The 143,656-nt window shown below is 40.6% G+C and overlaps 2 protein-coding genes across 3 annotated transcripts; one reads left to right on the forward strand and one right to left on the reverse strand.

Annotated features, from left to right (window-relative positions):
- Positions 1-17,421: 17,421 nt before the first annotated feature.
- On the reverse strand, positions 17,422-28,294 carry TMEM130 (transmembrane protein 130). 2 transcript variants are annotated; one of them, XM_058816229.1, is made up of 8 exons: positions 28,226-28,294; positions 24,960-25,250; positions 22,987-23,155; positions 22,404-22,573; positions 21,669-21,753; positions 19,829-20,031; positions 18,750-18,862; positions 17,422-18,001 (listed from the first exon to the last, which is right to left on the reverse strand). In XM_058816229.1, exons 1-8 carry the CDS (start codon positions 28,251-28,253, stop codon positions 17,825-17,827), a joined length of 1,236 nt encoding a protein of 411 aa, XP_058672212.1. In that variant the 5' UTR covers positions 28,254-28,294; the 3' UTR covers positions 17,422-17,824. The 2 variants fall into 2 exon arrangements, with proteins under 2 accessions (XP_058672212.1, XP_058672211.1); XM_058816228.1 differs by lacking the exon at positions 28,226-28,294 and adding an exon at positions 27,664-27,825.
- Positions 28,295-28,644: 350 nt separating this feature from the next.
- On the forward strand, positions 28,645-104,049 carry TRRAP (transformation/transcription domain associated protein). The gene is made up of 72 exons (XM_058816359.1): positions 28,645-28,764; positions 28,955-29,029; positions 29,554-29,704; positions 30,076-30,125; positions 31,058-31,168; positions 31,708-31,812; positions 32,337-32,420; positions 33,162-33,218; positions 33,817-33,942; positions 34,267-34,344; positions 34,574-34,662; positions 35,460-35,556; positions 35,910-36,048; positions 36,545-36,623; positions 37,552-37,786; positions 38,542-38,869; positions 38,982-39,079; positions 39,745-39,939; positions 40,463-40,654; positions 42,062-42,227; positions 43,476-43,732; positions 44,377-44,577; positions 46,398-46,549; positions 47,574-47,773; positions 49,094-49,311; positions 49,432-49,629; positions 50,056-50,316; positions 51,274-51,435; positions 51,746-51,842; positions 52,292-52,413; positions 53,809-53,979; positions 54,678-54,746; positions 58,482-58,601; positions 58,920-59,039; positions 59,383-59,547; positions 59,955-60,136; positions 60,406-60,604; positions 61,019-61,147; positions 61,757-62,023; positions 62,546-62,752; positions 63,638-63,796; positions 63,885-64,019; positions 64,194-64,304; positions 65,144-65,290; positions 65,601-65,814; positions 66,512-66,637; positions 68,259-68,405; positions 69,561-69,763; positions 70,440-70,561; positions 71,385-71,598; positions 72,360-72,539; positions 72,860-73,006; positions 73,624-73,743; positions 74,039-74,326; positions 74,883-75,020; positions 75,402-75,514; positions 76,024-76,159; positions 78,504-78,695; positions 80,580-80,775; positions 81,397-81,662; positions 82,346-82,446; positions 84,592-84,793; positions 85,896-86,060; positions 88,007-88,097; positions 89,432-89,631; positions 90,389-90,650; positions 97,151-97,376; positions 97,774-97,991; positions 98,751-98,935; positions 100,619-100,822; positions 101,760-101,954; positions 102,793-104,049. The coding sequence occupies exons 3-72, from the start codon at positions 29,605-29,607 to the stop codon at positions 103,075-103,077; spliced, it is 11,514 nt and encodes a 3,837-aa protein (XP_058672342.1). The 5' UTR covers positions 28,645-28,764; positions 28,955-29,029; positions 29,554-29,604; the 3' UTR covers positions 103,078-104,049.
- Positions 104,050-143,656: the final 39,607 nt, after the last annotated feature.

Genomic DNA, 143,656 nt, shown 5'->3' on the forward strand with positions numbered 1-143,656 from the left:
AGTTCATTCATCCTGAGCCCCCAGATGGGAGAGGGATGACGTGAGGGGAACTGCCCTTGTGGTTAAGGAACTGGGTGGAACTCCTGGGATTTTGGCTCTAGCCTCTGCTCTGCTCTAGGTGGTGCTGGCCAGACTCAAAGCACTCCTGTGCTGAGATTTCCAGGCTGCTTCCAAACAAGCTGGGAAGCAGAATGGCTGCATTGATATGCTGTGCTCTGGAGAGATACCTGCTGCCCATTAGGGCTTGGCTAACACAACGGGTGTGTCTTGTTTTCCCAAATGACCTTGCAAAATTGCTAAATTTCCACTTTTCAGAGGGAGGGTATACTGGGCAAATTGTGGAGTTGGGAGGTGTTTTTCCAGGAGTCTTTTATGACCTTGGGCAAAGCACTTTAGGCAGAAATGTAGTGAAGTATTAAAGCATTTCAGTCCTATTGAGGACTTATCTCTGGTTCATTTCGGTGGGATTTGGGGTTCCTCTTTCTACTTAAGTACCTAAATCTTTTTGTGATCCATAAAAATCTTAAAGTTTCTCTGTGGGAAAAAAGGGAATAATAAAATATCTTGTCTCATAGGGGTGTTTTGAGAAGAAATTAAAGATTGTGAAAAATCAAAAAAAAAAATGAGGCTGTGTAGATGTGATAGAGAGTATGATCATGTACTCCCTAAAACAAATCCTGGAATGCATGCTTGGCATGAGTGTTGTTCAAGTGTTTCCATGCTGCCAAGAGCACCCAGCCCACAGTGCACAAAGTTAATTCTGTAATTTACAGCAAACCTCTGGAAAAAACATTTCTTTCACTTAAAAAACCCAAAAAAACTCTGCCTGTGGCGTGGCATCTGGAACATGCTTAGCAAGCAGCAGGAGCTCTTTATAATTCATCAAAAAGGCCACACAGATAATGAGACGAAGTTCCTCACTGTAGCTAAATATTTCTTCCCAATGCTGCTTGAAAACAGAAAGTACCAGGGTGGTGGGTGTGGGGGAAGCCTCACTCCAGCCCCAGGGTCTGGTGTGTCCCAGGCAGGAGCAGTGCCCACAGCTGGGCTCTGTCTGGGGGCACCATTTGTCCCCCCCACTCCAGGGATGCTCCAGCAAAAAGCACCAAGCCATAAACCTCTCCTGCCCAGCTCTGGCACAGAATTTGGGCTGAAGTGCCCAAGCTGAGGCCAAATGAGCTTCAGAAAGCTGCCGGAGCTGTCTTGGGAGCTCTGCTGCTGCCCTCTGCCACCACCATGCTTTCAGCTGGGCTGGGGTGGGAGAGTTGTCTGCCTCCAGACAGACCCAGAAAATTATGTTGGGAGAGAGGGCAAACTGGGATTGGGCTTGTTTTGTTTCTAGGTGACACTGTGGACGGGGCTGAGCTGAGCCTGCCTGTGGCCCTGGGGAAAGAAAACATCTGTGGGAAATGATGCTTTCACTTGGCACCGTTTCCAGTGGGAATCAGTTAGGATTTCAAAGATGTTCCCCCTGATGTGCTAAAGCTGAGCTTAGAAAAACAGAGAGATGAAAGGGCAGCCTCCTCTGGCGTGCACTGAGATGTGGCAGGGAGAGTGGCTGCTGCTGTAATGAGCTCCTGGAAGGGGAGGCACACACAAGCACTAAAAAGTCAAATGAGCAGGAATGGCTGTGTGCAGGGTGATTCCAGCCCTGCCAGGGCTGCCTGGGCACATGGTGCCTTCAGTCCCTGCTCCTCTGTATGGCTCTGGAATTCCATGGGGTTGGGGGTGTCTGAGGTGTCTGGGGAGAGAGAGAGGGAGAATTGCTGTACCCCAGAGGCTTGCACTGCATTTTGGCCACCTTCTCTCACTGCGTTTGTTCTGTTTTTTCTTTGTCTGTAAATGTAAACTGCAGAGACTTTGATACTGTAGCAGAAGAGGAAAGTGAGGCTCCTGGACTCCACTGAAAAGCTGTTAGGTTATTTCTACTCTTACAGCTGTCTTTTCCAGTCTGCTGTAGCTGTGGCTGAAGCTGTAATGCAGAGATAGGGAATTTTCCATCATGTTGTGTGAATCTGAGAGAGTTGTGAGGCTCTGTAATCCTGCAAGCTTTTAGAAGCACAATCTCTTTGTGGGGCTCTGTCTCTGTTCTTCCACCTGTATTGTGGCAAACTTGCAGGTGTAGTGTGTGTTTGTATCAATGAATCCATGTGTTCCTTTTTCCTTTTCTCCTGTTTAGTTTTGTGAATCTGTTAGAAATTAGTAAGAAAGACAAGGAAATTGCCCCATCCTTCTGTCTATGGGGTACAATGTCAAATGGAAGAAGGCACCAAAGGAGGAAACAGAACAGTGCAGAGTATGAGGGGATGGAATGTTTCCACCTGCTTTGCCCTCCCTGTGTAAGCTCTGCATCTAGTTGTAAACTAAGAATGGGAGAAGCAACATGACAGAGATGTGTATGAATGATTTGTTTATAGTTGAAAGCAGAGGTTTCCCTCTCTCCTCTGTCAGTTTGGAGCATGCCTTGTGACTTTAATAGCACTGACTGAGAGATGTGCACTCCTGCCTTGGGGATGATAAATGGCTCTCAGTGGTTAGGAATGGGACTACCTTTATCTCTGGGGTAGGCAACCAAGCTAACTCTGCACACAGTGGGGATGCAGGAGTTATTGTGGCAATAACCTGTTGAGTCACCACTTTTTATTGTACAATTATTTGTGTTCAGGTCTGACGCCTAAATAATGTGCAATGCTGAAACCTTGCAAAAGAAAGCAATGAATGCAGAGAGCATTGCTCCACATGGCAGAGTGCCCCTGATGAATAAAATCTATAGCTCTTTCTCTTAAGCTCTAGTTACTAAGGTTCAAAAAATGATGGCTGGACTCCTCAGGGGCTGACATCTGAGTGCAGTTCAGAGGAGTAGCCTGAAGTTCAGACACTTCTCTGAAGCCTCTCATCCATTTGAATGTTGTAGGGTCTTCAAACCTGGGCTGAAAACCCTGTGAGGACACTTCTCAGGAACCCCCTGGAGCACAGAAGTGCAAAGGCATGCAGAACTGATGCCATTTCAAGCCTGAGCACAGAAGTTTGTGGTGTATTAGTAAGAGGCAGAGATTAGGGTGGAGGAGCATCTTAATGACTGGTTTCAAACAATGGGAAACCTCACCTTTGTATAAAGTATGGAGTGTGCAAGGCTTCTTAGAATAGGGATGACTTTGCAGCCTGTCCCTGTTTATTCAATGTTCATCTGCCTTATTGCCTATCCTGTCTAGTGTAAGGGTTGGTTATCATAACCCAGCCCAGTGTCAGCACCCTAACACAAAGAGAAAACACACTCCCATGTTTGAACTGCTGGGGTTTCTCTGGGAGCTCAAATAGCACAGGCACATCCTCCGGCACACAGAGCCCCAGGGCCCAGTGCTTTTACACGGACTGAGAAACAGGCAGGGCCCTCCTCCAGGGCAGCAGCATCCACACCCCTTGGATGTGGTGCTCACATGCCTGCGGGACATGACCTGGTCACACACAGATCTAGGCTGTGGCTTTCCACAAGGCAGCACCCGTAGGAAGCACGGCAGGTTTCCATAACAGTTCCATTTTCAGTAGGAACCTTCTATTCTGAAGAGAATTCTATTACTTTTTTGTGTGAGAGTGAGTGAGCAAGCAAGCCACACAGAGCCTAGCAGCTCTGGATTTCTGGATTGCATTCCTCAGCACAAAAGCTGGCAGGCTGTCAAGGATAGGCTTTAAGTATGCACATATATTTTTGCAAATTGGACACTAAATGTCTTAGCAGAACCTGGTACAAATGGGAGATGTTTCCAATCAAAAGTCACCACGCTGCTGATCCAGCTCATTGCTGTATCTTGCCCTTGGTGAGTAAACACATTGAAGTACCTGGCTTACATGAGAGGACAGATAAAGGAATTGAGTGGTTGGGACCATTACTTGTTGACTCACGTGCCTCTCAAGCTGCCACGCTTCCTGCACCAGCCCTGTACACTGCTCAAAATTCCAGCTTTATCCCCTTTCCCATCTCTGGTTTACCTCCAGTTTCCTGTCCTTGGAGTCCTTTGACATCAGTGTGAGCTCTGAAAAATCTTTGTCTGAAACATTATTTAGACTATTTAGCAATTGTGTGACTACAATTGTGTGATTATGTGTCAGATCTGTGAATGTTGTCTGGGGCTTTGAAATAAAATACACATGAAGGAGTGAGGAGGAAGTGTATGAAAATCCTTGACTTGGGTTTAAACAATGATGACTAAGGATTGTCTATGCAGAAGTTTCCTGTGCAGGGAGGTAGGTTTAGAAGTGAAATGCTTTACTTAGCTGCCACTTCCATCTGCAGTGTCTGGATCTATTCCTCCTACAGGTTTCTGAGGTAGGAGCATAGCTGAGTTTTCCAGGGTCAGGAGAGTGGCACCTGAGGTGCTGTTAATGGAGACCTTTCACAGAGTGCACACAAAACTGGAAATTCATATTCCTGGGTATTGCTGAAAATTTTGTGCTCTTTAGAATATTGGAACAGAGACTGGGACAGTTCATCTGCAGTGCTTATGGGGCAGTCAGAGACAGGTGGAACATATTCCTTTATCATAGGATGCACATATATGTTTACTGTATGTCTTTAGAGCTTTGTGTTCTAAGAGCATCTTTGCTGCTTGCTGTGAGTTACTGGCAGATCTGCAGTGCTTCCAAATATCTGAGATTGTACAGCTAGCATGGTACTCTGACATTTTTAATAACTTGTTACAGAAGTCCAAAAAGGACAAAGAACTGCATTCAAAATAAGTGAAATTCTGCACTTCTGGGTTGTTTATTTCATAAAAGCCATCTTGATAAGCAGGAAAATAGAAGGACAACTTTCCAAAGCAGAGGTAGGGCTGTTTCTGGCAGGACCCCTCCTGCTTCATTGGCTTTCAGAACTGGCCATGGCCTTACCTGTTCTCTGGGCTTCTGAAAATGTCCATGCACTATTGACACCATTTTGTAATAAAAGATAAAAATGCTTTATTGTGTGCCCTTTCCTCTCAATCCACTAAAACAAAGCCCCTTTTTTGTTTTGTTTTCTTGTCAGATGGTCTATGTGACATTCATCTTCCAGGCTGTGACATTAAATGCTATATTCAGGTATTAGAGAGAGGAGGAGAATGTCAACAGCAGAATGGTTTGAGGGATCTCAGGTGAACTGAGCTCAAGGTGTTGGAATGTGAGGACTCCTGTTTTTCTCCCCCCCCTCATGGTGTCTGACTCTTGCAGAGCACCAGAGCTCATCCTCCTTGGATCCAGGGAGGGAAGGTGAGGAGTTGTTTCAGTGCACCTTCCTGGATCCTTGATGCACTCTTGAAGGCTCTTTGATTGCAGTGTTATTTCCTCTCAGAGCTGATGTGATTCTCTCTGCGCCACAATAAAACTTAACAATCTTTCTTCCCTTTCAAGAGAAAGGAAGCAATTTTAAAAAAATATATTGCCACATATATCCCCAGCTAAAAAATATATCACATTTAAACTGTTGTGGCTTTGGCTCTGCAGGCTTTCCCACATCTGAACAATGCAGTGTCATGCTCCAAACTTCATGACTTGTAAAATTCAGTGCTGGGTTGGTAACTTATATGTTGTATTTTTTGAGATGTTGCAGTGTTGTATATCATTGGAAAGAGAAAATACTTATTTGTCCTCTGATACTGAGCAGTGATTGGTAGCCATGTCATATCTGAATTACAAATATTTTAAATTGTGACACTCACCAGCAAATAAAAAATACATTAGATTATCTTAGAATGCTTTTATGGCTCCATGTGAGTAAGTTGACAGATGGTACAAAGGCACTTGGTTATAATGTTAAAGGAATGTAAAAAATTGTCTTGTTTAAAATAAGAAAGTAAATTCTCAGAAAATTCCACAACAGTTTCACAAGTGTGCTATGCGCTGCATAGATAAAGGAGTGAATGTGAATCCTTAATGCCATGCCTGCCTTAGAAACTCAAGTAAAATCTCATGAAAGTAGTAATGCTGTCCCACATGTACACTGAGAAAACATTTGCATTCCATGGCTCTGTATCTGTCTTGAAGATCAATGTGAATATGCAGGTACAGGCCGTGTTCAGAGAGTACATGAGTTAGGGAAACGTATCCAGCTGCTGTGAAATCAGGCAAAATTTGAAGCACAAATTAGGTGGAAATTTTCCAGATTTGTATTTAAAACCAGCATGCTCAAGAGCTTTGGAACTAAACAAGCCCCATCTGTTTTAAAAATTATACAGCACTATGAAACAGCCACAGTATACATCAAAATTTGGGTTGTTGTGTAAGAAACAGCAATTTCTAGGGTAGAAAGAAGTTTTCAAAAAAATTCTTTTGTATGTCTCTTGTAGAAGTAGTTGATTAAATGCACTCATTGCCTTAAACGGTACATAAGTTTTTCATGTTAATTGTGAACTATTTCCAAGTGTGACTCTCTGATGGAAGTGTTCCCTGACACCTTTTGGCTGAGCTGTGTTAGCTGGTAGGTGCTGCTCAGCTAGGAGAGGGCTCTCTGTGGCACCACCCAAGCCACAGAATGGGAATGGGAATTTCCAGTGGAATGTGTATTTCCCACTGTCTGTGCATCACATAACTGTGATTCCTGGGACACAAGGAGGAGAAGGAGGTCAGGAGCAGTCACCACAGATTGAGGAAGCAGGCTTGCCTGACCTGATTGCCTTCAGTGATGAACCAACAGCATTTGTGGGTGGGTGAGGAGCCTGCCTGTCATTTACCTTGACTTCAGCAAGGCTTTCATCAGTCTCCTAGACAGTCTGGGTATGTAGGACATTACATTCTGGATGGACAGAGAACTCAATCAGGTAACTTAGCTTGCTGACCCCAGGCACACCCATAGGCATACACCAAGTGTGGCACTCTGGTATCTGTCCTGGGGCCTGTCCTGTTTGTGACCTTTACCAGTGTCCTGGAGGAGGGGTTGGAGCATGCTTTTGTCAAGTTTTCAGGTGACACCAATTTCCAGGTGCTATCTGTCTGTAGCTTGAAGGCAGAGCAGCCATTCAGAGGGACCTTGATAGGCTGAAAGGCCAGCAGGAGCCACACGAAGTTCAATAAGGATCAATACAAACTCTTCATGTGGGAATAAAAAGCCCTGTAATGGTAAAGGCTCCAAAAGGCAGAGCCAAACTCTTCACTGAAATTGGTGGAAGGATCAGAGACAGCAGGCATAAACTGTACAAGAGAGATTCACACTGAGTACAAGGAAAACTGTTTTCCCAGGATGACGCTCAAGCAGCAGAGCAGGCTGCTAGCAGGGCTGTGAAGTTTCCATTCTTGGAAGCTTTCAGGACCTGACTGGACAAAGCCCTGAGCCACCTGCTCTGACCTCAGGCTGGCACTGCTTTGAGCAGCAGGTTGCACATGGAGATTTCCTGGGCTGCCCTCCAACCTGAATTACCCTCTGTGATCCTCTAAGAGCTGAACATTTGGGATTGAATATTTTTTAGGCTTTTTAGCTGATGTTAACCAGAACTGACCACGGGGGAGTCAGACCTTCATATATTATCCTGGGATTTGGTATTTCAAGTCTCCCAAAGAGTCTGGGACATAACAGGAGATGCAGTTCTGTAAAATGATGAACCTGCTGTACATTTATTGACTGAGTCTATCAGGCCTGCTCAGCTCTGTTTTCTTTCAAGTATCTCTGCTGGCTCAAACACTGGAATGTGTTGCTGTAATAAACAGGTGGCCACTCATCTGGGGTTTGCAGGGGGGCATCTATATGTTCATTTTATCCAGTAGACACTATTGCCTGAATTACTGATAGTAGATTTGCTGCTCTAGCAAGAGAGGGAAGAAAACAGCAAAGTTGACTCAAAACTCCTGTAAGCAATTAGTAGTGAGTAGAGCAGGGTGTGAGCTGAGAGCACACCAGCTAACGCCCTGAATTCCTCTGTGTGAAGCAGCTGACTTCAGAAGGTGCAGTGGGGCCCTGGGCAGATGGCCCTCTGCAGGTTCAGCTGAGCACTCAGAAGATGCTACAGATGCAGGTGTGTTCTCAGTGCTGCTGTGCCAGAGGCTGCTGCCCCTTCCTCTTTGCTGGCAGAAGGGTTTTGCCCGAGCAGGGACACCTTCGGCCAGGTAACATCAGCAGAGGTGGCACCAAGTGGCCGTGTGGTGGGTGTGAGCTGCTCCCAGGGGACTGCTGGTGCGACAGGGAATGTTCCTGTGGGCTGCTCAGGGTGGCAGAGCCAGGGCAGGGGCAGGTGCCAGCAGCACCTCACATGGAGGAGCATCTACCTGAAAAAGGAGAGGAGCAGATGAGCTGTGAGTTCACACCCCTCTCGCTGTGCATTGGCTTTGTCACTTCCAGAGGGTGATTAAATTGCTGTGTTACTGCCAGTGAGCAATGGCACCCACCCACATTTCCTGAAATGTTGTACACAGGCCTTGATTATCATTGTCTTCCTCATTGACTCTCAAGAGTATGAATGTTTTACAGAAGCACAGATGTTACCCAGAAAATTCCAAAGTTGTAGAATTGCCTCATACTTATAATGCTTTTAGCTTCACTTTGATATTTCCCTGAAGGATGCAATGCCTCCTTACATCTCTTTCTGGACAGAAAGTCCCTTTTTATTGTCCTTATACTGCAGCTCTTTGTTTCTTCTTTATCTTCTTTTTTTTTTTTTTTTAATTTAAAAGCTTGCTTTGGGAGTTGTTTCACCTTACATGACAGTCAGTCCCCAGGAATTATTTCACTTTTATGTAATGTGCTCTGTCTCTGTTCTGTTTGTGGTGCAGAATGCTGGTGTTAATAACAATATCATATAACATATATGTTAAGAACATGTATCCACTGCTTTCCTATTGCCCCTATGACCCTCCCCAAAGTCACTGGCAATTCATCATCTTGTAGTAACTCCTAATGAGCAGCATGCAAGGGATGAATTCCTGATGGTTTAGTGTGGCTGTTGAGTGTCCTCATTGTGCCTTCTGTCCTGAAATGTTCTGTACTCTAAGGACAGCTTCAGTTCACCTGTCACCCAACTGTGACCACCTCTCCATGGGCATGGCAAGTATTGAATAGGCTCCATTTGATCAAAAATAGGCTCTAAGAGTAGGATTTCTTGATGATTATTTGTGGCAGAAGTTTGCCTGTCCTGCAGTGACATGTGAGAACAGCTCCTTAAATCACAGCACTGTCAGCAACTGCAAACATCTGTGGATATGGGATCTGTAATCTCTCGGACCCCGACATTGCTGCTTAATCTCTTCTATTTGCAACTACACTTTTGTTTTTATTTTATTTTTTTTTTTATAGGAGTCACATAAAATCCACTGCAGGAAGAAATCACTGGACATTTCTCACTTGAATGGCAGTAGATACTGCAGGAATACATGTATATGCCTGGATATGTGTATCTATACACACATATATATGTGTAAATAAAACCACAGGGAGCTCTAATGCAAACATTACCTCATACTGTGAAGCTAAATGAAGGCAACAGATACAGAGGCATGGAGTACAGAGGCTCAAGGAGCTGTTGAGTTTTCAGGTGGTACAATAATGAAAAGTTGATGTGCCTTGTTGTCCTGGTGGTGACACCCATGAGAGCCCCACACCTGCCTCAAGGACAGCACACCCAGCGAGGTGCAATCCCTCCCTATTAAAGTGCTCATTGTTTTGGAACCAAGGACTTCCTTTACTGATCAAAGACCTGCCTCTGATTAATCAGTTTTGAAATGAATGAATTTCTAAGTTCTTATTTTTCCCTTTTCTTAGGGGAAATATTTCAAAAGCCTTTTGATCTTTGGTGATAGGCATTTAGTAAAAGACAGGTACGCTTTTACAAAAAGAACCTGAGAAGTCTTGTTGTAAAGGGTAACGTGTATCAGACAACATTGAGAACATGTTCAGCAGGTCTGTTGGCTTCAGCAGAGCCCTGCACACTCACAGAGTTGCTCTTATGCTCATTCTTTAACAGGATCAACGGTTTTAAAAGGTAAAATCAGGCTGCTGGTCTGTGGAAAAAAAGGGGCAATGTCTACTGCAAAGGTCAGAAAATATTAATGTGGCATCTAACACTAACAGAGTACAGGCAGCAAAAATCTCTACAAATAGGCATCCTGCTGGTAACCAATTGAAATGTAGGAGGTAGTTAATGTCTTTCAATTGTAAGTGTCATTTGATCCCCAGGGAGACATTTAATGGATGGTATTTTCCTACTGAGTCCTGTCTTTTCGTTCTGTACTTCATTAGTAATAGTTCAGGGTCTTCATGTTAATAAAAAATGTATGCACTGCTTACCTGCTTTTTCCCATTTCACACAGTGTATTAGGAAAATTGATGTTTTTCTTACAGAATTAAATAGAATACTTTACCTTTAATTATACGGTGTCTTCCTGTCTGCAAGCAGGTTTCCCCCTCTACTTATTAACAAGCCAAAGAGAAGGAAGGAACAGAACAGAAAAGATTACAGTACCTGAATAAAATAATGGTTATTTGCAAATCAGCTTGCTGTGAAAGTTTCCCCCCTCCCCATCCAAGCTGTGTGGTCTGGAGGGGTCCTGGGGATTGTTCAGAATGCAGGGCCTGTCTGGATTGGTCTGGATTGTTCAGAATGCAGGGCCTATCTGAGATATCTCTGGGAAATGGATGCCTCACTTCTGCTGTGGAGGTGGACCTGTGATATGAAACACTCATTTACCGAGTATGAATAATTTTATCTGTAAGTGGAATCTTGCAGTTGTTTGTCAGGGTAGAGCATTGATATCCTACTGCCATTAAAAGGGAAGAAAATCGCTCAACTCAAAATGACACAGGTAGAGCTGCCTGGAGTAATTTCAGATTCAGAAATTGAGCTGTTTCCCCTCCAAGTGTTTCCCTGCTGACTATACTGACCCATCTCCCTTCCCCAGGGTCAGGGGCTGGCATTCATGTTCTGATACCATCTTGGGTGACTGCTGTCACATTTTCACAATGTTTTAACTCAAATTTACTTTCTGGTAATCTTTATGAACTCCCCAATAACCAGATAATTTAGTAACAGAAATATGGTCTTTAATGGTCTGACTAAATACAAAAAAGCCAGTCTAACATGCAAATAGAGAGCCTCCCATGAGCTGTTCTGTGTTGATGGGGTTCAGTTCAGAAGTGCAGCTCAATCCACATTTGTGGCTGCAGTGTTCCTGCATGGGGCACTTGTCTAGGATGGCAGAGAACAGGCCATGCTGTCTGTCATAAACCATAAATTGTGACCCACAAGAATTCTCTGGATTCATTGCAAGTGAGTTCACTGAGGGTGAGAAAAACCTGATGGTGGCTAGAAAGTGCTTTTTTGCATTAGGCATGAGCTCTGCAGTGCAGGAGCTCCCTGCACATGTACAATGTGGTCCTGAGCAGTGGCTCTTGTGCTGCTCACCTTTCCATGGGGCACTTTCCACCACCACAGGGAGCTGCCCCTCCTGTGTTTGCACTGACACATGTGCTTGAGTGCTCTGCTGGAGCAGAATCAAGCGACCAGTTTCAATATTGACTTGTTTTTGTAAAGTTGAGCATGTTGTGTTTTGTTACATAGCTTGCGGTGGTGAGAGAAATCCATTAAACTTGAAGTTAATTAGTATGGGAAGACTGTAATTTATAGAGATTGCCTGAATGGAAGTAAGGGCATTGCTATTTAATTAGCAAGTGCATTTGGATTTTTAGATTATTTTTTCCTTTTTGATTTTATTCAAAATATTGTAAGTGCTTTCATATAATGAAAGAAGAATAGATTAAGGACAGGCGACTGAAAAGACATTAAAAACCTATGGCATAATATTAATTTCTTTTTGCTATTAAGTGCGTGCTTTTGATCAGATAAGAACTTTTATTGCTGTGGTCTATTCTCATTTTGTATCTTAATTATGCCTGAAAAGATTCCTTAAATGACAAAGTCCTAATTTATATTACCACAAAGGACCAATCTTACAGAATTATTAAACCAGAACGTGTCTGTTTGTTCCTCCTTCTGCTTCCCTGCTTCTGAGACCTTCCACTGAAGTCATGGGCACCTTCAGGTGATTTCCATAAATGTTACACTCCAGCTGTGTTTTATTCTGTGGGCTGCTTTCATGGTTTTCCTTAATTTAAGTCATTGTAGATTGAAACTCCACTAACATTACTACTTCTCCAAATGAAAAATGATGATACACAAGAGGAAATGGCCTCAAGTTGCACCAAAAAAAGGTTTTAATTAGATATTAGGAAAAATTTCTTCACCAAAAGGTTACCAAGCACTGACCAGGAAGGCAGTGGAGTCCCCATCCCTGGAGGGCTTTAAAGGATGTGTGGATGTGGCACCTGGGGATGTGCTTCATTGGCGCCCTTAGAGGTCCTGGGGGAACGGTTGGATTTGATAATCTTGTTTCCAACATCAGTGGTTCTAGAATTCACAGCTGCTCTCCTTCATGAGAGTGAAGCTGCTGCTGCTCACAGGATGGACCTCGTCCCTCAGTTCCTAACCATGCAGCGTGTCCCACTGAGGATGGTGGGATGGGGCACTCAAGTGCACTGAGCAAAGTAGAGAAAATTCTCTCTGAGAGGCACACAGATGGATGCTCCATCCATCCATCCATCCATCCATCCATCCATCCATCCATCCATCCATCCATCCATCCATCCATCCATCCATCCATCCATCCATCCATCCAGGGACACAAGCCTTGTGCAGGGACAGGACAGCATTTCGGCGCAGTGGTGACCCCAACCTTCGGGGCAGTGATGACCCCGAGTGTGGCCTCAGGGTTGCACGGGGCTCCACCGCACGGTCGCTGCTATTTTTCAGGTGGCTGCCCCTCCGCCCGTCCCGTCCCACCCCGTGTCATGTCCCGTCCCGTGTGTCGTGTCATGTCCCGTACACCGGGTCCCCTGTCCCGTCCCGTGTGGCGGCCACGGCGCTGAGGCGGCTGAGGGCGATTCCCGCGCGGCGGGCGCCCCCTGCCGACCGGCGCATGCGCCGCGGGGCCCGGCCTGGGCCCGGAGCCGCCCTCACTCCGCGTCCGCGGCAAAGCCCTGATCCCGCCGGGGAAATAAAATCTAACAGCGCTGTTTTAAACCCTCCGGGGAAGATAAACCCTCTGACACCTTTTAGTGCCAGCGAGGAAGGTGTTGCTTTGTTCTTGCTCAAGAGGGGTGTGTGTGTGTGGCCGACAAAATTTTCCGGCCCCCACGCACGATGATGATACAAAACTTCCTCACCTGTTTGTATATTTTTAGCAAACAAAGGGATTAATGTTCACTGATTCCAAATCACACAATTAGTTCTTTAATTAGCATTCTGCCCTCTCTTGGTTGTGGATTTCTCACTGATCCTGCTAATTAATATTTTTAGTTTTTTAGTATCTTTTTTCCTCCAGCAGGGATTTTCCTACACAAATATACTGAGTCTTTGTTATCTTCTTCTCTACCTTCTGGTTCTTGAAAACATCTTTGTAGTCCATAAATTCTTCACTTCTTGTATCCAATTTCAGCAATACATCCCTCTCTCCCAGGCCTTGCTCATTGAAGCATATCAAAGTTACCTTAGCAAAATTTTAAGTTTCTGTAATTTTCCCAAGCTGTATTCCCCCGATACCTGCTCATGCTAAATTTTGGCTAAAAGTGATTTAACGCATTGCTTATAGTTAATACACTGGTTATGATTAAAGAAAACAAATTAATTTAAAATAATTAAAGCCATTAATTAAAAATTAGAAAAGTTATATAGTTTCCAACAGAAGATCAAGGGTTTGGTAGATGGCTGTAATCTTTTTAATCTCGAATTTTATGCAGGTATTTGGAGCCGCCTGTGCTCGAGCAAGCTCCATATCTCTGCACGGCTCCCTTCTGCCTCCTGTGAGCAGTGATAATATCACTTCTCTGCCTCCTAAGACTGCTGTGAGTAAATGCTTTAGAAAATTATTTGGCTGGGCTGCTCTTTTCTCTAGTGCTCTAGTGTGGTTTGCTCCTGTAGCTGGAACACTTGTACAACTGCAGTATTTTACAAAACCCCAGACAGAGGCAGGGGATTCTGCAGCCCTCAGGTGAGACCCCACCTGCAGAGCTGCCCCCAGCACAGCACAGGAAGGACCTGGAGCTGTTGGATGAGTCCAGAGATCACCACGGTGATCAGAGGAATGGAGCAACCCTGCTGTGAGGGAAGGCTGAGAGAACTGGGATTGTTCAGCCCAGAAAAGGGAAGGCTTTGGGCTGACCTGATTCCCCTGCCTGAAGGGAGATGACAAGAAAGGTGGAGAGAGACTTTTTACAAGAACATGTAGTGACAGGACAAGGCAGAATGGCTTCAAACTGACAGAGAGGAGGTTTAATTTAGACACCACTGTTTACCGTGAGGGTGTTGAGGCCCTGACACAGACCCAGAGTTGTGGATGCCCCATCCCTGGAAATGCTCAAGGCCAGTTTGGATGGGACTTGTGGCAACCTGGTCTAGTGCAACCATGGCAGGGTGTGGAACAAAATGAACTTTAAGGTCCCTTCCAACCCAGGCCATTCTATGATTTCATGATTCCATGATCTGCTGTGACTGCTCTCTTTGTGCACACTGCTGTAGGAATTACACCTGATGGTGATGAGTATACCCAGCTCTGAAAGAAGTTTCTGAAACTTGTGCTCCCCACTTTTGTGGGTGCAATTTAAAAATCCACATTTGTAGTGCACGGTGTGCTGTCAAAGCTGAGATCTGCAGGATCTGAGCAATTTTGTGACAGCTGCAGGATGGCATTTCAGTTTCCATGGAAACTGGCACAAAAATCAAGGTGAAGTGTTGGCTGATTATCTAATAATAAAGCTGAACATTTAAATATGGAGTTCTTCACCTTCCTTTTGCTGAGTAAACTTCTGTTCCTACAGCACCCAGCAAATGCTACAGAGGCCTTGTGTCTTCAAATTGCGGTCTCAGCTTGGGCTGTGTAATCTCCTTTCCAGAGAGGAAAGACAAAATTCAGCCTTGACCCATTCAGCCACAGAGCCTTATGCTCTGCTTTTAAGATAAAAGCCTGATTTGTCCTCACAATTACTGCACAAACCAACACCATTGTTTATATGACAAATTACAGAGTAGCAGAAGTTCTTTTGCTTTGCTGTGTATTTTTCTACTGTGCATTTCTAGAACCTTTCTGTGCTCAAATGCATTTCCTTGTAAAAAGTTCTCATTGCATACATTTTTTATCTGCCCACACTCTTGCTTATCACCTGAATTTAATGGCTCTTTGGCTTTGCACTCACTGGACTCTTGTTTTGAGTCAGTGAGTTTGATCCTTGTGCTGAACATTCCTTTTTCAGGTCATTGATTTCTAAGGTTAACAAAATTAATCCTCCTTCTGATCCGTGCTACGTCCCACTAATCTCATTGCTATATCCTGAACTGCTCAATTACCTTTTGTCTTCAATTTCAGATGCATTTATCAAACCCACAGATTAGTCTTTTGTGCAGGAAGCGGTCTCATATTGGATTCAAGAACATATTTGTGTGAATATTTCTCATACTTATATTTCAATTTGCTAAGGCTGTTTAAATTTTCTTGGTTAATTTGCTTCTTGACATACCCTTTTAAGTGTACTTTCTCCACTGCTTATTTTTTGCCAGAGATGTCTTTCTTTCTAACCTCTATTCTTTTCTCCCCTTGAAGAAGTATCTTCCAGTATTTGATAGTGTTGACTTTCTACTTTGCAGCACTTTATCTTTTTACCCTCCTGAATAATTTGTTCATTTGCCATCCTTTCTTTACTCTAGGCAGAGAGTAAAAGCCAATGTTCTTCTGAAGGACATTTCCTCTGTTTTTCTCAATAGGAAATTGGGGGTTTTCTTAGGCCTGTCTTCTGTATCTCTAACTCCATGTCCCACTTTTTTGATGGAGGTTGATGCCTACTTTGCCAGGTTTGGCATGATCAGTGGTATCTTGGCTTGGACATATGGAGGAGAACACAAATGCAAAAACCCAAAAGAGCAAAGTCCATGGCCTAACTCCCCATGACACTCTTTGGATCACCTGGGTATTAATTCAAAAGGGGAGCAAGCATACTCCTTTCAAATGACCTGTTTCAAACCCAAAGGGTCGCAGTTTCATGTATCTATAACCGAGTCTGCTCTCACAGATATTGTCTTTGCTAGCAGTACAATATGGAGAAGAAAGGGCTTTTTACACCTCCATTAATGTGTCAATGGGTTGTCTTTGAGTGTGTTACAACAGCCAGGGCCACACAAATGTAATAAAAGAAGCCCAAACTAAATTCTGATTGCAGAAACCCCTGTGCAGTCTCAGGACTCTCACTCTGAGCTGCATTTTGCATATCAGAAATCTCTTCTTTCCACTGCCCAAGGACCATGCAGCCATTTACAAACTACACTGGCATCCCAGAACAAGTCAGTGCCTTTGGCAGTGGCTCACAGGGCTGGGATCTCAGCAATAAACAATTCACCTGAAGCTCTCAGGCACAGTAGCTTCTTTGCTAAAGAGAGGCACATTCTTAGCAGTAACTGAATATGGCTGAAGATAAGAGTTTGATACCAGAGCACTGAGAAAGAATACAAAGAACACCACTCTCAATCAAGCTTGCTTAGAAATACCATTTCTCAGGAAGAAAAGCTGAAAGAAGTTCTGCTTTGGAAGGGACCTTTGGACAAAAACTTGGGTTTCTAGGATTTATCTTACATGATCCTATTTTATTTTAAATGTATCAAGTTAATTAAGGGTCATGTCATTTCTTTCACAGAAGAACTGAAGCTCTGGGCTCCTCTGAGGAAGCATAGAAATTGAACATGTGAGATGACTACCCCAGAAACTTCATGGTAAATCCCCTCACATTCAGACAATTATCTTCTCATCATTTGAGATACTATGAAAAACCTTAAGCCCACAATACTCATATGCTTTAAAAAGAGGTGGTGAGGGTGTGTCACATTTAAAAAAAGAAATGGACACAAAGGCACTTCTGTTTAAAAGCTTCCAGGGTACTCTGAAATGTCAGTGGTAAAGCCTGGCTGAGCAGGAAGCTGATAGTAGATCATAGTCTGGAGCAGGCATGGAGTTTATACAGCCTTGAACATTCATTAAGAATTTCAATTAAATATGTTTTGCTCAACAGCTTTGAGCTACTTGTTGTTTTATTTTTTTTTGGAAGAGGACCTTTGATGGCTAATTAGGGAGCAATATGAGGTGTAAAAGAAGCATGAATAGCCTAAAAAAAAAATCAGCTACTTATACAGCTTAGAGTGGTATTCTATTTTAGAAAGTGGTGGACATGTGGAGGTTTATGCAGGACCAAAATACTGCTAGCAGGTGAGTATGCCACTAGCACTGCAGTCCGGCAGAAGCCCATTAGCTTAAAAAGGAGTCCTTTCAGACAGTAAAAAGGACAACATAATTAGGTAGTCTGGTTCATTGGAAACACCTCCTCTGTTTTCAACATGGACACATGAGTTCTTTGATAGAAGAAATACACATTCAACAGTATTTTGAGTGACTTCCATTTCCAGTAATGTTGTTGTACATAGGAAAGGAGGTTTGTTTGTCTTAGGCATTTCCTTCTTTGGAACAGAGAACAGAAGGAACAGAGAAATTACAAGAGGTAGTGAATTTAGCAAACCTGCACATAAAACAATCTTTCATAAGAATAAAATGCTGCATTTACAGCTGTAAATGTACACACCCGTATAAGTTAAAAATACAAAGCTACTTTTACTGTGTTTCTTGTTCTTTTTAAGTTCAGAAAATGAAGTACTCAAGTGCTGGACTTAAAGTGGTGAACCTCATTGCATTGACAAAACCAAACCATTCATGCAGCACCAGGCTTTTGGCTTAGCCTAAGTGAGAAAGTTAGACAGTTAGTGCAACCAAAGTGCAATTGTGTTCTTCACAGTGTGTACATTTTGACTGGCTTGTAAAGTGAATGTAGAAGTTCATGACTCTCCCAGGCAGCTTCTTTTGATGGTTGAAGAAAACATGATCTGCAACATACTGGGCCACATCCTGACTTGGAATTATTAGACCGGTGTTCATCAGCCAGTGGAGAGAAGTCAAAGTCAGCTACCTGGGAAAGGAAAATCAAAAAGATAACTTTTAGTTCAGTTCCCACTGGCTCAGGTCCAGGAAGAGCACATTGGGCTGCAAATGGCGCTTGGTCCTCAACCATTTTCACTCAGTCACTAACTTCAAATAGACTTCTGATTTATACCTGCTGTGCACATGGCTTATAGACAGTGTCTCTAGAGGTATATCATTTATATCGTGGCACAGTGTAAAGGGTGTTAGGTACTTCCAAAGTACCATGAAAGCTGCTTTTGATTTAAGAACTTATGCTTATTGCAAACACCTTTTGTAGCAAGTGAAAGTATATTAGAGATGGCAGGGAGCTGGGGAGATGAAGGCCACATACAAGGGGTAGGTAACAATTTAGGGCTGCTTAAGGTAACATACCCCTCCCTTTTTATTATCCTGTATCCTCTTGTACTGTCTGTTTGTTTTCTTTCATGTTACTATTCTGAGGCAGATCCTCTGGAATGGATACTTCAATGCAAGCATCTGCTTGGGAATATTAAAAAACTGCCCATTATTATTCTGGCAATTTAGAGTTGTCTGCACCAAGCCAGAAGCATGGCTGTTTCTTCATTTGCCTACACTGCTGGGATTTTTGTTTGTGGAACAGATCACAATTACCAGGGAAATTCTCCCTCCTGCTCTGTTTGTCTGGGGATTAAAGAACCTTTCATATCAGATACCTTTCATGGCTGAGAGCTGCCTAATTACTATCCCAGCTCAAAGTAAGAGTAACTGAATACCTCCACGAGATCTTTTTGTTGTTTGTGACTTCGAAAAGTTGTGTACAGCACCAGTACCAGCATCGCTGAAACCAGAGCAGTGCAGAGCAGGACAAAAAAAGCTGGGTGGATTCCTAGGAAAAAGCACAAGGACACATTTCTGGAGGGACACAATACCCCAGAAACTGGCAACGGTGAGAAGGAAACAATGAAGAAATTGTAGGAGTATTTTTAGAAAAAAGGAATGTGTGTAAGAAGGAATGAACTTTTCAGCCCTGATCACTTTAGATTTTTCTGAAATCTCAGGAGTGAGAGAGGAGTTTGTAAGGGTTTTTCCCTTTATGCCCTCTTTTGCACTTCTCCATCCAGTTTCATGTTAGCCCCTGACTCCCCAGGGTGTTTGTGGTACCCCAAGAGGATGGGAAGGACTCTCACCTCCACAGCAGCCAGGAGCTCCAGCACAGAGGATTCAGCCCTGCGTGCTCACCAGTGCCTTCTGCAGTGAGCTGCCCTGTCTGTACACAGCTGGCTCACAGAGACAGTGTGTGAGCACTCTGTCACAGCCTGGCTGTGCCCCATCCTCTTCACCTGGCCACCTATCCCCTCTCCCAGGTGGTTCAGGGACCCAGGAGGGGCATGTATGATCATGCATGGGGGAGCCAGCTGGGGTTACTGGCAGGAGGAACAGACTTGTAATGAGATGGAGGCCTAGAAAAATCTACCCTCAAAATTCCATAGCTAAACTAAGCAATAAGAATTGAGACTGTTTAATTAAGACAGCGTTACAGACACATTTTCCTAGTTATCCTCTCTAATTACAAAAGCTGGACTATTTAAACTGAAAAATATTTCATTTAAGTAATACAGCCTTCCCAGTGTACTTAGTAGCTTCAAGACTCTTGGGACTGAGAGTTCAGCAGAACACAAGAAGCTCGGAGCAATTACAGCAGGCACATTATAAATTCTCATTTCCCTTTCTTTTCCTCTCCTTTTAGGGATCTACACCACATTCCTGAAACCTCATCTGCAGGCTGGTTAATCCACGCTTGTCCCTAACCTGTTTGGGACTCTCCGTGCTGCTCAGACTCCCTGTCCCTCACCTGCTGGCTGCACTTTGATCCCGTGGTACGTCTGCAGCATTGTCACGCCGTTCTCCACCCTGACACTGAGGCAATACTGCCCCGCGTCCCTGAAAGTGTGGCTGAGGTTGTAGCAGGAGCCACTGATCTCCACCAGATGGCATTTGTCACCTTCAAGTGGAATGCACTCGGATTTTATAAGCCAGCATAATGCTAGTGGTGGGCTGAAACGACAAGAGCAAAAAGGCAAAATAAAGGTGAAAACTCTGCAAAAAATTTTAGCAAAGAGCTTGGTTAAAATAGCAGAATAATTTGGAAACTAATGAAGTTAATTTAAATACAGATAAAGAAATAATCAACTGCACTGTTTGGCTTATAGCATATGCCAAATGAAAAAGTTCTTTTGATGCTTCTATAAAGGCAGGTCTTTCAGCTGAATACCTGCAAGGGTCATCAGTAGGCCACTGTGTGTAGAAAACTCCATAGTCCTTCTTCAATAAAGATCAAAGGAATCTTTTTTCCTGCACTTCCAAGGGGAAGGTAGTTTTTTCTTTGTCCTTCTCACACAGAGATCACTGTCTGTACCACTGAAGCACACCCAAGACTGTTTTAATTAAAACACCCTGCACATGAAACTGGAAAGAAGATGAGCTCTGCACAAAGGACTAATAGCTGGAAAATGTAAGTAAATTTCAAGGATCACAGCATTCCCTTACAATAACAAAAGGGTTTTTATTTGCTCTCAAGCAATTTAGTGCACTTCATGGCTATGTAGCTTCTCACCACATCTAACTGAAGCCTTTTATTTACCTTTCCAGATCCCTGTTTCAACTGATTCTGCTTGAAGTCGCCTTATGCGCTATAGACTTTGGTTCTGACAACAGACAGAGATTTTCTTTACCCTATTTTTTTTACCCTTTACCCTAGTTTTTTGTTTCTTATCTCATTACAACATTCTTTGCTAAAAAAAGCATCAGGTTTGTGTGTTTAGCTAATTTTCTAGCTTTGTTTTTTATAACCCATCTCTTTGTCACTGCATCTCTATCTTAAACTCCTCTTGCATCAGCCCCAGTCCTGTGACTAGGAGGTCACCAAGTCTGCTCTTAGTGATCTCAGGTTTGTCTGTCACAGTTTTTGGCTGTTCACCTTTACTGGGATGCCATCTCTAGTTCCCATTCCCAACATGCCTTTCACTTTCTGATTGCAAACTGTGCTGCTTTGTCTGTTGGGATTGTGTGGTAAATGACTGTTGGGGTGCTGCTCCCTCCCAAACTCCAATGTGCTCTAATGCTGCAACTTGAGAGAGCTTGTGCTGGGATTGAGGTGCTCACAACCCTCCTATTTTATTATGATCCTTGCTGCATGGGGCTTCTATGTCTCATTCACCTTGTGGCAATCTGAACTTTGCCAGAATCACTCCCCAGGCCTATTAATCCCCTATGATACTCGAGATTTGTTGCTATGCAACAGGACTTGGAATATGTTTCAATTTAATAACAGGGAAATTGGTGAAGGAGAAAAGTTCAGAAACAAGTTTTCAGATGTATTTTCCCCCATTATTTCTCTGGCTACTTGCCTTTTAACATCCCCATTGCAAAGATTAACAAAAAGTAGTATTTGCTTTACATAGGAGGATTCCACTTTTCTGTAAAGATGCAGGGTCTTTCAGGCTTTTAGAGCTTGTGGCATTTCAAGTCAGGAAAATGCAATATTCAACAGTATTTTTGGGAAGAAGGAGGTGGTTTTTGTTTTGTTTTTTAATAATTGTTATGTGGGGTTCAACTCACTATTTTGAGGAAACACTGGGGAAAAACACTTAGAGACAATTTTAAGGAGGAAAGAAGTTGTGTTTGGTACTTACGTGCCATTGATATGAAGAGATAAATTCAAGTTTTCCATTACGTGCGTCTCTCTGGACCCCACTATGTCAATACTTTTAACAGCATCTGAGAAGAAATGGAAAGCCAAGGATGTCACAATCCACATGTAAATTTGAGTCTCACTGGTTTCCCACTGAGGGTTTATTTCCACAGACTTGCAGATTGGAGCTTCATCAGGCGCACAAATAATACTGTTTCTCTCACAGCCCTAAAGGAAACCTGCCGCTAGAGATGTTGTAAGTTTCCTGACTTTTTGCCTGATTCCTTTTTATATGTATAATCAACTTTATTAATTCTTTTCATTTTTAATTCTGTGTTTCTTTACTCCTGAGGCTGATCAAATCAATGAGACTTTCCTAATGCTTGATTTAACTGCTTTATTGTTTAGGGATAGCTGGTGTAAATTGAACAAAGAAATCCACCGTAAATTACCATAAATACCTTGTTGTTTGAATTGTATGTAAGACTTTTACAAAAGACAGTAAAATCAAAACTGATGATTTTATCTGTTTCCACCAAATTTTCTGCCCTAGAAGAGCAAGTAGTTAATTCTGCAGTGGAAACACTTCACCGAATGATGTTGACCAGTCCTTGCACGTGAAACAATGTTGAATTTGTGTTACCGTGCCAAAGCTAGATTGTATCTGTACATACTAGATTGTATCTGTATTACACAGCTTGTTCTGCATTGGAGATGCAGAATGTTTCATAATTACCCAAGAGCTCCAGAGCTGTGGTAAAATCCCCAGTTTTCTGCATCATTTCTCTCTCGTGAATGATGCTCCCAACCTGCTCCCATTCAGCCACGACCTTCAGGTGCACCGTACGGTTCCCCATGGAGGAGCAGTTGCAGTAGACAAAGGGTTCCTTGGTAATCTGGTAAACCCTGTGTGCAACAGGAATAGATTTAGAATCAAAATTGCCTTTTACCAAGTGCTTGAATATTTCTGGTTTAAACCTATTTTAAATATGTTTTCTTTACTGACAATGTTCTAGTGGCTGTGATTCTAATTCTACTTTATATCCATATAAACGAGGATTTATGTCTGTGATATTACCTATGGAACTACAATTAGTACAAGATTCAGAGGGAATCTCTGCATTTTTAATTAAAGAAACTAAAGATAATGCTAAAAGAATTAACAAAATTGAATAGGAATGGTCAGTAAATTATGAAAAAAACATTTATAGCAGGCGGACTGTTAGCTAAGTGATTTTATTGGGATTTTTCTCTAGATGAACATCTGAATCAGAGCCATTTTGAATACTCATTAAAGCAAACAAAGTAACGACACCTACCCATCTCCAAAATCCCAATTGTAGACAAATGATGCTGACTTGAAGTAATGACTTGGGTCATGAAGAGAGAAAGAAATCCGGGTCACTGTGTCCGTGGAGGAGCTAGAACCATGTGTGGTAACTCTGCTGTCCTCTATCTGGGCTATGGTGAGGTTCCCTGTGATAAATTCTGCAGAATAAAAAGGGGAAAGAAGAATGACAACATATGTGACAGAAGAATGACAGCATGTATGACAGCATATATGACAGAAGAATGACAGCATGCTTCCACAGCATGCTCTGTGTGTCAAAACATTCTTTCAGATGTACTGGGTAAGTCTTGCTGTGTCCCAGACCAAGTGGTTGAATGTATTTTATATCTATTACTCAGTGTTGTCATGCGTGTGAATGAGGCAGTGAAATGAAAATATTTATTGAGAGTTATACAATGGGTTATGATAAAACATCCAGTAGAACTAAGAGAAATAATCCTAGACTGATTGAGCTCAATATAAACTTTTACTATTTATTTTAAAAAACTGCTATTAATAGCAAGCATCTAGATTCAGAGTCAGGCCAGTACACGTACTCATCATGTCTGGGATGGTGGTGTTTGTTTGTTTTGTGGGGGTTTTAAATGTAGCTTCTTTTCCCCCTTAGTTTCAGCTATTTTTACAGAAATTAAGATTTGATTATTGTGAATAACAGATGTGCTGTATGTTGTGAATACAGGAAGGGGGCAATGTTTTTATCTATGAGAGGTTCTTTGTTGGACAACGACTGGTAAGGACTGATCTAAAAAAATCCTCTCTAACCTATGAAACAATGAGATATGATGAGACACCAGCTCATTATAAAATTAATGGGCTATTGATTGCCAGTAACAGACTCTTATCCTGTTAACAATTCATTAAATCTGCTTAACAGGCTTTTTGCAAATAATAATTGCAATTACTGTTGGAATGGGGCTGTCAATCCCTATCAGAGATTTGGTTAACCATAGCACACCAGTAGTTAATTTGTAAATAAGAAAGCATATTTATAGTTATAGTTATTTATAGCATATTATAGTTACTATAACTTTATAGTTATGAATATTCCCAAAAAACTGAAGTTGCACTTAGCAACATTTAGAAATGCAGCCATGATTTCAGATCCAATTTCAATACACTTGGACAGAGCTTTAAGTGGAAATGTAATGCTCTGCTGCGCTGATGGCCTGAGATTTGCTGTGTCATGCAACAGGGAAAAGCAGCAGGTTGGCACTGCTGATGGTCATCCTAACTTTAGGCGTAGAAATGCTGGAAGGCAGTAGAAGAAACATTGTTCTAGGAGTTTGGACATTCACTGAGCCATGCTGATGTGTGAACTGCAGCTGCTGAAGCGTCTGATTTCCAGTTCAGTTTCTCTAAGTGACAGAGGTAGGAAAACATGGGCAGCACCACACTTTCCTGTTGCTATAGGACACGAAAGAACACAAGCTCACACTGCTGTTCTCAAGGTGAAGAAAAAAAGAAGTTTATTTTCTAAGTCTAACATTTATAGTTTTCCAAGAGTGACAGTAGATTGGAGGGTGACAGTGCCACCTCTCCAATAGCACTAAACAGACTAACAGTCCATCAACTTTCTCTTCCTCCATAAAAAAATGCAAAACAATGAATTATTTACAAAAAGTGTGTGACAAAGTTCGCTACAAGAATGTCAACATCAGAAAGCTTAAAAAAATCTTAAAAAACCAGGGTGACACTTTCCTCCTGGGTGTAGAGAAACTAGAGCCTGGCTGTCATGGTACTGATTGCATCATACCCCCCAACCCACCTTCAGCCCAGGGCTGCAAATCAAATCTGTTGTCAGAAGCCATTTACACTGGCTTGCTCCCTGATGCTGCAAGGGCACATATCCTGAGCTCCTGGAGAGGAACAGGTTGTAAAGCCAAGGGCACATATCCTGAGCTCCTGGAGAGGAACAGGCTATAGAACCATTCACCCATTTACCTGTAATCTGGAGCACGGTGACGTTTCTTGCAATCGGCCGACACAACCAACAGTGTTTGTGAGTCACCCAGACAGACACAGGGAAAGTGCCAGGGAATTCACCAGTCACATTAATTATGGAATTAAACTGCTGCTCAGATTTCTCTATCAGAATCAGAGGAGCATAGACCCAGTTAAAGTGATACCAGTTTGATGTGACATTTTCGTTCTTCATTCTTAGCCTGGCCTGAACAGTAGCTTGAGCTCCCGTTGTGATGGGGCCATTGTTGGTTATTTCCAGGCTGTACAACTCTGTGGAAAGCAGAAGAAAATGGGTAAACCAAACCTTGTTGTATGGCATTTTAAATTTAATTAATTTATTTATACATTTGAACTAGTCAGCTCTAGTTAAATAACTCACAATGACACTTATCCCAGCAAAGAATTCACCACCATAATTTTTTACTGTTTAAATATATGGAACAGAAACTGTTGCATATGTATGTGAGTTCAAATAAATAGCAGTAAACAACATGTCAGACTGGGTTCTAGAAATGTTCATAGTAGAAAACAGCTTCAGTCTAGAACATCTAAAAGCTTTGATGAGGTTTTACACCCAGAGCTGGGTGCTATAGGTTCATTGTCACTAATGATCTAACATGATCACTGGACTTCCAGCTACTGGAAGAGGCTCAGCTCTAATCTCTGCCCTAAAGATGTAAATTTTCAAACTCAGGTGAGATTTCATTCACTAGATTCCTTTGCCAGCTCTGTTGAAAAGTTTATCTAACTTTCCTCATAAGTAAACAAAAAACTCAGTAAAAAGCATTTTCTGTGCTATAATCCACCTTAAATTTCCTTTTCCAGGGAAGGACCAGAAGTCCTAAGCCAAATAAAAGATGTACCATGCTGTAGTGGCAGATCAGTTGCTGTCCAGAGGGACCTGGACAAGCTGAAAAAGTGAGCCCATGGGAACCTCATGGGGCTGAACCAGGCTGAGTGCGAGGTGCTGCCTCTGGATTGGGGTAACCCCTGGTGTTCAGTACAGGCTGGGGGATGAAGGGATAGAGAAGGACTTGGGGGTACTGGTGGATGACTTGAGCCAACAATGTGCACCCAAGATATGAGGCTGCATAAAAAGCAGCCAACAGGTTGAGGGAGGTGATGTTTCACAATGAGGGTGGTGAAACACTGGCACGGGTTGCCCACTATAAACATTCAAGGTCAGATTGGACTGGGCTCTGAGCTACCTGATCTAGCTGAAGATGTCTGCTCATAGCAGGGGATTAAACTTGATGACCTTTAAAGGTCTCTTTCAACGCAAACCGTGCTATGATTCTATGAGACACCAAGGCATGAGAGGTGCAGGACCTGTGATAGTGAGCCAGCTCTGCTGCTCTGAATGACTCACCATTATCTTCTCTGCCATGTTTGCTCAAATTACTTACTTCAGATCTTGCAACTACTGCAATAGACAGCGTTGAGTTTTGTGGAAATAATACATTAGATTTTTTCCCCCAAAAATAGCAGCGCAGAAGCATTAAAGAAATGCGCATGTGTTAAACAACAAAATCAACCCCCAAGCCCCAAAACAAAAGGAAATGCAAAATAGCTGTGAATTGGGACAGAGCTGGGAGCAGGCTCTGGTTGCTTGCCTCCAACATGGAGCATGTTCCCTTCCCTTCCCTGTATCAGAGCTCTGCCTGGCTCTCTCTCATCAGCAGTGCTGGGCAGAGCAGCAGAGCTGGGGGCTCTAAGGCAGGTGCCTTTCCTTATCTCCTCTTTCAGCAGCCACCAGACTGCTACCATGACCTGAATCTCTGACCTGATCTCTTCTCACTCATCCATAGCCCCAACATGAGGGGAGCACTGGGGCTAGCTAACTCCTGTGCTGGCTTTTCTGCACCCATCAGCTTGGGATGAAATGAAAGAGATGGTATTTGTGCCCGCATTTTATTTTACAGATCACAGGTGCTGAACAATTCTGGAGGCAGAAGAACTGTGAGAAATGAACTGTAACACTACTGCCTGAGAAAGAACTCCACTGTTCCCATTTCACAGCACAAGAAATGGTACTGAGTTCAGTTTTCTGAGTCAAAAGAGAAATGCTTGTGATTTGGTGAAATCTGTGAGAGGGAGGTTTCATGTCTCTAGAAGATTCAGGCTATGTTCCACTTAGTTTCAGCAGAATTCAGGGAAAAAATAGCCTACTACCTCATGCTTATCTAGCACTTCTCCTTGGAGGTTATCTCGGTGCTTTACAAATCAGGGCCACATCAGCCCAACAGCTGCAGCAGCTGGAGGTTCAGCGGCTAACCCAAGGTCACCCAGGGAGTGACCGGCACAGCAAAACACTCCATGCAATCCAGGGATTTCTCCTGCAGAATGGAGCTCTGTGAGTGCCACAGCGAGGGACAGCAGCTGCCCAGGTGCCCTGTGACCTGCGGCGCGGGGTCAGCGGGGGAAGCAGAAGTGCTGCTTTTGGGTCAGAAGTGCAAAGCAGAACCCCAGCCTCCCGGGATGCCCCACCTCCACTGCAGGCACCAAGAATAAAGTCCGGGGTGGTGGAAGCGTGCCCAGAGCCGCTTCCATCCCTTGTCACATCCATCGGGCTCGGGCAGGGAATCACCCCCACCCGTGATGAGGTCTGAGCCCTCGCCCCAGCACCCCGCACCCCTCGCCCTCTCCGCGGCGGCGATGCCAGCGCAGACCGGCGCTCCCTTACCTGCGGCCGGGGAGCGGCTGTGGCCGAGCTGCAGCCGCAGCAGCAGCAGCAGCAGCGCGCAGAGCAGCCACCGCATGCTGGGGGCCGCGGGGACGGGACTGGGCCGGCTCGGGAAGCGGGAGCGGCTCTGGGCGCTGCGGCTCCGTGTCCGCGCCCCCGGTGCGCTCCCCCGCGGCAGCGCCCGGCCCGCCTCTCCCGGGGGCAGCTACCAAGGGATCGCAGCGCCGCCGGGATGCAGAGCCGCCGGCGGTTTAAACAAATAGTCAATAAAAACCACAAATGCCTCCCATCTGCCGGGAGAGTGGGGACATCGCCGAGCGTTCGGGAAGGGGTTTGTGCCGCGCTTTGGTTGCGGCAAGCACATATAAATGAAGTATTCCGGCGGTGGCGCGGGGATGGCTCTGCCGGGGGCGCTTCGGCTGCTGTTACCGGTCCCGCAGCGCTCCGAACGGCCTGTAACGGGTGCGCTGCTGGAGAGAAGCGACAGCAAAAGCGCCGGAATGTGGTTTTCCGGCGGTTTTTTTTGCGTTTTATTTTGTTTTTTTCCTGTTTTGTTTTGTACCTTTTGGTTTTAATTCGTTCACTTGCATGCTTTTTATTTTCTTAAACTCAACATTCGAAGCCCTTTCTCGCTCGGGGCCGCCGTTCTGTTTCTGCTGGCGGATCAGTTTCTCTGCGCGCTTCGCTTCCTGTGGTGCCGCGCTCCCCGGGGGCACCGGCGGGGCGGGGTGGGCCGTGCCCTGGCCGGAGGCACCGGCCGCGGCCGCCTCTGCCCCGGTACCCCCGGGCCCGCTGTTAGCGGCGGTCAGCGGAGCGCCGGGGCCGCGGGGACGGGCGGGGCTGGGCTCAGGCGCGGCCCCGGCAGCGCCCAGCCGGGGCGGGTCAAGGCGGGGCCGTGCGAGGCTCGCGGGGCCGGCCAAGGGAGCGGGCGGTGCCGCGCCCGCCTCCGCCCGGGGAGAGGCGCGGGAGGCGGCACCGGGAGGAGGCGGCCGGAACTGAGCTCGGGCGCTTCCGTCGCGCCCATGCGCTGCCGGCGGCCTCCGGGAGCAACAAAGGAAGGAGCCGGGGGGCCGCGGCAGGGCGGCCGCGGGGAGCCGCGGGGTGAGGAGCGGAGCGGCGCCGCCTCGGTGGGGCCCGGGCCTGGGCGCAGTGGAGCGGGGCGGGGGAGGCGGGAGCGGCGCGCTGCGGGCAGGAGGGGCCCCGCCGGAGGCCTGGGGCCGAGCGCGGTACCGGGAGGGCTGAGGGACGGGGGAGACGGTGCTGCGGCCGCTCACGGTGCCCGTGTTCGCAGGGCGGAGATGGGCTCGGCGTGACGGCGCCCTGGCAGCGGGGAGCGACCCGGGCGAGCAGCGCTGCGGCGGGGAAGGTGAGGGCGCGGGGTCCCGGGCTGGCTCGGCCGGGAGCAAAACTGACGGGGAACCCGCAGGGGAGGAGGGACATCGCCGGTGTCTGAAGCCAGATGTGATTTTAGGTTTCTTTAGGAGCGAGACTGGCAGCCTGTGGCGGCAGGACAGCTGCAGGCGCCCCTGGCAGCGAGTCCCGCAGGGTGTGTCCGAGGGGAGCTGCAGGTTTGGGGCAGAGGGCAGGTGGTGACAGGTGTGCGGTGTCAGGAGCATCCCTGAGCCTGGAGCCTGCTGCTGGGACAGGGAACCGCGCAGAACACGGGAATGGTGCTGTGAAGAGCTCAATAATCCCTTTTATCTATTAGTGCACTCCTGTCACAATGACTGCTCTGCATGCTTGGTGTTGTATTTGTAAGTTAAATGTTACAGTTGTTGTTTTTGGAAAAGGTGGTCCTCTTCAATATGTTAGAAGAATGGATGTAGGCAATGGGATAGCTGCTGCTTACAAGCCATGTAAACTAACAAATACTTCTATATTCTTTTGTAGGTGTGTTGATCTTGATTTTATGTACTGAAAGCTGATCTTTACTCCTCCAAGATGGCATTTGTTTCAGCACAAGGGCCTACGGTGGTGGACCAAACCACTTTGATGAAAAAATACCTTCAGTTTGTGGCTGCTCTTACAGATGTCAATACACGTAAGAGACTTTTTTTTTCCTTGTAAATTGCAGCTGTTCATTAGTTAGTTTCACAAGTGTTGCAGACTTGTTTGGACACTTGGTGAAAGAGACAGTGAAATCTGTCAAATTCACTTTGGAATTTGTTTGAGTTTTGATTTTTGAAGAGGCAAAATGATGAGAAACACTTACGTGAGCCAAAGTGAGTGAGGTGTGTGTGTGTGTGTGTGTGCATTTGTGTGGTGGTTGTTTGAGAGAACTGTGTGTATTATAATTGGGCAGTGATGGCAAAACTGATAAGATCTGATTGCTTCTTTGATCAATGAGTTTGTTGATTTCTTTCATGACCTAGTTTTACACTCACATTTTTCTGCTTGAATTTCCATTTGCAGCTGATGAAACCAAATTGAAAATGATGCAAGAAGTCAGTGAGAATTTTGAGGTAAATAAAAAGATAACCCCAAGCAACAAAACTCCCCTAACTTTCTGCAATGGCAGCCTTTCTTGTGCTTAATGTATATTAATTGGATTTCTGATGTAATGCAGTTAAAATATTAATAGTAGTATCCTGAGACTAATGATTTATATGGTTACAAGTCATTGATTCTAGGTTTGTATTTAGGAATTAACCAGATTGTTGAAGAATTACATTTAGACTTAGTGAGCTTTGATTGCTAAATCTTTATTCATTAAGCATTTAAATAAAAGTGAAGTAAGATATTTTTTTTCTTCTATTTTTGAGTGCTATGAAATGCCTGTATTTAAAGCTTTCTTTTATTTAGTTCAAATGAGTATTGTGCTCTTGTGAAACAGAGGCCCTTCTGATTCCTCTGAGTATTCCATGGTGTGGAAGTGAGAGAGGAGTTGTCAGATGCAGAATCTGACATCAGGAGTGGAGATGTCTCCAGTGACATCTTTTGCATGGTGATGGACCATCTTTTTAGATGAGCAGCAGAGAAAATGTGAAACACAAGTTAACCCAGCCTTGTGTTAGCAGAAATTTTACTTTAGTTCAATACTTAGTTGTTACGTGCCTGTTCTGAAGTTATAGCAAACTAAAATCATTCTTGTGGAGTTTTTTATCTGCTTAAGCTATTTCTGAAACAATTTATCTGACTAAAATAATAGTTTTGACTGCTTAGTCTGGTGATCTGTTAGAATCTAAAGACTTGGTTCTCTTTTCCCTTCAGTAGGGAAGGATTTGTATTTGTTTTGCTATTGTTCTCTTGCAACTCGCGTGGTTCTTCAGTGTCAGCAGATACTTAGTCACTGAATCTGTTCAAGTCTCACTGAAAATGTTTAATAGTGGCTTTGAATGTAACTGAATGTAATCTGTGTGATGTCTATAACTCCCCATTTTTTGTTCCTAATTAGAATGTGACATCATCCCCTCAATATTCTACATTCCTGGAACACATCATCCCTCGGTTTCTCACCTTTCTACAGGATGGGGAAGTTCAGTTTCTGCAGGAGAAGCCAGCACAGGTAAGCTGTGTGGAGCATTTGCTGCCTTTTTGCTGTCCTTGATTAACCTAATGAAATGATTTAAGACTTGCTAAAAATAGAGCTGTCATTTGGAGTGGAACTGAAAAAGTCCTGTTTCTAAATGAGTTACTTATAAACTTTGCTAATCTGGGCTGCTGTGGAAAAGTAGGTGCAACAGAATTAGCTTTCTTACTAAAATATTGCACATTGTTGCAAGTTACTGACTTTACTGAAGGTTAGGAATGAAAGGCAAAAGTTGAATCTTTGTCATTAAATTCTTAAAATTGCATTCCTTAAAAAAAGTCTGATTTTCCAAGTGTAAATTAGTTAAATTTGCTTCATTCACATAGGTGGGTAGTAGGAAGAGTGATGTCTTTGTTCAAGCCTATGTCTACATGAAATAAAATGGCTTTTTTTCTATTTCAACGTGCAGAATTATTAAGCTGAAAAAAATGCTGCAACTAATTGTTGGGTTTTGTGGGCTTTTCAAAAAGTTCTGTCATATCATTATTTTTCCTTTTTTTTTTCTTTTCCTACAGCAACTCCGGAAGCTTGTGCTTGAAATAATTCACAGAATACCAACAAATGAACATCTTCGTCTTCATACCAAAAATATCCTGTCTGTGATGTTCAGATTTCTGGAGGTACTTTTCTGAAATATTTTCCTCTGCTTTCTTCATCTCCAGAGTTTGCTGGGGTGGGATTTTCAATAGCTGTGCTGCAGGAATGGGAACACCTTCTATTTAAGCTTCACCCATGCCCTCTCTTACCACCTACAGGTTTTCTGCCTGTTCTCTTCTGCCCTTTAGAAACTTGGATTTTACAAATGCAGGGAGCTGTTCTTATGCTGGGTGGGATTTTCTGGCAGATAGCTGATTCTTGGGAGTTTGTGTTCTGTCTAGGAATTCACAGCACTCTCATGGGAGCAGACCTGATGGTACAGAGTGGTTGAAATGTCTGGGTTTTACTCCCCCAGGGGTAGATTTAATTTCAGCCAAACTCTGGGACTGCAGGGTATCCAAGGAAAGCTATCTTGCTCACACAAACCATATTAATGGGGCACTTCAGACTGTTGAGAAGAACATAATTTTACAGGGTTTTGAAGTACCCACTGAGTAGTTGGAGAATTCAGCAGTGAGCTCACGAAAAGGTTTTTTTTGTTTTCCAGACAGAGAATGAAGAAAATGTACTGATTTGCTTGAGAATAATTATTGAATTGCACAAACAGTTCCGACCAGCAATCACTCAAGAAGTAAGTCATAACTCTTGTTACATGGTATAAAACTTGCTGCCATGCTCTTCAGAATTGCTGTTTTGTTCACCTGGGTTGATTGGTTTGTTTTGCTGTTGTCCTTTTATGTTGTCTGACCTGTTGTGGTAACCATATGTTTAATTTTTTCCCCTTTTTTAACTCTTAAACTGATTTTTAAAAGAGGATTGCATAATGCTAGCACTTGGGGAAAAAACCAAACTGTTAAAGCTTAGCTGTACTTGGTTTAAATGTTTATGGACAATATGAGCAGTCTAAGGAATAAAATTCCCACACAAAGGAAGAGAATTGATGCCCTTTTAGTTTGTAAAGGAAAATCCTGAAAAAGGAATTTACTCTGGTTGACTTCCCCCTGCCTCCCCTCTTTTCTGTGACTCATCAAGGGGAATTTGGAAGTTTGCATTGTTATTCTCTTGCTTTTTGCCTTGATTTTCTCTTGGGAAGACTTATTTTTTTCATAGTAATTATACCTAACAATACTGTATTGGAACTATGTAAAGTTGATAGGTAGATCAGATTCTTTCCAAGTGAAATTTGAATTGATACTAACCAAGCAGAGGGAGGTAGGAGAACACTTTCAGATTTTTTTTCAGTTATCATGAAAAATGTGCTGTACTGAGTGGAGTTTTATACATTTGTACTGTTAATACAGAGATTCTAAAATTGTGGTTTTAAAATTAATTTAAAAAGTTTCTTTATGGTAACTGACTTCTTCCTTCCTAGATTCATCATTTTTTGGACTTTGTGAAACAGATTTACAAGGAACTTCCAAAAGTAGTGGTAAGCTTTTTATTTCTTAAATTGCCCTTGCTATAGTCAGAAAACAGTTTTTATTTCTTAATTTTATCTCTAGAAGATACTGACATAATTATTTTTCATGTAGTGATACAAAGCAAATATAGTGTTAGTGAATCCATTTATCAAAACTATGTCTAAAAATGGAGACATTTAGATTTTGCTTTGGAAAACCTTGTGTTTCTGGCTCACTGTTAGTGGTAGGAGAAGATGGAGTTGAGCTGGAGTTCTGCAGCAGGGTGAGGTTGGCTGCAGTGCTCTCCAGGTACCCAAATATGTCTATTTTTGAGGGAAGGGTGAGGTCATGAAGGGAGGCTCCAGTGCGATCCTCCCTCCCTGATACAGAGTAACTCTTGGGATGTTTTCCTTTAGCTCCACCTCGGCTGGGGGACGTTTTCTGCTCTGTCTGGAGGGGAGGTTGCAGGGTGTGCGTCTGGCCTGGGGAAGATGCTGCAGTGCAAACATCACTGCACAGGGGAGAAAACTGCTCCGGGGGAGAATTACTGGGGGAGTTCTGAGGAGATGGATGGCCTTTCCTCTGTCACTGGCATTGTGGTATTTTCCTTCTGCTCTTTGCTTGTAGAATCGGTACTTTGAGAACCCTCAGGTGATTCCAGAGAACACTGTTCCCACTCCTGAGATGGTTGGCATGATTACAACCATTGTGGTGAAGGTGAACCCAGAGCGAGAGGACAGTGAAACGAGGACAGTGAGTGTTCTGACTGCTCTTGGCTGGGGGACTCTGTAGCACAGACCACAGATCACAATGCCTGGCAAAAATAACAGACTTTATTTTGGCTTGTTTTTCTTATCAAAACTTTTCTATAGAAGCTGATTGAAGCTTTCCAGATATTTTCTATGTAGCTGTAATGACAGGATTTTTATTTAATGTAATAACCAATGCTTTGTGTTTGAAAAATGTTATTGTTAAATATAGTGCTACTAAAATGAGCAGTTTCTGTAAAAATGTGTTTTACATACTGTTTTGAATTAATAATTAGACTGTTTATAAAGCATGTATTCTTTCTTTCAGCATTCAATAATTCCCAGAGGATCTTTATCACTGAAGGTCTTGGCTGAGCTACCTATTATTGTTGTTCTCATGTATCAGGTTAGTACACTTCAGTATTTTGTATGTAAATACTTAATTACTGAACAGCTCATGAAACTTCTGTTGGCTATCATATTAGCAAAAATGAGTGTGATATACTTTTGAAATTAAAATATCATCTAAAAATAAAGCTGGTGAGATGTCTTAATTTTTTTTCTGATTAGCCCTCCAGTAATTTGCTGCAAGTGTGACTTGTGAATTTCTCTAATAATACTTTCTTTTTTTTAAGCTCTACAAACTGAACATTCATAATGTAGTAGCTGAATTTGTGCCCTTGATTATGAACACTATTATAATACAAGTTTCTGCTCAAGCAAGGTGAGCATTTAACAGTATTTTGATGATATTTGAGATAAACTATTTAAATCTATCATTCAATGCCTTTAATGCTTTGAATCTCAAAAGTAGCAATGATTATTTGACTAAAAATTACCAAGGTTCTGTAGGTGAAGTTATTGTCATTAAATCTCATTGGTGGAGTCCATAGTTGTGCAGTAGGTGCCAGTTTATTATTTGATAATGAGTTTTTTTAAAATAGAGTTTCTGATGAAAATCCGCATTGTCATAGACAGTGATGAAGACCCTGGGAGTGTGGATGCTTGTCATTGTTTATTCTTTTTCCATGCCATCAATGTTGGATCTGTGCTCTTCAAGGTGTAGCTTACATGAAACTTTGTGATGTGTCAGGGATAGGCACTGCTTCTCTGGCCTCAGAGAGGGATGCTTCTAAAGAGCAGCAAGGGGTTCTGGTCAGGGCAAGATCTCTGCCTTTCCCTGTCTGCCTGGATGACCTGGTTAAGTGGTTGGAGCTTGAGAGAGACAGACAAGTCTGTGGGAGGGAATATTGCCTGGAGAAAAATTGGCCCCAGGTAGGGGAGCTGAGCCAAATGTGTGCTGCTTTGTATTGGCTTGGCTTTCTGTAGGAAGGTGCTGCTGGGAATCTGAATGGCAGAGGGCTTGCTGAAAATGGGCTCTTCCAGAGAGATTGTATTCTTTTAAGAAGCAAGAACTTCATTACAAGATGATGTAATTTGAAACTTCACTGAATTTTCTGAGTGGAGGTACTGAAGAGGAGGAGCAAAATTGTAACCCCTGTTTGTTCCCTTTAATTTCAGACAGCATAAACTTTATAACAAGGAGTTGTATGCTGATTTCATTGCTGCTCAGATTAAAACATTGTCTTTCTTGGCTTACATTATCAGAATTTACCAGGTAGGATGAATTTTTAATACTTTGGTACTTATTGCATCAGGTTTCTAGTTGCTTTATGGCAGGCAAGTGACCTGCATGACTGCAGTGCATCAGGGATTGGAGATGGGAGCATTTGTGTAGAATATCTGGAGGTGGAGCTGCACTTGGTTATCCTTTCAAAAGTATTCTCATATGAATGCAAAGTTAAAATATGCCATCCCTCCTCCCTGGGCATTTATGGAATTTAGTTTTAGGATTAGATTTTGCAAGAGAAACTAGTGAATTTTAATGGAGTGCCATTTTGCAAATGTAACACCAACCTTAAGAATAGAATGTTGTAGCAGTTGTACTCACGTTACTCTTTTTTATTGCAGGAATTAGTGGCTAAATATTCTCAGCAAATGGTAAAAGGAATGTTGCAGCTGCTCTCCAATTGTCCAGCTGAAACAGCACACCTCAGGAAGGAGCTCCTGATTGCTGCTAAGCACATCCTGACAACGGACCTGAGGAGCCGTATGTAGCACTCTTTATAAGTGTACCTGTAAACTGGAAAGATTTCTGCTATTTCTGTCAATTTTAGAGGCAGATTACTTATTTATATTGGACTATCACAAGATACCAGGCCAAATGGAATTGTTGTGTGCAGGGTTGCCCAATTTGTCATTTCCAGTAACTCATTAGTTATATACAGAAAGTTTTTTAAAGTTGTAAGTAACCCGAGCACTTTTTTCTCTTTGCAAATATAATTGGCTTTGACTGGGTACTGCAGTGTTACTCAAGGGGCAGGTGTCAGTGGAGTAGACAGTCACAAGAGATGGTTTGAAAACTTCCTTGTAAATGCTACTGCCTTTTAGAAGCTTCAGGAATTAATTTGTGGATAAAATCACTTTCTAACTTCAGGTTTAAATACTAAAGTTAAGTGGTCTAATGCTTAACTATATTATTTTGATTATTTCCTTTGCCAGTTGTTGTGTATGGCTTTTTCATTTTTCTGTTTTCTAAATTCTAGAGTTTATTCCATGCATGGACAAGCTGTTTGATGAATCTATACTGATTGGCTCTGGATACACTGCCCGGGAGACACTGAGGTATGAGAAAGTTCAGAGTAATGATCTGAGTGCCTGCCAGGGCTGCTTGAAAATCATTAATATTTACAGCAGCTTCTGTATAGGGTCCTAAATCTTTGCTTCAAATAACTAATTTTACTAGATTGTTTTATTGGCAGAGCTTCTGCTGCTGTAATGGTGGCTTTTGTTTAACACTGATGGCACGGCATAGTAATGTGAGTGTAGGACAAAATAAGAAAAATGGGTGAATGAAGATGATTTCAGTTTTTTGAATTGTGGAGGACAACAAAAACAGGGGAACCAACTCAGTATCTGCCCAATATTTCATGAAACACCATAAGTCTTATATCTAGTGTAAAATCTGAATGAGATTTAAACTGTTTTGTCAATGAATGCTTTAAAACTAACTTCTTTGCAATTGAAAAAATAAATGGAGAGAATACCATTCTGTGTCTTCAACAGTCTAAATTTTAGGTGAGCTTGCTGACCAAATCAGTATCTGAACTAGGAGAATGATTTCTTTCTGTGTAGTTATCAAATGTACCTTACTGTCACCATGTATTAGATTTAGAAGTATTTTCTCTGCTAGAATAATTTATGATTAATTATGAAACAGATTACCAGCACTGCTCAAGATGTGGCTAACATGCATGTTAACTGCATGTAGATGAAAATATGTAGTAGAATGTTCTGCGGTGAAAGAAGAAAGATCAGAGAGGCAATACCAGAGTTGTGGGATAGATTGATGCATCATGGGTTAAATTGCACAGCTTAAAATTTCCTCCTGTAACCAAAAAGGCCTTGTGAGCTCTGGGTTTGCATATGGAAATAGAAAACTTACATTGAGAAATTTGAAAGTACCTCCAGGCAGTAATTATTTGTTTAGTCAAATTGATACCATTTTTAGTTGTGCTTAGTGTGTTTTCCTCATTCCTTGTTTTGGCTGTAGACCCCTTGCATACAGCACCCTGGCAGACCTGGTCCATCACGTCCGGCAGCATTTGCCTCTCAATGACCTCTCCCTGGCTGTCCAGCTGTTTGCCAAGAACATTGATGATGAATCCTTGCCAAGCAGTATCCAGACCATGTCTTGCAAGCTCCTGCTAAATTTGGTAGACTGTATCCGGTCTAAAAGTGAACAGGAAAATGGAAATGGTAGAGACATCCTTATGAGAATGCTGGAGGTATTGATCTGTTTAAAGCATTTGATAATTGCTTGGATATCCTGTTTTGTAGTATGTTGTCAATCACATTTTACTTTCTCCTTTCTTCAGAAATGAGGATATGTAGGAACAGCCTGTGTACTGTATTTCACTTCAATTCTTCAGAGAAGGGCTCTTTAAAATGCTCTGCAGCTGGGATAATATCTCAAGTGTAGTGGAGATGCTTTGTCAACTCAGCTTCATTCAGTGGCTAGTTTCAAAGCAGGAAATTGAATGCCTGTTTCGAGTAGCCTGTTTTTTTAAAAAATAAATTTTTTCTAAATTTTAGTTATAATGTCTTATAATGGGTAGGAGTATGCTAGAATTGTATTTTTTAATGCCTTCTGGTTATGGGTGTGCTTTTTGGTGTGGTTTGTTTTTTAAAGCCCTGAAAGAGGATATTCACACAGGTCCATGGCATGGCACAATACAATCTGTACAGTTATGAAGACCTAATGATCCTTTTTAAGGGTCTTCATATGGAGTTTTTTTTTGTATTTTTGAAAATCAAGGATGCACTAATTGTTCTAAGAGGGCAAACTAGTTTATTGATACATTTAAAAACATTTGCTGTCATTTGAATGACTTCAAAAATACCTGAAAGTTTTATTGATCTCAGTATGCTGATTTGAAATACTAGTGCTCTTAATTTGAGATGATTTTTGAAGAAATAACTTATTTCTTTTTCTTTCCTCCCCCTCCCTGCTGTTTGATCTGCCTCTCCTCCTTTGCCTTAGGTGTTTGTTCTGAAGTTCCACACCATAGCCCGCTACCAGCTCTCTGTCATTTTTAAGAAGTGCAAGCCCCAGTCCGAGCTCGGGGCGGCTGAAGCCGCCTTACCTGGAGTGCCCACAGCAGCAAATGCAGCTCCTGTTCCTGTCCCATCTCCTGCCCCAGCCACTCCTGTGGCCCCTGCACCTGTACCTGTGTTTGAAAAACAAGGGGAGAAAGAAAAAGAAGACAAGCAGACATTTCAGGTCACGGATTGCCGGAGCTTGGTGAAAACTTTGGTCTGTGGGGTCAAGACGATCACGTGGGGCATCACCTCGTGCAAAGCTCCTGGTGGTAAAACTGCATATTTAATTGCATTTATCTTTCATAATTCTGCAGAAAAAAGCCTCTCTAGAATGAAAGCAAATAGTATTTTTAATGCTGAACTATCTTATTCTTCTTTCAGAAGCACAATTCATTCCTAATAAACAGTTGCAACCTAAGGAGACTCAAATCTATATAAAACTGGTAAAATATGCAATGCAAGCGTTGGATATTTATCAGGTATGTAACCTGCCCACATAGCACTTCTATTTGTACAGTTATTGTATGTTAGATCTTTTAATAAGGATTTATTTGTCAGCTAAAACACAGATTATACACATAGTATATTTTCACTAAGTCTTTAATTGGGACCACAACTGTTGAGAAATGCTCAATATGAAGAATTAATTTCAAAAGTGAATTTCAACGTACTTACTATTTGCAAGCTACAGATTATTTTCTCAACAGCCATTTTTGTCTGTTCATGCAGGCAGGTCAGACTGGAAATAATAGTCTTTCATGTAGTGAATTAACTCTTTCTTTGAAAGAGCTAGTTTAGCTAAAAGTTGAAACATTCACATGTCTGTGTTTGTCTTCTGTAGTTACACAAAATTCTAATGAAATGTAAATGTGTTTGACTGGGTATTAAGTAATTTACAAATATATTGATTTCTCCTACTGTTGCCTTTCTCTATTTCTAAGTTCCTAGTTTTAAAATCTGTTCTGAAAACACTCAGTTTTAGGATTTTTGTCATGGTTGGCTCTTGTACCCAATTTTTACTTGTGTGGGGCTTGCATGTAAAACCCATAAAATCTCAGTTACTTTCAAAAGCTATTTTAAGAATGATGGAGAATAAGCCACTCAAATTCTGTAAGCAGTGTATGTTTTTTCTCAATTGCTGTAGGTGCAAATAGCAGGAAATGGACAGACATATGTTCGAGTAGCAAACTGTCAGACAGTCAGGATGAAAGAGGAAAAGGAAGTTCTGGAGCATTTTGCTGGTGTGTTCACCATGATGAACCCTTTAACTTTTAAAGAAATCTTTCAAACTACTGTTCCTTACATGGTGGAGAGGATCTCTAAAAACTATGCTCTTCAGGTATGTTGGTGTTTAGTTTTTGAATTGATAATGGACAGTGTGTAGGAAAGGGCTTATGCCTTGAGGTACATATGACTGATGTAGAATTAAAAATAGTAATTTTGACCTTAGCACATGAGATTTAAAGCAGTCTATATAAAGAATAGTCTATGAAAATAATTTAAAAATGGATTTTCAAAAACCTTTACCTAAGTGATTCAATACAAATACAAACACATTCAGTTTAGAAGATATGAATGGACTTCATTTTTGGAAAGTACTGAACTTTGTGGACTTGTTTTGTTCAGCTTGTTGTGCTAATGTTCTGCTGTTTTACAGAATGCAAATCCTATAACATCCATTTAAAATTCAACCTGAAACAGCATACATTGTTGTTTTCCACTGAGAACAAACAGAATCACTTGGGTATCAGTGGAGATGGGGAAGGAAATTTATTTTAAGGTTTTTTTTAATGGATATTGCATTTATCCTTTTGTTCTTTTTATTACAACAGTAATAAGTTCTTTGTGGTTTCCTTTTATAGATAGTTGCCAATTCTTTCTTGGCAAACCCTACTACCTCTGCTCTCTTTGCAACCATTTTGGTGGAGTATCTTCTGGATCGTCTGCCAGAAATGGGCTCTAATGTGGAACTCTCCAATCTGTATCTCAAGCTGTTCAAGTTAGTCTTTGGCTCAGTTTCACTATTTGCAGCTGAAAATGAACAAATGCTGAAGGTAAAGGTCATTTGTTTTAAAAATAAGTCTGCTTTAAAAACAGCACTCTTTAAGAGTTTTGCACAGTAACATTTGGGAGTCATGTAATGTTTGATGCACTATTTGTGACACATCTCCATTTTTTTTACAAATTCCAAGTACATTATCTTGTTTATATGAGACGGTTTCTGTGAATATTTTCTTCATATTTGAAACTACGGAATGATGTACTAATTCTGAGTATAAATGGCTGATACATGACTGTGGTCTGTGATTGCCATAAGCCCATGTAACTTCATGGTCAGGACATGCATAAATTCTTGGATATTTTCTCCCTTTGTTTCTGTATTTACTTAAGAATTTTGCTTGGATTGAAATCAGTATTTTGTGTGTTGGTGAATCTTGTTCACTCATGTCATATTCAGTGACATATACCTCTTGAGTTAGATTTTTCTATGCTCTTGAGAAGCCTGGGCTTGAGGAATGCTATTCTTTCTACTGACAACATAATATGTATTCCAAGAATATATTTATGTTGATGAGATCATCTCATTATTCAGTGAATTTAGAAATGCTGAGCTTGTAGCAAGAGTGTACTTCCCTCATAAAAGCAGCAGCTGCATGTATCTAGAAAAGACATTAAGAATTTAATGGAACACTGATTGTTCTCTCATACTTTCTTTGTTTTTTTTCCTTGTACTTTGTACCAAACAAAATTTCTGATACAGGTAACTGTAGAAAAGAGTGGGGATTACCAATTTCCCAGAATCTTTGAAAACTAACAGTAATATAAAGCAATATTCATATAATCTTGCTTTAAATCATGCAATTTGTCATCACAATCAAGGTCATTTGGATTTTATAAGATGTGATGAATTTTAAAGAGTGTAATTTACTACCTTCACAGTTTCATGCTTCTGTTACTTTTTTTTGTTTCTGTAGGATGATTGGTAGGGGCCTTGGGCAGACAATTTAATTGAATGATGAAGACTGTTTGCAGCATTTGCATAGCAATGTAGAAAGCTTTTTAGATGTTAATAATATCCAGACACGTTGCTGTTTGTCTCTAGTCCATGAGATTACTGGTATTCATCAACTATTTTTAATAAATCTTGTAAGGTGTTCATATCCTCTGCTCTAGAAAGGCCACCAGTTCCATAGCCTCTTTTACTTGAGAGAGTTTGCTTTCAAAATTAAATTTCAGCATTAACAACTAATGGTGAAATTAGATCAGGGGCAAATTAATATTGTTGAGTGTCCTCTCTTCTCATTCTGACACCTCTCATTTCTGCTCCCCATTCCCAGGTACTTGAGAGGAAATATTTTCTTGTTGTGTCAGATTTGCAGAATCTCATGCTAAACTCTTGTACAGTCTGATGATGACAAAATTGGTACTTTATTAATCTTCAAGCTTTATTTTCTTTATAGCCACATTTGCACAAGATTGTGAACAGCTCTATGGAACTTGCACAGACTGCCAAAGAGCCCTATAACTATTTCCTGCTGCTCAGAGCACTGTTCAGATCTATTGGAGGAGGCAGTCATGATCTGTTATACCAAGAATTCTTGCCGCTGTTACCAAACTTACTGCAAGGTAGAACAACACCTTCTTTCCCTGCCCCAGCTTCTGATTTTTTATGTGAATAGTAGTAATAAAGTTATGCTATGTAGTTGAAAACCCCTCAAAACTAAAGCCCTACCCCTGACAAGTAGCTTCTGATTTTGAGTTTAGTGATTGATTTAAATACCTTGAATGTGCTTATTTTCATTTACTATCAGCTGCTTCAGGCTCCATAGTTTTGGCTGCTTCACAATTTATGCTGCTTGTTTTTCTTCCTTTAATTGTGGGGCTGTTGGGGTTTTCTTGTTTGTTTCTTTTACTTGTTTGGGTTTTTTTTCAATGGGTAACTTTGTTGGCATAAAACATCCTGGGGATGAGTGAGTAGGTGAAGCAATGCTGCCAGGCCACCGCTGGTTTTGTGGGGAGAACATGGCAGTGAAGCTCTGGCTGTTCTGCAGTTGAGGGCATGTGTGTGCACCTGCAAGGGCATGATAGAAATTCAAGATAGTGAATTCAAATAGAAATTCAAGTAGTGCCAGACTGCAAAAAGAAATGGAAATAACAATCAGTTTGATTAATTGAGCATTTTTGCTTGCAAGAACTGTGTTCCAGAAATACTGAGGGTCAGCAAGAAAATGTGGAGAGCTACTTAAACCTAAGGACATGTGAATCAGAGTTGTTGCAGGACTGTAGACTGGTTCAGATCTGCAGCTTTAGGGATAGTTTTTTATGTAGTTAGCAAATATATATGTTATCAATAAATCATTATGTAAAACTCATGCCAGTAGATTTATGGAATATGTGAAATCTTTATGGAGAGAAAAATCACTTGGGGAGTATGCTTAGTCTGTATGGAGCAATTAATGCACTTGAACTCACTGAATGTTTCTTTTCAGGATTTGAAATATTTTTTTTTAAAAGTTCTGTGTGGGTTTATTTTTTATTGTTACAAGGCTGAGGTTTGAGTCAAATTATCTTTTTTCCTTTTCTATCTGCTGTATTCAAATGCTGCCTTGTTGAGTCTAGTATTAAACTATAAAATATGCATAGATGCTTTTTCTTCTATATGTGTGTACATAAAAAAGCATTCACTGCTTGACATCCTTAGATGTAAGTTAGAATAATGAATGGTATTAATATTTTGTAAATTCATTATTTACAAAGCTGTAAGCTCAACAGTGTCTAAAAACATCACATTCTCCTGAATTGAGGAAATAGCAATTTTAAACAGCAAACTGTGGACTTTTTCCTCTGAGTGTATAACTTATCCATAACTTTCAGGACTCAATATGTTGCAAAGTGGCCTTCACAAGCAGCACATGAAAGACTTGTTTGTGGAGCTGTGCCTCACTGTGCCCGTCCGTCTGAGCTCGCTGCTGCCCTATCTGCCGATGCTCATGGACCCCTTGGTGTCAGCCCTCAATGGATCCCAGACCCTGGTCAGCCAGGGCCTAAGAACTCTGGAATTGTGTGTGGATAACTTGCAGCCGGACTTTCTGTATGACCACATTCAGCCAGTTCGAGCTGAGCTCATGCAGGTAAATGTGTTGTTTCCTGTTAGACCACAAGAGGTCACTGATCTGCTGAATACCATCAGAAATTTGTGTGGAGCTTTGGTTACAAAAACTTGAAAAATCTGCCTTGAATCCTGTACCAGTCTGATGTGAGTGTAGAAGGATACTTGGTGTTGTGCTGTTAAGCTGAAAACTATGAAAATTTAGAAGGGAATGAATTGTTGCTCCTTTATACTTTGTTAAATGATTACACTTCTTTTCCTTCTATATTTCAGAACTATTTCAAAACTCTGAGCTTAACTCAGTTTAGCCTTAATTGGCCTGCTTTTTTAATTACCAAAGTTGTTTAATATTCATCATAAACACGAAACCACAGTCCAAGACAGTAAAAATTTTGTAGTTGATGACTGTAGTCTAATCTAAAACTGCATTTAGGACAACCTTGTTACAAAGCACTTGGGCTGTTGTGAACTTAGACTGCTGATATTCAACCTTGATAAGAGACTTATGCAGGGTCAGTTTCCCAAATACAAGAATAAAGTGTTTTCCTTGACCTTTTTTTTTAAGTTACAACATGAAAAATGTTGGAGTAAGATTTTTTTTTTTAACATGACAACTTGAACAATGTTGAAGTAAACGTGGCCTACCCATGTACCTTAAACCCCCAGGCTCTGTGGAGAACCCTGCGCAATCCTGCTGACAGCATCTCCCACGTGGCTTATCGTGTGCTTGGGAAATTTGGTGGAAGTAACAGGAAGATGTTGAAGGAATCACAGAAACTACAATATGTGGTCACAGAAATCCAAGGACCCAGTATTACAATTGAATTTTCAGACTGTAAAGCATCCATTCAGCTCCCAATGGAAAAGGTAAGGGCTTAAGTTACTTTCAGTGCTGAGAAACTGCCTTTAAAAATATCTGTCTGGAAGTTCTTTCTTGATTTCTTCTATAAACTGTGTAAGATTTCACCCCCAAAATAACAGATATAGGCATGCTGTACTGCTCTTACAAAGTGATTGCAGTATGGGCTAAACTGGCCCAAATAAATGTTTTCACAGAATGGGTAAGGTTGGAACTTCTGGTATATTGCTTAGGTTAGGAGCAGGAGTCTTATCCAAAAGTCCCTATTTTCTTTTTGAAATGTATCAAAAATTTACTGTAGAAATTCTTCAGTGGTGATTATTCTCGTGACTCCAGAGATTTGGTTTTGTTTGCTGTCTCTAGAAGCACTTTGTACTGTACTGGCTTTCATCTGGCAGTCACAGTGTATCACAAGTGCTTAGTTCTCACTAATTACAGTGATCTAATATTTGAGAGTGAAGCTGGATTCTGAGATAATTTGGTCTGTAGAGTTTTAATACTTACCTTTCAGTTAGACTTTCATAAGTAGATACCATCTGAATGTAGTAAGCAATTTTCTTCACAGGCAGCTGGCTCTCTGGCTCCATCCAGCCAACAGGCTTAAAAATAGCTTGGAAAAGTGATTCTTAAAATGCAGATTACTGATTTCTCCACTGTACTGAAGCCGATGAATTGACTACATATAAATACTGTAGTTGCTGACATTCACCTGTCCTGCCAGGTTTAATTCAAACTTAATTTTCCAAAAGATTTGAGCATCTAACGTTGATATGGAGCAATCTGCAGCTGCTCAGTGTTGACCAAGAAAGTGTTATCTGCTGAAGACTTTGTATCTATGAAAAGGAAATGTCAAAGTACAAAGAAAAAAAAAGGTGGAATAAATTGAAAACAAGAAATCATTGTTTTCTTTTAGTGCCCTGGTAGACTTTTGTGGTCTGTCCAGAACTTATTTTTCTTTTCATTGAGATGCTGTGATAAAAACTTGGGATGATAAGTTAAGTAAGTGGAAATACCAAGGAAGGAAAATGCCCACTTTGTAGCAGGGGCTTTTTCTGCATAAACTTATTAAGCATGGATGGTTAGATTTAACTTGCAGTTGATAATTTCTTTTTTCATGCACTCCAGAACAATTTTTACAATTTTTGCATTTTTTTTTTTACTTAATGCCCATCACATTTATCGTCCTGTCTTTTGTGGGAAAAGGATAGAAATTAGGCAGTTGTGCTTTTATGTATTATCTCCATATACATAAGCACAAAATAAAAATTTCTCAAAGAGATGTACTCCCCTTTTTTAATCATCTTCATGTCTTAAAAGATTGATTTGAATTATTCTCAAATGTATTAAATCTTGCAAAGGAAGAGTACTATTTCCATTAAATAAGTGGTGTTCAGAAGTTGCTTACAGGGACGTTTCATCATGCATGGAAAGGTACCATTTATGTATGGGTATAAATGCATTGTATACATACAGTATAAAGGGATTTGACACAGCAATTATTGCTGAAGGGAAGACAAGGAAAATTTCTTTTTGGGAAAGGGGAGGGACACAGTGAAGGTTTATTTCACTCATAGCTTGAAATGCTTTCTGACCATGGAGGTAAATGTGTCTGCCATGAAACTTAGCAAGTACAAAAGCTCAGAAAAGACCATGGTGTTTTCAAGCCATGCTCTCAGACCCTCTCCGCATTTCCTAACTCGGGCACACCAGTCTGTGCCTACTTTGAAAGCTACTTTTAATATATATTAATGATTCCATTCCCTTGATTAATGACCTTATGGTGAAAGCCAAGAGTAAGGAGTGTGTGGGTTCTGTTGTTCTGTTGCAGGCCATTGAGACAGCCCTGGACTGTCTGAAGAGCGCCAACACGGAGCCCTATTACCGCAGGCAGGCCTGGGAGGTCATCAAGTGCTTCCTGGTGGCCATGATGAGCCTTGATGATAACAAACATGCATTGTACCAGCTCCTTGCACACCCCAAGTATGACAATTCTTTAAAAGTAAATGTGTATGTAAGATTTATGGTGTCTTTGGAGCAATCTAGTTTAGAGACAGTGATTAGTCTATGCTATTCATGGGGTTTTTGGCTGCTGGTGAAAAAGAGTTTTGTTAGCATGTTTTTTAATGCCAGTGACATGTTAATGTTTCATAGCTTAATTTTCTTCCCCTAATTACAATCCTTTGTATAATCTATTACATATGATCAATGTGATTAATTTTAGTTTCATTTATTTAAATAAATGGAATATTCTGGTGCTTAATTGTATTTTAGAGATTAATTTAGATTGTGACATTTTGTATGTACATCTAGGCTTTTACTAAAGTGAAAGACAAAATTCAGCTTCATTTAGTGACTAAGCTATGGCATAGTCACACACAGCCTCTGTTTATCTTGGTGTGGGAGCCTTTTATTAGAGCTTTTCTTACATATTTTGCAGTTTTAGTCATTGATATTTCACGAGTGTATTGCTTTTAGACAACTTTAACATCTTTGCCCAAGAAGTGTGGGCTGACTTTGACTCTTGCAATGTAGTAACTGTAGCTAAAGAGCATAGTAGCTTTCACAGTTTGGGCTTGTTAGACTTGACATAAATATAGCTTTGCAATGAATAAGTTTTGTTGGGCAGTGATTTGATAAAAAATGTTTCAATCATTCAAGATTAAAATCAAATGTCATTTTAAAAAAGGGAAAAATGTCAAAATATTGAAAATGACATTCTGTAATTGAGTTGCAGTGTGATGCCTGTATACCTATTATTGTATATACGTGGCTTCTTCTGAATCACTGGCTTTAAATGTTCCTGATGAAATTGAGCTATCCATCATGCTGGAGACCAGTGGCTGACAAAATTAATTCGCGCTGAGCGGACTGGTCTAACTCTATCAAAATGAGGGGAAAACAGGAGTTGGAGAAAGAGTTGGATATGGAGAGCAAACTTTGAATGAACTTTGAGCTGGGGGGTGCTGTAGTTCAGGGTTCTGTTGAACGCAACCTTGTGCTCCAGCTTCACAGAGAAGTCCATCCCCAGCGTGATCATCTCGCACCGCTACAAGGCCCAGGACACGCCGGCGCGCAAGACCTTCGAGCAGGCCCTGACCGGGGCCTTCATGTCGGCCGTCATCAAGGACCTGCGGCCCAGCGCCCTGCCCTTCGTGGCCAGCCTCATCCGCCACTACACCATGGTGGCCGTGGCTCAGCAGTGCGGTGAGTGAGGGACACAGCTCTGGGGGTCCAGGGGAGCACAGCTCAGTGCTGTTACACACAGTGCAGTGAGTGAGGGACACAGCTCTGGGAGTCCAGGGGAGCTGGGCACAGCTCGGTGCTTGTACACACAGTGTGGTGAGTGAGGGGACACAGCTCTGGGAGTCCAGGGGAGCACAGCTCAGTGCTGTTACACACAGTGCAGTGAGTGAGGGGGACACAGCTCTGGGAGTCCAGGGGAGCACAGCTCAGTGCTGTTACACACAGTGCAGTGAGTGAGGGACACAGCTCTGGGAGTCCAGGGGAGCACAGCTCAGTGCTTGTACACACACTGCAGTGAGTAAGGGGACACAGCTCTGGGAGTCCAGGGGAGCTGGGCACAGCTCAGTGCTGTTACACACAGTGTGGTGAGTGAGGGGGACACAGCTCTGGGAGTCCAGGGGAGCTGGGCACAGCTCAGTGCTTGTACACACAGTGTGGTGAGTGAGGGGACACAGCACAGCTCGCTGCTTTTACTCACAGTGCAGTGAATGAGGGGACACAGCTCTGGGTGTCCTGGAGAGCACAGCTCCGTGCTTGAACGCACAGTGCAGTGAGTGAGGGGACACGGCTCTGGGAGTCCAGGGGAGCTGGGCACAGCTGAGTGCTTTTACATACTAAAATCACAATATTGCACTTGCTTCTGGGTAACTACACTGGAATTTTATTTTAATTCTTTGGAGCAGTGGGAATTATTAAACAAATTTTAGAAAGCAATCAGTCACCTAATAATTCTCTGTAAATGCTACAGCAATGAAATAACTGCAGCATGGAACACCTTATACAGTTCCAGAGCATTTGTGTAACTTAATACTCACAGTACTATTTGCAGATGGTCTTTAATTAGGTTGTTTCCAGTTGTGGTTTTGAAGGACCTTTAGGGGAACTAAGTAAATGTTGGAGCATTGCAGTGTCTTATATCCAAGAAGAAAACTTTTTGTTTGGGCTGTATGACAAGTAATTTGCTAAAAAGCATATTATGACCACATCACTCTTCATTATCACATTAATGTAACTGGGATTTTTATGGCTCCTCAGTTTTAATTAATCTTCTTGCAGTGCACAGTCTAGTGCATAGAAGAAGATATTCAAGTAGATGTAATCTTTTTTTCTTCTAGGAGTGATGGATGCCTTACAATCCATTTATATGCAAATAGGCACAGGGTTTACTGGTTTTGCCATCAGCTAGTCCGAGGAGTAGTAAAATCTAATTAAAAGACTATTCATATTGAAATATCCATTGTTTTATTTCCCCTCCCCCCCATTCCCTGTTACAAATTCCAGGTCCTTTCTTGCTGCAGTGCTATCAGGTTGGGAGCCAGCCTAGCACAGCCATGTTTCACAGTGAAGAAAATGGGTCCAAAGGCATGGATCCCTTGGTGCTTATTGATGCCATAGCCATCTGCATGGCATATGAGGAAAAGGAGCTCTGCAAGATAGGAGAGGTGGCCCTAGCAGTGATATTTGATGTTGCAAGCATCATCTTGGGTTCAAAGGAAAGGGTAAGATTTTTTAAAGTGTATTGAAATGATTGAGTTTCAGCCAATGCCATTTTGCTTCTAAAATTTTGGAGGCTATCAGTAAGCTGAGGAAAGGAAACTGATCAATTTCTTTGTTTCCAGGCTTGTCAGCTTCCCTTGTTTTCATACATTGTGGAACGTTTATGTGCTTGCTGCTATGAACAAGCTTGGTATGCTAAACTAGGAGGTGTTGTGTCCATTAAATTTCTTATGGAACGGCTGCCACTGATCTGGGTCCTCCAGAACCAGCAGACTTTCCTGAAGGCACTTCTCTTTGTTATGATGGACCTAACTGGAGAGGTATGTCATGAATGAATTTCATCAAATAGTGTGGGGAAAATTTCTGGCCTTAAATTCACACAGGTTGAACTCTTAGTAATCCTGATTTTGCTGAATTGCAGAATGCATTTTACCTGCAAGAGTTAGGGAATTCTAGTTATTTTAACTCAAACCAAGATCTGAAGTTAGGAATGAGGTCAGATTTTTCCACATAACTTTGCTGAAGTTTTTGAGCTTACACTTGCTGCTTTCAGAGTAGAAATGTACAGGCCACATGTAGATCACAAAAGAACACAGATTCACTGTCACTTATCAGAGAATCACTAAGCTTAGTTGGAAATCAAAATCACAGGATTCATCAAAATCAAATTCTAAGTTGATGAGTAATGCGTAGATTTGTGATCTTTGGTCTGTACTTAGCTGATAAAATTATCTCTGATGCCTCAGGTTTCCAATGGAGCAGTTGCTATGGCAAAGACCACATTAGAACAGCTCTTGATTAGATGTGCAACTCCTTTAAAAGATGAAGAAAAAACAGAAGAAATCCTTGCAGCACAGGAAAAGTCTTTCCATCATGTCACACATGACCTTGTTCGAGAAGTGACCTCTCCAAACTCCACTGTGAGAAAACAAGCCATGCATTCCCTGCAGGTGCTTGCACAGGTCACTGGCAAAAGTGTCACAGTCATCATGGAGCCACATAAAGAGGTAAGCAGAAATATTCACTGAACTGGAGCTTAAAGTTGTTTTCCAGTTTGGATTTGCAGAAATGTTTTCTTGGTATGTTTTTGCACGCTAATGAATTAAGTTCATAGTGCTTTGATGGCATATGTTTGTCATTTGCTAACTTTTGTTGTTCAAACATACACAATGGCTAAAGCACTACAGAGATTCATACAGGCTCTGCCTGACTCTTAGCCTGTATTTCTACTGTCTTCAGGTTGATTTACTTCCTTAAATTATGGTCTGCTCATCCTGCCACCAATCAGACATAGGCTAGGCCATATAGGCACTACATTTTGACAGTTTTATTCTCTAAATATGTGGCATTATTGATATGCCTTTCCTTATCCAGAAAGAGACTATAAACTTCAAAGCTGGTTGAAATAACTTCTGGCTGGATACTCCTTAAAAGTGATATTGTTTGGTCTTTTGGAAGATAATTGAATGCACGTAAGTCTTAAGGGCCATGACAACATTCCAGATTATGCTGAGAAATTCCCTAATTGGTATCTTACTTTGCTAAAGCTGTTTAATGAGGAAAGTGGAAAGTTGATGGAATGGAAAGAAGTTACACAAACTTTTTTGGTCTTCTGATGCTTTAGGAGCTTAAAATATTCTTGTTTCTTGACTGTTTGAAATGCTTCACTCTATGAATTTCTTTGTTGTTCATGATGTTGTGTGAAGTTATTAAATATCACAGATCTGTTCACAGAGAATATGTATTAATTATAGCTGCTGCACTGATTTGTGAACTGACTGTGAATCAAAGTAATTCAGAGAATTACTTTTCCTCTTGCTTAATTTCTTTTCAAGACACATCTGGAGCCACAATAGAAAATGGATAGAAACCTAGAGCCATGACTAATGGTGTCTTCTCAGTGGCTGGGTCTGTGGGCTGATTTCAATAGCTGCTAATTCAGTAATCTAAATTCCATCATGTAGGTACTCCAGGACATGGTTCCCCCTAAAAAGCATTTGCTGCGGCACCAACCTGCAAATGCCCAGATTGGCCTGATGGAGGGAAATACATTTTGCACAACCCTGCAGCCCAGATTGTTTACAATGGATCTGAATGTTGTGGAACACAAGGTTTTCTACACAGAGGTACTTTGTTTTTATGTTCTCATCTTTGAATGTAGATGCTTCTGTATGATGACATGAGTACTTTCATTGTTAAAAATACATATTTTTCTTTGTGCATTTTAAACTTTGACTGAAACGCAAGAATTTCCCTTTTGAAACATCAAGTGAAGTGTGCTTTGCCTGCAGCAGTCAATGCAGAAGATCCTCTGGTTTTGAGTTAAGACAAAAACAAATTGCTGTGGATGAAAAGCTGGCTGTAAAGGTGGGGGTGAGATAGTGGTGTTTCAAATGTGAGTAGCAATATTAAAATGACTGTTTATTTTTTTCCTAGTTACTGAATTTGTGTGAGGCTGAAGATGCTGCCCTAATGAAACTACCTTGCTACAAAAGTCTTCCATCACTTGTACCTCTTCGAATTGCAGCCTTAAGTAAGTAAAACCTCCTAAACAAGGTTTGATGCAGTTCAGTGTCCTTGTGAGCAATGGGCAGTCTGCTTCCTGAGATCAGCAGAAAACCTCAGCACTGGAAGACTGATGACTGCTCTCCTGAGGTTACAGTTTAATGGAGAGAATAATGGGAAAGTATTGCTGCCTTCTTAATGACTAGAATTCAGTTTTCTGAAAGGAACCCAAAATATTTTAAGATTAATTATGTTATAAAGCATTAGGAAAACTATGGAATGTTAATAGAATTCTCTTTCTTTTACTGTTTTATGATGCCTGTTGATTTTGGCAATGCATACAGTACTTTAGCTGTCTGCAATGTGAGATGACATAAAAAGCAACTATAAGAGAAGCAGTGTAGAATTAGGGTTTATTTTCTCCTCTCCTTTGAAATTGAATTAACAAAGAGAACAAATTTACTTTGATATTTGCAGATGCTCTAGCTGCCTGCAATTACTTGCCTCAGTCAAGAGAGAAAATCATTGCTGCACTTTTCAAGGCACTGAATTCAACAAATAACGAGCTGCAGGAGGCAGGAGAAGCATGCATGAGAAAGGTGACTGTATTAAAACAACATTCCTTTTGAGGTCATTGTTCTCTCTGCTTTACTTCCTTGGTACAAGATTTCTTGGGAAAGTTCTCTACAGGAAATATTGCTCTTTTCAGTTTATGTTAGTGATGCTGATAAAAGTTCTTGTCAGATGTGTTTGTTTGGGATTTGGACTTTGTAATAAAGAATTATCCAGGTTGCAATTAAGAATTATAAGCTCTTGGATAAGGATCATGGTAAATCTTACAGTCTTTCTGTGCAGTCTTTCCCTCTTTCTGTTGGACAGGTCTTTGTAAATGAGTCTTCTAAATAGCTTCAGTCCTTTTCAGCTGTTTTGCAAATGTGCAGGCTTGGCTTTATTGTAAAATTTGTTTTGTCTGTGTTTCTAAAAGAAGTGGTGGAGATCCCATAGTTGGTTTTAGACAGCAGAGTTAGACCTGCATCACAGTGTGATGGTTACCTTAAGGAACAAGAGTCCTGGCTGTCCTGTTTGAGGTCAGAATTAGTGCCCTTGCCTGACCCTGCCCTGTCTGACCTGTGGATGCTACATTATCCTCTATAAAGGCTGGAAGAACGGGGACATGATTTGTTGTTCAATAGCTGTGCCTAATCCTGATTCAGTAAGATTTTAATTCCATTCTTTTAAATGAAAAGAAAAAAGCTAATGAAATTACTTAGAGCCTCTTTGTAATGCTGTGTAGATGGGCTGACATGGACTAGAGAATGCAACTGCAGTAATACTGGTGGTTTGCATTTGTTTGTGCCATTGACTGGCCAGAGGTTGTGTGACTTTTCATGTCACTGTGGTCATGAGAGGGAATGAACTTATCATTTATGGCTTGTTAACAGCACAGTTGGGTTGAGAGGTAAATAAGGGTTGTTCTGACCTATACATCAGATTTGTCTGATTGTTTTTCTCCTGGGATAAACTCATGCCCACAGGATATTTGGTTATGACAGGAAATATTCTCTCTGGCTGCTTGCAGCCAAGCTCTTTTGACCTTTTCTGTTGCTCAGGACGCATGCAGATTGTAATACAGAAATTTGCTCTACTGCCTTCAGCCAGATTCACAGGCAGTTCTTAATATAGTGGCTATGTAATTTGTTCATAGCTATGTATTTAATTTATAGCTGTAACAGTTTTTCAGTCTGTCTGTAATTAGAATCTCCTACTTGATTATTTTATGAAATGTCCTGCTGTGTGTCAGAAATACCTGAGTGCTTCCCAAATCCATCTTGTCACTGTGTCAATTTCCAGCAGTAGATGCTGCTTGAACTATTGTACTGAAGGAACAAAATAAAAGAAGAAAAATCCAGTCAGCTGAATCTATTTTAAGAAAAATGCTTGCACAAAAGTCATGTCCCTCTCCACCTGTATCTTAATTGTGCACTCTCCTGTAGTTCTTGGAAGGAGCTACCATAGAAGTTGATCAAATCCATACCCACATGAGGCCATTGCTGATGATGCTGGGGGACTATCGGAGTCTGACCCTCAACGTTGTGAACCGCCTGACCTCAGTCACCAGGCTTTTCCCAAACTCTTTCAATGATAAATTCTGTGATCAGATGATGGTAAGACCATCCAAGTTTTTATTTTAGCTCTTCCAGAATAAATTTTCTTCTAGCCACTATTCTTATTGGTGAAAAATCAAAGAAGTTCAGCAGTGGCTCAGTGTATGTTGGAAGTAAAAGATTTTTGTTTCACAATTAATAAAAAGCTCCAATTTCTTTAAATATTTTGAGTAAATTTCTAAAGGCTTCTAAACAACCAAGTTAAGAGATTTTATTTTTTAGTGAAGACATAACTAGTTTTGCTAAGGTTTGTTTGGACAAATTTATCTTTAAGCAAGGTGCTACTTGCACCTTTAACAATTTTACTTCTCAATGCACTTAATCTGTTTTGGTGCTTTCTTGATTTATAAAATTTTGGGAGGTATTGCTCTGTTTATTTGCAGTGTTCAAACTGAATATGTGAATTCTTTATCCCCTTTGCATGAATATTTAAATGCATACACATCAAGCAAGTCATCAGAGTGTAAGACTATCTGATTTTTTTATATATGTATGTACTTATAATCCCTGCTTTCTTGAATATGGAGAGGACTTCTAGCAACAGCAAACTTTTCAACTTGAGGGAATGAAAATAACTGATAATTCTTCCCTTTGTTTCCTTCAAAGAATTATTTCTGCCTCTATATTGTCTCTTGTAGCATATGCTACAATGGAACAGTCTAATTAGAAGAATAATGGTAATTATCCTTTCTTTGTAGCAACACCTGCGTAAATGGATGGAAGTTGTAGTTATTACACACAAAGGTGGACAACGGAGTGATGGCAATGTAAGTTAATGAATGCTTTTGTGTGAGAAGAAAAGAAATAAATAGTATTAATGTTTTGGAATTAAAGAACTCATTCAGTTGTAAATGCTGCCATAACTGATTACACACCGATGCTTTGTTACAAGCTAACAGACTTGTTGGATTAAATGTAGAATATTGAATATCTGTTAGAAGTCTCAGGAAGAGGAGCTTCTTATCTGCTGACAATGGTTACTTTAGAGACTGTTCTAGGTTAGTGTGGGAGCAGCTCAAGCATTTGTTTTTCTTTTCCCCCTCAGGATTTTCTGCTTAGAAATCTGTTCACTGGAATGGCTGATGAGCTCAGCAGCATAATCCCCCATTTTTCATTGATATGTTTGAAAATATATGTTCATAATATAGTCTTCTGAAAATTATACATAATGATAGCGTAATCCCAGTTAATTTAAAATTTAATTTACTTAAACCAAGTTCAATATTTACTAGCTGGGATCACATTAAAATCCCTCTCCCAGTGAAACTAATGGCCTCAGTGTAGAAGCATGGGAAGCTGATCACTTCCTTTATAAATGGAAAACTGTGCAGTGTAATGTCAATACTGTGTGCTTTTAGCAATACTGATGGGAATTCCTGCTTCAGTGCAGTTTCCTGTACATTACCAGAGGTCTCACAATTCTATTAATAATTTACTAAATGCTTTTATTAAGTGTTGAGATTTATGATTGCACCTAAGAAAAACTGGGGTGAATTCTATTAATGTCTTTGTTTCTCAAATTAGAATGAAATTACATTGGCTTTTTATTTCCCTCAAAACATGGAAATGGCTTAATGGCTTTTCATTTCTTTCCTGTCTTTGCAAAGAGAGCTTTTAATCTGAATTTGGTCATTGCTTTATATTAGACCTAGATGTTCTCTAATGAAGTAGAATAAGATTGGTTTCTTATGTTTTAACTAAAACATTGCATTCTTCAGTTAACTTCATTTTTTTCATGCCAGAGTAGTTCTAAGGCCTTCATATACTTTTGGGATTCCCTTTTCCTCAAATGTGATGATTACAGATATCTTGCAGATCTTTTTGCAGTGATAATCTTCTAAACCACAATGTGGCACCTCCAGAACAGTTTTTATTTTTCACTAAGTTATATTTAGTTGGGAATTCTCCTGATTTTAATGGTTTTTGTTGATGTTTTCTGTGTAATTATGTATTTAGATAGATAAGTTGAGTGGGGAGTGCACACCAGACACTTGAGAAAGAATCTGCTGTCACATCTTCAGGGACAAGAGAAGTCTGGAAACATTTCAAGTAGAATTGTGTCAATGCAAAGCTGATTGTATATTACTCTGCTTCCTAGTTGTTGCTCCAAAGTTTCCTTAAAAATAAAAACTCTAAGAAGCTGCAGGAGCACGCAGCTTGGGAGTAGCTGTGGCAGGCTGTGTTCATGTATCTACATTGTGCTGTTTGAAAACAGGGGTGGTAAAACCGGTGGTCAATTATTGCAGCTGCATTTCACTTCTCTCCTTTCTTCATGATCCTAGTGAGATTCCAGCATCTGAGACACTCATTAAAAACAGTGTTGGGGAGTAGGCTGCATCATTCAGACTTTGTGGTTGAGTAGAGGAGCTGCTGAATGCTCAGTGGAGAACAGAAGTGACCAGAAAAGCCTGATGTGCCCTCCCTGTGCTGGTGCTGTTCCAAGCATTCTATCCTTTTCCAGCTGCGTGGGATGAAGGTGCCCTTTGATGATGGTGTCAGGCACTTCTCCAGCATTGTGCAGATAAAGGCTGGTCAGAAAAGCCTCTTAAAAATAGTTAAAAGGTCTTGGAGTGAGTTTTAACATGAAAATGGTAACTACAGGCAAACTGAAAAATTAGTTAGAAATGCTGCCTAGTGATGACTGCTGTAAAGATCCACACTGATGCCAGAACAACTAACCCTTGTTCACCTAAATAATTTATGGCAGTCCTGCTGTGATCCTGAGCTGTGATCTGGCTGTTTAGAGAAATGAAAAAATTAAACTGTAATATATTAAGTAGTGATTAAAACCTAATTCATTGGTCCAGGGAATAAAATATTTGATTTAAATCTTGCTTCCTCTCTTCCCTGCCTCTCCATGGAAATGCATGGGATTTCAGGTCATGTCTGGTAATTGAAAGAATAAGTTTTGAATAGATGGTTGCCTCCAGCTGTGCCTCTTGTGAGAGGGTGGAAATTTCCATGGTGGAAATTCTGCATCACAGCCTAGGAGGAGTTTAGAAGACTTCATAGCTTGGTAGCTCAAGTACTGAAAATGGTTTTGTAATAGATGATGGCCAAATTTGTCTTCAAAGATGCTATAGTGTTGTTTCCTCTGACTTAATCATCTCTGTTATCTTTTTTATTCAGTTTAAATATTTGACAAGCTATATCTGATCAATGTAAAAGTAGAAAAAAGAATGAATTTCATCCTAGTTCTTTGGAGGGCAATTTGGAGCATGTGAGATGCTCATTGTCTCTGTTCCTTCTGTTTGAGATGAGGAAGTAACTGAGCTGAAGTTAGACTGCAGCCTGAAGAATGGCATGTGCTGATTTGTACATTTATTTGATATTTTTGTGGGCTTTTTCCTTTCATGCTGTGACTTCTGCTTTGGTTTAGCCTGCCACGGAAGGGGTAGAGGTGAGAACTCAGTGCAGGCACTAGGAAATTTTTTTGTTGTCATGGTTTCTTTTGTTGTTGTTTTGTTTGCTTTTATTTTTTCTTTTAACTTGTGGTTTGTTAGTTTTATCGTTGTGTTTTGGGCACAGTGCATTGTGCCTTTGAGTGCAGTGCTGTGAATTGTCTTCTGTTTATCTGTGCAGAGCTGTTTTGATCAGGTTGCAGTTAAGGATGTTGAACATGTTTGTACCAGGAAGAGCAGGATTTTTAGTTTCTGTGAAGGCATAAGTGGTTTCAAAAGGTTTTTATATATTCTCAGCCCTACACTTCAGTCCATGAGAGGGGTCCTGTGGGGTCTGTCTGGGCAGATTAGGTTAAAGGAGTGGAGCCTAATGCTTTGTGTTTAAATTCAGTTGAGAAAATGTAACACACTTGATAAAATCATCTTGAATACTGGAACTTGGTTTTTGAGAGATGGTGAGGGTGGTTTCGTTGTTTTGTTTTTTCCTTTCCCTCTTCTTCCTGAAGGAAATCTACACTCTAGCTAGCTGAAATACAGTCTCTATTTAAATCACACAATGAAAAAAATGTAAAATGATTTTGGACTTCTGAAGAATTTAATATCTAGTGAGAGAACAGAGCTGACTTTACAGTAACCAGCTTTTTGTGAGATACAGACAGCTGGTTACACAGATTACCCCATGTGTAATCTGGGGGTGTGGGGTGATTAGCAGAAGTGGTTTAGGAGGGAAGGCCTGGCTGTTTGATGCTTGACCCACTTGGTGTATAGCACTGAGCACTCTCTGCAGTTACTCTCTAGCAGACAGTAACTCCCCCATCGGCAGTATCAGTACAGTGTTTAGCTCTTACCTGTAAAACACCACTCTACTGGCAAGGAAAATAAAATTTAAACCATGATATTGCCAGAGAGAGTAGGGCAGACTTCCACAGGTGCAATTTTTTCATGCATTATGGTAAGTAGATGCTGTGTATATGCTAACCTTTTGCATTTGGCGGCTGGCTATGCTAATATAGAGGGAAAAAAAGCAGTAAGATGTGTGATACTGTTTTTATACATTATAGCCAGTAATATATATTTAAATGTCTTTCTTTTTACCTGTAGGAAATGAAGATTTGTTCAGCAATTATAAATTTATTCCATCTGATCCCAGCTGCCCCACAGACCCTGGTTAAACCTCTTCTGGAAGTTGTTATGAAAACAGAACGAGCAATGTTAATTGAGGTAAAAGTGGAAGTTAACACTGCTGAAATTTTTTGCTTTATAGTCTTAAACATTAGTCTATGATAATTATAATATTTTATATTGTGTGAGAACATTTGATGCTAAAATATGCTCTTCAAGCCTTTAGGAAGTATTAACATTTGCCTTACACCCTTAGAAGTGAAGTTTTGGAAGTATCAATAAATTCTCATCATGCAAGTTTTGAACATTTTGCATCTGTATAAATGCCAAGTCAAATGTATTTTTCTGAGTGGTAGTAAATTAGTGAGAAATACTCTATACTCTGCATTTTTAATTTAAGGTTTATAAATTTTTCAGGCTGGCAGTCCATTCAGGGAACCACTGATAAAGTTTTTGACACGTCATCCATCCCAGACTGTAGAGCTGTTCATGATGGAAGCCACTTTAAATGATCCACAGTGGAGCAGAATGTTTATGGTAAGCTGTGTGGGGAGAGGAGCTGCAAAAAACCCTCAACTTGACAAATCTGATGAACATCTTTTGCATATTTTTTGCTTGTATGACCTTGTAGTCCTTAATCATGGTCTCACTCTTGACTGCAAGGTTCCTATTTCTGGTTTTGTATTTGTTTGTCCTGAAGTGTTGATTTTATACCTTTCCAGATCATGTAAGGCTATTACTGAAGTGTAGATGTTATTTTTATATCCATGAAATACAACCTCTGCAACTTTAGTGTGGCATATAAAAACTACAGGATGATATAGTCGCCTGATATTTTGGCTTTTAAGGGTTATTAAAATTATTTCTTCCCCTTTTGCAGAGTTTCTTGAAACATAAAGATGCCAAACCTCTGCGGGATGTCCTGGCAGCTAATCCCAACCGATTTATCACCCTGCTGCTGCCTGTGGGTGCCCAGGCAGCCGTGAGACCTGGCTCCCCCAGCACCACCACCATGCGCCTCGACCTGCAGTTCCAGGCTATCAAGGTGCTCATTTGTCTTGTTTGTCTCTGCACTGGATAGCTGAAACCTCTTCAGCTACAAGGCTCTTACATCCAGGCTCTCAGAGAGAGTGTGTGTGTGTGTATTACAGCTCATATAAAAACACTTGTAAAAATGTGGAGTGTTTGTAGCCAGAGCTGCTTTGAGAAGGGAAAATAGACTCAAATTATCTCTGCTTTTTTTTTGTCAAGTAGGATACAAGAGGACAGCATGACAACAAAACATAAATTTATTTTTTAAAATCTAAACTGTGTTGTATTTCACTCTTTTGTTTTGCTGTTGAATATTTTAGCACCCTTAATTGACCTTAAGCAAGTGCTCATATATCATTGTTTCTCCTGACAGATCTCTTGTGTGTTGACTGTGCATTTGTCTTGTTTTGCTTTGGACAGATCATAAGTATTATTGTTAAGAATGATGAATGTTGGTTAGCAAATCAACACTCCTTGGTGAATCAGCTGAAACGTGTCTGGGTGAGTGAAGCTTTTCAGGAGAGACATAGGAAGGAGAATATGGCTGCAACAAACTGGAAGGAGCCCAAGCTGTTGGCCTATTGCTTATTGAATTACTGCAAGTACGTAAAATCTTTAGTTCCTAGACCCTGCATGGATTTTTTAAATTTTAATTTTGAAAATATTGTAAAGATATATAGGCCTACTAAAATTGGTTTGCAGTTGTTGAAGAGAAAGTGTAATATATCTCATAGTACTGCCATTAGCTTTAAAACCATGCCTGTGGTACTGGCTGCTCTTGCTTCTCTGCTCCTTTAAAAGATGAATTTCATCAGCATAGTAGTTTGTGTATTTTTGTCACAGAAGCTTTGTATTTTATGTGTTTCCACAGAAGGAATTATGGTGACATAGAGTTACTCTTCCAGTTGCTTCGAGCTTTTACTGGCCGATTTCTCTGCAATATGACTTTCTTAAAGGAATACATGGAAGAAGAGATCCCCAAAAACTACAGCATCCCCCAAAAACGGGCATTGTTCTTCCGATTTGTAGACTTGAATGACCCAAACTTTGGAGATGAGCTCAAAGCCAAGGTAACTAAAGCAATTAAATCAAAGAAGCCTGGTATTTAGGTTTAATTTTCTTCTTGGGAGCTAGGGCAACAAAACTCCCTTACTTAAATGTCAATGAGTTTGATAATTGGCAGAGTCATTTAGGTGAAAATATCATACCTGAAGAAGAGCGATAATAAACAGAGACAGCAATTCATCTTGTGCTCAATGCTGGCTGCTTTAGTTTAAACTTTCTAAGAATCTATGCCCTTGGAAGGAAGAAAGAGGGGGGAAAATCAGCGTGTGTCTTTTTTCTTGGGGTTTTATGTATAGTTTCCTTTTGTAACTCAGTGAGTGTGTCCAACAGGCAGGTTTACATGTGGGAGTACTTGAATATTGGCTGCCATTAGAAGAATATAATAGTACAGTAAAACTTGCTTTGTTTATGTTCTGTAGGTGCTGCAACATATCCTGAATCCTGCTTTCTTGTACAGTTTTGAAAAAGGAGAAGGTGAACAGCTGTTAGGCCCCCCAAACCCAGAAGGAGATAATCCAGAAAGCATCACTAGTGTTTTTATAACAAAGGTAACAGTCTTTGTTTACATTGAAGTATTTGAAAATTAAATCAAAAAGTTGGTCCTCTCATTTGACTTTTCATCCTGCTTTGAATTATTTGTTCTGTTCCGAATATTATGGTCTGTTATGTTGAATTCCTTCATAATGTTGAATGTGAGATCCATTAGTCATCAGTAGGATGGGACTACAATTTTCAGTTTATGCTGTTTTCAGATTTGGAATGTGCCTTTATAAATGAACCTTACTTGGCTATAATCCCAGTGTTTTTATAAGGAAAGCTTTCCATGACCCAGCATCAGTGTCTTTCTAATTCACTGCTATTTCATGGAACCAGTCAGAGGTTATAAAACAAATGTTGTTGAAGATGAGGGTGGGGGTTTTAATTTTTTTTTATAGGTTAGCAGTTTGGAAGTTCCCAGATGTTCTCATAATTTAAAGATTCGCAGTTCAGGAGGTTGTTTTGTGAGTACTAAACTGAGTCAAGAAAGCAATTATAATTAGTTCTTAGTCTTCTTAAAAACCACTCAAAAAGCAAAAATTTGGTACTTTGCCTTTATAATAATAAAAGTAGTTTTTTATCAGCTTTATTCTCTCTTCTTTGATCCTGCCTGGAACTAGGTACTTGATCCAGAAAAGCAGGCTGATATGCTGGATTCTCTGAGGATCTACCTGCTGCAGTTTGCCACGCTGCTGGTGGAGCATGCTCCCCATCACATCCACGACAACAACAAGAACAGGAACAGCAAACTGCGGCGCCTGATGACCTTTGCCTGGCCCTGCCTCCTGTCCAAGGCCTGCGTGGACCCAGCCTGCAAGTACAGTGGCCACTTGCTCTTGGCACACATCATTGCCAAGTTTGCCATTCACAAGAAGATTGTTCTGCAGGTATTGACCACGGGCTTGTGTTTAGTTTATGGAGTGCTTTCTTTTATTGGAAGATTCTGAGTAGAAGCTGCACGGTGGTTTTGAATGCTGAGTGTAATTCAAACACCACAAACAAATGCAGAAGAAGCAGGCCAAATGTTTAAGACAGATTTGCTTGGGAATAGGAGTGTATAGAAAGAAGCAGGAAGGGTAAGTAAGACAAGTAGATGTTTTGGTTGAATTAGCAAAATTGGGAATGTTTGTTCATTTAGGAGACAGACACTTCAGTTGAGACTCAATGTGGGGACCAAGGGAAAACTTCAAATTGGGCAGTGGAGAGGGAGGAAGATAAGGGAATGTAGAGGAAACAGAAGTATATGCTCTATGCTTCTGCTGCTGATGTATCATGGTATTTTTAACAAATTATGGGCCTTTAGAGAAAAATGTTTTTTTAGAAAACGTGTTGTTGTTTCCCTTTCTTTATAAATGCTTTGTTTTTGTAAATGCATGCAGTATTGATGTTGATGAAGCTCTGCTGTTCAGGTTTTCCACAGCCTTCTCAAAGCTCATGCAATGGAAGCCCGGGCCATTGTCAGGCAGGCCATGGCTATCCTGACTCCAGCTGTGCCTGCTCGAATGGAGGATGGACACCAGATGCTCACTCATTGGACACGAAAAATCATTGTGGAGGAGGGCCATACAGTGCCCCAGCTAGTACATATTTTGCACTTGATAGTGCAACATTTCAAGGTACTTGTGCTGTTACTCTGGTACTCACTGTATCTCCAGTATCAAGGAAGTAAACAGTTTGATTAGAAAAACAGCATAATCTGATTTATATGGTTTAGCTTCAAAATGCATCATTTGTCTGTAAAGATACTTATCTATAGCTGAATACAACTGTTTAACAGCAATAGCAAGTAATTCATTAAGCTCTGTCATGACTGAAGTTAGAACTCCAAATGTCAGGTTAGAGTCTGCAACATGAATTCATTGCACATGCATTAGCAGTGTTCTTTAACAGGTCTGTGAAGATTCTCTAAGAGTTCTTTTTAAAAAGTGCAGAACTACATTCATTGCCATCTTCCAGTAGTCCTTTTTTGTTTGACTCTATTTATTCTGTGGGATTAACAAGATCACTTTTATCTGTAGCCAGGATATGTTGGGAAGCATTGAACAAATGGGGGAATGGTACAGAATGTCAACATAGGAACATTTTTTGAAAACACATATTAAAATGCTATCCAAAGGGACAGCTAATACACATTTTTCAGGAATGATGCCTCAAAAATTTTTGAAAGAATATCTAATGAGTGTGCTCAGATGTGAGCTGAAGCTCTTTAAAAGGCTTGGAAAAAAAGTTAGTCTGATTGGTCCTTGAGAAAAACCATGAGTCTTAAAAAGAACATGTTCATTTGAATGCATGAAATCAGTAGTCACTACTGAAAGTTATAGCCAAAATACTATTTTCAGTGCACCAGTTAATTTTCCATATTGCAAAATTTGAAGTAGTACAGGTTTAGTAAACTTTGGAATTGATGACTGTTTTACAATTTTGCTTTATTTCAACTTTGTAGGTTTTGTGTAGAATGTTACTGGTTAATGACTAACATTTCTGTGAAACCATTTTTTCAGGTTTATTATCCTGTGAGACATCACTTGGTTCAGCATATGGTCAGTGCCATGCAGAGACTGGGCTTCACTCCCAGTGTTACAATAGAGCAAAGAAAATTAGCTGTGGATCTTGCTGAAGTTGTTATTAAATGGGAATTGCAAAGAATCAAAGACCAGCAGGTAGGAAATCAAAATAAATGGTAAAGATTGAACTGTTCCACCGTTTAATGTACTTTTTTTTTTAACATGCACATTGCTGATATTTCAGCCAGATTCAGATATGGACTCAAGTGCAAGTGGAGAAGGAGCAAGTTCTGCCTCATCTGCTGTTAAAAGAGGATTGTCTGTGGATTCTGGCCAAGAAGTAAAACGATTCAGGACAGCTACAGGAGCAATAAGTGCTGTAAGAGAAAATCAGGATTTGTTCAGAGACTCTAAGTAGCGTAATTGTTTTTTCCACATGACTCCAAACTCCCTAGTTTGAATTGGTTTTAGCTTTAGCGAGTATTTTAAATCTGTTCTTGTTGTTTCCCTCCTTCAGTCTGGCTGATGGCTTTTGTGTTTTGTGTGCATGCAGGTGTTTGGACGGAGCCAGTCCCTGCCAGGAGCTGATGCCCTCCTTGCCAAGCCCATTGACAAGCAGCACACAGACACTGTTGTGAATTTCCTGATCAGAATTGCTTGCCAGGTACTGTGGTTATTCTGATATGCAGATACCAGTGTGGAGTAGCAGCCAAACCCATAAACCCCTCTTTTCACACAGGTCCTTTTAGGCTTGGATTATTTTAATGTTTCTGTGCTTTTTCATGATTAATTTACATATTTGGGTGATGCTGCAATGTATGCTTGTTCTATTGCCTAGGTTAAATGTCAAGAATACTTTATCCCAAAATATTTTGAGAGTTTTATAGGGAATGACTGTATCTAGGGGTAATGATTGTAGTTATATTTTCAAAATCCTATACATGGAATTACTTTCCTGCAGCATATCAATCTAAAGTTTTTCACCAAATTTGGAGGGAATTAATTTTTCTAGAATGGGAAAAATTATCTGGGTGTACCTCCAGGCTGCAAATTTTATGGCTTCTGCTCATCCAGCAGACTCAGCTGGTAAGTAGCATGGGATTTTATATCCCACAGTCCATTGCACAAAATAGATGTGCTCTTAAGTATAAAAATGAATTGAGTAAAGAGCTGCACATGTTTATGGATATCTTGCAAACAGTTAAGATTAACTATCTTGAGTATGTTCAGAGTTGTAGTAATAAAGGATAGCATGAAACTTTTGTTTAAATACACCTTTGATGGGTGATTTGGGTTAATTAGCTAGCAATTTAGGCACCAGTTCTGGTGTTTACTATTAGTTGTCAGCTTTTTATGCATTAAATGCTGTGTGACTGTACTGATAAAACTACTTGAGCTCATCCATTTCAGAAATAAGAAATTACATACTTGCATGGAATGAATAATAAATTAATGACTTGGTTCCAAAAGGGTGTCATTTTGTTAACTCTGATTAATTGCTAGGTAAATGACAACTCCAACACTGCTGGATCCCCTGGGGAGTTGCTGTCTCGACGCTGTGTCAACCTTCTGAAAACAGCTTTGAGGCCAGACATGTGGCCCAAGTCAGAGCTGAAGTTGCAGTGGTTTGATAAGCTGCTCATGACTGTGGTAGGTCACATTCTGGTCCTGTAGGCCTTCAGGCTTCCCTGGGATGTGGGATGATTGAATACCAGTCATATCTGGATATAGATTTTTGCAGTACTAATTTTTTCTTTGCAGTGGAATAAAGAAGTTGTTAAGTGTGTGAATTGCAGCAGTGGTTATAGTTTGTAGAGCTGCAGTGCTGACTGGTTGATATGGCTTATTTATTTTTTGGGGTTTTTTCTTAGTAGGTTTTAAAAGATTTGATCTGAGTTCAGTAATCTGTGTAATTCCTGTTTACCCTTACTCATTGCCTTTTGGGGCGCTTTCTCTTTAGGAGCAGCCCAATCAGGCCAACTTTGCCAACATTTGCACTGGCTTAGAGGTCTTAAGCTTCCTGCTGACTGTGCTACAGCCCCCTGCTATCCTGAGCAGCTTCAAGCCCCTCCAAAGAGGAGTAGCAGCCTGTATGACCTGTGGCAACACCAAGGTTTTGAGGGCTGTCCACAGTTTGCTGTCTCGCTTGATGGGAATTTTCCCCACAGAACCAAGTGAGTGGTGTTTTCTCCCTCCTTTTATCCTTTATTGCTGCATTACTTAAGTGGTTGAGGGGTGGGATGAAAGCACTCTTTGGAATGTGCTAATATTCTGTTTTATGATTCCTGCATTTAACGGTCCATTTTAGCTTACACTTTCAACCTCTGATTAAGAAAGGAAAAGCTGAAAGAAGTAATCATGTGGAATACATCATTATCCATTGACATAAAAACTTAATAACCTGTGGCTGTCATAACTTTAGTTCAAGAAATGCATCCTATAAATTTAATGTATTTTTGCAATTAGATTTTTTTCAGCTGCAGAAGTGCAATTTTTTAGTTATTGTTTTGCTGTTTTGTTGAAACAAGGAAGGGAGATAATGTGTAAAAAAAAAAAGGCAATAAGTAATACACCGTGTCTTAACAGAAGCTAATTTAGATAATACTTTCTTGGAGAAAAGTAAATCAAAAAGTAAATCAGTAATGTAAGACTGCTCATCAAATTGAGTTACTCAGAAGAAGTGAATTATCAAAGACATACTGGTATAATAAAGAGCTTTATATAAATGAAGGATCTGCCTATGTCACCTTAGATTGTTGACAGTGTAAGACTGCAGTGATGTTTTAGTGACTGTACATTGACAGTGTAACTGTTCTTTGCCTGTTCTGTGGGTAGTGTTACCAAAACTAAACACATCTCTGAACTCTGCAGGTACCTCAAGTGTGGCTTCCAAGTACGAAGAGCTGGAGTGCCTTTATGCTGCAGTTGGGAAGGTCATTTATGAGGGACTGACTAATTATGAAAAGGCCACCAATGCCAACCCTTCCCAGCTCTTTGGTGGGTGTCCCACACCCCTGGCAGCTATGTGGGAATGCCCCTGAATGAGTCCTGTCTTTGTCACAAGTTTCCTTTTCCATAAATCTGATCTGATGCAGTGGAAGCTGTGGGAAGCATTTCAAGCTTGAGAGATTGGCTTGGGATGTCGTGTCTGTGAAGGAAGGGAATGGAGGGGGGTTCATTGTGTTCTGTCTGCTCCCTGAAGTGACTTGGGAACAATTTTTGGAGGGAGGGAGCTGTAGATCTGCTAGGTGGAAGCCTTTTGTATTCAAAGTACATAGGTGCAGTATTGATATTAGCCAAAAAATAAAGTAAAAGTTACTGGCACCTTCTTACATGGAAAAAAACCAAATCCTGCAGGTCCTCTGAGATAGGACAGGACAGTTCAGTGAATGTGTGTAGAGTCTTATATGTTCCTGCCTTTATTTTTAATTTTTTGAGCCTCATTTATTAGCTGATTTAGGTACTGTATTAAGATTTATGTATTTATAGATCTTAAACTCTCAGTAATCAAGAAATTACAAAAATACTACTTTTTTAAGTGACAAGATCTGAATTTTTAGCATAGCCCATTCTGAAGAGCTGAAATGCTTTTCTTTTCTTGTTTTTTTTTGTACTTACTGAACTGCTAGACAACTAAGCTACATAATAGAATGACAGAGATATATAGGAATAATAGAGTTTGGCCCAGAACTGGTTGTGTTGGTAATACAGACCTGAAATTGTACAATGTTGGAAAACCTGCTGATTTAAATGGCAAATGTCCTTCACTGTTGTATTCTGTGAGCTGTGTAGATGGCTGTAATTTTACCTTGGGAATTGCCTATTTGTCAGATGTCAGGAGGTGCTTTACATCAAACTAACCATGAAAGATGTTTCTTACATTTTGTCCAGAACCCCATTTAAAAGCAGCACCACAATCAAGCTGTCAGGAGGTGCATTTTGTAGTAACTCTGTGGCTCAGAGGCTGAGCTTTGTGGGCCAAATTTTGTGCCCATCTGATCAGAAAAAGAAATCAAAACTTTGGCAGGAGCCATTCAATGACCAGAGCATGCTTCTGTAGATATGCTGTGTAAATACATTGAATTAAAAAGTTGCAGTAGGTTTTTTTTTAGGAGGTATAATTTTAGAGGATGTATGTGCTTTTTAAGAGTGAAGTAGTCAACTTGAGTTAACTTCTTCAATCCACAGAAATTGATTTATTAAACTTTTTTATAAAGTCTCTAGGTTAGAAAACCCAAGTTATGATTTATTAATTACTAAACCTGGGCCTGCTAATTTAAAAGTTTTTCTACTTTTTGCTACTAACATAAATGTGCAATATAAGGAGTAGTTGCATTTTTTAAGGTCTTGGAAATATTTGTTCTCAATCCCTTTCTTCCTGTCCTCCCTTTTTCCCCTTGCTGTTCATCACACACTTGTATGCAAAACTTTGAAATACTTTAATTAGTGCAAAATTAAAGTTGAGACTGAAATTGAGACTGAAATTTTTCTCTAAATCTCTCCAGATTTCTAATATTTGTAACCTAGGTAGTCCCATCCTTCTTTCATGGCATCTGTACCTTACTCAGGTCATGCCCAAAAGAAGTTTCAATTCCTGAAGCCTTGTTTTTATCTCTAGGGACTCTGATGATTCTGAAATCTGCATGCAGCAACAACCCCAGCTACATTGACAGGCTGATCTCAGTTTTCATGAGGTCCCTGCAGAAGATGGTCAGGGAACACCTGAACCCACAGGCAACAGCAGGAGCAGCAGAAGCAAACACAGGTATTACCTTGTGCAGTCTGTTATCTGTTAGTGATTAGAAGTGTTAGAAAGAATTAAAATATCTTCATTCTAAAGGGATTCAAATGACTGTGCAGGGTTTGTGTGCATTATAACTTGTTGAAAAATACTTCAGCCTTAGTGAGTAGTGCTACTGAAGTATTGAGAGCTAAAAATGCACTTATGAGTTCCAGTTATCTGCTTAATATATGAATTTCATTATTAGCCCAGCCTTTTCAGTGAAGGGTTAGTGAAACATTTGCTGAGCTGCAGCATAAAGAGAAGTGCAGAAATTCTTCAAAGCTTTAGAGGGTTGAGGGGAGAGGGGCTGAATTTTCTTGATTGGTCTGTGCTTTCACTTTATTTTTTTTTAACTCCTTTCTATTTTATAATATTAGAACAAATGTGTTTGAATTGACTTGTGGAAGTGGATGCTTTAGCATCTCTTTCAGTCAGTATAATGCTGTCTGTTGTCAAATGAATTAGAAAAAATTAGATGTTCTTGTTGAAGAAAACTCAGTGCTGGTAAAGGGCCTTGTAATTTACTAATTAATAAGCTACTGAAGTAACCTTTGAAATAATTGTTGCTGTTAGATTTCCAGCCCATACTTAATTTAATTTTTGAGAACATTGTAAATTTTATTAATGCTGAGAAACAATTGGAAAATTATTAAACTTCATTGATAAACAAGTCAGGAAATTAGCTGAACAGAATTAGAGAATTAGCTGCATCACAGACAATTTCTTTCACAAAGTTAATTGTAGTTTTTCAGTATTAGGGGTCTGTAATGCCTTCTACTAAAGATCTGCAGAAAGGAAAAAACAGGCTTGCCTTTAGGATTTTGAATGGATTTGATTTTGAAGGAAGTCACAGAATCATAGAATAATTTGGGTTAGAAGGAACCTTAAAGATCATCTAATTCCAACCCCTTCCCATGGGCAGGGGCACCTTCCACTGGACAGTTGTTAAAGCTGCCCTTGGCTTGCCTTAGTTGTGTAGGAATGTCAAGGAGTAATTCTGAACACATCTCTGGGGATGTATTTCCAGGCAAGAGATGATGCTGATATTTTTAAAATTACAGCATCTTATCTGGAAATTTTTTTCCTAGGTGGTTCATAGGTGAATACACAACTCTAACCCTTTTTTTGCATCCATAGCAGGTACAAGTGAACTGGTAATGCTGAGTCTGGATCTTGTGAAAACTCGCCTGGCTGTGATGAGCATGGAAATGAGGAAAAATTTTATACAAGCTATTCTAACATCTCTCATTGAAAAATCCACTGATGCCAAAATTCTTCGTGCAGTGGTAAAAATAGTGGAGGAGTGGGTGAAGAACAATTCCCCAATGGCAGCTAATCAGGTAAATTGAGTAGATGAAGTCATTATTGCTCTCAAATACTAAATAACTATGGTTAGCCAATATAATTCATCAGTTTTGACAATGAAGTTTGTAATGATCTGTTATATATGTTTAGATGTCCTTGATGGTATTTAGACTATTTTAATTCCCTATGAAAATAGCTGCAGCTATAGATACTTGGCATTTTATAGGCTTATATTTGATGTTTGATCTCAAATGCTGCTTTGTGGAGAACTTCCTTTAAAGTTTTAAAATATACTTCACATTAACCTGGATAGAAAGACTCTTCAGGGGGAAGGTGACTAATGCTGGTATAAATTGTGTTACTCTTTAACATTTTGTGGCCTCCTCAATCTGCCATATTTTCGTTAAAGAGTTGAGCTCTTTACAGCCTAGTGCTGTACAAAAGGACCCACACTTTTTATAATATACATTTTTAAATCCCTGAACAAGTTAAAATTATTTTTAGTCACAATTTTAAAATTCTCCAGCATATATTAGGGGGATAAGTGCTTGAGTTATTTTTATTTTTAAGAACTATGACCTACCAAGCTCTTTTTCAGTACTTTAGAAGCAGAGTCCTGTAGAGAATGGCTGAGTTGTAATTTGAATGTGCTAGTTCTCTGCATGTTTTAAGATGAATTGACAAAATTAATCATGTGTTCTTTTACCACAGACACCTACTCTCCGGGAGAAGTCCATTTTGCTGGTGAAAATGATGACTTACATTGAAAAGCGTTTTCCAGAAGACCTTGAATTAAATGCTCAGTTCTTAGACCTTGTTAACTATGTCTATAGGTAATTATAGCAATTAATCACTTAGTGCAGCTTATTGGTTCATAATTTGTACCATATATGAACTTTATAGCATGTCATCAATCCTTTTAGTCTGAATTAAGGGATTTTTTTTTCCTAAAATGCAAAATCAATTCACTCTACTGAGACCACAGTGCATATTTATGGAATGCAATTTGAAAACAGGAATTCCTTAGTAAGGATTTTTACTTTTGATAAAATACCTCCACCCCAACTTCTTCTTTTCCCAAGATACCAAAGCATCCTTGTAGCTGACTGTGGTTACAGCTAAGATCTGTCTTTTCACATTCATAGGATGTAAAGATTCTTTTCCCTTGAAACTTAATTGTAAATTGCACTTTCAGGAGAGTAACTTTTTCTAGGTAGACTTGAAGATTTGAATCACAATGAAATAATTAAAATAGTCACCTTATCAACAAATGTCAGGTATTTAATGATGTACTGCTGCTTCACATTATTTTGCAGTTACTTTGCTGCTGTACTCTGCTGGTTAACTGTGCAAAACTTTGGTGTGCACACAATGCTCAGAAAGTTTCATCAATCAATACCATTTGTTATTTCAAACAGCATACAGATGTAGCTCAGTGTTTCACAATTATGATAAGATTTTATCCTGAAAGAGTATTTCTGATAGTTCTGGGCAGTTTTACAACAAGCAGCAATGTTTGCTGTTTCTCTCAAAAACTGCACCTGGGTATTTGCCACATGTGTGGTTTTACAGAATGTAATTTCTTGGAGCTTTTATACAAAACCTAGGAGTCTTCTCTTTCTAATGGCTCTGTTATTTAATCTTTATTCATTTTAGGGATGAGAACCTTTCTGGGAGTGAACTCACAGCTAAACTGGAGCCAGCTTTTCTCTCTGGTTTGCGCTGTGCCCAGCCACTCATCCGAGCCAAGTTCTTTGAGGTCTTTGACAATTCCATGAAACGTCGCGTGTACGAGCGCTTGCTGTATGTGACCTGCTCCCAGAACTGGGAGGCAATGGGAAATCACTTCTGGATAAAGCAGTGCATCGAGGTAGGGAAACTGCTTGTATCAGTTACATGCAATTAGATAAGTGCTTTATTCCTTATTTTTTCTTGTTGGGTGTAAAGGCACTGTATGGTGTGTGTTCTGTAGAGTGTATTGTCTGTATCAATGCTGAAAATACCAAGTCTGCAGCCTCAGCACCTGTGGTGCTTAAAAAAGCTAAACAGTGAAATGCTGATGCTTGGGAAGTGGCTTTATATAAATGTTTAAATCTGTTTTCTCTGCCAAATAATGACCAGGTTAATACTTCTTAAGGAAAACAATCTCTTATAATTGATAATGACTAAGGAAAAAAACCCAAGAATTTTTGTAGGAGAAGGTTTCAAGAAAACTGTTAAAGCTGGAATGTTTCCTAACAGTATGACAGCTGTTAGGTGGGATTGCATTGAAATGAAATTGCATCTTTGCCTGGGTTATTTAAAATAAAATGGGAAAAAACCTTTTATTTTAACAATATGCATATTAAAGCATGAATTTAAGGTGACTATGAACGTCCATTTTAGGGTAAAAAAGTCTGTATTTATTAGCAGATTGAGGACACTTAATATATGTGCTAAAAAGTACAAAATTAATAGAGTCTCCTAGCCTTTAGGCCTAGGAGATTCTATTAATAAAGGTGATAAATAGGCCTTAAACTTACTATTGCAACTTTTATCTTCTTTTTAAATATTAAACCATAGTGATGCTTTCTTTGAAGTTCTGCAGTAAAATATATGTTCAAAAACTCTTGTTACTTCTCCACATGGCAGCTGCTTTTGGCAGTGTGTGAGAGGAACACCACGATTGGCACCAGCTGCCAGGGGGCCATGCTGCCCTCCATCACCAATGTCATCAACCTTGCTGACAGCCACGACAGGGCAGCCTTTGCCATGGTCACTCACGTCAAGCAGGAGCCTCGGGAGAGGGAGAACAGCGAATCCAAAGAGGAGGTAACTGATGGAGAATACTGTGGAGAAAGCAATCTCTCTGATGGAATTCGGCTCTTCCTAGTTTCTCGCCAGACACCTTTGGAGAACGAGTGATGATGTGTGCAGGTTGTTCATGTCTCCTGTGGTTTAAGCATGCGTGGGTCTCTCAGAACTCCCATTCATTCATTCAACACTCTAGGCAATTACAGATCTAAACCCGAAGAACAAAACAGTGAGGCCTGAATTAAATTGATCAGGAGGATGTTTTCTATTGTGGAAAACAAGCAAGAGTACACAGAAGGCGCCTATTTTTACGTACTGTGTTGTTTATTTCTGTGTAGGATGTTGAAATAGACATTGAATTGGCTCCAGGAGATCAGACCAGCACTCCCAAAACGAAGGAGCTTTCAGAGAAGGATATTGGCAACCAGCTGCACATGCTGACCAACCGGCACGACAAATTCCTCGACTCCCTGCGGGAAGTGAAGGTGGGTGCAGGTTGTTGGTGACAAACCACTTTAATCCTGAAACTTCAAACTGATCTGAAATGTTTTGTTTTTTTTTCCTTTTTATATCTCACATTTCTCATTTTTTAGCTTAGTTTTCTTATTTAGACATCTCTTATAATCTGTAGTGTCTTATGGTAAAAAATGCTTAAGCCTTCACTTCATTGCTAGTTATTACTGTATCCCCTTCCTACAAAATTAAATATCATCCACCTTCTAAGTGTATTTTAACAATGCATTTCAGAAAATAGTGATGACAAACACAGGGTATAGGATCAAAAATGTGTATCATCATCTTACGGTTACATAATGTCTAAGAAAATAATTTAGCTGAAAGCTATGTTTAAATAACTCCACACTAGCAACAGCTCTATCCAATTAGCCTGATTATTCCTATTACCAAGATGATCAACATCTTCCATTTTTCCTTGTTTTTTTGATGGTTGCAGTAATGAATCAGAGTCTTGATCAACATGAAAATAGGATTAAATTTTTGTTGAAAAGACATTAGTATTACTACTGAATCAACTGTATAACTGAACTGTTTTGCCACAGGATTAATTGTATTTTCCTGTTTCTGTACGTCTGTCTGTTTCCAGACGGGAGCATTGCTGAGTGCCTTTGTTCAGTTATGTCATATTTCTACACCTTTGGCAGAGAAGACTTGGATACAGCTATTTTCACGACTTTGGAAAATCTTGTCTGACAGACAGCAACATGTGAGAACCTTTCTCTCTCTCCATTTGCAGATTCCTCTTTGTAAATGACTGCTGTTCCAGGAAAATGTGTTTGTGTGGTGACTTTGTTCACTAGCTTTGAGATGTTTGCCATTCTCAGCCTGTTGAATGCTGTGTGCCTGTATCAATACATCTTTTGAAAGAAATAGGGCCTTTCATTTTACAAAGACAAATATACTTATTGAAGGGTTTTTTTCCTGTACTAGAGAGATGTTAAATCTGATTACTCTAATTGAAGAATCTGAATAGACAGATAATATGGTGTTTTTTCTTCTAGGCTCTAGCAGGTGAAATAAGCCCTTTCTTGTGCAGTGGAAGCCATCAGGTGCAGAGAGATTGCCAGCCAAGTGCCCTGAACTGCTTTGTGGAAGCAATGTCACAGTGTGTTCCTCCCATTCCCATCAGACCTTGTGTCCTGAAATACTTGGGGAAAACTCACAACCTCTGGTTTCGTTCCACACTCATGCTGGAACATCAAGCCTTTGAAAAAGGACTCAGTCTGCAGATTAAGCCTAAACAGACAACAGAATTTTATGAGCAGGAAAGCATAACCCCTCCTCAACAGGTAGTGTTATATTTATTGAAATACCTTGTGAAACATGAAGAGAAAAACCTAACACTGACAAGTCCTCCACTAAACCATGTCCCCAGTGTCACATTTTACATGTATTTTAAATACCACCAAGGACAGTGACTCTAGCACTACCCAGGGCAGCCTGTTCTGCTGCTTTACAACCTTTCCAGTAAAGACATTTTTCATAATACCAAATCTAAACCTCCCCTGGTGCAACTTGAAGCTGTTTCCTCTTGTCCTATTGTATTATTGACTTGTTTAAAAATTTTGTTTTTTTATGATTTGATCTGTTGTGTTAGGGAAGATAGGCAAGAGTCAGCGTACAAGCCTTAGGATGTTTTTGTCATGCAGTGTTGTTTTCAGTACATGGTTCTTACTAATTTCTTCTCTTGTAGAGTTTTAAAGAGAATTTTAATAAGTTTTGTAAGCCCTTCTCTGTTTCCATGTCTTTCTTAGCTTGTCTCAGTGTAGAACATGGGGTTTGCTACCTACTATGCTTTATAAAGACAGCTTAACTGTGGAGAAATATGTGTTCTTAACCTTGCAGGAAATCCTGGATTCCCTTGCTGAGCTCTACTCTTTGTTGCAAGAGGAGGATATGTGGGCTGGGCTGTGGCAGAAACGCTGCAAATTCCCAGAGACAGCAACAGCCATTGCCTATGAACAGCATGGCTTTTTTGAACAGGTACAGTCTTGATTTTAGTAATTATCTGAGTAGTTCTACTGTCAGGATAAATATTCTGGTCAGCAGAAAAGACTTCTGAATATTAATTATTAACTTCAGTCTTCTAAAATGGAAATGCCATGGCTTCTCTGCTGTCTACAGTAGTAGTTTGAGGCCTTTTAATACTGAGGTGAGGTGAAATTTTTGTGCACACCCATCAGATTTTCATGACATTTGTCAAGCTGTCAAATAATAGCTATATTCAGGAATGAATTTAACACACTTGACTTCTTTTTTTCAAGTCTGTGAAGGTTTTCTTATCACTTGTTCTTAAAAATAAAAGAGTATTGAGTTATTGTGTACGTAGCAGATGGAAACCTGGAATGGTTGAATTTTCTTTAGGCACAAGAAACTTATGAAAAAGCAATGGAGAAGGCTAAAAAAGAGCATGAAAGGAGCAATGCTTCCCCTTCCATCTTTCCTGAGTACCAGCTCTGGGAAGACCACTGGATTCGGTAAGACTTGGAAGCTAATGTGGAACAAATATTTTTACTCTGCAATAGAGGCAAAATACCCTGCTCTTGGTTTAAAGCATTAGTTATGAGAATAAGCTTACCTCAGGACTTAGCTCAGATACAGAGAAAACCTGAGGGAATAAAAAAAGCTATTTTGTATTCCCTTAACAGAGCCTCAGAAGTGATATGCCTGAATTGCTGTAAAAATGTAATTTGCTATTGGTGGAAACAGACTGGAGTTAAAATTTGTTTTTCCTATTTGAAATGGTTGTTCTGGGAGACACAAAATGCAGCTCTTCCCTGTTCACAGATTTCTGTATTATAACTGATAATAAATAAATAAAAAAAGTCTTCCCATCTGGATAAAACTTCTGCAGTGCTTGCAAAGCTGTTTGTAGACAAACAAATATGCAGATAATATTCTGATACACAAACATTTATTGTCACTTTTATTGAAGTTTTTGGAGTTTTTTTGGTAACAAAATTGACACTGCCTTTAATTTTCTTAGTTGCTCAAAAGAGTTGAACCAGTGGGAGCCTTTGACAGAATATGGCCAGTCCAAAGGTCACATAAACCCTTACCTGGTGCTGAAGTGTGCGTGGAGGGTCTCAAACTGGATTGCTATGAAGGAGGCTCTGGTGCAGGTGAGTCAGGGCTTTTTGTGCTCATGTTTAGTTTCTCCTCATCCTGCCTTGGGTGTCTTCATTCTGACTGTTTTAGGAACCATCCCATGAGAATAAGCTGGTGGTTATTGCTCTTGAGGCTGCTAGGACAGCCAGGCTGCATGGACATCTTGAGCTTCCTGGGGCCAATGGCAGACTTCTGTTGGAGCTGCCAGTAGATTGGAATTTTTTTAAGTTTTCTCTAAGGTGTCACTAATCTAAACAAGATGGAAAACATGGGGGGGAGTTTGTGTTTTGATTTGGTTTTTCTTAGATTTGGTTTTTCTCTTTTGCTTTAATTTTAAGGAAATATATTCTCTGTTCATGGTAGGTAGAGTTGCTCATCTGATGAGGTAGTATAGAAACATTAACCAGATGTAAAGCTGAAATCTAAAAGGTGAGAATGCTGTATTAAATCGCAGGTGGAAAGGAGATTGCAGATCTTTAATGCACTATTGTATACAGTGGGGCAATACTGGAATTACTGTGCTAAAGATGCCAGAATTTGCAATGAAAGGGTGAAGTGCATATTTAAAATACAATGTGAAGCCAAATGTCTAAGCAGCAAACTGCACATGCAACAAAAACTGTCTTATGGGTACTATTTACATTTTAATTAATTTCTTTTGTTCTTATAACACTTAGTATTCTATGTCCTATTTAAGTATGCAACTTCAGAGGCTAAGTATAGAAATATATGAGAAAGCTTTAAAGCCTAAAATAAGAACTATATTGTACAGTATATTATAAGCCTTGAGCTTGAAGAGAGTGAAATAGATCATATCTGACAGCTTCTGGTTTTGGACAATTGCAAGTTGAGTGGAAGTGACAACCCTGAGTAAGTGCTGATATGCTGTAGCTGCAGTTGTATTAAATGAAGTATTTTCAGTAATGAGACATTTATTTTATGACTGAGGAGAAGATGCTGCTGAAGCCATAAATGGAGCCTTTGTGACTCTACTCAGGTTCTTGTAAAAGTGTCAGCACACGTTTGCATAAATATTGGGATCTGAAAGAATAATTGATTCTATGCTGCTGTACCTCACTACTCCAATTTTATTGATATTCTTTAATGTTGCTGTTTTTTGTCAAGTTCCATGGTTGATCCACAAGAGAGGCCAGGGATGATGGCAAATATCTATCAGTTTTTGTAAATCTTTGTGAAAGATTTTTAATAATCTACTCATTAAAGTTGAGCTATTAAAACAGCAAGTAGCCTTTGATAGGACCCAAGACTCATTTCCATTTGCTCACACTGCCATTGTGTTTAATGATCCAGTAGATAACATAATAAAGAAGGAGATTATTTTCACTGTGTAAGTGTAAGGATGCTACCTGGCACTTTCTCTTTGCTGGTTCAGGCGTAAAAGTCAGTTGAGGATAACAGGAATAACAATTGTGATGGTCACCATACAGTTTATCAGCAGGAGGATAATGCAGGGGGATTTCTGTGTTGCACATGAAACCATAAAGAGCTTGATGTAAAGTGAAGGAAAAAGAGGTGAGAAAGTTGTAGATTAAAGGCCTGCAGCATCAGCTGGTGAGCATTGGCTCAGTGCAAGTTTGCTGTAAAGTGCTCACAGAATTCATGTGCTGCACAATTCAAGTGCTTTGCTTGGTTTAGTCGCCTTATTTCTACTGTTCCAGAGTTCTGAGGAAATGGTTTAAAATTATTTTATAAAATTATTTTATGAATTATAAATTTATGTGACCTGACTTTACACCTGTGCTCAGGAATTACTTGAACATAAATGAGAAGTTGGTTGTGATTCTATATCACAAATATAAGCTGTTTATTTTCATAAACTTAGCAATGCCCTAGAGCAGACAAGGAGTACAATGCTGCATGATGTGGGACAGTTAGGCACAGGATCCTTTTAGGTGAGAAGTTGCCATTACATGTTCTAGAGCCCCTGAAGCATTTCAGACTTAGTGTGTGTTATCTGCTGAAAGCATCTTCTGACTTTGTGCAGGGTGAATTGTTTGCTGTGACCATCCTGCTCCTGTGGCAGGGCTGCTTTGGGCTGGCTCAGCTCTTTGAGATGCATTACAGTTGTCAGAATAAAAATACCCCAGCAGCAGCTTGGGCATGGGCACTTCTTCTCTTGTGCTGAATTGGCAATTGAGGTGCTAGCCTGCCCTTGCCAGTAACTTTAGGAGAGCTGAAACTCCTCTAGGGACATAAATATTAATACTTCAGTCTGATGTTTTTAAAAAATGAGATTATTTTTAAAACATCAAAGTTGTTTATTTAAGAAAGCTTAAAAATGTTAACTGCTTGAGTAGGAACGATCTTTACTGGATGTTTTTCCTATTCCACGACCAGGTGGAGCTGAGTTGTCCAAAGGAGATGGCCTGGAAGGTGAACATGTACAGGGGGTACCTGGCCATCTGCCACCCCGAGGAGCAGCAGCTGAACTTCATCGAGCGCCTGGTGGAGATGGCGAGCAGCCTGGCCATCCGCGAGTGGCGGCGCCTGCCCCACGTCGTGTCCCACGTCCACACCCCCCTGCTCCAGGTAACAGCAGAGCTCTCAGCTCCAGGTGTCCTCCAGTAGCAGGTCTCAGAACTGTTAAAAGCTTCAAGTGTGAAATATTTTAGTGTATATAATATATAGATATAGATATATATATAGTACTGATAGTTTTTGCGTCGCGGTATTTTTGTTCGAAGTTGCAGAATGTGTGTTTCTGTTTCTTCAAAGTACTTGTTGCTTATCAGGAAGAGCTTGTAAGTGATTAAACCCACCTTTTTTCAGATATCCAGAAATATTTTTGGGGAGCACCTGGCACAATTCTGATTATATGGAAATTTAGTTTAACTGTTAAATGAAATGAAATAACATGTTTTACATGGTGAGAAACAAATGGTTGTGTCCTTTGAAACTTTCACACACATTTTACCATAACAAAAATGGATTTCTGTTTCCTTTTGAAGTGTATAAAATATCAACACCCCGTTGTTTTCTCCATTATTTAATCATGTAAAAAATTAATTTTGCAACTGTAAGAGAAGAATTTTTGAGAGTAGATGTTTTATTGACAAGTATAATCAGACAGAAGTAGATGCCTAAATCCATCTTTAAAAATTCTGATTTGGCCCAGAGTTACTTTCAGAAGGTTCTTCAAAATGAACCTTGTCTGCTCTGATCTGTGTGGAACCAGTGTGGAAGTGGGGCTGAGGCAGATCGTGCTGGGCTTGGCAGTGTGGGATTTAGGCAAAACATTCCATTCATGTGACATTTAGGCTTTGTCCCTGTTTAGATACTCTATAAATATATACCTGACAAAGCTCTTGTTCCTGTGGAGGGAACCCTTCATCTCCAGGGGAGAAATTGTGGAATAGCTCAGTTTTCATAATGGATAATTTCTTGATGGGCCATTGCTCAGAGATCTGACACTGAGCCCTGCCTGTGGAAGTGCACAGGACTTTGCTTTGAGTTGTCTTTGATACAGAGGCCTCTGTGATTCTGTTTAAGATCAGTGGTTTCATTCTGTGTGTGTGATTCATAACCAATCTATGCCATATATGAAGGGGCTTCTATAAAATGATTGTTCCTGTGGGTAGACCTCACACAGCAGCTCATACCTTTGAATTTTTATAGTATAAATTGATGCATCAGATAAAGTGAATGAATATGGAAGTTTTCTCCATATTCAGAAGAAGTTTTCAAGTAAATAAGTACAATTTGTGAGCTCACACAATACCATTAGATGGCTTCTCAATGAATGCAGTTCCTTCCTGATAGGATTTCACCCATATCTCAAATTGCCCCCGCTCCCCTCCTCAAGAATGGCAGCATCTGCAGCAGGAAAAGATTAATATTGCTAAATAAAGTATTTAAGTGCTTTCAGATGTCAATTAAAACAAGCTTTTAAAACAATCTAATAGGTATATATCCCTTGTGAAGAAATGATAAATTAGTCAGTGACTGACAGAGGTACAAATGCAGCCTCGAATTTGCACTGCAGTAATTACTTTTTTTAAAATATCAGATAGTATGTGATTAAATACCCATGAGAAAATTAAATTTATGTGATGAATGGGTGTAGGATGAAGGTTAAGCTATTGTGAGAGCTGATACTGAGATGATTGTAAGAAAATATTACTTTAATTTATTTTGTTTCAAGAGATTTCACTCTATAAATTTGGACTGCCTTTTTTTCTCACGTAGTTATCTCATTTGGTTGATTAACAGTGAATACAGCTGTTATCTGCCAAGTGGTAGCTTAGAGAATACTACACTGGCTTTATTGTACTACAGGTAATTAAATTCCATTAAAGTTTGTGGGCCTTTTCTTCAGGTGGTTGAAGTTTTAACAAACTGTCTGCTGCCTTTAGTGGGTTCGAGACTGCTGCCATCTTCTGTTTGGTCCTTATTTATATTGTGGATGTTTTCTAGGCAGCACAGCAAATAATTGAACTTCAGGAAGCAGCCCAAATAAACGCAGGACTGCAACCAACTAACCTGGGGAGGAACAACAGCTTACATGATATGAAGACTGTTGTCAAGACTTGGAGGAACAGGTTACCTATTGTGTCAGATGATTTATCCCACTGGAGCAGCATTTTCATGTGGAGACAGCATCATTACCAGGGTAAGTCTGCCTGGTCCAGCATGTATTCATCATAGAATTTTCCAGACAACACATATTGTATTTGCAGGGATCCCTGTGGCAGGGAGGAATGATGAATCTTTCTTCATGTCCTCAGAAGGCAAATTTATTATTTTATGATACTATAGTATATTAAAGAATACTATACTATACTAAAGAATACAGAAAGGATCCCTAAGAATGCTAAAAAGATAATAAAAAAAACTCATGACTCTCTTCAGAGTCCCAACACAGCTTGGCACTGATTGGCCAATGAGTGAAAATAACTCACACGAGAAATCAATGAAGCAATCTCCAAACACATTCCACGCATTAGACAACACAGGAGAAGCAAATGAGATAGGAATTGTTTTCCTTTTTCTGAGGCTTCTCAGCTTCCCAGGAGAAAAATCCAGGGAAGGGATTTTTCAGAGAATGTGAATGCCACAAAGACCTTAGTTCTTGGTGGCTGATTTTGGTGAATTGTAGATTTTATTCAATTTTCATTGAAATGCTTGATTGTCCTAAGTCATCCCCATCTTAAGTCATGTGTGTTGCTGTGTGAGGTGCTGCCCTCTGTGTAACACCATTTCCAATGGCACACATCTCACCTTGCCTTCCCAGCCATTGTGACTGCCTATGAGAACAGCTCCCAGCACGACCCCAGCTCCAACAACGCCATGCTGGGCGTGCACGCCTCGGCCTCGGCCATCATCCAGTACGGGAAGATCGCGCGCAAGCAAGGGCTGGTCAACGTGGCCCTGGACATCCTGAGCCGCATCCACACCATCCCCACCGTGCCCATCGTCGACTGCTTCCAGAAGATCCGCCAGCAGGTCAAGTGCTACCTGCAGCTGGCTGGAGTCATGGGCAAAAATGAGTGCATGCAGGTAGGGCAGCTTTGCTCCTGAAGCTGTTGTTGGGTCCTGTAACCCCACGAGCCGTCAGATGCATTGATCTAAACAAGCTGCCTGTATCCAGAGCAGGGGCTGAGTTGCCTTGGCCGTGTTATAGCCTGCAGGGAGTGTTGCTTTGAGTCATGCTGGCAGTCCAAAGTAGTTAATGTCCACTGTGAATATATTAAAAATTAGCTGACCCAGAAGTAAAGCGGGAGTACATTTATTTAAATATTACAAGAGGGATAAATGGAAGGACTTTGAAAATGGCATTATTTGTAATAGGAAAAAACAACACTGAGTGTCTGACTCATGAGTGATGGATGCAGTCAAATTGAAGTAACATTGTATGTGTTGAAAAGGAAAAAACGTGATTTTAGGCAAAACCCACTGGCACGTGGGTGACCAGCAAATGAACCTTGTAATATAACATAAGTATAATTGTAACATAAACAAGGTGGGAAGATAACCTGCTAAATGTTGCCTGTAGTAGTTGGTTTCCATAGGCCAGTGGAAACTTAAAATTGTCAGTCTGTACTTTTTAAAATTAAAACAAAATGCTTGAAAGTCATGCTGTTTAAATTTCAAGATAATATTCTGGCTGTTGTTTTATAGCACTTTCATTTAACAAAGCCTTCCCTCTCAAAAGACTTTTCTCACTAAGGCTTGTTTAACAGGGTCTTGAAGTTATTGAATCAACCAATCTGAAGTACTTCACCAAGGAGATGACTGCAGAGTTTTATGCTTTAAAAGGAATGTTCTTGGCACAGATTAACAAGTGAGTATGCTGGCTGCAAGAAGCACTAGCACACATCTGAAAAAAAATGTAGTTGAAGTATTCAACACAGTATTTGAGCAGAAAAGCCATTCCCTGTCTTTATACCAGCGTAAAATTTCTCACTGCTGTGTAAGAAAGTAAAAGTATCTGTGAGAGTTCCTTTGCAGTTTGGAGATGTAATGATTGGTCCTATATCGAAGCCTTGTAGGACAGAAGAAGAAATGGTTTTGCTTTCCACTGATAGGCATTTTACTGTTCTGAGGAAGATCTCTCTTTAATTCAATAAATAAATAGCTCATCAATCAAATTTTGTTTGGTAATGCCAAAAAGACCCCTTCAGATTTCAAGAGCACTTAGTGGGGATGGGATTTAATGACAATTTTGTTATGTGTTACATGTGGGTGGAATAATTCCTTTATCACTGCATTGTGGCCACTTATAGAATGAAATCCATCAGGTCTCAAGCTGTACACTGCAACCTCACATAGCAATTCAAGTCAGGAAATGATGAATATCTTCTTCTGTGGATACAAGAGAGGATTTTAAATAGGCAGACTGCAATTACTTGGATGGAAAGTACAGTGGGCTTTTATATGGTCACTGGCTTAATTGTAGTTGAGATGTAAAGAGAAGAAAGTGTGCCTCCCCTATATTGTTAAATTTTTAAAAATTCTTGCAGAGAATTGTGTCTGTTTGTTCCTTCAGGATTAAATGGATAAAGGTTTCTGGTTAAAAACATGGTTCTGATGTACTTAGAGTTTCTTAATCTTGCCAAAAACCACACAAGCATTTTTTAGCACTACAGTTGAGGTCAGGAATTTAGGAAGGTTTCTGTTAGGACCAGTGGCAGTGTTGAACCTGAAAATGGGACTGCTGATTGATTACCTGTGTGTCAAAGAAACTGAAGTTAAAGGTCACCTCTGCTCCTGCATCCTCCTGTGCTGCCCATTGGCTGGCCAAGGTGATAGAAACCATTTTAAAAAAATCACCTCAGGTGTCAAGAGTGATGGATTGTAGAGTGGGAGAAAGGAAAACGGTCAGGGAAGTTCCTTTTTTATAAAGGAGCAGTAGTGATACAGAGTCATCCATCAGGCTGCTGCTGGGCTGGCTCACTTCAAACCTTCATCCAGGGTGCAGGGAGCTTCTGAAAGCAAGGACATTAATGTAGCACAAAAACTAACACATGACAGACAAAGCTGTTTTCCATTCTAGAGTTATGCCTCAGTAGCTGGTCATTTTAATTTAGTATTATAATTTCCCAAGCTAATATTGTTATGTTAAAAATATATTACAGGTAATTTAAAAAATGAGTCAAACAAGCATCATGTTACTTTGATATTGGCTATTTCAATGCTTATTCTGCAAGGGAGAAGTGAAGCTCTTTCTGTTCATAAAGAGTCTTGAAAAACTTAAGGTTTCTTTATTTTGGTGATGCTTACGTGAGTTTTCTCATCCTTTATTTTTATGCCTAAGAAATAACATAGATTCAAGGGCTGTATATATACTGGGATGAATTATGCTAAATTTTGGACTTGTGACACTTGAGGAAACATGGAGAAAACCTCAGAAGTAACAAACAATCTTTTGGTTACCCAGAACTGTGTGATTAACCTTCAAATTCCTTCACTTTTCCTGCTGAAAAAAAGAAACTTTTACAGCTGGTGGGATGAGGAACTGACTGCTTCCAGAAAATGTTGGTTGTAAAGTTTTTCGTGACTTGTCTGAAAAACAAGTTAAATAAGATGCCTTCCTCTAAAAGATAATTTAAATAACATCTTCCTAATGTTGCTTTACTCCTTTTTTGCCCAGTGGAGTAGCATGTTTAAATGATTTTGCTTCATTTCCCTTGTATTATTTTTTGTTCTTCTTTCTCCCAAAGTGGTGCACTGGGAGTTTTTTTTTCTTTTTTTTAAGGGAATATGTGAGATTTTTAGTACTTAAGAAACTGTTTTCATGTTGCAGCATTTACTTTTGTTGGTGCTGAACTGCAAGGAAAGCAATGACAAAACAGTTGTAAGGGACCTTATTTAAACGGTATCACTGAGTATTAAGAAACTAATTGCTTGCCCTATCAGAAATCTGACTTACACCAGCAAGCAGCTACTAAATTATATAAAACTCATATTCCTACTTGTCACCACACAGGTCTGAGGAAGCAAACAAAGCTTTTTCTGCAGCTGTGCAAATGCATGACGTGCTGGTGAAGGCGTGGGCCATGTGGGGGGATTACCTGGAGAACATCTTTGTGAAGGAGAGGCAGCTCCACCTGGGGGTGTCTGCCATCACCTGCTACCTGCACGCCTGCCGCCACCAGAACGAGAGCAAGTCCAGGAAATACCTAGCAAAGGTGAGGTCTGGGGGGTTAAAACAACACCCAGAGCTTCACCTCCTTGGGAAGGGCTGGGATGATGTTCAGTGCTCAAGTTTTTGCAATTAGAGAGAGAGTTACTCAGGCAAAGCTTTCATTTAGATAGAGGGGGCTGTGTGTGGTTGCTCATAATTAATTTTGGGATTTTTTATGTCAGTGGGATGTCTGGATTTTCCTTTAAATGTGGAACCTTCCTGTAGGAGGAAAAGGGCAAATCACATCCAGCATTTCTACTACACAATGTGTTGCAATACTTGCAAAAAGGCATCCTTTGGTGCTTTAAAAAGCAACATAGTTTGAGGTCTGTTTATAATTACTATGGATAAATAATATTGAGGTTTACCTAAGTATTATATTTTATTCCAGATAAGCATTTTCTGTACAGTTTTACTCTGAAATTCAGCAAAATTTCGGCCAAAAAAAGCAATTTGTGTTGTATGTTTCTCAGTTTGGGGATATTTAATCTCTCTCATGAAGAAAATTGAAAAATTGTACCAGACCAGGGAAGACAATCTGTTCTGACCATGAAACAAGCACAGAAAATATTGTCTGAGATTAAAAAGGTGGCCTCAACAGCACTCTGAAATTTATTATTCTCCCTGTCTGGTTGCATAATAGTTAATGATTTTTAGTCAATGTTTAATATATTTAATTTAAATTAAACTAGGGGTGGACAGTTAAAATAATTAAGAACACCCAAAGAAATAATCAACTTTTTGTATCAAGGTTCATTTATCTGAGTTGCATATTTTAGGTTCTGTAAAATTGCCTAAATTTTTATCCACATGCCCAGCCAAAACCCCAAAGAATTTCTGGAGTGCAGTTATATTCATTTGCTCTTTTCTGCCTTCATAGTAAGGAGTACACTTACATTTAGTTTTTACATCCTTTAAATATTATTTCTGAGGAAAAAATAGCATTGGTCAGGCACAATGAATGTAAGCTCTTGTCTCTGAGGCAGCTTTAACACTTTCAAGGACTACACAGTCATATTAATAAAATATCTCTGCTTTTGTGCATCGTAATGATTGATGTGGCTTAAATTTAAGCACTGAGAGATCCTCTTGAAATTCTCTCCTAGGTTCTTTGGCTGCTGAGTTTTGATGATGATAAGAACACCTTGGCAGATGCAGTGGACAAGTATTGTATTGGTGTCCCACCCATCCAGTGGCTGGCCTGGATCCCACAGCTGCTGACCTGCCTGGTTGGCTCAGAGGGCAAACTCCTCCTCAACCTCATCAGTCAGGTACTGGAGATAATCCCTAATTCCTTTTTGTCTGTAAGCTTCATTTGTGAGGTGATGCACAAATATTTTTTAAAGCAGATTGCAAAAATGCCAAGCTTTAAAAATGGTATTGTTTGCAACTGTTGATGTGTTAAAAAATGGCAATTTCTGCCTTTAAGCAGGATATTTTAAATTTCATACTGACTTTTACTTATTGAGATTAAATCCAGTGAAATCGTATCCTTATTTGTATAAGGCATTATAGCTCTCCCTGTGGAATTCTATTTAATGTATTTTTGTGAATTATATAGAACACATAAAATACATAGTTAAAAATACTTGTAATGTAGGAGTAAAGCTTGGTTAGCTTTAGTAGCTAAAGAGCAAACTGTCTGGAAGTGTTTTGGTGTTTGTTCATTCAGGTTGATATAAAACAGTGAAGTCCCATTAATGCACAGGTGGCCACGGGAAGCTCCCACAATACCTGAATTCCAGGCCCGCACTGCTCCACTGTTTCCTGGAAACTGGCACAGGACAACTGTTGTGCTGAATTCCTCACAGAACTCCTTTCTTTCCTCCCTTCTTGGTTTTTGAGATCTGGAATTTCTGACCCTGCAGGTCCCTTCCAGTTCAGGGTATTCTATGATCCTGTGAGACTGAGCTCCTTTTATCCTATCCCCTGTCTTTGCTTATTTAGACCTCTGAGAATGTGAGTTTTTGTAGCTAGAGAATGTCCGTTTGTGTTGGCATGGGTGTACACAGCTCTGGATATGTCTGTGTGTGCAGATGTGCTCATGTTCCCTTCCCTCCCTCTTCGTAAAATTAAATGTAACTTTGAAGAGACCATGCTGCCAGGCAGCTTAACATGCCAAAGCAGATAAGGCAAACTTTGATGGGTGTTGCTTGGTATTGTCTGGCAACACCAGTGTGCTCTACTGTCTTCTGGCAGAAAATACTCATTTCATCACTTTGTAGACACTTTATTTGTTGAGATCTGTATAAAATTTGTAGAAGTGAGTGTTTGCTCGAAGTCATACACTAGTTGGAGCTTAGACTTGTAAATATCACAGATACTCCTGTTTGTCTTACCTTTAAACTTTAGGTACGTAGAAAAAGTATGAAATTAAAAAATACCATATTTTCTGTGTTACTGCTTTAAAACTCCAAAATTCTCTTCAAATAGCTTTTGACTTACAGCATGAAGCATGTGTGTGTTAGGTTAGTGATCTGTCATAAATATCAGATTACTGAATGCTTCAATCCCATTGCTACATTTCCACCACTTACCATATCCATTTGGATGGAGAAAGGATCTATGATTTAGTAAAATTGTGGCTCAAGAAGCCCCGAATGCTGTCTTAAGATGTGCTCTACTGCAGGTAGTAGACACATGGTTTCTTTCCTTTAATAGATACTGAGATTTACAGATTTAAATGGGATGCTGAATGTCAACATCTCTTTAGGGTTGTTTTTTTTAATGGAAGCCATAAAATCCTGGTTTTATTTTTGGGTGCAGTTGATATCCCCTTACATTAAGTGCCACAATTAGGTGGAGTAGAGTTACTCTCTAATGGGCTTTCTTATCAAGTATGGTGGGGCTTGCTGGGAATTGTGGCCTAATTTAAAGACTAACTGCTGTCATTAGGTCTGTTTTTCTTCCATTATGCACATGAGTAAGATCTTTGAGCTGGCCCAGCTGGAGCTCTGACATTATGCTGCTTTCAGGTTTATTAGGCAATATGATCTGGAAACCCCAATTAGGTAACGTCTTAACAGTGTGTGCAGGGAGCTACCAATTCATCCTCTTCGGGTTCCTGTTACTGAAAGAATCTTTAATTTCCATAAGCTGTTATTTAACACAAAGAGCTGATTATTGCTGAATTGGACTCATTTACAAGAGAACCTCTCTGTGTTGATGTGATCTGTAGTCAGTATTCCTTAACTGAGAAATGTGTATCTCCAAATAGGTGGGAAGAGTCTACCCCCAGGCTGTTTATTTCCCTATCAGGACCCTCTATTTGACCTTGAAGATAGAACAGCGAGAGCGCTACAAGAGCGGTGAGTTTGGTCCTCAAGGAATTGTTGGGCTCTTTGGAACTTAATTGTTAGGTCAAGTTTCACTGGATATTACAGAAAAACAGATTCTCCAGAAAATATACCAACTTAGCAAAGCTAAGGAAGAAAACTCTTGATAAGCTCTGCTTGTATTGGTTTATTTCTGTGGAGTTAAACCTGCAGATGGCTTGAGCTGTCTTGAATTTTCTTGTATAAAATATTCACCAAGAGGAGTTCCATCTCTTTCATTCTCATGTCACCTTAGTTATTGAGAATCGCATGTTCTTTACTGAATGTTCTTGATAAATTTGTGGAAAAGTAGAACATTATTTAGGAGCCACACTTTAAAAAATTGTATCTCCATAATAACTTCTTGTGGTAATTTTTAAAGTAAAATGAGCATCTCAATGCTCATAAAAGCAATGTTGGCTTTGAGAAATGTTTGGGAGATGGGGAAAGCATTCAGCAACTTGCACAACTGTTTTCCCAAGAACAAATCACATCTGGAACAGTTATGTCAAATGATTCCACAGAATTTAGTTGTTCTTTTGTCCCACATAATTTCCTGGGAATCCTGGGAGAGCTACTTGAAGAACTCTCATTTCAGTTCTGTGTTCTTTATTACAAAGTACATTGTTTATTTAATTGCCCTTTCCATTTGGGAATTAGTTCACTAAACTTCTGTATAAAATTGTGAAAGGGCACTAATTAAATAATGTTTTATTTTTGTTTGGGTACTCTTTTGCAGAACGAGATGCCCACATACCCTCATAATTTATTCTTTTCCAGCAATATTAAAATATTTCCCTGTAGGTTCTGCCAAAAACCACTGCTGGGTGGGTGGGTTGTGTGAGTTTTTGGGGATCATCTGATAAAGCAAAACTGCTTAATCGCTGTCTGATGGAGTTGTCATGCTAGAGATGGTTTGTGCTAAAAGATACAGACTATGACAGTTTCTGTTGTTGGCATCAACACATTTATTCTTTAGTTATGTGTGAAAGGTCTCCCCAAAAGGGAAGGGAAAAAATTGCCCATAATTCAAATAATTTGAATATGAAACAATGTCTGTTACTTCAAGAGTATAGGTTGAAGAGTATTTATTTTGCTTTAATGTTGGGAAGTCTGTACCACTAAATAACATTTGGTGCAGAGTTTTCTCTAAAAAACCCCAATTTTCTTTCTAAAAAAATTCTTTCTGAAACTGAGTAAGGAATACATAATTAATATTTAATGTAAATCTCAAGCCAGTTCTTGGAACAAATTATTTTATTTCAAGCAGATGTATATCAAGTTCATGAAAGGTCATTCTTATTTCCTTTTTAATGTTCACTTTCCAGATTCAGGGCAACAGCAGCCAAGTTCAGTTGGAAATCAGTCCCACTCTGCCTCAGACCCTGGGCCCATCAGAGCCACTGCCCCAATGTGGAGATGCAGCAGGATCATGCACATGCAGAGGGAATTGCATCCAACCCTTCTGTCCTCCCTGGAAGGCATTGTGGATCAGATGGTCTGGTTCAGAGAGAATTGGCATGAGGAGGTATTTGGCTTCAATGCACCTTGAATGAATGTATGGATCATCTAAGGGAAAGTTAACTGCAAAATATTTACCCAGAATTAATTTTAAACATCAAAGCATAACTGTTTGTTATGATTAGTAAACTGATGTTTGTAGAACTGACTGTTCTGATTGGAGTTTCAGGATCTTGGTTATTTATGGAAGCAGTACAGGGGTTTTGCAGAACTGTTAATGTGATGAATGCCTCTAGGATTTAAGCTGGTGCTCATACTGACTGAAAATGTATATTCTCACATTAAGTCTCAGAGATACCAGTTTCCTTCTTGATCTGATGGTCTGTGACAGGTGGTGATTATTACCTGAAATTTGCATTGCAATAGAGAGCAGATGGACCTGCCACTCTGCTGTTCCTTGCCTCTCAAAGTGTTGGACTACTCTGTTCTCTCTGCCTAGCACAGTGTTTATTTGAAGGTTTCCTCATATCACCTTTTTTTTTCATATATCTCAAAATATGAAATCTAAAAGTTACCTGCTGTTGAAAGAGCAACTCGTCCTTTATGAGGCAGCATTTTCCCTGCTCAGTTTGTTTGCAATGCTAATGAAATTCAGTGCTGTCATTCTGATTGACCCTCTGATGCAGTTTAAGAGTAGAGTTTTAAGCAGATGTTTCAGAGAGTATAATTCTACTATATAAAATACAGTGAGAATTAATATTTGGTGTCAAATCAGAAGGCCTGATCTTCCTGACTATTTTGTTTTTTCTGTTTTTCATTCTTAGGTGCTCAGACAACTGCAGCAGGGCTTGGCAAAGTGCTATTCTGTTGCCTTTGAGAAAAGTGGAGCTGTTTCAGATGCCAAAATCACTCCTCATACACTGAATTTTGTCAAGAAGTTAGTCAGCACCTTTGGAGTAGGTCTTGAGAATGTCTCTAATGTGTCCACCATGTTTTCTAGTGCAGCCTCAGAGTCACTAGCTAGGAGAGCACAGGCAACAGCTCAAGACCCCGTGTTCCAGAAGTTAAAAGGCCAATTTACAACAGGTAAATGTTTGAAATTTTTTTAAATGTTGCTTTTCATCTCAAGAAAATTTCCTCCCACAGTTCAGCTGTGAGGGCATTCTGTTTTTTTATTCCAATATCTTTCCAGATACAAAATTTAGAAAATCGCACTTTTCTGTCATTCAGCAAACCTGAAATAGTTTTGTTCCTGTCTTTTATGCTGCAATAAATGTAATTCAAATGGAAAACAGACATCACCCTAGAGAATAAATATATTGTTGTATTTTTATTATTGAAAACTGTGGTTTGATTACATATGTGTTAAAAGATAAAGTACATTACTTCAGTGTAATGCTTTTGCAATTTGAACAGAACTGCTGGCTGTATGTGAGGGACAATAATGATCTCTGTCTCTCTGTGATGCCAGAATTTAATGAAATTTTCACCCCAGAACTCCAAACTGATGATTTTATGTGAAGTTTTTCAAAACAGCCTATTTTTGATGAGTAAGATTACTTTAGTGTTTTGGGTAACTAGATTATAAAAATTCTATTACCCAAATTTACATCATTGCTAAATTGAATCAATAACTTTAATCAGATCTAATAAAAAAGATACTTAAGGGAAGTAGCTTTTTTGCTTCACTCATTTTCTCTTAACCAGTGGTTACATATTTGAGTATCTGATCTTGATTTGAAATTCTAAGAAAAGCTTGTTGACAAGCTTGATTTGTTTGGTGAAATGTGTTAAGGCCACGCAGCTCGTGCATGACAAAGTGACACTGATTGGCATCAGTGCTTTGGCTTGCCAGAATTTTGAGTTTTGAATAAATTCCTCGGCTTTTCTTTAAACATAGATGAGAGTGTTTGACAAGTAGACTTGGGGTGTTTTTTCAAGCATTTTGCTGATAATATTGTGAAAGGAAGAGAATCCTGTGAAAGTGAGTGATTTGTGGAAGTGACCCACATTTCTCGTGCACGCCATGCTTTGCACGATGTCCTTTCTGAGGCACAGCAGTTGCATGACAGCAGATAATGAAAGTCCTGAACCATATGATTAAATTTTCACTGGATGAAGTGTACTAGGGAGGGAAATGGAAGTAGAAACACTTTGTGTGTCTTTAATGGGAACGTACAGGGGATAAAAGTCATTGGATGATGATTAATGGGGTGAAATTTCACCAGTTCAAGTGCTGGAGTCTGTACCTGGAACAGAGGAATAATGGCAGGTACAGGTGTAAATGGGGAGAGAGCAGCTCTAGATCAGGGATCTTGGGATGGTTGTTGTAGATCCCTTCCAGCTGAAATGCTCCACATTAAATACAAGTTTGGACTTGATTTTGATTTTTAATAATGGTTTATAGTCCTTCCATTGCAACAATGATATAGCCACTTATTTGTTGCTGTAAGTGTTGTTGATATGCTTGGTTGGATTTGAGTTATTTTTGGTCTGTCACAGTAGCTCCTACTTCCTTTCCTGCGAGCATCAGAGAGCTCTGGGGTTTCCAAAGTGTAAAGGAAAAGTAAATAGAATGCCAGACTACAGTCTGCAATATCTGAAGTAATATTTCAAAACATTTCTAGAGAAACATTTAAGAAAGTTTAATTATGATTCAGTTACAACTTTTAGTTAAAAAGTGGAGAGGATTTTCAGTATTTTTTTTTTTGCTGTTTTTATTTTTTTGCATATCTTTGTGATATATAAATGGCTGTTAAGGCTTTCAGATGTTCTCTCTTAATTAAAGAATTATATGGAACAACATATAAACCAAAGTATGACATAGGCCTGGTCATAAAAATCATGTAAAGTCATCAAATGCAAAGTGTTTCTTAGTAAATTTCAGTTAAGTAACAGTAATTACTTTCTTTTTTTTGAAGATTTGTGTTTTATTTTTCAAGTATGATGAAATATGAATGTCTGCAGGATACACGTAATTATTTTGCTCAGTGCTGGATTAGATTTTATTTTAATCTATTACATTCAGTGTTTAAATTCACAAATTAAATGTGGGAAAACAAAAGAAATTAAACCAATCAGCATACTTAATAATTTCTGTAATCTAATTTGTTATGCAGAAAATTAAAATAAGTTTTTTATTGATTTTACAATAAGAGTAAAATGTAAATAACTGAATAGGATTGTAATTACTGTACTGAAAATTGCATGAGTTTTTTTAACATTACAAGAAACTAATTGTAGAATGTGCCTGATGTGTCCTTGTGTCGCACCACAATGTCCATGTTTGTTTTTTCTGTTCTCAGTATCAGTTGCATTTGGATGATGGACAGATAATTACAGTGGTTGCCTTTCATTTCAAAAGTGTCCAAGCTAAGGAGCTGTCTTGGATAAACTTTTTGTCAATTATTCCCAGATTAATGTTGACAACTGTGGTTTATAGACACTTTCAGCAGGGTTTGGTTGCATAATCATTTCCATCAACATCAGAGTTGTATTTTGATTCCTGTTTGGAGCCACTGGAGACTCTCACACCATTTGTTATATTCTGAATTCTTTGTCTGTAGCAGTGTGGACTGTTGGAGCTGTGACAGGTCATCTTTATCTATCCTAATGTTATATTATAAAAACAAATTTTACTTTGAATTTTTTTTCTAGAACTTCAAATGCATAGTTCTTTGACCATCTGTTCTTTGTTCTTTCCTTTTCTGCTAAACCTTTTGACATCAAAGAAAAGAAAATGCTGAAAAATGCTCCCTTTGAGAGCTCTCTCAGCAGTGAGAGCAGCAGAAAAGCTGCCTCAATTGTCCTTTTGTGGGCAGATGATAGTTTAGAGTTTGGATCAGCTTCTTTCTGCAACCATCCCTCCTCTTCAAGTTGAATATGAATGGAGAGCTCCAAAATACCCCCTTGAAGGGCATGGTAATTTCCTTGAGACTTTGTCCCCCAGCACAAAGAATTCTTCACTGTGCTGGTGGCTCTGTAGTCAGGAGGAAGCTCTTGAAACCCAAGTGTGGCTCTGCACTGTTAGGAGGGGGCAGGGGGAAGAGCTCTGTGCATTTGCAGCCTTTTTAAGGATTTTTTTTTCCCTTTTGCTCAAGAGTGAACATAGTGTGCTTTGGTAGCTCTTTCTTTGCTTCCATTGTAATTTTTAGGTAACAGGATGATATCCAGGAAATCCAGATAAAGAGATGGATGATATTTGATCTTGGTGTCCTCTACATCCAGTCTTGGTTTTCTGGAGCTGAGTGATAAACCAGAAGTTCTGCTCCACATTTCTGCTTTCCTCTCACTGAGATTTTTCATCTTTATTGCTTTTTTCCGAAAGTTCTTGTGAGATTGGAAAGAAGTTTTGGGAAGTAGAATATGTAAATGTTTGAATATTATCTTCAAAAGCAAGACAGCACTTCAATTTTGGAGAATGCTTGGATCTTCTTCAGTGTCATGGGCATGAAGAATTGTCCTGCTCTGTGCAGCTAAGCTCACAACTCAGTCCTCAGGGACACTTTACATGATTAGTGCCTTGGCTTTTTAGCTGGAGACCCTTGAGATGTGAACCTTTAATGGAATTAGACTTTTCCTATGGTCAGAATAATCTAAAAAATCTTCAAATTAACTGTTTTTTGCTCTAAAACCATTAATAGCCTGTTGCCTTTGATCAGAACTGGTTTCTTCCAGTGTAGCAGAAGGGTTTCTTTATAGTTCTGGAGTCTTAGTTCTTGGAGGTATTCTTTGTTTTCTTAATGCTATGTTAATGTTGTGTAGGTCAAGGGAACTGGGGGGGACAGAGGGTTTGATACTCTAATTTTGGTACCTCGAGTATGTTTTTTGGTGTTTCTTCCTGAGGAGTGATGGTACAGCCTTCAATCAAAGTGTGTTAAGAGGCATCAGGATTTTTTTAGGTCTGTCTCACTGGGGAGAAGATTGTGCCCCATTTCTTCTTCCATTGAGAAGAAACTTCAGCAGCCTTGAGAGCAAACTGCTGCCACTGCAGTCTGTGCCATGGCCTTCTGTGAAAATCCTCTTTAAGGATCAGGGGGAAAACTTCCCATCCTTTTTAGGAACAGGTGGTGCAAGTAGTGAGGTACTTCACACCAGTGTGTGTTAGCTTGAGAAAGGTGTTTTCCAGTACTAAGTAATGAAGAAATGGATTTTTTTTTAAAACAAAACCACTGTTTATATAGATTAAGGTGTCTGCAAAGCAGAGAGACTTTTACACAAATAGTGTTTGGTCTTGTATTTCCCTTTCTTCCAGCTGAAGTGATTTTTCCTCTCAGATAGGCTCTCTGTGACACGAGCAGAAAGACTAATTGAACTCTCTGTGTTTCCCATCTGCCACTGGGAAACAAAAGAACAACAAAAGTCCTAAAACAGGCATTCAGCAAACTAGAGCTGCTCTTGTGGTGAACTGAGTGACTTTTTTTTTTGTAAGGAAAATATATTGATGTGTGTTTTTACCTCTTGGCTGATTCACATTAGCACAAAAACTAGTTGCAGTTTGAGGGTACTTTCCTGCACTTCAGAGATTCGGGAGATAAATGATGCAATAATTTTGTCACTTTGATGAAATGATTTACTCCCACTGCTCACTAGAGGGTAGGCTTGGGATTTTAATAAGAGTGTTTTACAGTGATATTGCAGTAGATGCACTGCCCACAGCAGGCAGAAAAAGTAAAGGGAATATTACATCCATAAATATGAAACTGTATTTTTCATTATAAACTTTTTTCTTACAGAAATGGAAAGGATTTTGTATGAGCTGGTTTTTTGTTCTCTTTTAGGCTGGTAAACTTAGGTCTTTCACTGAAAGATTTTAGTATATCCGTTTATTGTGGATACACAGTGAAATATGTTGGGTTATATGTTCTCTGATATTTATTTAAGTAACAGAACAGCAAAATGAAAGCAATCCTAAGGTGCATTGTTTTCTATGGCATTAGAATTTCTGGATTACAGAAAAAAACTTAGGAGAGTGTGGGTAGAATGACACGAACACTGCTAGCTAAATGAATATTTTAGGTTGCTTTTAGGAGTTTTTTGGACAATCAGAATTTTGAGTGGTTTAATTGTGGTTGAAAAAACTTATAATGCAGTAATTGCTGTGTGCACATACTTAATTCACTTTGTCACACTTGCAGGGAGATGCTTGTAGCATATTTATGTGGTCAAGTTTTCTGAGCAGTGCTCATGTTTTATTTGGTTTTTGGTATTTTTGTCAACTTAGGAAAATATTGAGTGTATATGACATATTGAAATTGAGGTTCTGCAAGAAAATTTAAACTAATTTTTAAGACTTAATTTTCTATTGTGTTGAATAATACTGAAGATTCCATTCTGCTCTAGCTGCAAATCTCAGAAATGCTGAATTGTCATTCTCTGTTTTTTTTCAGTTGCTTTTTCACTTGAGACATGTTGAGCTTAAAATGGCACCTTCTAGGGAGTGGAGAGGAGCTAAAAATTCAAGTCTATTGGTTAACTTGCATAGTTTGGGCTGCCATAACTAATGAGGTTTACAGAGAGTAGTTTGTCTTCTTATCCAAGTGTGTTTAATTTTTCATTGTTGTGGCACTGGAGTGCTGAGCCATCATTTCATGTATGTGGTTTATTCATTTTCCCTCTTTGGGGAAATTCAAAGACATTTATTTATTTATTATTTGCTTTGTCTGAAACTGTAGTGAGAGCAGTTTTGGGAAGATGGTGTTGGTGTGGCCCAGAAAATGCTCAGTATTGCAGTGATTTCTGTTACAGAATTACTTGCATAATGTACTGAAGTCCATATTGACTTTGAGAAAGTTCCTTCTTCACCTGCATGTGGATTAAAGGAGATTTTCTCACTCTGTGGTACTTTTGACATTGCAGTGGAAAGAGCAGGCTGTTGGCATATTATTGTCATTTTTCTTGGGCTGCTGTGGCTGTTCTTCCTATAGTGTCTTTCAGTTGTTGTCTAAGATGGGAAAGAATAAGAATTTTCTTGCAGCTGAGAAGAGAATAGTAATAATAACAATTTTCTTATTTGTCCTGCAGTTCCTCATGGATTCTATGTTGCATCCTCAACTGGGGCTCTTTCATTCATTTTAGGAGTAAAAAATCTCCACTGATTTGAAATGAATAAATAAATAAATGACTTGCAATGAAACAGGTAGAAAATTATAGTGCTGTAAAGTAAGCCTACTTTTCCTCTTTCACTGAGTGATCTGATGTAATAATTTGGGGTTTTACTGCTTTCTTTCTATGCAGTATGTCTGGTTGCAGTATATAGAGAATTCAGTACAGTAACAGTATTTAAATTTTTCACTATATACTTTACAATGTTTGTGTGACTAAAACAGGAAAATCTTAGGAAGTTTGTTATATATTAAATAACAGAATATTTTGGAGTTGTATACAAAAAAAAGGTAGCAGATTCTAACAGGTCTAAGTTATTGTTCTATATAATGCTAGGACTTTGCAAAAAGGTTTTCTATAGAAAATAGAAATATTCAACAGAGCCTGTCTTTTAAAGGCGGTTCAGCTTAGTGGGTGTGTGTGTGTGTTTGGTTTGCACTACTGAATTGGGTGATTTGTTTTTGTTTGGCTTTTGTTTTTAGATTTTGACTTCAGTGTGCCAGGATCAATGAAACTCCACAACCTTATCTCCAAACTAAAGAAATGGATCAAAATTTTGGAGGCCAAAACTAAACAGCTTCCAAAGTTCTTCCTCATAGAGGAGAAGTGCCGCTTTCTAAGCAACTTCTCAGCTCAAACTGCGGAAGTAGAGATACCTGGAGAATTCCTCATGCCAAAGCCAACACATTACTACATCAAGATAGCAAGGTAACCTAAACATTCCCTTTGGTAGCTGGAATTCTGGAAGCAGAGAAGGAAATTAAAGCTCCATCCATCCATCCATCCATCCATCCATCCATCCATCCATCCATCCATCCATCCATCCAGATCCATCCATCCACTCTGCAAAATAGATAGATATTTTATAGTAGATAAATATTTTATATATGTGTATTTTATATATATAGTTAAACTTTGGTGTAAGACCTTTCTAATTTATCCTCCTTCAATAATTTTACATTTGATCACTAAACACCCGCACTGTTCAGAGCATATTTAGTTTTCTTGTACCTTGCTGTGAGTTGAGATCTGTGCTTTTATTGTCACCACTAGAGATGCTGTTGTTCAAAAGAGTTACAAAGCTCTCTCCAAATGCTCCTGGCAGGTTCATGCCCAGGGTGGAGATCGTGCAGAAGCACAACACAGCAGCTCGCAGGCTGTACATCCGCGGGCACAACGGGAAGATCTACCCGTACCTGGTGATGAACGACGCCTGCCTGACGGAGTCGCGCCGCGAGGAGCGCGTCCTGCAGCTGCTCCGCCTCCTCAACCCCTGCCTGGAGAAGAGGAAGGAGACCACCAAGAGGCATTTGTTCTTCACAGGTACTGCAGGGAGAGATCTGTGTTGTTTTTAAATGTAAGTTGTGCTCAGAGGTTATAACAGCTGGAGGTTTTTGAATATTCACAAGGTAAATTCACATCTGGCTGGGTGATTCGTCTTGTCTGGAGCTGTAGCACCCCTCTGGAGGAGTGCAGCTGATTGCAGGGGTCTGGGGTGTTTTTAGAAATGCTTATGCGCATTGCTTATGATATCAAGTGCATTTGCCTTGCTTATGATATCTTGCACTTGCAAGAGATGCCCACTGGGCCTGTTGGTGTGGAAGTGGGTGCACATACTTCAACAGCATTGAAGTATGGGAAATATAACGGGAAATACAACATTTAGAGACAACTGAAGAGGGACAGAAGGAAACCTTTTCTCCGTGATTTGTGATATAGGAATATTGAATTTCTTTTACATCTTCCACATAATACAGAAGAAATACCTTTTCTTTTTGCTGCTGAATTTCATCTAAACAAGCTATTGCCCTCTTTCCTAAAGGTAAAGAAAAAATAGGAAGAATGATGAGTGCTCAATTTTTTTTCAAAAGTACCATTGATGTTTCTGTTAAGATAAAAAAAATCCTACTGTAATTCTTTTTTACGTGAGCTTATAAATTAGTTATGAGCACAGCATTAAAGTTTTCTGTGGATAGGCTCCAGCTGATTATCAGGGCTGTGTTTTGAGGGCTGGTGGGTGTGTCAGCATTTGGGCTCTGATGAACTCAGGTTTGCTTTGCTCTGTGTGCCCGCCCCGCGCAGTGCCGCGGGTGGTGGCGGTGTCCCCGCAGATGCGGCTGGTGGAGGACAACCCCTCCTCGCTGTCCCTGGTGGAGATCTACAAGCAGCGCTGCGCCAAGAAGGGCATCGAGCACGACAACCCCATCTCGCGCTACTACGACCGGCTGGCCACGGTGCAGGCTCGGGGCACGCAGGCCAGTCACCAGGTACTGCAGCACGGGGTGAACACAGGGCTGTGCCCTGAGCCCTGCCCTGCCCCGGGCAATTCCATCCAGGGCTGTGCCCTGAGCCCTGCCCTGCCCCAGGCAATTCCATCCAGGGCTGTGCCCTGAGCCCTGCCCTGCCCCGGGCAATTCCATCCAGGGCTGTGCCCTGAGCCCTGAACCCTGGCCTGGGCAATTCCATCCAGGGCTGTGCCCTGAGCCCTGAACCCTGCCCTGGGCAATTCCACCCAGGGCTGTCCCCTGCACCCTGCTCTGCCTCAGCAATTTCACCCAGGGCTTTACCCTGCACCCCGCCCTGCTCTGGCCTGGGCAATTCCATCCCTGGGCCATTTCATCCAGGGCTTTCCCCAGCGCCCTGCCCCATTTCTTCCAGGGCTTTTCCTTGCACCCTGCCCTTCCCAGTTCCATCCAAGGCTGTCCTCAGCACCTGTCCAATTTCATCCATGGCTTCCCCCAGCACCCTACCCTGCCAATTTCATCCAGGGCTTTCCCCAGTGCCTTGCCCTGTCCAATTTCATCCAGGGCTTTCCCCCAGCACTTCTTCAGAATTTAGGAAGTTCGTTATGTACTAAACTACAGAATATTTTGGAGTTTAGAAAAGAGGTAGCAGAATCTGGCAGGTTTAAGCTTATTGTTATATAGAAAGCTAGGACTTTGTTAAAAGGTTTTCTACAGAAAATAGAAATATTCAGCAGAGCCTGTCTTTTAAAGGCAGTTCAGCTTAGCAGGGATGTGTGTGTTTGGTAAATGTCATTAGATGTCAGACAGATACACAGTGCATGGTGGTGGTTGGATTTTTTGCATGTATTTTGATTTTGCATAATGAGAATTCTGTGTCTCTTCAGAGTTTTAGGTGATCTTTGAATGATTTTATTTAAAAAAAGCTGTATTTGTATTGCTGGAAGTTGTTTTGCGTAAATGCAACTGAAAACAGGCAGGGTGCTGATTGATTTTTTTTCCTCTCGTGTATAGTGCTTTAAAAATAATTAATTGACAGCATGGGAAGCAGCATTTCTAATTTGCCTAAGCAACTACAGCATGGTATGTGAGGCAGGCTTCCCATGTTCTTCTAATATTTCTCTTAAAATTGCCAGTGGATCCATTCATCTAAGCCAAACAGAAGCAGTTGGGCAATCTCACCTAATAAATTAAGTACTCAGGAAGAACAAAGCTCTCTCTCTCTGTAAACTCCACCAAACAATCAGCTGTGATGTATAAGGTGGTTTCATGTTGTTTTTTTTTAGTTAGGGTTAGTGCAAATTCATTGGTAAAATGCCAGTCCCATTCCAAATACAGCTATTAGAAAATACACAATAAATATGTATTACAGATGTAGTTTAAGCAATTGTCTCAGACTTTTTTGGTTACAAAATAAAAATGGGAGTGCTATGTAACACTTGTTTCTATTTTCAGAATTCTTACATTTGAAACTTTAACAGCCCTTTAATTGAAGTCACCATAACTATCATGCTTTCTGGTGTAACAGAACAGATCCTTCTTTTTCTAACTACTTACGCCTGGTATATGCTATAGTAATCAAATATTTTCGTAGATTTTTTTTTTTTTTTTGCTTTTTCTAAAACGAGATACAGCAATTAAGAGCAGATTGGTAGTTGCTTTAGAGCATTAAAAATGCCTTTTCCAAGTAACCCTTCTGCTGTGCAGGTTCTCAGAGACATCCTGAAGGAGGTGCAGAGTAACATGGTGCCTCGCAGCATGCTCAAGGAGTGGGCCCTGCACACCTTCCCCAACGCCACGGATTACTGGACCTTCAGGAAGATGTTCACCATCCAGCTGGCCCTCATTGGCTTTGCAGAATTCATCTTCCACTTGAACAGGCTCAACCCTGAGATGCTGCAGATTGCCCAGGTGTGCTTCAGTTTGCTCATTCTCTCGGCTTGGATCAGATGGGTATTTACAGTGTGCTTTTGGAATGAGCTGAAGTTCAACATAGATAATGAACAGAGCACTTCAGTAGGCTTTTTATTTCTGTGTGATTGCACATCCTGTAGGGAGCAATTTAACCTGCAGTCCCCATGGACATCAACTCTGCCCTCTGTGGTGAGAGTTTAGAACTTTGTGGAATTGTTCTTAGATATTTGAACTCTTCATGTAAATGACTGATAAGTCTCTCTTTTTAGTCTTCTTTCAAATATATGCTTTCAAAATACCTTTGTATTAAATCAATTGGGTGTAAGAAAAATAAAATACAGAGCTTCATTTTCTTAAAGGGTTATGCCCCTTTTCAAATACCATTCTCTTTTGAACATATCCATCAAGCTACAACTCCTATTAATCATTATTTTTCTGTTTTTACCCAATATTTAAAATTAAGCTTCCCACCTAAAAAATAGCAAAGGTGGTATTTATTAAAGTCTCAATGCCATTTTAATGCATGGAGAGCTATAGTCTGCATAGCAATTAAGATTTTTTGATCCCTCTATTAAGTGTTCAGCTTAATTTTCAGTTGTTTACCCACAGTGAACCTTGGACACTGAATATTGTCCCAGAGGTCTATTGGCAGTGACTCCATACAGATCAGGATCCAGAGGAATCTACTCCTTATTTGGTATTACATGTATTTAGTGACGGGTTTGGACACAACATTTTGAGAGAAATACTTACCTTTGTGCATGCCATTATTTATGACTTCATTGCTCAAAAGTTATTTGGCTAAACAAATAAAACGCTTTTGAAGCACTGTTGAAACTCAGCATTCACAGACACAAAAACCCAACTACTTTTGTTTCCACGAAGGAAAACGAGTTCCTTGAACTGCTTTTGTGCATGTTTGTGTTCATCCCAGGACACTGGCAAGCTCAACGTGGCGTACTTTCGCTTTGACATCAACGATGCCACGGGAGACCTGGACGCCAACCGCCCGGTGCCCTTCCGCCTGACCCCCAACATCTCCGAGTTCCTCACCACCATCGGGGTGTCGGGGCCCCTCACTGCATCCATGATTGCAGTAGCTCGCTGCTTTGCACAGCCAAACTTCAAGGTTTGTATGCTTTTTTTTTGCAGGCTTGTATTTGACAATTCATAAAAAAGCCAGCACTTTTTTGGTGAAGGTAGAAACTGAATGATGGTGCGGATTTGTTTTAAAATTTTACCCTGAGGTCATCACAAAGGCCAGCTGAAATGTTGGAAATGTTTGGAAATGTTTTATGTTATGTGTAAACATTTAATTTGACTCAGACTCAGCATAAAAGTTTGTTTTAGAAGCTTGAGACTGTTGGAGTTGGCAGATTGATACCAGTAACTCAAATCAGTGATGAGGAAAAAATAGGAAAGTATTTGTTGCAGGAATTTCTTTTTCATCCAAGGATAGAACTGGCCTATACAACATATATGTGTATCTATATTAAATACATATGTATGGATGTTGTAGTCAGTGTTCTTTCCCTGTGTAGCAGAAAATAATATTCCCCTAGAGTGTAATGACTGCAAAAAATCCCTCCAGCTTTCCAAAGTGTTCCAAATCTCTGCCCAAGACTTCTGTGTGTGTGTTGTAGAAGCCATGAATTTAGTGGAGTCATTTAAAAATAGGATGTACACAACTGTATCTGTGTATCAATATCTCAATATATGTTATTAATTTCTGTAGGAGTCATTGTGTGGTGGTTTTGTAATGGAAACTTTTTATGAACAGGAATAGCTGGAGAGGAAATAATAAAATGTTTGGAAGCCACACTCATCTTGAAAAGTCTGAAATTGCAATGTGGCACCAAAAGTGTCAAAATACTGTCGACTAAAATCTAGTTACAATTCTGTGATCTGATAGAACCTGATCATTCTGTGGATTAAGTGCCATAACCTGATTTTTCTTCTTTGTGTAGGTTGATGGCATCCTAAAAACTGTGCTAAGGGATGAGATCATTGCGTGGCACAAAAAAACCCAAGAGGACACCTCGTCCCCACTGTCAGCAGCTGGGCAGCCCGAGAACATGGACAGCCAGCAGCTGGTGTCCCTGGTTCAGAAAGCTGTCACTGCCATCATGACCCGCCTGCACAACCTGGCCCAGTTTGAGGGAGGGGAAAGCAAAGTCAACACCCTGGTGGCAGCTGCCAACAGCCTGGACAACCTCTGCAGGATGGACCCCGCCTGGCACCCCTGGCTGTGACTCCATGCGTTCAACTGTTTGAGGGGAGTTTTGTTGTTTTTGTTGGGTTTTTTTGGGGGTTTTTTTGTTGTTTTTATTTCTTCCTGTTGTTTGTGGTGTGAGCCATATTTTGTGTTAAGAAAATGTGAAAAAAGCTTTCCAGACGACGGCTTACCTGTCACACTGCGTTTTGTCAGTTTTCATTCTAGCTGTGTTTACAGTAGTATGGTGTTTTTACTGGTTTTAATTTCAGGAGGTGACATTTCCTCCTGTTTATGCAGTTGATATGCAACAGCAGCTTTTGCAAATAGATTAAAATGAAGAGAGAAAAATAATATACAGAAAAATCTAATTTTATGATGAAGACTATGAAACTAGCATTGTTAGGTATAGGGTCTGCCATTCCTAATAACTTGCAGTATATGAATTTTTTATACTATAGTAATTACTAAAAAAAAAGAAAGAAAAATACAGTAATCCCTGTAACTGAGTTTTCCTCTGTGAAATTTTACTTAATCACTCTCTTCATAATGCCGAATTGAAGGCACAGATAAATGCTCTTAACTTTTAAGTTTGCTTCAAATTTACATGAGCAATTGCTTTGTACAGACAATTTTGTACCAAATGTTATAGAGGTGAGATTTTGTTAGGCGCTGAGAAAATGATGATCAAATTGTGCTGACTTTTCCTGGAGCACAAGCTATGTACAGTAAAAGTGTAAACCATTTAGAGTATTTGGTTTAGTTGTGGACAGTGTTTGGGGGGAAGTTTATAAAAGGATGGAAAAAGTCATCCTTTGATATCTGTATTTGTCTGTAATAGAGAAAAAAATTAAATCTTATCAAGTTCTCTTTACTGTTTAGAATTACAGTAGCTTCTTTAGGATGAACCTGTTCCTTTGTAATTTAAGAATAAGAGCAGTTTAATGTTTTACTTGTCTTTCTGTTGTGTTAGCATTTTTATAAAACTTCAGTGTTGAGAATGTTAAATTTGTACAGAGTGATTTTTTTCCAAATAAATATTTTATAAAACTCTCTGTGGTATTCATTTCATTTATAATATTTTTAATACCCTATGAGTATGATTTTGCTTCATGATATGATGGATGAAACAAGCATGGCCCTTCATTCCCATGCTTGGTGCTCCTTTTGTATCAAACAGAATTTTGCTCTATGGCACTATGTACAAGGGGAAGCTCAAATAAATGAGTGCCAAGGACTGTATAAGGATTTTGAAAACAAACATCCCTTTTTTTTTTGCAAAGACTTACTTCCTTATCAAAATCATGTTGGCAAGAATAATCTTATAAAACACAGCACTTCCTGCATGTGTCACGACACACTCTGTCTGCAGTCATTCACAACTGAGCTCAGTGCTTTCATGACTTGAAGGGAATTGTTGCCTTCCCTTTATTGAAGATTGTAATGTTTGCAGCTGTGAAGTACAGCACACACTGCACAGAGGAGATGCAGGATCATTTCTTATTTGCACATCTTGGATATGTCTGAGAGATGACAGCGTTCCCTGACAGGAAGTCATCAGATAATTCAGCCACTTTTCTGTCCATGATAGAAATCTTAATGGGAAAATGTGAATATGACTTAAGACACAAACTTTGTTGTCTTTAGATTTGTGACATCTCTCTTGTTCTTGGCATCACCTCAGCTATACTCCTGAAAGAAGACTTGGGATGTGAGAGTTATTTATTATATTTAGCAGTTACTTTAATGAGCTCCCTGATAGTGTTAATGTGCAAATGTTAATACCTGCTTCTCTTTCATGATCATCTGCTATGGATGCACCTCAATTTGTGAGAAGGCTTACACAGTCTTAACCCAGGGTTTTACTACGAGCTTCAGGAGATAAATCTGAAAGCTTTTAGTTATACATGAGCATTCTTCAGGGCCTGGGGGATATCTGACATCTCTTGTATCAGCAGCAGCTGTCCATTAGCAGGAGAGTGGTTTGACAAAGTACAGGGTAGGAAGTTCCTGATTATCTTCACCAACATGTGACATCTATCTTACCTGCATTTAATTTTTTATGACTGTAGATAAGGGTTGCCTCTGTCTTGTTGGAGATCCATGCCCAGAATGCATCTTGCTGAGCAGATACTTGAAAGTGAACTACATTAAATGCCAATTCACTCTAAGTATTCCCTTCAAGGTTTCTTCTCTCAGATTAGATACTACACAAAAAAGCCCATGTCATTACTCAGTAAAATCAAACACTCAAGAGAGGTCAAATTTAAAATTCTCTCTGAAATTTGTGTTCTGAAAATTCCTCCTGTTGTGTTTCTTTTTTAACCTCTGTATAGTTACAGACAGATTTCACCAGATCTTCATGAGGGTAACTAGTCACAAGCCCTTGACACCAAAGTTGTGCCAGCAATAATTCTCTATAAAATACATGTTGGTAGGCTTTGGCACATTTACCTGTGTTGGTGTGAACTGGGCACTGTGGGAGGTCACTCAAGGCACAGAAATATTAATAACTAAGAAGCAAGTTTGGCATGAAAACCTGGATACAAATATAAACTGTGGAGATTATATGGAGGATAAATAGTTGTCAGGTTACTCAAATTACAGTTTTGTCTCCTGACTCTTGTAATCGTGTTTGTCTTTATTAGATGATGCTGCTGCAATTTAACTTTTTATTATCACACTCTGCTCTCAAGTAGATGGTCAGAACTTGTTTGCTTAAGTGAATTGTAGTCTGAAGCAAAAGCCTTTAACAGGAGTTGAGTGTTTGAATCCACGCTCTGGAAGTGGCGTGTGCCACTTTCCTCTGCTGTAATTGGGCTGTCCAAGAATTGTCAGGTACAGAGTGAGCAAGGGATTAGTTATTACTGGAAGATGATGACTCAAAGCCTTTCAGAGCAGACAATGAAAGCTCTGTTTCATAATGGCAGTGGAATAAAGTTGCTTTTAAGGCTCTGATCTGTTTCAAATATGATGTATGAAATGTTCCTTTGTGGTGTGGAAGCCTATTCAGAGAGAAGATTTCACACTCACAGGAGCTTTTAATCAGCTCAGTGTGGGTGCATTTCACATTTAAGAGGTTCAAGAGAGCACATGTGAAACAACTGGTGACTTGTATTTGGTTTATCATCATCATCATCATCATCCCTTGACTGTGTCTGGTCTCACTGTCCCTGTGTGCATGAGCTGTGAGCCAAAGGACAGTGTCACCTCACCTGGGACCTCCTAAACCAGGGCTCAAGGTGCTGAAATACAGAAAAAGAAAAAAGAGGAAGTCTGGGAAATTGTTCACTTAGACTTTCATCTCTTCACTGTGGCTTTTTCATCTTTAAATGAGCATTGCCTTTCCCTGAGAGCTCCAAGCATGGGTTCTGCTCCCTCTCTGCCTTCAAACTTCTCCCTCCCCTGTTATAATCCAATGCTTTACTCTGAGAAATCTTTTTATTTCTTCCAATTCCCCCCAGAAAACATCACATTGCTCCAGGATTGGAGCATCCTGGTTCCACCTGGGACCCCTCAGCTGCTCGGGAGCTCCTGGCACTGCATCCCCTGTTCCTGGGGAACCCCTGGGTGATCCCTGCCAGCCCTGGGGACACAAATCCTGGGCAGGAGAAGGGAAGGAGGGAAGGGATGGATGGCTGATGGGCACCATCCTGTGCTGCCCCTGCCCTTCTCCAGGGGAGGGACTGAGTGGAATCCACTGCAAAACAGGGAATTTTAGGCAAGGAAGTAGAAATGGAAGAGGCAAAGCTGAGCCCGGTGAAATAGGAAGAAAGAGGCTGCCCTAAGATTTGTTTCTTGGCTTGTTTCCCCTTAAGAATGGAGTTCCATGTTAATTGCCAACAAATGGAGGGGGATCCCCCAGCCCAGACTGATTGACTGAGGACAATGAGCAGCCTGGTAAATGTTTTCTGCTGGGGGAACTTGCTCTGATGGCCGGGTCTGGCTCACTCAGGGCTCAGGACATCGTCTGGGAAACTTGGTAAGAGATGTTTTGGTGTTACAAAATGCATTTCTATATGTTTGTTTGTTTTGTTTGGGGTGTTTTTGTCCTTTGCTGATGCTTTTCACTCTGACTCCACTGGAGGACTACATGTGGTTAATCCAGTCTTTGAAAATCCATTTTGAGTGAGCTTTAAAACCCGTGCGGACCTTGTCCAGCCCTGGAGGATCCTGTCACGCTGCTTGTGAGAGATGAGGCGGCAGAGCTGGCTGTGTCTGTGCTTCCAAGGGAGAGGCACTAACCAGGGTGGGCACCTCTCCCTGCCCCTGCCTTGGCAGTGGGGTCTGGGCAGAAGCAGTGAATTCATTTCTCATTGTGCTCAGCAGCACAAACCTCGTTAGAGCTGTGCATGAACACTTGCCATTTAATGCACAATGGTTGGATTTCTTGGAAGAAAACACTTAACTGTCACAGAAACCAGCTGTCATAACAAAGCATTGGTAAAAACCCATTTCCAATCCACCTGGTTCTTGTGCTGAGCATGCTGTAGATGTTTGGTATATTTGGAGGTGCTATTAGCTTTGACTTGTTAAATTCATGTGCTCCACACCCTCATACTGGGCTTCACTTGCTGCCTGCAGCTTGATTTTCTTTAATATTTTATATTATTTTATTTTATATTATTTTATTTTATGTTATTTTATTTTATATTATTTTGAAAGGACATTTATCCAGGCTCTAAAATACTGTCAGGATTGTACCTTAATCAATCAGGCATTGCATACCCTCAGTGCAGCCCCTGAGAGCTGTTACAGTTCCAGCTATATTAGAAAAGTTTGCTCAGTCTGATAGCTGGGAAAGGACAGACCTTTGCTGGCTCTTTGTTTCTCTTGATACTAACACATTAATTACTGTCTCTCTCCACTCCTTGCTGCTGTTTGTAAGAAAGTGGTATTAAAGAACCTATTCTGCTCATTCAGCAAGAGTTCCCATCAGTAGTAATTCATAAACCACTTTGGAGTGGGTCAGGATTGCTTTACCATCCCTTGAAGCAATACTAAGTGGCACAGAGCTTTTAATTGAGGTCTGGTGGTGTCACTGAAATGTTGTTTCTTTGTGTAATAGCTGCCCCTATTCCTTTCTATAATACCAAAAAATAGCCATTATCAAGTAGAGAAAGATGCCATATTAATATTCTGTAAATAACCAGCATCCATTATTAAAAAGTCTGGTTTTTAACCTCTCATGAAGTACACTATGTTGCCATTTATTTTTTAGCATGAGCATGTGAAGGAACTACTCCCCATCTTTGTGAGGTTCTGAGGAGGATTGGGACTTCAGGGCTCCTTGTCCAACTCTGTGTGTGGTGCAAACCCTCTGGTATGAAGTGAATCCGTGGGGGAAAATTGATATTTTTGATACTTAGGTTGTGTGTGTGTGTTGTAAAACATAATGGCTTTGAGAGTGAAAAGAAGTGTCTCCACGTTAAAACAATTTTCTTGCCTTCCTTGTTTAGGTACTGCAGTCTGGGTGGTCCAAACTCAATTTTGTTGGGATTAAATGAATTTAGAGAAAGTTTTCTGGGCCAGTGTCCAAAATTCTGTGATCTCCCAGGGCCCCTTTGCCCTCTTCCCCCTTGCCCTCGATGTGCCTGGCAGAGACAGAAGGCATGGGCACGCACAGAGCCCCAGGAGATGCACAGTGACAGTGAAACTGGGGCAGGTCGGATGAGTTTGCCCTGCAGGCTGGATCTGGTTTCCAGATGTGCAGCTGGGTGCACCCTCTGTGTGAGATGTGCTGCCCTTGCTTCAGCCTTTGGAAATTTCTGGAGAGAAAAGACTGATTTCTTACTGTGGCCTGTGAACTCTGGGTGAAAGTGTTGGGATTCTTTTGTGTTGTGGAAATGGATCAAAAATGGAAGATTTCTGAAACAGAGACACTGAGGAACTGGAATAGTGGGGACCCTTCCTTTGACCACTTACTCACCTTTTGAGCTGGTCATCTGGGGAAAAGAAAAATTCAAACTTCCTGAGCTTTTCACAGTCTTGCAAAAAAAATAAACATTAGTTTGGGGTGAAATGATGACTTGCTTGTCTCTGCTTTGGCTGTTTCACTGAGCTGGTGTGCTGTGAATGAGGTAACTACTGAAAGTGCCAAAATGTTTGTTTTCTTCCTCCTGTGACAGATGTGATGCTGTAGAGCTGTGGGATGGTTCAGAAATTAATTCTGTGTGCAGCTCCCAAACAGGCTGTCAGTCATGCAGGGAAGATACCTAGCTCAGTTTAGCTTTCATTCATGTGTATTTTTTCAGGCATTATGTGTATTATGGGATTCATCTGTTATTTTCTGTGACCTGAATGAAGGTATTTTGCTGTAGTAATAGTTACATCCAAGGGTGCTCAGCTTCCTTTGGAGCACTCTTCTGTAAATCCACCTAGAAGGAGAACTCAGCTTTGTAACTGTGGTTTTACCCCACACATGGTTTTTTGTGAAATAAGTTCATAGACTGACACAAAACTTATTCTTTAGGGGGACTGATTTAATGTCAATGTAACTCAATTTAGCGTCTAAAACCCCAATTCTTAATAGGAGGTTTCATTCTAGAAAACTTTCTATTTAGTAACTTTTTGTGCTGTTTCTGAATAACACTGGATACTTGGTTAGGCTGTGCTTGTGTAGCTCTTGGTATTTATTGCAGCATGACAAGAAATGCTTGAGAAGAGGATTTTCACCAGTTTTTAGTGCTGTCTTTGTAAAATATCAGAACCATAGATTTCAGGGGTGATGTTAAGAGCAACATACACAGAATTAATGGCATAATCCCTCATTCCAGATTCCAACAAGACAAAACACTGTGATGAAAAACGCTGCCTTTAGCTTCTCACTGTTTCTCTGACTTTCAAATGTTGTTCAGTCAAAGAACAGCCTTGAGTTTTCTAAAGAGCAGAGTAGCTTTGTCAGATCACAGTCTTGAAAACCTCACCATTATTTACACAGACCTAAATGTAGATGCAGAATTGGAATTACCCACTGACTGCAGCTCATTCTTGGAGGAATGCAGCTGAATGGTTGGAAATTCAGTTTACAGTTCCTCCCTATGAGGATGTGAGGGAAACTCTGACACCTGCCAGCCATAGCACAGGCTGGCAATGCCAGGATCTGGTTTGTGTTTCTTTGTCACCTTGGCTGAGTTACTTCACTCCATCCTCCTCCTGATTTCCCTGCTACTTTTACATTTTTCTTAAAGGAAAAGCTTGCACAGAGCTTGGCACGATGCAGGGCCATGCCTTTAAGTGTCCCTGCTGTGTAAATAATGTGCTGCTCTTCAGCTGTGATTAGTTTCATCTCTCAGGAGCTGGATATACACAGAGACGAAATGCTGCCCCTTTTACCTTTAGCAGAATTGTTCCCATTTAATTTATCTGTGTTTGCGCTTTTGAGGTATTCTACATTTCCTAGAGTGGAGGAAAACACAAACACACAGGTTAGTTGCCTTAGCTGCAACATTTTTCCTCTCTGTATTTGCAGATTTGGTTAACAATTATATTCCTAATTTGCCTGAATCAGTGGTAAGAGCTGCACACCTGGAGTTGTGTGATTCACCTCTCTGTGTGCTTTTTCTGTTATTCAGAAGGAGCAGGGATAAATGCTCTCAGTTGAAGCAGGAGATTACAGAACATGAATCAGTGATAAAAATGTGCAAATGGACCTGACATCAGTGGTGTAGCTGAAATATTTTTTCATGATTGCTCTTAGGGATTTGCAGTATCTGTCCCCACCATCTTTAATAGGTAGCTGTGCATGAATCAAATAATACAATTTCAGTCAAGAAGCAACCTGCCAGTGGGAGGAAGTGTATGAACATAAATGACATAATTATTATTCCTCTTGCTTCCATGCATTTAATCACAAAACAGCAGAAGCCTGGAGACACAAAATAAAACGTAAAGGCATCATAATCTTAAACAACAGTAGCAACACACCAACATGTGCCCTGTAAAATAGAAAAAGATTAGTAAAAGAGTGGCACTTCTTAATTTATTTTCCTCTTTTGTGATCATTAGGCAATAACACTAAATTAATTTACTGTATTTGCTTTACCAAGTCAACAATTATTGAAGTAAAGCTGCAGAGGACTGGAAACTTACTGGGATATGTGGGTGGTACCTCCTCCTATTAGAGGAGAAGAAAAAAGAGGGCATTTTATCTATATTTTCTTGGGGCAACTCTCCCTGTGTGATAGATATAACTCCATGCAGTGATGTCTGCCTGAATTTGCAGAAAGCCTGCAAGAATAGACCTGAGGGGAAAAGTGCTTCATCTTTTGGAATGGGCTGCTGACACAGGGTCAGCCATGGATGTTTTTAGTTGTGACCTGTGTTCCTGTTTATGGAAGAGGAGCAAGAGTCATTCAGTGGATTCTCATAATCAAGCAACACGATTTCTTTTGTAGTCAATCGATAATGAAAATTAAATTATTTCTTCTTACCCATGGATAGATATGAAGAAAGACTGGAGATGTAGATAGAAGAGATATAGATCTGAGATATAGATAATCCAATCTTTTCCCTTTTTTGGGTACATTTCAAATATTTAGCTTGCCTTGGAGGTACAGGAAGCAGAACTAACATTTAGTGCTTGAGTGTGGCCATAGGTGTTCCTTTTGCAGTAAATTACAAGCAGTTTACCTTGGACTAGAGACACTGGCCTGGGGAAGAGGATATTTTAGATTTAGATGTTTTGGGTATTTAGTTATGGCACAGTGTGTTTGCATTGGCTTTTTGCTCCCTCAGCAGTGATTTTGGCTGTTTGCTCATTCTTCCTTGCGCAGACCCATCCTGGTGTCTGTGAGCCAGAGCCTCCAGCTTGTCCCAGGGCAATGTCCCATTGTCACTGCACGGCCTGCCACCCCAAGGCAGCCTGCTGAGGGGCAGAGCTCACCAGGGCTGGTGGACAGAGGGCAGTTTGTGCCCAGAGCATCGGGTGGATGTGTGCCCGTGGGTGCCCTGCGCAGCCGGGGCTGCGCGAGGGGCAGGGGGTGCCAGCAGAGCATCAGCAGCACCCCAGAAAATCACCCTGCAGTCTTGTCCTGGTTCTTTAATTCCGTGTACATCACAAACAAACAAGCCATAATGGGAAAACCATTTCATCAATATCCTGTGTCAATGATATGGAGATTAAGGGCAGCTGGATCCCAGCACAAGCACAAAATGTTGGGCAGAGCATTCCTATGCAATTCAATCCTTTAATCCATGCAGTAAATATATGATTTTGATCTGAAACGCAATCACTTTGATTACAGCAGCAGAGGGGCATATTTTTTATTCTGCATATTTTTTATTCTGCATATTTTTTATTCTGCGTATTTTTTATTCTGCTGTGTTATATGTACTAAATAGGAAAGAGCCTGATGGGGGAAGTTTGACAGGGTAGGCCCTATAAATGCACTTTCTTCCTGATATTTAGACAAATTAATCTGGGCAAGGACACTGTTATTAGCAGAACAGACCCAGGCTCAGTTTCTTGTCACCCATCTCTCAAGCATGATAAATATTCTCCCAAAATTCAGAAATTTTGCTTTCAGAAAACAATATAATTGTTGTTCTTTTTAAAACTATCTTAAAATGAAAATAATTTAGATTTTAAAAATATTCAATGCATTTTATATGGAAAATTTTACCTTCAAGGCTGAAAACAGTAAAAATAAATTTTAATTTTTTTTCAGTTCAACCAGACACATTCAATTCCAACTTTTTTTATGGCATGCTGTTGGGATGTTCTCAATTTTACAAGCACTCCATTTTCATGTCAAATTTATAGCAAACCTTATGCTTATTTTTTAAATGTTAAAAAAAGACAACAGTTGGGCTTTCTCAGTGTGCTGGAATTGACTTATATTTCCAGCTGACCTACAGCTGGTATTTAAAGGTACCTTATGCTTTGGGGCCACCCAATTAAAATAATTTGGTACAGCACAGACCCTTCACTATAATTAAAGGTGGTGAGTTATTTTCAGGATATGAATTTACATGAGGTATAAAAAAACCAAAAGATTCTTGGACAGAGATGCATTAAACAAAGAATTTGAAAAGTTCATTCAGAAAATGATGAATCTCTGCACATCCCGAGTGCAGCACTAAACAAACAAAGCGCCATTCAGTGTTCCCACACTATTATGGAAAATTTGTGGGGTGTTTATAAAAGAGAAAGAAATGAGGGGAGTTGTTTCACCCCAAGCTGCTCAGGCCTGGAGGAATGAACAGCTCCCAGTTGTTGATTGCAATGGGAGCCCTGTCCAGGTTCCGTGCCAGGATGGAGCTGGGACACCCCAGGGACAGAACTGATGGGCTGACAGTGAAGGAGAGCTTGACTAGGATGGATTATAATAATCTAGTGAATTAATTGAGATCTAAGTGGGGCAGGCCTTTGAACATCTCCAGAGTAAATATTGGCAGGATTTAGGGAGAGCTGAGTTTGGTTTGTCCTTCACAGACACCTCTTGGCATCTCTGTTCTGTGTGTGCACTGTGGCTCTTGAGAACTCCTGGGTTTTAGCTACCTCTTATTAATGACAGTGGTGCACTTCAGAAATCTCAAGTTTATTCTTGATTTGTTCTAGTTCATTTCATTAAAGTGCCACTGGGCCCATTAAAACAAACTTTACTGTCCAGTGTCTATGCCTGATTTCTCTCTTTCTCAGTTTTGCATCCCAAACCTGTTTCCCTTTTCCAAAATTCAGAAAATATTATCCCAAATCACATGTGGATCCAAGCTTGGTGGCTCTTGGGGGTTTATTTAAATTATAATTTGTTTGTGATATCCTTTTACTTGAAATGTTATGGAGCATATTATTCCCATTCATTTTTCTTTAAAGAGAAAAATGTTGTGGATCCAATTTTATTTTTAAGACAATAATTAATCATATTTTGGTTTTTGAGTTCTCAATCCCTTGTGATGTCTCACATAGATATTTTTAAGTGTAGAGCTTAAACTTTTTTGGAAAGAACTGTCCTTTTCTTTATCTACCTGCTGCCCACTACAATGGGGTTTTTATTCATCTGAGCTGTCCCAAAGTAAATAGTGAACTGATGAGATGCTTTCCTCAGAAATCCAGAGGGGCTTTTTAGTACAATTTTTAAAAAATGTAATATTTTAAATCTGATTTTCCATCCTAGGAGCTATAAATCATACCTGTTCAGAGATATGTTTGGAATTCTGTGGACTAATGATTTGAAATGCTATCACAGGAAAACAATGGTGTTGCACAATAGTTGACTCCCCCAGGAAATTGCAGAGCTATCTCAGAGCTCAGGAGGTTTAAAACTGTCAGTGCTTGGTAAAGATGAGTAATAGCAATCCTAGGTGTTCTCAGCCTTGAGTTTTAAAATTGTTTTCAACTCTCAATGCAAATGTCCCTTTCAAGGTGAGAAATGTCACACCAGAAAGGCTGAAAAGTTTCCAGGCAATTACACTGGTGAATAAGTGTGTATGGATTCTTGATAACTTCAAAATAAGCTCTTTTAAAATAAATAATAATAGTGAAAAAGACAAGAGGCCCTTGTAATTTATATATGGGTTGAGTGGAGAAAATAAAGCATTGAGTAGATCTGTGAGGCTCTTTAGTGATTGCTGAAGTTTAGAAATGATTTTTTTTAGTTCTGCACTAAGGTTGCCCCTGCAGACCAGCTCCACCAAGGCTGTCAGGTATTATGTGATTACATGATCTAATCTCATTCAGGGATGTTCAAAGCCCCAGATTTCATTTTAAACTGAATATAATACAAACCAGTATTAATAGGCAGTACCCCATCCACTGTTTACCTCTTGTTAATTTGACAGAATAAATAAGCAGCAAACGTGGTTCCACTTTTTTCTCAGCTACAGCTCTCTGCTGCAGAGAACATGAAGTCTTTCACAATAATCCTTTTCATGTTCATATTATGACAATAATGTGGGTACCTGTTCAACAGGTGCAAAAAGCCTCCTTTTGTCTTTTCCTGGCAATTTTGGGAAGTTTAAAGACAGAAACACAGAAGGAGTGTTGTCACTGCTCTAATTGCAGCTGAGCAAATGGAAGTTAATTTTTCGGAGGACAGGCAGAAATTTGTTTAATGTATGCTGTGATTCTCAGAATTTTCTGTTGGCATATGATGGTTGGTTGATGGGTACCCAAATGGCAGCATATTCATTTTGACACAGCTGAGATTTAATAACTGTGTTGTCCCTCTGTAGAAAACAAGAATCTCTGTATGTCAGGAAATAAACATGCTTCCTTTAAATTATTGTTTGTAGGCACTTTGAAAAATGACTTTTTAATCCCCGTTAAGCAAATTTCCTTATGTGAAAGAGAATTTTTAATTATTATCACTTAATGTGAATTTGAAACAATCCATTTCTAAAGAAATATGTACAGCTGACTGCAATTCTTTCTCCCATCATTATCTTTTAGGGCAATAGTACATATTGTGCCTGGTGAAACCTGGAGGCCCTCTTAGTAGTCTACAAGGAAAGGAGATATATTCAGATGCTTTAAAAATGGCAGAAATAAATCTGGTTTCATTTGGTATCAGGCATAGATTTGTAGTCTGAATGGAAAGAGCAAATATTTCTTTTAACATTGTGACTCTGAAGCATAATAGGCAAAAGGGCTGAAAATACAAATTTAAAACAACTTTTCTTTAGGCAAAAAGGAGCAAAGAAGGATTAAAGCAGGTAAAGGAAGTACATAAATGGATAACTGGAGGAAAGAATTATGTGAATCATGTACTACAGACAACTTTCAAAGGTATGAGGCTCTACAACCATTTTTACCTAGTGCTTTATGGCTGCAGTCTGGAAAATTGCTCACACACAAATGACATGGAAGCAGTTCCACTGCTCTCAGTGAGTCAGGAACAAATGGGGCAGCCATATGTGAATGTGTTTTCCAGCTTAGAGCTATCAGACTCTCCTTTGTGCCTGTGCAAAGGACCCAGTGAAGTCACTGGGAATTTGGGCCAGTTGGAGATTTCATCTGGAGCTCATTTGGAGCAGTCTCACAGCGGAGCTTGTGTTTCCCTTCAGGATGTAACTCACACAAAAAATAAAAATCAGGCATCATTTCAGGGCTTTTCAGGGCAAAACACATTCTGATTGCTGCTCAGGAGGGAGAGCTGGGGCACACCATGGCTCACCCTGGAGGGATTTATTTATTTATTTATTTATTTATTTATTTATTTATTTATTTATTTACCCTGGGGGGACTTGCCCTCCCAGCTCTCTGGATTGCAGAGCCAGAGCTGGGAGAGAATGGCCAGGCAAGCCAAAGACAGTGCTGGCTGCTGAATCTCTTCTTCAAAGCTGAAATTTGGGCTTCTTGACCACATGGTGAGTGCCATGAATGGGCTGATGCCAGTTTAGAAACTTCTTGTCCAGTATCCTCCCTGCCTGGGGTGAGCACTCCTGTGTTTAACTAAACTGACCACCCTCCACTCTTGTCCAAATCTGGCTTGGGAAGGACTAGTCCTGGGTGAGGTAAAACAATAATAATAATAGTGAAAGTGGTGTGAAGTTTGAAGCAATGGGCTTGCTAAATTATCTGTAGTACAGCTGAAAAGGGTAAAGATATCAATATCTGGGTATCACTGCTCTAGTCCTGAAAATATTTACTGTGATTTCAGTTACAACTCTTACCTTTAAGGATCAATGAATGGTGTGTATAAAATTGCAAGCTGTTTCCATTATAACTTATCAACAGAATAGTATTTGTCTTTTTCTCATAAGAAATTCTCACATTATTCTCCTTTTTGCCTGTGAGGGGAAAAAAAGAGTTTAAAAGTATTTTTTTCCCAAAGGAATAATTTTTCATGATGTATTCATACACATTTAAAAGCAGCACCTATCATGAAAACATCATTTCTCACCTACCAGTTCCATGGAGTCACTGAGTTGAAAGCTCACTGTGCACTCCTACCAGGAGTAGATCAACACCATGCATCTCTGAAGCAGTGCATTGATGTGGACCTATTTAGATTTTTATCAGTTTCAGCTATGTGTAACCATTTTATTATAATTGACCCGAGTTTGTTTCTACATGTCTCCCTCATTAAAATGTATAGCACCTGGGCTAATGGATTTTGTTTCTATCAAGATATAATGAGGACTGGCATATCTGCATATTCTCTGAGTGCACCAAGAGCAGAGACAAATACTCCATTTTATTACCATCTGACAGAGACATAATGATTGCTGAGAAACTCATTACCATCATATTATGCAATGATTTAACTCACAAGCCTCGCTGTGCTGCAGCCTGGCAGTGGTGGAGCTGCTGGAAATGCCTGGTTTTGTGTTGGAGCAGTGTGAGCTGAGCCTGTTCCCTTCACCCTGTGTGCTGCACACAGTCTATCTGCTTTGCAGGTTTCTGACTGACTGTGAGTGTATTTCATTAGTGTGTAATTAGGGACAAGCACACGTGGGGAAGGTACAGATAGTGAAGGGAGTTGGTGCAAGAAGGAGAAATAAATATTTTTCCTTCTCCCTCATTGTCCCCCATTTGCACACCCCATAACCCTGTGGTTTATAGGTGAGGCAGCTGCTGGGAGAGTTCCAGCAGCTCTTGGTCAACTTTTCTGCAGCTTTGCTGCCACAGACAGGTACTTAGAGATAAAAGCTTTCCAGCTGCAATTTGTGTCTTCCTTCTCTGTACAGCTTCCCTCTTCCAAGTGGTGCTGCTGAGCTGATTCCTTCAGAGCTCAGTTCAGTGCAGAGCACCGTGACAGAGAATGTCACTGAGCACAGTTTGTCATCTGAGCACAAAACCCCTCAGTAATGCAAAATAACACGGCTCAGCTGGCAAATGCTGGCTGCAGTCACTCTGCTCCCGTGCTGGACAGGGGGAACTGATGATTTGTTGCCTGAGATAGGAGGTCCTTAAGTGTTCTAAATATCTATATAATGGTCAAGAAGGTTCTAGTCAAGTTCTAACCCCTTCCAGCCTGTTTGACAAATTCACCTCAAGGTTCAGCCTTTCACTGTACGTGAAGGGGTGGGAGCAATGTTCCTATTTTTCCTTCCAATTTGTAGAATTCACAAAGTTGAAATAAAGGGTTCATCCTTTCATATATGTATCTATAGAGAAATGCACAATTTTAACATGGGGATGGTATAAGAGAGCTTTGGTATTTTGTAAACTTTTTCAAGTTCAGAAATTGTGCTAACATTTCAAATTTCAAACATTGAGCATCACTAACCAAGTGTCAAGCTGGATACGTGTTTGGGATGGTAGTGCCATTTTATATCACTGGACAGCTTCTTCAGCAACTTGGATCCCTTGTAAAATAATTTGTTCTTTTAAGTAACAGTTCTTCAGTTACTAAAGAAACATACAGTGTGTTCACACCACAAAGATGTGATTTATTTGGTAGGTGAGAGGAGGAGTGATTTAGAAATCTGGAAATCCAACTTTAGCCATTTGATTTCAATACTGTAAAGTCAATGGATAGAGATTAGTCCCTGTATGCAGGAAGAAAAATGCCAGGGATGATTAATAAACCTGTTTCCATCTGATCAGCAATGGGATCTTTGCAATACAAAAGTCTATAAAGATTAAATTCAATCCTGAGCTTGTTTACCTGTGTTTTAGTATTTAGAAAGGAGGAGAGTGGGTAAACTTCTTCTGTTTATGGACATTGGTGAGCAAGTTAACAGGGTCAAATGCCTGCTGGAAAAGGTAATGTGAAATTGATAAAATAGGTCATGCATACCTGAAAATAAATGCAAAGCTTTCTCCATATTCAGTGTTTGATCATGTAAGTAATTTAGCTGTGTTATATCAGAGAATTGTGAGCACAGGATTTCACCTGGGAGAGCTGCTGTGGGTTTATAGAGCAGGTTCCCAGTTGGAAAATGAACCATATGGTGCACATGTCAAACCCAGGGAAGGAGGGAAACCTTACAGAGCCCTGACAGATTCACCCTTAATTAAGATCAGATGGTGCCTGCCATTAATCAGGACACCCAGGCAGTCTATTTATAGATCTGGGGTGTGAAACTGTTGTATGAGCAAATTCCTCCAATCACCTGAAATCAGTGGAGTTTCACTGATGGGGATGAATGTTCAACATGACCCTTTGTGCTGGGGGAATGAATTCCTGTGAGTGGAGATGGGAACATCTCTGGACCAGCCCAAGCTTGGAGGAGGACAAAACACAGAGCAGCAGGGAGCTAGGAAGAGCTGTGTGTGATGGAACTTGTTACTAGAGTGCAAAAAGTAATTAATTTCTCCTAATTTTCCCTTAATTTCTCCCTTTCTCCTATTTTTTTCCCTTAATTTCTCCACCTCCTTGCTGTTTCCATCTAGCTCCTTGCTCCTCACTGTGCTTTCAGACTCCAGAATGCACAAAGGCTTTTCAGGCTGTTGTAAAAGGCTCATTTGCTCTTGAAAACTAAAAAAATATTTTACAAAAATGGTGATGTGTATAAATCAAAGAGATCTAGAAGTCCTTAGAGGTCTACAGATGCCACCAGTCCTCAACTGCTAAGTTTTGTTTTATTTTCTGCACACATTTAATTCAGCCCCAGCTGGCTCCTCTTCAAAGCAGCCCAAAATCATTCAGCAAAGCTGTGTCAGTCCACAAAGGCTGGGACTCTCCTCACCCAGTGGGCACCATCAGGCTGGGATTTCCTTATCACTGACACAAGCTAAGAAATATTTATTTTGTAAGACAACTTATGAGGGAAAGTTTAAACCACACTCCTCTGGAAGAGTCTGTATATAATAGTTACTGGCCAGCTTTGGCGCTGAGGCTGTGGAAAGAATTCCTTTTTTCACAGCATTTTTTCTTCCCTGTGGCTTTATCTGCACTTTGGAGAAGGCAATGACTCTATCTAAGTCCTATGTCCAGGAGTATGGAGTGTGTAGCAAAGTGCCACAACAATTTTTTGCCATACTGAGAAGCCAAACACAGTTGTACACAGAATTATTTCCAGCAAAACAGAGGATTGCTGTCCCAACACACAAATTTGGAGCTCAGATCCTTCCCCACCTTGCATTATTCTTGCACACAGAATCCCATGTTGATTGTATTGACTGGAAGGAAATAAGGTCACTGCACAGTGAGGCATTGAGCTTATTACTGATGTTTTGAAGGATTGTTTTCCTTAGGTAAGTACAAGGATGTTGATAGCTGAAACACACCGTGTGTTTGTGTTGGGTAAACATTTTGCTGTAATTCAATTTATGAGAGGGATCTTTCTCTTAAAAGCATTGGACACGTCTGCATACTAATAGGAGATTATGTTCTTTAGCTCTACATGCTGGAGAGCCTGAAAACAGGTAATTTATGTCCAAGAGAAGTACTTTTGCAGTGTAATTATGAAATTAAAAAGACAGCACCCAAAATAACAACCAGGGTGCTGATTTTGGAAACCTCCTTTCTTTGGAAACAAGACCTGTGTCCATTCTTGTGTTTCTTGGGTTGGAAGATTAGTAAGTTTAAATATAAAACATAAATAAACCATAAGATAGAGAAAACCAGTGAAAATACTTGTAGTTGTGCAAACTTCAGAAGGATGAGAATTGTTGTTTCCCCGGGACAGGTTTGTGTCTACAATGTACCAAAACCAGTCTGTTGATTTTGTTGGGGTTTTTGTGTGGGTGGTTTTTTTTTTTTTTTTTTTTTTTTTTTTTTTTTTTTTTTTTTTGTTGTTTTTGTTTTTGTTTTTTTGTTTTTTGTTTTGGGTTTTTTTTGTTCCTAAATTGTAAACAAAGCAGGAAGTTACTCTGTGGTGAACAATATTTGGTGTGGCAGCCAATTTGTGGTAAAGAATAAATTCTGAAGGAAATCCTTTCACATCTATAAGCATTCAGTCCTCATTCCAGAGTTTGGTAAGTGATTCTTTCCACTGTTATACACATATACACAGCTTAACTGTTTAACATGAATTTTTACCTCAGGCTGTGTTTGACACCAAACTTTTGGTCCAGATCAGCAGTAGGAAAACTTTCTTCACTGAAAGGGATAGGATAATAGGATGTCCAGGGTGGAATCCCCATCCCTGGAAGTTCAAAGGCATGTGGATGTGGGATGTGGTGGTGCTGGGTTAAGGCTGGACTCAAAGATCTTGGAGGTGTTTTCCATCCCAGATGATTCCAGGGTTCTGCAGGTGCCTGTGGCCATGTCCCACCTGGTTGGACTCAAAGATCTTGGAGGTGTTTTCCATCCCAGATGATTCCAGGATTCTGCAGGTGCCCATGGCTGTGTCCCACCTGTGCCAGGCTCCCTGTGGCTCCCAGCCAGGCTGTCAGAGCTGTGTCCTGCAGTGTCCCCACAGGACAGAGCCACAGGTGGACCCTGTGCTGGTGATTTCCCTTCCCCAGTGGCACCCTGGAGCAGAACAGGCTGTTCTGTTCTTTATTTGCTGGGTTTTCATTGTCTGTAATTTGGGAGAGCTCCAGTCTGCTCTGGAGGTCTGCTCTGTAAGTCAGTCACAAAGTGTATTCCTGAGTCTGATAAAGCAAAGGCCTGCTGTGAAATATGAGCCTGATTCACAGCCCTCTTGTGCTCTTGGAGGTATTTCCATTGATTGCAGCAGGCTTGGATCTGTTCTTATTTCTGTGAAAATTCTGAAATAAATGAAGCTGCTTTAGGTCATTGGGAATGAAGGAGAGCAGCTGTAGGCAGAGTGTTATTGCTGCGCTGCCAATAACCTCCAACTGCATTAGAGCTGCTACAAGGCGTCCATGGGAAATAGTTCTTTTTGTGTGGCACAGATGATTTAGGAGCTCCATGTGATTTTTTTTTTTTTTTTTTGGCTTTTCACTCCTGGTTTGTCCTGGTTTCTCTGAGACTCCTGTTTGTTTTTGTTATTTTTTCCTCATTGGGGTTCTGGTCGCCCAGGGAGGCAGCAGCTCATTAGAGATCCTGCTGGACTCCAAAGTTTGGATTCTTACCTGTGGCTCTGGGCTGACTCTGGCTGGACACCAGTTGTCCAATAAAGCTGGTCTGTCACTACTTTCCTCAGGTGAACAGGGGATAGAAAATATAAAAAATAAGACTTGTGGAACTAGAATAAGACAGGGAAGGATCACTCAACAATTGCTATCATGGGCAAAACAGACTTGACTTGGGGAAATAAGTTTAATTATGAAGATGTTCATTTGTCATTGCCGCTGTCTAGGATTTGAGTCGGAGAAAATCTCTGTCTTTCCTAGAATTCTTACTGTGTTGATCATCAGTAATTTAATCTCTTCATCTAAGAAATAATGGCAAAAAAAAAGAGCTGTAAGCTGTACCTAGTTTCCCCCCCAAAAAGGCTGATTTTTCTAACTTATCTTAAATTAATTTTAAATTTTAAAATTATTTTTTTAATTAACCTTTTTTAAATTATTTTTTTTAAATGCGGCACTGCATTTTATTGTGCTGGTTCCTTCAGAAAAATACCTGTAGTTTATCTGCATTTTTAAATGGGCTGTATTCAGGTCATGTTTTTGTCTCCCTTTTCTTAGGCTTACTGTTAGGTCTTTGATAATATACAAAATAGTCAAGCAAATAGCAAACGATATGCATTGTTATCACTGGTTTAACTCTGTTGAAAACAAAGCGTAAGTTTTTCCAGGCACTCAGTTATCTTTATTTTCTTAATCTTTTATAACACTTTGAATATTATTACAATACGTTGGGTAAATGAGTATATTTGCATATGCATCAAAAATTTTTTTTATGTTTTACAGTAAAATACTTAACTGAAATGAAAACCAACAATCAACTACTTTTTCTTTGGAATGAATTAAATGAAGTTGAGTTAACTAAGCTGTTCACTCTGCCAATTTTGCTGGTAATACTTTTAATTATATGTTCTGAGTTTTCTAAAGTAACAAACAGGAGAATAAATTGGAGTGTTTTCCTTCAATTTCAGACAGGTCAGAAGTATCATTAAGGAAACCCAGTTCTATTATTTACTGGATCATCACACCACTGATACTCCTAAAACTTAAACATTGTGCTCAAGGAATTTTCCTCCTCCATCTATATTTTTTTCCACCACTGCCTTGTGTTTCTCTGAGTTACATAAGTCCCAGAAAGCTCTGCCCTGTGGTTTGATTTCTTTAAAAATCAGTCTTCACATCCAAGGTGCATGGGTTGAGATAGAGTTATTTTCTAAATTGTTTCAATCTGACATTTTCATGTTCTGAAATCTGAACTGTGACTTCTGGAAATATGGTAATTTGAAATTCGAAGGGAGGGCACAGTAACAGTACAACACTTAATAATGGTTTTGCTAAACAAGAGAAAATGCTGAAAAATCAGCAAAACCCAAGTTTCCCTTCTTGCCCTGTGTCCTTGGTGTGGTTCTGTGTAGGTTGTTTTTAGCAGAGTGCATTCTCTTCTCTACTGGCATTGGAAAACTCAGTATTTTGGTTCCTGCCTGGTTGGTCCTGTTTGAGAAATGAACCTGAATACATCAGTTAAGACAAGAGACACCATTTCTGCAGCACCCACCCATGGAGACTCCTCATGGCCATTTGGACCCATCCCAAGCTCTTGCAGTGGCTGCCTGGGGTGATAGTCAGACTGGTTTTGTGCATGGCAGCCCTCTGGTGTAGATGGAACATGTTTGCAAGGATCCAGCTGTGGCATCAAAGCCCTGTTATCTCTGCCCAGGCATGGCTGGAAGCAGATCTTTCATTTGCACTGACCCCTGGCTCAGTGCTGTGGGAGGGTCTCACTGGGGCGCGTGGGCTCCCAAACCTGAGCACAGGGGCTGCAGCCAACACAATAATTCCTGCTTTTGGGACACAGGAGAGACTTTCCTGCCCACCCAGCTGCAGGTATTGCACCCAGACCTACACATCCACATAGAGACAAAGCTCATCTGCCTCCCTCAGCTCAGTTTTCTGCTGAGACAAATTAATTATCCTTATGACATTGTCCCTTTCCTTGTCATTGTTTTCCAGCCCTGAATTCCCCACAGGGTTTGCACCATTCAGGATCCTGTTTGAGAGCTGCTGTCAGGGAATATCTGTGTTGTTGCACTGATTTTCAGGTGTGATGGTGTTTGCAGGGGTCTGAGGATGAGGAAACACACGAGGATCTGACTCCATGTTTCAGAAGGCTTGATTTATTATTTTATATTAAAACTATACTAAAATAATAGAAGAAAGGATTTCATCAGAAGGCTGGCTAAGAATAGAAAAAGAATTATAACAAAATCCTGTGACTGACCAGAGTCTGAGACAGCTGGACTGTGATTGGCCATTAATTAGAAACAATCACATGAGACCAATCACAGATGCACCTGTTGCATTCCACAACAGCAGATAATCAATGTTTACATTTTGTTCCTGAGGCCTCTCAGCTTCTCAGGACAAACAATCCTAAGGAAAGGATTTTTCAGAAAATATCATGGCTACGCTCAGGGGGAGCAGTCAGGGGCAGGCATTTCTGTAACAATGTCATTAATTGTCTCAGTCACAGGAGTGAAGTTTCACACACGCTTTGAGCCAGTCCAAGCAGATGTTACTGCCAAGATCACCAGTTCAACCCACCCTATGCCCCTGGCTACTTTTTCCCATCCCAGAATTGCCCTCTTTAGTGAACTTTATTGTTTTCATTCAGATAAGTCCCCTGATCCCTTTCCTCACATTGCCACGCTGACACTTTTCAGCAGGGGTGGAGGAGTGGAGCTGAGAACAAACAACTGGAAACATAGGGGAGGGCAGGACTGCCTCTTGTGGTGCCTGTCCTAGCTGAAGTTGGCTTAAAGAGTATGTGAAACTACTGCCTCACATAAAATAGTTCTGTTTTACATCCTGCTCCTTTAGTTCTTCATGGGGTTCCCTCTTCAAAGTGCCTGTGCTGCCACGTGTGGTTGGAAGAGTTGAGTGAGACATTTGTTATGTGTTGAAGATGGGCTCAGTTAATCAGAGTTTGAAAAAGGATTGGATCTTCTCTTACAAATTGAGAAATCTAGAGTTTTTTGCAGGGATAGAGTGGGGAAACAGCTCTGAAGGGATTTTAGAAATGCATCATCTGGAAGCATGGTTTCTCTGGGTTTCCCTGGACTCTTGGCTTGCTCCTTGCAGGAGGTTTATTGGCTGGTCAGCACTCTGCCTCTGCAGCAGCACTGGAAATTTAGGTAGATTTTGTGTTGTTTTATGTAATCCAAGGCTGTTCTGTCCCTGATTTGGATTTGGGAGAAAGAAGGAAGATGGTGCCAGGCCAGCTCAGCTCCCTGTCTGAGCTGAACATGCTTTTGCTGCCCTGTGGATGCTGAAACAGCACCCAGGGCTGGATCCTGGTGTGGGGACACTGGGACAGCCTGGGGACACTGCCCCACGAGCTGGGACTGCAAGGGACACCTTGGTTTGTGTCCTTTGCTCCCTGCATGGCTCAGGCTGGGAGGGAACTCTCTCATTCTCATGCAGGGCCACCTTTTCTCAGCCTCACCAGTAACGTCGCTGCAACTCACTTTTAATTGGCCAATTTTTTAAAAGCTGCCACAGTCTTTAGGCTCCTAATGACTCCTAAAACATGAAATGAATTCCTAGTCACTGAGGACGAAACAAAAATATAAAAAGAGCTCAGTGCCTTCTCCACTGTGTTTTTCTTGCCTTTTCATGGGTGAATTGTTATAAAGGAAGCTATGTATCCCTGGCGACATTCATTATTGTAATGATAACTGGAAAGGGCTTCCTGTTGAGGAAATAATAAGTGTAGCCTGGTTTGAATGAACTCCAAGAGAGAAAGCTCTGTCCTTCTGCCTGTCCCAGCATGGTGCCCTCCTCAGGGGCCTGGTGATGATTCCCATGTGGAGCACAAGGGAGAAGCTGCTTCCCCCAGCACCCATCTCTGGCTGTGTGTGGGACTCCAAATGGGAGAAAACAGAGCTGGGAAATACATTTACCTCCCTCTGGGTGCCATCTGCTGTGCCCTCCCATGAAGGAGCCCTGCCAGGGGCGGGTGGGTACAGCAGCACAGCAAAGGGGAAGCTGCAAGGAGATGTGTTCAGTTTGCTTTTTTTTGTCCAACCAGCCATACACTCTGCATAGTTCTTTGGGGTGGGAGGGAATGGGTCTCCAGGGAGAATTCTGTGAGTCTGAGAAGCAGAAATTCTGTAACAGCAGCCACCCCAATGTCTTTCTGCATTCAGGAGCATTTTAGAGGGAAACTTGGGGGGTTCCATGTCCCAGACATCTTTTATGAAAAATGTTTTCTTTAGGATTTTTCCATCCTGAGAAGCTGAGAGGCCTCAGGAGCAAAATGTAAACATTGATTATCTGCTGCTGTGGAATGCAACAGGTGCATCTGTGATTGGCCCATGTTGGTTGTTTCTAATTAAAGGCCAATCACAGTCAGCTGTTGCATTCTACAGCAGCAGATAACCATTGTTTACATTTTGTTCCTGAGGCCTCTCAGCTTCTCAGGATGGAAAAATCCTAAAAAAAATGATTTTTCATAAAAGATGTCTCTTTTATGGTTCCTCTCTCTTTTTCTGAGCTCCCCAGCCTGGCCCTCCTTGCTCTGAACCAGCTGTAAATGGGGAGTGCTGGTAGACAAGGCAGGAAGGATAACCATGGGCAAAGAATTTGGATGGAATCATCTTCCTCTCTGTGCACATCTGCTTCTGAGGACCTTTTGGACAGTTTGGGTCATTTCCTGAGCAGAATTCACCCAGGGTTGTATTGGGGTAGATTTTGTTTGAATTGAGCTGGGGAAATGCATCCGTTCCAGCAGGGAGAGCAGAGAACCATGCAGAGTCAATGGCTGATTGGAAAAAAAAAATTAAAATAATTAAAGGAAATCACTGACCTTGGATTAAATGTTGCTGTCAGCTGCTCAGAGCATGGAGCTTTGCATAGCTGTGGGTGATTATGCAGATCAAATGCACAACCAACCAGAAAATAGGAATTCTGTTTTGTAAAAAGCTGGAATTGTGCAACAGTGCCACAACAGCATCTCTGCACCCAGGGTGGCTGGGGCAGGGCTCCTTCAGTCTGTATCAATAAGCTACACACACAGAGGCCAATCAAAATTCTCCTTCCTTCAACATCCTTTTATTCTAGATAAAAAATTTCATGGTTAATCATTATCATCTTGTTCCCTTGCTAGGTAATTAGTATTGCATTGTTGCTTTGTGCCTTTCCCTATGTTCCCTTCATGTTAGAGAAGTTTAATTGACATTAAAAGAAGAGGAAATTAAAGGGATTTTAATCAGTTGGTCTGTTCTATCTGTTTTAAAAAGAAAAGCTGGGATAATAGAAAAATAGGCTGGTGTCTATGCTCTCTTATCATCCATTTTGCTGTTCATTACTGAATTGATGAGAATGTCTGCTTTGCATATTTAATCATAGAACTGCTTAAAATATGGCTGGGGTTTTTTCCTGTTAGTGCCTCTCTAGGCAGCACCACAGGTGTCAACAGGCTTTTGCCTAACTATTATCTCAATTTTTTTCTGTTTTCACTCAGAAACCAACACTATGAGGTGAAAAATGGGCACTTACTGTGGTTATCTCAGAATATTCTTTGATATCTGGAGAAAGATTTCGTCTCATAAAGAGCTAAGTAAGAAAATAATGTTATCTATAGGAACTCTTCAAATCTACAATTAAAGCATAAGAGTTTGCTTGAAGTTGTTTACTTGGAGATGTTCTGAATCAGGACTTTGGTGCATTGAGCTTACAGAATCTATAAATGCCCAGTGTCTGAGTTATAAAATAGTAAACTTACACTGAAGGCAGCAAGAGAGTAGTGCAGGTCACAAAAAAAAATATTTGGACTATATTAAATATTCAAATCCTGACAAATTTTGAAAACACTCAAAATAATAAACCCTTTCTAGAATATGACTCAACCAATAAAATAAGTGTAATGTGTTGTAGTGACCTAGACGAAAACAGCAAAAATTGGTCTCATTTGTCTTAAGCAAAGGTGCTGAAGAATTGTTTTTGTTTGTTAGTTTTTCCTATTGTGAAAAGCAAATATGAATTTTAAATATAGTGTTTATTAGGCTCTCTTCTGAAAATTGCAGCCATAAAGATAATCAGAGAACATTCTTTAAACAGCCTTGGAACAGGAGTTCTGCAATTTATGGTGTGCTGTTCAGAGGTGAGCTCAAACATGCCACCACCAGGCATTTAATAAAGAGCAAATTGTTGGGGACTTTGGGTTGGACACACTGGAATGAGCAGGAGGCTCCCACAGATTTCACTGAGCTCGGATTGAGGCGGTGAAAATGAGATCCTGGCAGCTCTGCAGTGCAGGCTGATGGCAAAACTCCCATTGCCTCATTAGGGGCAGGGTTTTGTGCTGGGTTTTGCTAAGGCTTCATTCCCACCAAACTTTTATCCTCAAAATGAAGGAAAGCAGGAGATGGATCTCCTTGGGTCCCTGCTGTTGCTGTGCAGGTGAAAAGCTGTTAAAAGCTGTTAAATTGAGTTGGGTGTGTTTTTATCAGCCTGGCTGGTGATAGGAGATGCCCTTTATTGCCATTTTTTGGGAGGGGAGCCTCTCCTGAGCAGGGACTGTGACTGTGTGGGACCTGCAGAGTGACACTTTGGTGGGGACAGGCTGTGGAAATGGGGGATTTGGAGAGGGAGGTGCCTTGCTCACATCCCCTTTGTGCCTTGCTCACATCCCCTTTGTGCCTTGCTCACATCCCCTTTGTGCCTTGCTCACTCACCCACATCTCCCAGGCGTGGAGGTGCACAGAAGTTTTCTGAATCCCAGGGAATGATGCTTCTATTCCAGACTTTTTCCTTTCTATTCCTGGTATGTGATAGCAAATTCTTATAAATAAGAATTTGCTATCACATATCAGGAATAGAAAGGAAAAAGTTTATGATAATAGAAAGGAAAAGTTTATAAGAGAAACTTCTTATAAACCTCAAGACCCTCCCTAGGATTTCTTGGATGCCTGAGCTAAGATTTTCTGGGTCTCAGAGGTCCATGCAACCCCAAACATCAGTGACTCTTCTGTCTGTGGTGAATGTATTAGAGAGGAGATTTCAACCTTTTCTGTAAAAGCAGCTAAAGCAGAATCTTGCATAATATCCATTCTGATTTGTTGTCCATAGACTAATTTTGGAGATAATTTGAGAACTGACAAAAAATCAGTAGCAGGTTTTTTTTTTTTTTTTTTTTTTTGTAATTTTGAGACTTGCTGTCCAAATCTGACACCTCAACTGTTCTGATTCCACTGAAATGAACACAGCCTTCTTTGCCTTGGTTTTAATAAACAATGGATTGGTTCCTCTGCCTATGTGTTAGTAATTATGAGAGTAATTGTGTGTGACTGTAATTACTCCTGTGCTTAATTTTCATCCTGGTTAAAGGCAGAAGGAAATTATCAAATAAAAAATGGAAGTGGTTTGTTCCCAGATATGGAATCATGTTCTTGCATTAGAAAAATTGTCGGACAGGCTAGATGAAATGCAGATCCCTTCTGGGAGGCCTTTAGATATTGTGTGCCTGAAAGGAAATAAATTTACAATAAAATACATATCTCAGGTTTTATTTTGGGTGTCTTTTGGAGATGGTGTCTTTATCTCTTTGAGAGACATCACGTACATGAAAATCCCAAACCCTTGGGAATGTGTGTGTGCCTTCATCTTGCAAGTAAATCTAAATGAAAGAATACAAGGACAGGTGTAATGGATTCCCCCAGGTTTCTCTGTAGCAGTGGTCATTTCCTCACTGGAAGAGAAAATGCATTTCTGAAACTTTCTTTTCTGAAGCCCTTAATTGGGAGGTCCTTAGAGTGATTTAATTTCTGGATCTCCTTATAGATCACTGCCTAGGTGTCAGAAAGCATGGAGGTAGTTTAAAAATGCTTTTTTTGACATATGATAACTCTGCTGCAGGAGTGAAGATGTCTAAGCTGCCACGAAAGCAGCTCTGTGGGTCTGGAGGAGCAGAGTGCCAGCAGAACAGGGTAGTTACAGGTTAAAAAGCCCCCTTCACTTTAAATCCTGTAAGGCCAGCACTAGAATACAAATACATTCCAGAAAGTCTTTTCTGTTCCTTCTCTTTTGAGTGGCTGCAGTCTCTAAGAGGAAATAAACACCACCATTAGCAAGGGACAGAGACAACAGTGCTGCTTTTCAGCAAGTGGACAACTAGAATTAGTTGGAAGGTAGATCTGAGGAAAAAGGAGACTCAAACCCACAGACCTTTGGTTAATCAGCCATCTCCATCCAGCAGTGATCCATCTAACAATTCCTGTGTAGTGTTATTTCCTAGCAATGGCATTGGAGGACTTTACACATCTCCAGTCTTCTCTTTCCCTCTCTTGTTTCTGTGCTGGATGAGCAGAAAGCTTTGCTACAAATTGACAGACGTCCCAATGGTTTCACAGCAATCAGCAGCTTCCTGCAGGTGTCCTGTGTGAAGCCTGGAATGATGAGAAATTCCCTCTGCACCGATGGCTGGGTGCAGGTTACTGCCCAAGCTCTCTTGTTGGACTTCTGGTGGGATTTCCCTGTGCAGAGCCTTGCTCCCTGAAACTCTACTCTTTCAGCCTGAAGTTATCTTTTGTTTATTTTGGGATAGGAGCCTTATAACAAAAGCCCTGCGTGTCAAATTATTTAAATGAATTAGACCTATAGGAAGCCATTAACAGAGGCCGTGCTGTGTTAAAGCATCGTCATTCCAAGGGTGCCAACGCCAGCACTTCCCCAGGGCACCACACCACCCAGGCTGTGAGCCACAGGGAACTGCACCCTTTCCAGCACAGGTTTTTACAGTCTGAGGAGTTCCTGGCAGTGCTGGTGTGCCCGGGTGGCCTTTGGCAGAGGAGCAGGCTGCCCAGGGAGGAGCTGTGCCACCGGGATGCTCTTTGCGTGTGCCACGAGGGGGAGGCAGATGCTGCTGCATCACCCACAGGGATGCACGCAGGGATGCAGCCCGAGGCACAGCTGAGGATGGGGAGGCTGCTGGTCTGTCTGTGGCACCCAGCCCTGTGCTGAGCTCTCCTCTGCAAGCCAGGCTCACTCACAGTGTGTGTTTTCAAACATGGGAGATGTCACCGTGTCACCATTGCACAGGTGGGCAGCCTGCCCTTGACAGCTCCACTGTGAGCAAAGGCTCTCAGAGAGGAGCTGGGTGACAGGGCACTCCCTGGGTGCCTGTTTCTGGCCCAGCATGGTCTGTAAGGGGCAAAGATTCCTTCCCCATCTTGTCCCTTGCTGGACAATACCTGCGTTGTTACAGCGTTGTTGCATTCTGTGCTGCTCTCTGTTCCTCAATGCCCAAAGGAAGCCTGCTTGTTGCAGTCCTTCTGTTTCAGGTGCTACAGGTAATTTTTCAGCTCCTCCCCACGTGGGAACATGCCCTGGGAACTTGCTCAAGCAGAAGTTTTGCTGTGCTTGCTTAGAGAGCTGTGACCTCTGTTTGGGAATGCAAGCGTTGCCCTTGGTTTTCAGCAAAGAAAAGATGAGCACATATTTACAACTTCACATAATTATATTTTATGATAACCTGATGCTAATGTGAACACCAAATTGAACATAAGAATCTAATTGTGTACTTCCTGTTGAATAATGCAAGGCAGTAGCAGTCATTAGCCTTGCACTGCCTGAGAATGCAAGGCTCTTCCCTTTCTGGAAAGCACATAAACAGAAGGCAAAGAAACAAAATCTTCTCACAAGGTTGTCATTGTTCCTTCCTCTCAAATCAGCAGCAGTGAATCAGATTCCCAGCACTGAGCACTCTTTGGGGTCTGGATGCTTAGAGAAAGGGTGTCAAACATGTTGTAGCAGCCAGCAAGGCGTCCTGGCTGCTCTGAAGGCAGTGGTGGCACTCAGCGCCCATCTGGTTTTGAAATGCTGACCCTGGTCTGACACTGCACACACTGCTGGCCTCGGTGTTCCCCCAGGGCTCTGCTTATGTGGCAGAGTGGAAGGACAGGAAAGAAAGGAAAAATTGGATGTTGAGTCAGAGGATAGAAGGAACGAACAGTAGCAATGGTCAGCACTCTTGGCAGCACCACCTGTTTCCAGGTAACCACTTTTATGGCATTCTGCAGTGTCAGGGGTTGGATGTCTCCAGGTTCAGTCCCAGATTCAAGTTCAGGACTTGGTGTGAGGTCTTGGTTTTCAAACCTCTTTTCAGTAAGGAACCTTCCTGTGGAGAGGGTAGGAAGAAAAAGGGGAATTTTGTTTGAAGCAGAGTGCAAGGCAAAGGAACCTGCAGACCTAGCTCATTTATGAAATCTGGAAGTGGCTGCAATGTTTTGACAAGGCTGTCAAAACTATTGTTTTCAAATAACTGACCCAAGCTGTGGTCACCCAGTGTTTCTGCAAATGCAGGCTTTGGTATGGGGCTGTTTATCGATCTAGAGAACTGAAATGTAACTGTAAAACAAGAGAAACACACAAAATGGAGTGAAATACCAGATCAAAGTTTTCTTGATTTGTGCCTCAGCCTTCATTTCTGTCCTGCAGGTGTTCAGGGGGCAAGGGAAGAGAGCAGAGGGGATCTTCCCCCTGATAGAATCTCCCAGCAAGGGCAAATTTCCCCCTTTAGCAGGCAGAAGGCTGGGAGAGGGATTAAAAGAGGCCTGAAGGTTATCCTTATCCCCAGTGAATCCTATGTTTGGTGCTGGCACTGGGACGAGTGGCAGGATTTAATTCATGGTGTGTTTCCCTTGTCCCATGGCAGTCACATCCCACTTAGACACAGTTCTTGCAGGGTTATATCCACCCTGGTGGGGTTCAGGCTTGCACTGTGGTGGATCCAGGCAGCACCTGGGCATCCTTCCTGTGTTACAGCAGAGCCTGGTGTCCGTGGAGCAATTGCAGCAAGCCAAGCCAGCAATGCACAGCCCTGGGCAGGTAAAAGCCATGAAGAGGAAGGAGTGACTGTCACACACAGCTGAGAGTTCAGAGAGTGCCTTTATGTCTTTGGATTTGCACTGGGAGCACCAGCTGCCAATGCTCAGCAGAGGCAGCTCTGACTCACTCCTGTTGCTGTTTCTGGCACTCTCAGTATTTGCAATCACCATTGGGCTGATTGTTACGAGCAGTGCCACTCTGTTCACACTTCTGATGTGTGTTGATTGTAGCTGCAGAACAGAGCAGTTTGTAACCTTCTGCTGCTTGTCTCTATGAAAGGGATGTTTCTTTTCACTCTTGTGACAATTGAGAAATTAAAAGCTGTCTCAGCTGGGGCTGTGCACGATCTGAGTCTTGTGCCTTCTTTTTCTGTCATAGAGCTCCCTTTATTCCCTTGGGGAAGCTGTGCAAGTGAGGCTTTGCTTATGTGAACAAGCATGGGCTATTGTCCCTTCAGATTGCAAGGGAGAATTTCTAAGAATTCAGAATGTATAATTTTCCAGGCTCTGAAAGTGCAAACCATTGCTCCTGAGGTCAATTCAATGTGATTTGGGGTGAATGTGGGCATGGCAGGCGTGTCAGGCCCTTGCCAGGATCTCCTGGTCAGGCTGGCCCCTGCTGGAAGCTCTGTGGCCATGAGTGCTGTGCTGAGGTCAAGGTGTCCCTTCTGTGGTCCTGCCTTTTTCCTGGCCAATTTACAAACTTGGTTTGAATAATAAGAAATGGCCAAGTGGCCACTGAACTTCAGACTGGGGGCAAGGTGCTTTTAATAATTCTGGCACATACTTAAATATATCTGTTAATGTAGATTTTAATTGTTTAAGACCACATCTCCTTGGAAGACCCTGGGGCTTAGCTCATTTGCTGAGGCTTTCAGGGGAGCTAAGGCCAATGCTCTGATGCCTGTGAAAGTTGTGCAAGTCTACCCTCTCAACAAAGTGTAACCTACAGATGACAAATGGAATGTGTGTTTCTAAACAAAACAAGAAAAAAGTACTGCCAAAAAGCACACTAAGAGATGTAGCAGTTGTATGAAAGGAAAAAATTGTGGAAGAGAATGGATCTGATGGACAACATCACGACCCTTTTTCTGGGAAATGGCTTGAAATAGCATGCAACAACATTTTCTAATCTTTCCAGAGCAGAGAAAAGGCTTTCAGCTCACTGCTTGTAGCATTGTGTGTTGTGGCTTGGCTTTGTACTGAAATACCAATAATTTAATGTTTGGCTGAGAGTAAATGTCTTTGGAAGCAAGAGGGTGAGAATGGCATCCTGCAGCCTGGAAGGATTGCTGTTTTAGGCCTGATTTTTGTTTGATTTCTGAATGGAAATGGTCTTGGTACATCAATAACCAATAACTTCTCTGAACTTCTTAAATAAAAAGGGTGAGTGGGTGTTCTGCAGAGTGACATCTTGTGCAGGCACAGCTTTTCTTTGGAAGGTTTTCCCCTCTGTCACTCCCATCACATGGCTACTGGAGCACTGTCATTGCTTTTGAAGATGAAGAATTTTTCCTTTCCAAATTATTCCTGCTAATGCTTCTTAATTTTTTCAAACAGATCAGTGTATTGACTGACTAGCTCTAGTGAGGAGAAAGCAGGACCGCTGCTGTGAACACCAGAGGATAAATCTGTCAGGAGGGGAGCAGGGATTTGTGTTACAGGGAAGTCAATATGAGACTGTTGTCCTGAAGTCCATAATCCATTTAAGCTCTTGTCTCAACACACATTAGTATGTACATTTTCCTGTGGAGTAATCAGCATTTACCCAGAGAAATGTCCCTGCCTTGCAAGGTAGGGACAGCTGGGCAGTGCATATTTCCAATATGACAAACATACTTAGGAAGTATGTATTAATTATTCCACAACATTTACACATTGACCCTTTTGTTTTCGTAATATCAAGGTATTGAAGAAATTCTGTCTGCATTCCAAACCCATATGAACAAAGACTATTCCTCTGTGGAAGTATGGCATGCAGTGGGCAAATTATCTTGAAATTATTTTATTTTGTAAATCCTATAAGGGAACTTCAAAACTATCACACATCGTCTAGGGGAAGGAATTGTTTCTTTCTCTTGGTTTTGCTTGTTTGTTTCTTTTCCTGTATCAGCTTTGCACCAGTGGCTTTTGGTATGTTGTTCTCATGAACTAGTGCTATATTCCCATTTCTCCCTTTCTGTTCATTGAAAATGGAGATTCTAGTTAAAAATCCACTCCTCACAAAATGCTTCCAGCTGAGAGACAAACCAGGGCTCTGTCATTTTTATTTGGTAGCTGTCAATGTCATTTTCCTCTGAGGTACTTTTTGCAAACTGTGGCCATGATTGTTTTGATTGTTTGGTAGCTATTGCTTTCAGACATGCCATGCACTTCATCTGTCAGAGCCAGGAAATATGTCCTGGCCTAATTATGGTGTTTGTGAGGAACAAACTGATCAACTGAGCTCTAGTTTATTTCCAAAGATAGCTCTGAAATGATGTATGTGCATCATGTGGTGTGGTCAGGGGAGATGACAGTGAAACCTGGGAGGGAGGAAGGAAGTGGCAGCTCCTGCTGCTGGTTTGTGTCTGGCACTGACCGAAGGAAATGGGTGAAGGATATTGGCTGTTTTGCCCCACTTTACTTAACCAGGAATGTTTTGACCTGTGGTTTCTATCAGATGATGAAACTGCAGCATTTTTAGGCAGCTCTCTGCACAGGCACAGTTCTTATAGTTGATGGAGCATGGGCACAAATGGTGACCAAGGTTTGTTTTCAGTCTTGCAAGCATGCTTCCTTCTGGAGGCTGAATTTCTGGTTTCTCTTTAGCAACTGGCTCCTCATGTGTCAGGTTGCTCTATGTCCTGAACAGTGATTTATTTCACATGTGAAATAGATAGCACTACTCAAAAGCTCATTATTTGTTTTGTGTGACAGTGGAAGGGTAAGGACAGTGATTGGTCATGTAAGGAAAGCTCCCACTCTGGGATTTGGCATTGCATTCCCTGGGATAACAGAGCCTCCTTTTCTCCTCTGTATGGCTTGAGGATGAAGTGATGGAGGGTCTTTCTTGGGTGACCTTTCCCCTGCAGGAAAGGACAAATAAAATCTATGAGAGTTTTATCAGAGTCCATCTGCTACGGAGAACTTTACACCATTGAGAAGTCAGCTGGATTAAAGGATCAAGATAGCTTTCTGAAATTTCAGGGCTGAGAGTTCTTTTCTGACTGTAAATAACCCATTGCAGGCTTATCACAAAGGAATATACCACATAATGGGTGGTAGTGAAAATTCAGCCATCAAATGATTAACTAAATAAATAATCTCCAGAAAGAACCCAACCAACATGTTTCCAATGGGTTATAACTAATAGGAAATTCTTCATCATTTAAATTGGTCTTTCAATGTGTTCTTTAATGAAATTACGTTTTTGTGGAACTGATGGGATGTATCACATACAGTGGTAATTTATGAGGTACAGTCAGGGTCTTTTCTGGAAATGTTGACACCAGAGTGACTCAACTTCCCAGAAAAGCACCAAAGACCTGCATAGCTTTGGGTTCTGGGCATCTTAAAGGCAAGATTGGCCTATTTATATACAAGTGAAGCCTTATTATCAGTATCTGTTATTACATTGTTGGTATTTCTAGTCTGTTCCATGCCTGAGGATGGGTGAGAACTCTGCAAAATTCTGCTGCCCATATTTGCCTTGTGAATTTTAATGAGTGCTTTTTTCACAGGGCTGTGCTAATGGAGTGAGCCCAGGGTTCTCCTGTGTCAGGGTGAAGTCCTGAGGGTGGCTGTGAAATGCTGCACCCCTGATGTCAGGAATGTTCTTTGGAAAAGGAGAACAAACACAGTAATTATATCATTTTCCTTACCCAAGGAAAAATGAAGCCAGCCTATTCAGGAGTAAGAGCTTCTCTTTTACTGGAACCTCTGTTTCAGAACAAAATTCCAATCTGAAATAAAAAGCAGAAGTATCAATGCTTCCTGCAGTCTGAAAATGAAAAAAAGTGTCAGGTCAGTTCTACTGCTTCTTATTAGGACAATATCAGAACGATTATTCAAATGAATAGTTTTAATTGAAATGCCAATTTAAACTCACTTTGAATTTGTGATTAAGGTTGTGGCGTTTAATTTTTATGCTTAATTATTAATTTCTGAGTCTTTAATGACATACACTGAAATGAATCACATTTTCAGCATTGGAGATGCTCTGATAGCCTTGCACAACAAAAGGAAAGTAAAAAAAATGAATAGTTGTGATTTTTTATTCAACTCTTAACCTGTATCTCATACAAAGCTAACTTCACAAGCTCCTTTCTTTATAAATAGAATATGAGACCATAGAAAGCTTCATTCTAAACCAGTGTCCTTGAATCCAGATGAGATGGATTGCTTGACCCTGAGGTTATTTAGGTGTCAAGTGTATAGAAGTGGCTCTTTCTTTTCAGCTTTTGGGAAGTGCCTCTTTCCTGACTCAGGTCTGGCCCTTTTGGATCAGTGTGGGCAGTGCCTGTGCCTGTAAGTGGAATAAAGCAGCACCTGAGCTCTCTGACACCTCAGCTCTGGTGCTGTGATATCACTGACAATGCAAGAAGCCACTGTTGTATTTAATGTGCCACTCCAGCTGTGGACAGCTTTTAAGAAATCGGTGATTTTACATTGCTGAATTCTAGTGGCGTTGAGTGGAAAAGTGAAAATGGCTCTCACTTTTCCCCACCTTGATCTTTTTGTTTCTCTTTCTTTCTGATTATTTCACCAAATACCTTCCACTGTCTCATTTTGACCTTTCAAGGGCTTGCTATTGCAGCTTCCTTTCCTCCTTAAAAAATCTTCCTGTGGTTTTGAACAATGGGATAGAAGGGGTAGCCAAGACAGCTTGGACCATCAGAGTGATCACCTGTTGTCTTTTATCACTGGTAATTTTTCTCCAGCCAAGCTGCCTATTGTTATTTGTCCCTTTCTTGTTCCCAGAGCTACAAATATAATCAGTGAGCTGGAAAGTTTTCAGGGGTGGTGGCTGTAATGAGTAGGAGTATCCTGCTTGCTGCTGGTCCAAATTTAGCCTACATGGAGCATCTTCCTGGTTTTGGCAGACTTAGACTCATTTTGTGAATGCAAGGGAATTAAGAGTGAATGGAGTAATTATATTAAAAGCTTTTTTGCTGTTTCTCTCCAGAAAACATACCTGCAAGCCACAGCTTTACTGTGTCATGTCCAGGATCCTGACTAAATCAAATTTAATTTTCTTTTTTTTTACTTCAGTTGTGTTAGGACACAGAGAGGGGGGTACCTGTGTACAGATTGTTACTCTACTTATGTATTGCTTTAGGGATCGCATTTATTGGCATTACTAAAATCTCTCTTCCTCCCAAATAATCATTCTAAAACAAACCTATGTGAATTCAGACTTTTCATAAAATATCTTATTTCTCACTTGTAACTTGTTACAGTTTTTTTAACTTTATATGGTGTTTAGAGCCCCAGCTCTGCTGTGCATTTTCTTGAGGAATCTCCATATTCCACCTGCCAAACTGCAATTCAAGTTGAAGTGTAACACTTTAAGCATCCAGTTTCTACCCCAGCTTACCCTAATGACCTTGAGGGACTGTTCATACCCTGCAGAGTCCTAGAAAACAGCATGAGGTAAAAGAGATAGAGAATGATATGCATGGTGGCTGATTATAATGCAATCATGTCCTTTTATTTTTATTTCTTAAAGACAATAATACCCCAAGTAGGAAACATACAGTGAATCTTTGCCTACTGAACCTGCTCCTCCAAGTCCATGAGCATAAATCAGCAATTATCAGTGGCAATTTCTGGAGAAGTGCAGGGCTTGGGGCATGTGTACAAAATTACAAAACCACCTCAGGGAGGTTCCCAGAGAGCCAGGGAGGCTTCTCTGACACTGAGATTACTGCCAGGCAATAGTCTGGCCACATCACTGTGTTCAGTCTTGTTGTTCTCATTGTTCACTCTGTGGTGCTTAAAAAAATCCAATCCCAAAACCTGAACTGACATTTTTTTTGTCTGTAAGAATGTTTTTGAAAAATGCAGTAATCCCAAGGATGTGGTGCCTGGTGTGGTTATGACCTCAAGGAGGAAGAACACATCAATTCGGACTTGTGCCTGCACACATGTGCATTTCAGGAGAACTAAATATGTGTTCCAGGCAGAAGGAGAAGCAGTGATTTCCCAGCCAGTTAAATGCATGTTTGGCCCATTCTCCATCTTCGTTACAGCTGCACTTGCAGCCTGACTCTAATCCATGGCAGCTGCCTGCCAGCCAGCCCTTGGCATGAAATCTTTGCAAACAATCAGTTTCAGAAATAAGTTGGTGTTTGGTACAGTTTGGTACAGAAAGTTTCCCTTTGTGGTTTTCCTCCATCTCCTTGTTCTCCTTCTCTTCAGTCTGAGGAGCTTTGAGTCACGTTCTTATTTGGCTGCTCTGTTTCCAGCTCCAATGGAACAGGTTCCAGCCCAGGAACCAGGGGAATGTCTGCAGAGAGTGATGGTGTAATTCAAATATATACAGTGGGCACGCACAGCAGCAGTGCAAAACTCTGCAATATTAAGAGTGAGCTCAGGGATTAAGGGTTTCTGAGTGGGTTCCTGAGTTAAGCACCTAAATTAGTGACCTGCTTTTCAATACAAATGAGCTTCTAACAGATTTCATTGCCTATAATTCTCCTTTCAGTCTGCCTGTCACATGAATGGGATGATTTAGCTCACAGCTGGGATAGGGCAGGGCTGGATTTGTTTGTAGTTTTAGCAATGAAATGATAGTCTGAGGTAAAAGCACTGACATGAAACTGAGGAGAATTGGATTTCCTTTCTGACTCTATCACAGAGTACATGTGACCCTGGGCAGCTCATCTAACCTGTCTGTGCCATGGTTTTCAGATGTAAAACAGGGCAAATCCTAATTTCACACAGCTCTTTCCCTTCTAGCTCTGGTTTGGATCATCAGACCTCTCCAGGCCAGAGCAGCATTTCTCACTCTGGGTATGTTCACTCCAAGAGTGTGGGACTTAAATAAAATTCTGCTCTAGCAGGATAAAGAGCAAACCATTCCACAGAATCTCAAGGACTTGGGGCTCACTTTGCTGCTGTTTCAGTTTGCAGAGGTTTTCTTCCATATTTCCTGAAGTATTTGCTGCAGTTTGCTCAGGCTTTTTCAGTGCCTTATTGGAATGTGTTTGAGAAGCAGAAAAGATGAGCATGCTCCAGTGCTGGGTTATCAAAATCCTCTGCACCTCCATTTCCCCCATTAGACAGAGAAATTTCCATGGCTACTCTGCAACAAACTCTCAACACTGCCCTAAAAGTGCCTGTACTTTTTTTTTTTCTGTTGTTTTCTTCTTTAGGATTTTCTTAAGTTTGGAGCACTTCATTTACTCAAATAGAACTTGTGTGCTCACAGATGACCTTGTTAAGTATTTTTAATTAAAAAGACTAGCTTTTCCTTTTTTTCCCCCTGGGAAAGGACTTTGTGACTTACTTCCAACTGAGTGTTCTTATTTTCCTAGACAATATTTTATTTACAGACACCACATAAATGATTTGCCTTGCTTTGACATTTTCCAACTAGCTAAAAGAAAGCCACCTTTTGCTATTTTTTCAGTGGAGGCCTTGATATCAGGGGACTCCTTTCTCTGTCTGTTTGTGGTTTATGGTGATTCTTTGTTTAGTCAGAATATTTTTCCAAGTCAGGAAAAAGAATCACTCATTGACCTGACTTTTATTGCTGCTCTGAGCCAAACACCACCCATAAATTGAGCATCCTCTTTTATCTGAATGAAATGCTGTAAATTCCATTAAATATTTTACCATTTCTCTCTCTTGCAAGAATGTTGGAGTGTCATCCAACCCAGAGGAATAGTTTCATTTTTGTTATTAAATAATCTGGTCCTGTTCTTTATCAATCTCCATTTTAAATGAGTTTGGCTAAATTAAATGGCTCTTTATTGTGGCTGGCAAGACAGAATGGTTTAGTGCTCTGGCCTTTTATCTCTGGAGACCTGAAGGCCATGCTTTTGGTCCAGATAAGACTGCTTTGCACCTCTGAAGCACTATAAAGTGACATTCAGCAGCCTCAGAGGACTGTCAGCAGAATCCTTTATAGCTGGAGAGCCCTTCACAGAGACTTTAAGAAAGTTCCTTCCCAATCACTGCATTGTGCTGCGGCAGTGCAAAAAAGATGGTTGGAAAACTCTTATGCTCAAGAGCAGCATCTTGGGCTGATTTCCTGCTGCAGGTCCCAGACAATCAATTTGGATTTATCTGAGTCTGGTGGGTCTGGCCATGCCACAGGGCCAGGCTGCACTTTGCTCCAAGTCTAAGAGCAAACTGAGACCCAAACTCACAGTGCTGCCTTTCAGCCCCAGCGGTGACCAGACCTGCAGCCTTGGGCAAGGGCTGCGAGTCCATGCTGGCAGAACTGTCCTTGGCTTTTGTTAATTTGCCCTACTCATTTAACCTAAAGGATAATACACTTATTTGTACATCTTGGGTGCAGTTCAGCACTCTCTGGGTTCTGCACATCAGTACATGCCAAACAGAGCTGGGGTTTGTAGTGTCTATGGGAAGAGCACATGGTTCTGTTGGAACTTTACAGCAGGAGTGTTGTACACAGCTTTGCCCAAATGCTTGTAGAACTAGAGTGCTTGTGAGAAGAGCTGCATTGCTCAGCCCCACGGGGTCTATCTGCTGCTGCCTATTTTTCGGACTTTTGCAATTACTTTAACAGTCTCATGTGGTTTGATGAAAAGGCAGTGACTTTCAGGATTTTTATTTAAGTTCCAATGAGGAAGTTATTTTGGTAATGAAGAAGTAGAACAGCTTTAAGAAATAGTTGCAGAATGAAAGGGAATTGGCTGGCAAGAAAAACAAACCTTCAGGAATCTGAAGGAGATCTAGCTGTAGTTGGCAGAGATGCATAAAGTGACATTGGCTGTTGTACTCAGGTAAGTGAATCTGCATTTGGTTGCAGGCAGACAGGTATTGATCTGATTCTGAGAACCCATGGCTTTGGCTGCTTCCTTGGGGATCTGGCTTTACTGTAATGTTCATGGGAGCCTGGAAGTTCAGGAGACTGGGAATTGGATTTTACCAACCTTGCTGTTAATCATGAAAAAATTCCACATTTTCCTGTCCCTCCAATAACCCCTGCAAGAGTTACTCAGAGAGGAGGAGCAGAACTATCTCAGGTGACATTGCAGCAGCTGAACACTGCTGTGACAGGGCTGTGTGGGGAAGCAATTGGATTTACACCCTGCTGATACAGCAGCATGTGACAGGGACTGAGGAGCCCCCAGCTTTGCAAACCTGGGCTTTCAGAGAAGCTCAAAACTTTTACAGCTTTCCTTTAACTTGCTGTTGGTGCACATCTCTCTGCTGGACTCTGCTGAACTCAGCTGAGCTAATCTCAGTTAGCACTGTGTGCTCCTCTTCTAGAGAACCAAAGCTTTAGTGGCCAATCTCTGATTTGATTGAAAAAAAAAAAAAACCAGAAAAGAAGGAAAAAAAAAAGAAGAGAGAAAAGGAAAAAAAAAAAAAGAACTTGCTGTCACAGAATAGCAGAATAGTCTCAATGAACTTTCTAGCTGTCATCATAATAACTTCTATTACATTATGTTTGAAATTTTGTTATGTTCTACTCTGGCACTGATTCACCTAGACAGTGAGAGAGTATTAAGACCAGCTTATCAAATAGTTGCAGTAATGAAATATTTCCTGCCTTTCTATGAAAAGCTTTATAGAATTAGGGAGAAGGAAAAGTACAGCTGACGAGGGCTTCATGATGCTTCATAGCCCAAGTGCTTTTTTGCATGTTTTTCTATTTCACAGTTTGTATTGGATTTCACAGATAAAAGACTAATCTTGTTGCTTTTTTGGCATAATTTGTTTTGTCTGCTTCATGCAACTAGGTGATTTAAATGGTCCACAAGTGAGAGATACCTTGGGGAAAAAACTTAGTTTTCTACTTCATATTATTCAGACTCTAAAGCTCAAAGTAATTGAATCTCTATTCAGAAATGAAGATTGAGTATTTTTGTTTTAAATTTAAGTGTCTATATAAACATGATGCCTCAGGGCTTTGCTGATTTATAATGTGTGTGGTTTGAAGGGTGCCTTAGTGGCTTCAGCAGAACCCTTTTCATTTTATTAGGCTTTGGGAACAAAATATGCTGCACATAATTCTTTTCTTTCCTGCACTATAATACAGCTAATGCTCTTTTCTGCCATGATCCTGTATAATGCTATTAGCCAAGCAGCTGTTCTGTACCTCAGACACACAAAAAACCACCTCCCAATATTGGTTCCTCCGTGCACTAATGATAATCTCCATGCAGTTTTTCCTCCTCTTTTTTTGTGTTTTCCTCCTTTTTTGTGTTTTTCTCCTTTCCCCTGCTGCCTCTCAGCCAGGTGTCCAGCCTAATGGCCATGATAAGGGATGAGCTGCTGGTTCCAGAGCATTCTGTGGTCACGGCTCCTTGGGAGCTCCCTGGTGTCACTGAGCACCCTCATCCTGGAGCCTGTCCCCCTGCAAAGACACAATCTGGGGGCTCTGTGTGTCCCACTGCCTTCTGTGGCTCTGCAGGGTGACAGATTCCCTTCCCGGGGCGTGCTAGTGCAGGTTCAGGGGTGTGAAGTTGAGGGATTTCCCTCATCCTTTTGTGTGATGGAGCCCCAGGTAGCATCAGGCGATGTCTCCCATGGGAGAAGTGGCTGAGGCAGCAGCATGGTTTGATATTTCCAGCCAGATGTGTTGGGGCTTAATGTGTGCCAGATGTTTCCAGGCACAATCAGTTCAAGACATGTTCCTTTAAGTTAAAACCAGGACAGGAAGGAGAGAGTCACAGCTGGAGTGACCA

The sequence above is a fragment of the Ammospiza caudacuta genome, chromosome 17 (assembly GCF_027887145.1).
Source record: "Ammospiza caudacuta isolate bAmmCau1 chromosome 17, bAmmCau1.pri, whole genome shotgun sequence".
Taxonomy (NCBI): domain Eukaryota; kingdom Metazoa; phylum Chordata; class Aves; order Passeriformes; family Passerellidae; genus Ammospiza; species Ammospiza caudacuta.

Bases quoted from the DNA above. Each gene is read 5' to 3' on its own strand.
- TMEM130 (XM_058816228.1), bottom strand. From the start codon at position 27,739: ATGCGGTGGCTGCTCTGCGCGCTGCTGCTGCTGCTGCTGCGGCTGCAG. The intron at 20,032-21,668 runs GTAAGTACCAAA...TTGTCGTTTCAG, and splicing joins TCTCTTCATATCAATGGCAC to CCCACCACTAGCATTATGCT. The intron at 18,002-18,749 runs GTATTCAGTTAC...TTCCTTTCCCAG, and splicing joins AACAAAAAGATCTCGTGGAG to GTAGCTGACTTTGACTTCTC.
- TRRAP (XM_058816359.1), top strand. From the start codon at position 29,605: ATGGCATTTGTTTCAGCACAAGGGCCTACGGTGGTGGACCAAACCACT. The intron at 44,578-46,397 runs GTAAGGGCTTAA...GTTCTGTTGCAG, and splicing joins TTCAGCTCCCAATGGAAAAG to GCCATTGAGACAGCCCTGGA. The intron at 81,663-82,345 runs GTAGGGCAGCTT...CTTGTTTAACAG, and splicing joins GCAAAAATGAGTGCATGCAG to GGTCTTGAAGTTATTGAATC.